This window comes from Cervus elaphus, chromosome X (genome assembly GCF_910594005.1).
Source record: "Cervus elaphus chromosome X, mCerEla1.1, whole genome shotgun sequence".
Lineage (NCBI taxonomy): Eukaryota > Metazoa > Chordata > Mammalia > Artiodactyla > Cervidae > Cervus > Cervus elaphus.
The window spans coordinates 29322516-29448706 of NC_057848.1; the positions used below are offsets into that span (position 1 = coordinate 29322516).

The following is a 126191-nucleotide window of genomic DNA, read 5'->3' on the forward strand; positions in this document are numbered from 1 at the left end:
ATTGAATAGTTTGCCTTGGAAACGAACAGAGATCATTCTGTCGTTTTTGAGATTGCATCCAAGTACTGCATTTCGGACTCTTTTGTTGACTATGATGGCTACTCCATTTCTTCTAAGGGATTCCTGTCCACAGTAGTAGATATAATGGTCATCTGAGTTAAATTCACCCATTCCAGTCCGTTTTAGTTCGCTGATTCCTAGAATGTCGACATTCACTCTTGCCATCTCCTGTTTGACCACTTCCAATTTGCCTTGATTCATGGACCTAACATTCCAGGTTCCTATGCAATATTGCTCTTTACAACATCAGACCTTGTTTCTATCACCAGTCACATCCACGTCTGGGTATTGTTTTTGCTTGGCTCCATCCCTTCATTCTTTCTGGAGTTATTTCTCCACTGATCTCCCATAGCATATTGGGCACCTGGGGAGTTCTTCTTTCAGTATCCTGTCATTTTGCCTTCTCATACTGTTCATGGGGTTCTCAAGGCAAGAATACTGAAGTGGTTTGCCATTCCCTTCTCCAGTGGGCCACATTCTGTCAGACCTCTCCATCATGACCTGACTGTCTTGGGTGGCCCCACACGGCATGGCTTAGTTTCATTGAGTTAGACACGACTGTGGTCCTGTGATCAGACTGGCTAGTTTTCTGTGATTATGGTTTTAATGTGTCTGCCTCTGATGCCCTCTCGCAACACCTACCATCTTACTTGGGTTTCTCTTACCTCGCACGTGGGATATCTCTTCACGTCTGCTCTAGCAAAGCGCAGCCACTGCTCCTTACCTTGGAGGAAGGGTATCTTCTCATGGCCGCCCCTCCTGACCTTGAACGTGGACTAGCTCCTCTCAGCCCTCCTGTGCCAGGCAGCAGTCGCTCCTTGGAGGTGGGGTAGCACCTCTAGGCCGCAGCCCCTGACCTTGGGCGAGGGGCAGCTCCTCACGGCCATGCTTCTGCAGGGTCCGTCGCAGCCAGTGCACTTCTGTGATAAAAGGAGGGATTAAATCCAATCAAAACTAATTACATGTCTCACAATACCTCCTGGTGGGACTGGTTTGTAAATGCTGTAAGATGGCACAGCTAATTATGATCAAACCAAGAACTTTAGCAGAATGAGATAAACCAAACAGAGTCGATTTTTATTTTACCATGTTTTCTCCTCAAGAAGAGAGAGGAGGAGGTGAAGCTAGGAGGTTAGGTGCCCAGTGATCATTCTGGGTTTGTCCAGAGGTGACAATAGGAGACCTCTGAGCCCAGAAAGCAGAGCTCTCCTGCCCATGTCTGGTCTCACCCTGGTGGAGTAAGACATTTCTAGTGCCCAGACAAGAATGGAGAGGCCCCCAAGCAACCAGACATCCCGAATATGCCTCCCCTCCGTCGTGGTCACCCTAGGACCCTCCTGGACAAGCGATCAGCTGCCAATCTCCAGAGGTGGGGAAACAAGGACTTTAAATAAAAAATAACAGGGCCGAGCCCATAAGCCATATTGTTAGCAGCAATTTGCTTACATTTTAAAATAACTATCATCATTGTTGGTAGCCCAGTCCAACCTAGCAGTCACAGGAGGGGAGGGAGCGATGGGCCAGTCCCAGAGGGCCCATTCTGAGTTCCAAACTCTTTGCCCCCTCAGCATCGGACCTACAGCCACAGTGGATGGCCGCTCCTGGGGCTCCCGCCTCGGACCTGCCAGGGACCAACCCAAGAGGGATCAGAATCCTGCTCAGAAGGCGGCGCTGTGAAGGCGAAGATGTGGACTAGACAGGAGGGGCCGCTGCAAATCGCCTGTGCTAATCTCTGCCCCTCCAATTCCTGCAGGCCCGATTCGTCCGCCCCGCAGCCGCCACGCCTTCCTATCCCCATAGTCCTCTGACTCGGCGGAGACTCACGTCCTCACTCGAAAGCTGGAAGATCAGAGAAAGGTAGAGGGCTGCACTGACACCGCTTAGCACTCTAGACGAGGTTAGCCTTCCTGCGAGGAACCCCTCAGTTATATGGTGCGTGACAGGCCCCGCCCCAGTCCTCTTTGATTGGCCAACGAATCCCAGACACGCCTCCTCGCCCCTCCCACCACTTTAGCCTTGCTGGCCTGAGTCCACTATCTCTCCTCTACCCAGGACTTCACCCCTGCAACTGGGTGTTAGTAACTTCATACCAGATTCGCCTCCCCAGACTCCATCCAAACACACTCTGATTCCTCCAGGGATTGATGGCTGGCCTACCTCCCCTGCTTCTCCCACTACTTTCGTCCTGAGGGTCCACTTCCCTTCCTTCCAAGTATACTCACTCCTCCACAATAACAGGGGCCTCTACAACAAGCAGATACATCTTACCCAGTTAGTTTTGAACACCTGAAACTCTGAGATTCAAGATGAAGGAGCCGTATTCAGATACTCTCGGCATTTTATACCCAAAGGAGCCAAAGCTTGTGGTGATGACCAGTGATGTGTACTGTTGTCTGTTGTAATCCCTGACAAGCTGGAGGAGGAGGGGTGCTCATGGAAAGGGTGGGTCGTTCAGGGTCTTTCACTCCCACAACTGGGCATTTCTGTGACAGTGGTGCTCTCCCATGTAAAAGTCACATTTTCTAATTTCTTAGCCACTGAACATGGTAGCAGTGTAATCAGAGGAGAATCTGCTGAGGCTATGCATTTTTATATCTCTAATCCCAAGCACTTTGCTTGGTTGACAGTAGCGTGCAAGCATGCTTAGTCACTTCAGATGTGTCTGACTCTTTGGGTTCTTATGGACTGTAGCTCTACAGGCTCCTCTGTCCATTGGATTCTTCAGGCAAGAATACTGGAGTGGGTTAGCATGTCATCCTCCAGGAGATCTTCCCCACCCAGGGATCAAACTCACATCTCTTATGTCTCCTGCATTGGCAGGCAGTTTCTTTACTGCTAGTGCCATCTGGGAAGCCTGGCCTACATTAGTTGCTTAGATGAATACCCTTCTGTAGACTGAAGTCATAACTCCAGGATAGAGCAGAATTTTTGGACAGCAGCACCACCCAGTGTCTCTGTTGGGGAGAAGAGTGAGGATCTAGTAGTTACTTGGAAAAACTCGTCTTCCAAGGTCATTTTCTGGATACTCACCCAGAACCATAGAGTATTAAAGTAAAATGGAGATAGGACTGTCTTCAGCTTGCACTCCATATTTTCTATATGGCTCGTGTATGGTGGTAGAGCTCTACATAGATCACTCATCACTCTCTCCTCAAGCATTTCTCACATCTCCCCCACTTCTCTTCATTTATTTGTCTGTGCTCTTGTAGCACAGTGTGCTAACTTGAGAGTTTTACATGTTTGTAGGAGGAACTTTTAAAACAGAAAAACGTGCTCCTTCAAAAAATAGCTTTCACTGTGTACCTACAATGTCCCAGGCATTAAATATAATGAACACCAGTGTTTCTACCACTTAGAGTTAGATATTGTTAATATTTAGGTATATTTATTTTGCCCATTTTAAGGAATATAAATATTATAGAAAAATTGAAGTTTCCTTAACTTTCATCCCATTTCCATCCCTCTCTCACTTTCCAAGGGATACTCCTACCCTGAATGTGATGTGTAGTTTCTAGCCACATTTTCCATCATCGCAGATTTATGTGATCTGTCTCCAGGAGCAGCATAGACAATTCTGCTGTCCAGTGTACCAGAAGTAAGACTGAACTTCCATATCTCTTGGGGTTGAAGGAAGCCCCATACAGGCACCTCACCACTCTTGTCCCAAACTTCAAAGTCTATCTTATATCAATCTGCCTCAAATCCATCAGAACCCACCTCATCATAATGTCCATCCCCATTTGTGCCAGTCACCACAAGAATCCCCAAATCCCCATGATACTCCTCAACATCTACATCTTAAATTCCATAAGGCTGTGACCACATTCTCTCTTCACTTCTCACACCTCTTTCCTACTCTTAAAATGCAATGCAACTTCAATAATTCCTTCATATCATCACCCTCTTCTCTGAACGTGCCCTTCATTTTCTTGCCCTAACAGAAACCAGGCTCTTCCTTGAGGACTCTGTGTCCCCTGAAGTCCACTCAAGAGAAGCAGATGATTTTTTTCTCCCATGGCCATTGTTCCACAGAGCCTGAAGCTCTGGTAAATGTCTTCCGTGTTTCTCATTGCCTCCTTTAGAACATTCCTCTCCCACATCCTCCAAAACCTCCAGCTTTGACAGCTTGTGTCACCAACTAGCCTGCATTGTGATCATCAACCAAACTTCAGGACTCCTCTCCTTTATTTCTCAAAGATTTTAGCTCCTACAGTAGGTCACTCCCAACAGTAGTCTTGTCTTAATTCCTGGTGAACTCAAGAATGATCATTCTGATACACCTCCTCTTTTTCCAGTTCATTCCCTTTGTTACCCAGACCCCACTACCCTTTAACCTCACCAGAATCTCTAGTCCATTGGTATTACCAGATTTCACCATCTCTCTCTCCCTTACGGTTTTCTCTCCCCTCCTTCCCTAGCTCAGATGTCATGCTCAGTCGTGATCACTCACTGACGTATACCCTCCACTCTCCTGCCCCTCTCTCACTTTGTATTGCTTCCCTGGCAAAATCACATCTCTAGCTAAGTCAAGATATGCCTCAATGAGCCTGTATTCACACAGCTAAACCTGTCCAAAGGAAAAATACACAACCACAAGCTTTTGAATTTTGATGTTTCCCTTGGCCAACGATATGTGGTAGGATACTCTCTCATAATGCTGGGCAGCGTCAGAGATCTACAGCTCCCAGTCAGCTGAGTGATCACAACTGATTCTGATATGCTTCCACTCATTCTGTACCCATTCAACCATCCTGTTTTTCACTTTCAGTACAGTATTTAGTAAATTACATGAGATACTGAACATTTTATTATAAAAGAGGATTTGTGTTAAATGACTTTGCCCAGATGTAAGCTAATAAATGTAAGTGTTTTAGCACCTTTAGGGCAGGTTAATCTAAGCAGTTATGTTGGGTAGATTTTGAGTATTTAATGCATTTTCCTTTTTTAAATTTATTTTAATTGGAGGAAAATTTCTTTATGATATTATGTTGGTCTGCCATGCATCATCATGAATCAGCCATAGGTATATATATGGCCCCTCCCTCTTGAACTTCCCTCCCACCTCCCACCCCATCCCATCCTCTATGTTATCACAGAGCACCAGTTTAAGCTCCCTGAGTCATACAGCAAATTCCCAGTAGCTATCTATTTTACATATAGTACTGTATATTTTCATGCTACTCTCTCAATTCATCCTACCGTCTACTTCCCCCACTATGTCCACAAATCTGTTCTCTATGTCTGTGTTTCCCCTGCAGTCCTGCAAATAGGTTTATCAGTATCATCTGTCTGGTTTTCAGTTGTCAGGTCGTGTCTGACTCTTTGCAACCCCGTGGACTGCAGCACACCAGGCCTCCTTGTCCATCACCATCTCCCAGAGTTTTCCCAAGTTCATGTCCATTGAATTGGTGATGTCATCCAACCATCTCATCCTCTATTGCCCTATTCTCCTTCTGCCTTCAATCTTTCACAGCATCAGACTCTTTTCTAGTGATTTGGCTCTTCGTATCATATGGCCAAGTTATTGGAGCTTCAGCTTCAGCATCAGCCTTTCCAATGAGTATTCAGGGTTTATTTCCTTTGGGATTGACTGGTTTGATAATCTGTATAGATTCTATATATATGCATTAGTATACAATATTTGTTTTTCTCTTTCTAACTTCACTCTGTATAATAAGCTCTAGGTTCATCCGCCTCATTAAATCAACTCAAATGTGTTCCTTTTTATGGCTGAGTATTATTGCATTGTATTAATATATATGTACCATAGCTTCTTTATCCATTCATCTGTTAATGGACATCTAGGTTGCTTCCATGTCTTAATTATTGTAAAATATTAGTTACCCAGTTGTGTCCAATTCTTTGCAACCCCATGGACTGTAGCCTGCCAGGCTCCTCAGTCTATGGAATTATCCAGGTAAGAATACTGGAATGGGTAGATATTTCATTCTTCAAAGGATCTTGCCAACCCAGGGATTGAACCCGGGTCTCCTGCATTGCACGTGGATGCTTTACTGTCTGAGCTACCAGGGAAGCTATTGCAAATAGTGCTGCAATGAACATTGGGGTACATGTGACTTTTTCAATTATGGTTTCAGGGTATATGCCCAGTAGTGGGTCGGTTGGGTCATTTGTAGTTTTATTCCTAGTTTTTTAAGGATAACTGTTCTCCATAGTGGCTGTATTAATATACATTTCCATGGATAATGCAAAAGCATTCCCTTTTTTCCACATCCTCTCTGGAATTTATTGTTTGTAGATTTTTTTGATGATGATGATGGCTATTATCACCATTCTGAGGTGATACCTCATTGTAGTTTTGATTTGCATTTCTTTGAAAGTCAGCAATGTTGAGCATCTTTTCATGTATTTATTAACCATGTATATGTCTTCTTTTGAAAAATGTCTTTTTAGGTCTTCTGCCCACTTTCTCATTGGGTTGTTTGTTTTCTGGCATTGAGCTTCATGAGCTGCTTGTATATTTTGGAGATTAATCCTTTGTCCATGTTATCCAATTATTTACACTCTCACCTTCTTTAAGGCTCAAATCCCACCATTTCAATGAAGCCTATCTGAACTAGCTTATTTAATACTGCAACCTGCACAGCCCTACTCTATCTGCCTTACTCTATTCTGCTTTCATCATTCTCTAACACAATATTCAACTTATTTACTTAATATGCTTGTTGCTTTATTTCAGTATTCCTCCATTGAGATGTAAAGTCCTTGAGGGCAGAGATCTCTGTTTCACTGAATCTAGGTGCCTAGAATTGCACAAGATATGGGTTTTTTTTAATGAATTTTATCATAAATTTTGTATTACAATGTTATATCACACCACATGTAATTGCCCACAACTTGATTTTTTTCACCCAACATTATAATTTTTTAGATTTATCCATGTTCATACTATAACATATGTACATCCATTTTAACTGGTATATAATATTCCATTTTTTGAATAGTTTCCTTATGCCTTTCATTCTTGTGGACATTTTTGAGTAGCTACTCTTTTTTACAAAGAATGCTGCAATGAATGCTCTTGTTATAGCCTCTTATTACTCTATAAATATGTTTCCTGGAACTGGAATTGCTAAATTACAGAGTATGTGCATCTTGAACCTCACTGTGTGTGCATGCTCAGTTGCTTCAGTTGTGTCTGACTCTTTGTGACCCCGTGGACTGTAGCCTTTCAGGCTCCTCTGTCCATGGGATTCTCCAAGCAAGAATACTGGAGTGGGTTGCCATGCACTCCTCCAGGGAATCTTCCCAACCCAGGGATCGAACCTCCATCTCTTATGCCTCTTGCATCAGCAAGCAGGTTCCTTACCACTAGTGCCACCTGGAAAGCCCATTCAATCGCACTCAGTTGAGTTCAGTTGCTCAGCCGTGTCCGACTTTTTGTGACCCCATGGACTGCAGCATGCCAGGCCTCCCTGTCCATCACCAACTCCCAGAGTTTACCCAAACTCATGTCCATTGAATCAGAGATGCCATCCAACCATCCCATCCTCTGTCATCCCCGTCTCCTCCCGCCTTCAATCTTTCCCAGCATCGGGGTCTTTTCAAATGAGTCAGTTCTTTGCATGAGGTGGCCAAAGTATTGGAGTTTCAGTATCAACATCAGTCCTTCTAATGAACACTCAGGACTGATCTCCTTTAGGATGGACTGGCTGGATCTCCTTGCAGTCCAAGGGACTCTCAAGAGTCTTCTCCATCACCACATTTCAAAAGCATCAATTCTTCAGCACTCAGCTTTCTTTACAGTCCGACTCTCACAACCATACATGACTACTGGAAAAACCATAGCCTTGACTAGACAGACTTTTGTTGGCAAAGCAATGTCTCTGCTTTTTAAAATGCTGTCTAGTTTGGTCATAACGTTTTTTCCAAGGAGTAAGCATCTTTTAATTTCATGGCTGCAGTCACCATTTGCAGTGAGTTTTGAGCCCCAAAAAATAAAGTCTGCCACCATTTCCCCATCTATTTGCCATGAAGTTTTGGGACCGGATGCCATGATCTTAGTTTTCTGAATGTTGAACTTTAAACCAACTTTTTCACTCTCCTCTTTCACTTTCATCAAGAGGCTCCTTAGTTCTTCTTCACTTTCTGCTGTAAGAGTGGTGTCATTTGCACATCTGAGTTTATTGATATTTCTCCCTGCAATCTTGATTCCAGCTTGTGCTTCATCGAGCTCAGCGTTTCTCATGATGTACTCTGCATATAAGTTAAATAAGCAGGGTGACAATATATAGCCTTGACATATACCTTTCCCGATTTGGAACCAATCTGTTGTTCCATGTCCAGTTTTAACTGTTGCTTCCTCACCTGTATACATTTTTCTCAAGAGGCACTCAGGTGGTCTGGTATTCCTATGTCTTTAAGAATTTTCCACAGTGTGTGGTGATCCACACAGTCAAAGGGTTTGGCATAGTCAATAAAGCAGAAATAGATGTTTTTCTGGAACTCGCTTGCTTTTTCAATGATCCAGCAATTTGTTGGATGTTGGCAATTTGATCTCTGGTTCCTCTGCCTTTTCTAAATCCAGCTTGAACATCTGGAAGTTCACAGTTCACATATTGTTGAAGCATGACTTGGAGAATTTTCAGAGTTACTTTACTAGCATGTGAGATGAGTACAATTGTGCAGTAGTTTGAGCATTCTTTGGCATTGCCTTTCTTAAGGATTGGAATGAAAACTGACCTTTTCCAGTCCTGTGGCCACTGCTGAGCTTTCCAAATTTGCTGACATATTGAGTGCAGCACTTTCAACTTCACTAAACATTGCCAAATGCTAATTACATCAATTTACACACACATCAGCTGTAGAACTGTACCCATTTCCCCCACATTCTTGCAGATAAGTATCTTTAAATTTCTTTTTTTACCAATCTAAGAAGTGAAAATGAGCATCTCCCTAATGTTGAACCTGTCTTTCCCATATTATGTTTTTGGGTGAGTATCTCTTTGTAGCTTTTTCTGAACAAACATCCTTCCTCTTTGAATTATCTTTTGATGTCCTTTACCCATTTTTCTTTTGTCTTCTTTTTAAAAATAATTTTTTTAATTTATTTTTGTATTATTTGGAGGGCTGCACTGGGTTTAGTTGCTGCACACAGGTTTTTCTCTCATTTTGGCAAGCAGGGCCAACTCTCTAGTTGCAGTGCATGGGCTTCTCAGTGCAGTGGGTTCTCATGTGGAGAGCACAGGCGCTAGAGCCCATGGGCTTCAGGAATTTCAGTTTCCTGGCTTTAGAGCACAGGCTCAATAGTTGTGGCACATGGGCTTAGTTGCTCCACAGCATGTAAGGATCTTCCTGGACCAAGCATTGAATAGGTGTCTCCTGCATTTTAGGCAGATTCTTTACCACTGAGCCACCAGGGAAACCCCTGTTTGTCTTCTTAATATTGTTTCTTATGGGTACTTTACATATTTTATATTCTAATTATTGGTCTGTAACATATTTTGAAAAATTTCTTTGTATTCCAGGAAATTTTTTTCTGCATTGCTATTTTGTTGGTTTTGTTTATAAACCATCCTTATTTGGTTTACAATAAGTGTAGCTTAAACAAACTTGTTTGAGTTTCTTTACTCAAACATGCAACTCTACTGGTGAGAATGTATACTATTAAGCAGGTTTTCAGAGAGACGGCATCCCCTACCAAACTGCAAACAGGCTTCCAGTCTATAACCAAAGACTTCCTGAGATTCTGGATGGTTGACATCCACCGGGAGGGTCAGAGCCAGAAATCAGCACCCCAAAAGAGACACAAAGTGCACCTGACTGGCGCACCCGGAAACTAAATCTGGGACCGGGGAGGGGATAAGGTGCACTGCACCCGGGGAGAGTGCACTTGTCAAGCTCCTGGTTGTCTGAACTGCTCAGGCCCGGGAAGGCACAAAACCCAGGTCCAACCAAGCCTGTGCCTTACCCGAGAACCTGAACCTGAGCGACATAGGCCTGGGAAGTGCACGCAACTCAGGGCCCGCTCCTTGGAGATACTCCCTGGAGTATCCAGATAGCTACCTGGAGAACAACCTGGAGCCTGAGCAGTGTGGACAGGGAAAGCACACAAATCGTGAGCGGGGGGCAAACCCAGCGTGGCCGGAACACTGCAAGTACTCCCCACAAATGCCAGTGACATTTGTTTGCAGCATTCCTCCCTCCCCACAGCACAACTGAACAAGCGAACCTAAATAAGAGATCACCTCTGCCCAATTGTGTCAGGGCGGAAATTAGACACTGAACAGACCTGCAAACAGAAGTCAAATAAACAAAGGGAACCGCTTCAGAAGTGACAGGTGCAACAGATTAAAATCCCTGTAGTTAACACCGACTACACTGGAAGGGGCCTATAGATAGCGAGAAGTGTAAGCTGGAACAAGGAGCTATCTGAAACTGAACCAAACCCACGCTGCCTGCAACAGCTCCAGAGAAATTCCTGGATATATTTTTACTATTATTATTTTTTTAATTAAAATTTGTTTTTCTTTCTTTTTTTTAAAAGTCCTCTATTACTCCTCTATTACTCCTTAATTTTCATTTTTATAACTGACTATAACCTGGCAAAAAAAAAAAAAGGATCCTATTTTGAAAGCAAACTTCATATATATTTCATAAATTTTTTGAGTTTTTTTTTTAATATTTTATTTTTAAGACTCTAATCTCTACTCTAGATTTTTAATCTTTATTTTTCAGTATTTGATATCAATTTTGGACATTTAAGAATCCAATCTTCAGTACCCATTTTTACTCAGGAGTGTGATGACTGATTTGATCACTCTCTCCCCCTTTTGACTCTCCTTTTTCTCCCCCAGATCACCTCTATTTCCTCCCTCACCCTCTCTTCTCAATCCAAATCTGTGAAGCTCTGTGGATTTTCTGGGCTGTGGAGAACACTTAGGGAACAGAGTACTGCCTAGATCTGTCTCTCTTCTCTTGAATCCCCTGTCTTCTCTTCCTGCTCACGTCTATCTCCTTCCTCCCTCTCCTGTTCTTCATGTAACTCTGTGAAACTCTCTGGGTGTCCCTCACTGTGGAGAATACTTTCAACATTAACATAGAAGTTTTATTATCAGTGCTGTATGGATGGAGAAGTCTTGAGGCTACTGAAAGAATAAGACTGAAATCCAGAGGCAAGAGGCTTAATCCCAAAATCTGAGAACACCAAAGAACTCTTGACTACAGGGATCATTAATTAATAAGAGATCATCCAAAAGCCTCCATACCTACACTGAAACCAACCACCACCCAAGAGCCAATAAGTTCCAGAGCAAGAAATACCACACAAATTCTCCAGCAACACAGGAACATAGCCATGAGTGTCAATATACAGGCTGTCCAAAGTCACACCAAACCCATAGACCCATCTCAAAACTCACTACTGGACACTCCATTGCACTCCAGAGAGAAGAAATCCAGCTCCACCCACCAGAACACCGAAACAACCTTCCCTAACCAGCAAACCTCGACAAGCCAATCATCCAACCTCACCCACTGGGAGAAACCTCCACAATAAAAAGGAACCACAGACTACCAGAATACAGAAAGGCCACCCCAAACAGAGCAATCTAAATAAGATGAGAAGGCAGAGAAATACCCAGCAGGTAAAGGAATATGAAAAATGCCCACCAAGCCAAACAAAAGAGGAGGGGATAGGGAATATACCTGAAAAAGAATTTAGAATAATGATAATAAAAATGATCCAAAATCTTGAAAACAAAAAAGAGTTACAGATAAATAGCCTGCAGACAAGGATTGAGAAGATGAAAGAAATGTTTAATAAGGACCTTGAAGAAATAAAAAAGAGTCAATTAAAAATCAATAATGCAATAAATGAGATCAAAAACACTCTGGAGGGAACCAAAAGAAGAATAATGGAGGCAGAATATAGGATAAGTGAGGTAGAAGATAAAATGGTGGAAATAAATGAAGCAGAGAGGAAAAAAGAAAAAAGGATCAAAAGGAATGAGGACAAACTCAGGGACCTCTGGGACAATGTGAAACGCCCCAACATTCGAATCATAGGAGTCCCAGAAGAAGAAGACAAAAAGAAAGACCATGAGAAAATACTCGAGGAGATAATAGCTGAAAATTTCCCCCAAATGGGGAAGGAAATAGTCACAAAACCCAAGAACCCCAGAGAGTCCCAAACAGGATAAACCCAAGGCAAAACACCCCAAGACACATACAAATCAAATTAACAAAGATCAAACACAAAGAACAAATATTAAAAGCAGCAAGGGAGAAACAACAAATAACACACAAAGGGATTCCCATAAGGATAACAGCTGATCTATCAATAGAAACCCTTCAGGCCAGAAGGGAATGACAGGATATACTTAAAGTTATGAAAGAGAGTAACCAACAACCTATATTACTGTACCATGCAAGGATCTAGTTTACATATGAAGGAGAATTCAAAAGCTTTACAGACAAGCAAAAGTTGAGAGAATTCAGCACCACCAAACCAGCTGTTCAACAAATGCTAAAGGATCTTCTCTAGACAGGAAACACAGAAAGGTTGTGTGAACAGGAACCCAAAACAACAAAGCAAATGGAAACGGGACCATTCTTATCAATACTTACCTTAAATGTAAATGGGTTGAATGCCCCAACCAAAAGACAAAGAATGGCTGAATGGATAAAAAAGCAAGACCCCTATATATGCTGTCTACAAGAGACCCACCTGAAGCAAGGGACACATACAGACTGAAAGTGAAAGGCTGGAAAAAAATATTTCACACAAATGGAGACCAAAAGAAAGCAGGAGTCACAATATTCATATCAGATAAAATAGAGTTTAAAATAAAGGCTGTGTAAAGAGACAAAGAAGGACACTACATAATGATCAAAGGATCAATCCAAGAAGATATAACAATTATAAATATATATGCACCCAATGTAGGAGTAACGCAATATGTAAGACAAATGCTAACGAGTATGAAAGGGGAAATTAACAATAACACAATAATAGTGGGAGACTTTAATACCCCACTCACACCTATGGATAGATCAACTAAACAGAAAATTAACAAGGAAACACAAACTTTAAATGACACAATAGTCCAGCTAGACCTAATTGATATCTATAGGACATTTCACCCCAAAGCAATCAATTTCACCTTTTTCTCAAGTGCACACGGAACCTTCTCCAGAATAGATCACATCCTGGGCCATAAATCTAGCCTTGGTAATTTCAAAAAAATTGAAATCATTCCAGCCATCTTTTCTAACCACAACGCAGTAAGATTAAATCTCAATTACAGGGAAAAAAAGAACTATTAAAAATTCCAACATATGGAGGTTAAATAACACACTTCTGAATAACCAACAAATCATAGAAGAAATTTTAAAAAAAAGAAATAAAAATATGCATAGAAACGAATGAAAATGAAAACACAACAACCCAAAACCTATGGGACACTGTAAAAGCAGTGCTAAGGGGAAGGTTCATAGCAATACAGGCTTACCTCAAGAAACAAGAAAAAATTCAAATAAATAACCTAACTCTACACTTAAAGCAACTAGAGAAGGAAGAAATGAAGAACCCCAGGGTTAGTAGAAGGAAAGAAATCTTAAAAATTAGGGCAGAAATAAATGCAAAATAAACAAAAGAGACCATAGCAAAAATCAACAAAGCTAAAAGCTGGTTTTCTGAAAAGGTAAATAAAATTGACAAACCGTTAGCCAGACTTATCAAGAAGCAAAGGGAGAAGAACCAAATCAACAAAATTAGAAATGAAAATGGAGAGATCACAACAGACAACACTGAAATACAAAGGATCATAAGAGACTACTACCAGCAGCTCTATGCCAATAAAGTGGACAACTTGGAAGAAATGGACAAATTCTTAGAAAAGTATAACTTTCCAAAACTGAACCAGGAAAAATAGAAGATCTTAACAGACCCATCACAAGCAAGGAAATCGAAACTGTAATCAGAAATCTTCCAGCAAACAAAAGCCCAGGGCTAGATGGCTTCACAGCTGAATTCCACCAAAAATTTAGAGAAGAGCTAACACCTATCTTACTCAAACTCTTCCAGAGAATTCCAGAAGAAGACAAACTTCCAAACTCATTCTATGAGGCCACCATCACACTAATACCAAAACCAGACAAAGATGCCACAAAAAAAGAAAACTTCAGGCCAGTATCACTGATGAAAATAGATGCAAAAATCCTTAACAAAATTCTAGCAAGCAGAATCCAACAACATATTAAAAAAATCGTACACCACGACTAAGTGGGCTTTATCCCAGGAATGCAAGGATTCTTTAATATTTGCAAATCAATCAATGTAATACACCACATTAACAAGTTGAAAGATAAAAACCATATGATTATCTCAATAGACACAGAAAAAACCTTTGACAAAATTCAACACTCATTTATGGTAAAAACTCTCCAGAAAGCAGGAATAGAAGGAACATACCTCAACATAATAAAAGTTATATATGACAAACCCACAGCAAGCATCACCCTCAATGGTGAAAAATTGAAAGCATTTCCCCTGAAATCAGGAACAAGACAAGGGTGCCCACTCTCACCACTACTATTCAACATAGTTTTGGAAGTTTTGGCCACAGCAGAAAACTTCCAAAACAAAATAGTAAAAGGAATCCAGATAGGAAAAGAAGAAGTGAAACTCTTGCTGTTTGCAGATGACAAGATCCTCTACATAGAAAACCCTAAAGACTCTACCAGAAAATTACTACAGCTAATCAATATATACAGTAATGTTGCAGGATATAAAATTAACACAGAAATCCCTTGCATTCCTATACGCTAACAATGAGAAAACAGAAAGAGAAATTAAGGAAACAATACCTTTCAGCATTGCAACAAAAAATAAAATACTTAGGAGTATATCTACCTAAAGAAATGAAATACCTATATATAGAAAACTATAAAACACTGATGAAAGAAATCAAAGAGGACACAAACAGATGGAGAAATATACTGTGTTCATGTGTTGGAAGAATCAATATTGTGAAAATGACTATACTACCCAAAGCAATCTATAGATTCAATGCAATCCCTATCAAGCTACCAACGGTATTTTTCACAGAACTAGAACAAATAATTTCACAATTTGTATGGAAATACAAAAAACTTGAAATAGCCAAAGGAATCTTGAGAAAGAAGAATGGAACTGGAGGCATCAATCTGCCTGACTTCAGGCTCTACTATAAAGCCACAGTCATCAAGACAGTATGGTACTGGCACAAAGACAGAAATATAGATCAATGGAACAAAATTGAAAGCCCAGAGATAAATCCACATACCTATGGACACCTTATCTTTGACAAAGGAGGCAAAGATATACAGTGAAAAAAAAGACAACCTCTTTAACAATTGGTGCTGGGAAAATTGGTCAACCACTTGTGAAAGAATAAAACTAGAACACTTTCTAACACCAGACACAAAAATAAACTCAAAATGGATTAAAGTTCTAAATGTAAGACCAGAAACTCTAAAACTCCTAGAGGAGAACATTGGCAAAACACTCTCCGACATAAACCACAGCAGGATCCTCTGTGACCCACCTCCCAGAATATTGGAAATAAAAGCAAAAATAAACAAATGGGACCTAATAAACTTAAAAGATTTTGCACAACAAGGAAACTATACACAAGGTGAAAAGACAGCCCTCAGATTGGGAGAAAATAATAGCAAACGAAGCAACAGACAAAGGACTAATCTCAAAAATATACAAGCAACTCCTGCAGCTCAATTCCAGAAAAATAAATGACCCAATCAAAAAATGGGCCAAGGAACTAAACAGACATTTCTCCAAAGAAGACACACAGATGGCTAACGAACACATGAAAAGATTCTCAACATCACTCTTTATCAGAGAAATGCAAATCCAAACCACAATGAGGTACCATTACACGCCAGTCAGGATGGCTGCTATCCAAAAGTCTACAAGCAATAAATGCTGGAGAGGCTGTGGAGAAATGGGAACCCTCTTACACTGTTGGTGGGAATGCAAACTAGTACAGCCGCTGTGGAGATTCCTTTAAAACCTGGAAATAGAACTGCCATATGACACAGCAATCCCACTCCTAGGCATACACACTGAGGAAACCAGATCTGAAAGAGACATGTGCACCCCAACGTTCATTGCAGCACTGTTTATAATAGCCAGGACATGGAAGCAACCCTGATGCCCATCAGCAGATGAATGGATAAGGAAGCTGTGGTACATATACACAATGGAATGTTACTCAGCCATTGAGAAGAATTCATTTGAATCAGTTCTCATGAGATGGATGAAACTGGAGCCCATTATACAGAGTGAAGTAAGACAGAAAGATAAAGACCAATACAGTATACTAATGCATATATATGTAATTTTAAAAGATGGTAACGATAACCCTATATGCAAAACAGAAAAAGAGACACAGATGTACAGAACAGACCTTTGGACTCTGTGGGAGAAGGCGAGGGTGGGATGTTCTGAGAGAATAGCATTGAAACAAGTATACTATCAAGGGTGAAACAGATCGCCAGTCCAGGTTGGATGCATGAGACAAGTGCTCATGGCTGGTGCACTGGGAAGACCCAGAGGGATGGGATGGGGAGGGAGGCGGGTGGGGGGATCGGGATGGGGAACACGTGTAAATCCATGGCTGATTCATGTCAATGTATGGCAAAAACCACTACAATATTGTAAAGTAAGTAGCCTCTAACTAATAATAATAAATGAAAAAAATAAATAAAAGAGGCTCTCAAATTTAAAAAGCTGTTAATGCTACAATATGCCATGTTGCCATGTAAAAAAAAAGCAGGTTTTCAAAAGGTTTTTACTTAAGTATAACACACATACAGAAAATGGACATATCTTAACTGTACATCTTGATGAATACTCACAAAATGAAGACACACATAAAATCAGCCCCCAGATCAATACCATTCTTATCAATCTTTTCTCCACTCTTTTGTAATGCAACTTCCTTCATAAATCAATTTTCTGTATAAAGAATGTGAACGTGAAAGTCTCTCAGTTGTGTCCGACTCTTTGTGATCCAATGGACTATACTGTCCATGGAATTCTCCAGGCCACAATACTGGAGTGGGTAGCCTTTCCCTTCTCCAGGGAATCTTCCCAACCCAGGAATTGAGCCCAGGTCTCCCACATTGCAGGCAGGTTCTTTACCAGCTGAGCCAAATGCAAAGCCCAAGAATACTAGAGTGGGTAGCCTATCCCTTCTCCAGCAAATCTTCCTGACCCAGGAATATAACTGGGGTCTCCTGCATTGCAGGCTGATTCTTTACAACTGAGCTGTCAGGGAAACCAAATTTTCTGTATATGCCTTTTCCAATTTTGTAATCAATCTTCAAGTTCCACAAAAAATGGTCTTGTTAATATTAATATTTTGATTGGAGTGTTACTGGACTTATGGATTAATTTAAGGTGAATTGCTAACTTTTGGTGGGTTTCCCAGGTCATACTAGTGGTAAAGAACCTGCCTGCCAATGCAAGAGACATAGAAACTTGGGTTTGATCCCTGGGTGGGTAAGATCCCCTGAAGGAGGACATGGCAACCTAGTCCATTATTCTTGCCTGGAGAATCCCATGGACAGAGGAGCCTGGTGAGTTACATTCTATAAGATCACAAAGAGTCGGACAGGACTGAAGCGACTTAGCTAACTTATTGACATGTCTTCCCATGTATAAATGCAATATTGTTTGGGAGAAACAATCCTCCGTGATCTCTTTGTATCCCTGTATTTTCTTATTGAGTATGCCAAAATATAATCCTTGAAACCTGTTTTTCTGAGCCATTTCTCAGGGTCATGTTTGCAGTGAAGGGTGAGGAAATATCTCCCCACAGAAAAAGAGCAGACTTGCTTTTACTTTCTATAAAATCAGTGGAACCTCCAAACTCATTGTTCCTCTCCTGTAACACAATCCAGTATGTGTTCAGCATCCTTCCTATCATCCTTGTGGGACTTGGTTAGGAGATTGGGGGGGGGGGTATTAGGGACAGACAAATCATCATGAAGCTCTAATTACTGCTTTTATTGTCAATAATAAAGTCTTTTGTCTCTCACTCAAGATTCTCACATCTTATGCCAGAATCTATGGAACTAGAGCAGCCTAATATCTTAGACTGTGTATAGATAAAATCCCAGACTCTGTATAGATCTTAATAAGTTTATTTCTTTACTTTCAGATATTTTTGAAATGTTCTTTAGTACAATTTTATGCTTTTATGTGTAATGGTGTATTCGTCTTTGTTAGCTATCTTTTTAGCTGCCTTTTATATTTGGGGGCTACTGTGAAAGGGCTATTTTTATACTGAATTTTCTAATCGGTTGTTGAATTCTACATCTTTTTTATATATCACTAGTGTAGCTGTTCATACTGTTGCTGTTCAATCACTGAGTCCTGTCTGACTCTCTGTGACTCCATGGACTGCAGCATGCCACGCTTCCCTATCCTTCACTATATCCCAGAGCTTGCTCAAACTTATGTCCGTTGAGGTGGTGATGCCATCCAACCATCTCATCCTCTGTTGCCCCCTTCTCCTGCTGCCCTCAGTCCTTCCTTTCTTTTCCATGAAGTCAGATCTTTGCATCAGGTGGCCAAAATATTGGAGCTTCAGCTTCAGCATCAGTCCTTCCAATGAATATTCAGGGTTGATTTCCTTTAGGATTGACTGGTTTGATCTCCTACCTGTCCAAGGGACTCGCAAGAGTTTTCTCCAGCACCACAGTTCAAAAGCATCAATTCTTCAGTGCTAAGCCTTCTTTTTTTTTTTTTTTTTTTTTTAATTTTCCTAAGCCTTCTTTATGGTCGAACTCTCACATCTGTACATGATTTTGTAGATATATAATAAAGAGGAAATGAGAAAAATATATGCACACATATTCTGGTAAAATAAGGTGCCTGCTGTCAAAGAATTTATAAAATGTGAAGAAGATAGACACATCCACAGACTATTACCGTTAAGAAAGTAATGTTATGCATCAAGGCAGAGATGTAAACAAAGTACTATGGAAGAAGGGGCAATTCAATGTGAGTTGGAGGATTGTGGAAGTTCTCATATCACATCGGGTATTTATGTTGGGCCTCAGAATGTAATAAGCATCTAGACTGTTACAGATGGAAATCAGGAAAAAGGAGATGACTGACTTCTCATACCATACCTGACATTCAAAGATATCCACAATTTAGCCCCAATCTAGCTTTCCAAACCCAGATGCTAAGTCCTCCAGGAAATAAGAGCTAGTCTCTCATCTGGTAACCCTCTTCCAAACTCAAAATGTTTGAGTTCCCACCATGTTGTTTTGCATTATAACACACTGATTAAAGCCGAAGATTTAGAGTCAGATGATTCTGCCCCAGGCTCTAACTTACTGACTGTGAGATCTTGGGCAAGTAAAAACTAGTAATGGTGCTTATCTCATGGGATTTTGTGAAATATTAAATAATTATTGTAAAGCTTTGGTATAGTACCTGGCACAGAGTATGCACTCAATGTACATTAATTCTTATGAATGATAACTCTATTTTATCCATCCCTCTGGTATTAGCTATCAAGTTAACCAAAACACACTTATTGTGTGTCCACAATGCATAATAGATTGTATTCGGTATCATGGAGAACACAAAGATGAAAAAGACCCTTTCTCTGCTCCCAGTGACCTGTCAAGTAAAGGATATAAAATATACAAAAATAATCATGAGGCAAGGCAATTTAGAAAAAATGGAAACAGTACCAGATTTTATTTTCCTGGGCTCCAAAATCACTGCAGATGGTGACTGCAGCCACGAAGTTAAAAGGTGCTTGTTCTTTGGAAGGAAAACTATGACAAACCTACAGTATGACAAACTATGACAGCATATTAAAAAGCAGAGATATCACTTTGCCAACAAAGGTCTGTATAGTCAAAGCTATGGTTTTTCCAGTAGTCATGTACTGATGTGAGATTTGGACCATAAAGAAGGCTGAGTGCCAAAGAATTGATGCTTTTGAACTGTGGTGTTGGAGAAGACTCTCGAGTCCCTTGGACTGCAAGGAGATCCAACCAATCAATCCTAAAGGAAATCAGCCCTGAATATTCATTGAAAGAGTTGATACTGAAGCTCCAATGCTTTGGCCACCTGATGCGAAGAGCTGACTCATTTGAAAAGACCCTGATGCTGGGAAAGATTGAGGGCAGAAGAAGGGAGCAACAGAGGATGAGATGGTTGGGTGGCATCTCCAACTCAATGCACATGAGTTTATCAAACTCCAAGAGATAGTGAAGGACAGGCAAGCCTGGCGTGCTGCAGGCTTGTGGTCACAAAGAGTCAGACATGACTGAGCGACTGAACAACAACAAAGACAAACTAAAACCTGGATTTCTGTCTGGCCCTCCATAGCATGAGGAGGTTGAACCATGATCACCAAGATTATTTCCAAGTCTATCATTATGATTCTATGATTTCTCTGATTATAAGTGCTACTGTGTGTGTGTGTGTATCTGTGTGTGTGTCTGTGTGTGTGCGTGTTTTGTGTGTGCTCAATTGCTCAGTCGTATCTGACTCTGTGACCCCATGGACTGTAGGCCTCCAGGCTTCTCTGTTCATAGGATTATTCCAGCAAGAATATCAGTGGTGGTTGCCATTTCCTCCTCTAGGGTATCTCCCCAACCCAGAGATTCCATGTCTCCTGTTCCTCTATTGGCAGATGGATTCTTTACCACTGAGCCACCTGGGAAACCTGATTATAAGTGCTATATCAAGGCTAGTAAGTACCAGGAGAAAGTAAAAATGAGGTTAAACCTGGGAGAATTGGGGACTCCTGCATAGAGGAAATGATGTTTGAATTGTGTTATAATAGATGGGTATCATTTAGTGGGACTTCCCAGGTGGCTCAGTAGTGAAGAATTCACTTGCCAATGCTGGAGACGGGTTCGATCCTTGGGTTGGGCAAATCCCCTGGAGAAGGAAATGGCAACCCAAGCCAGTATTATTTTTTAATTAATTAATTAATTTTAATTGGAGGCTGACTACTTCACAGTACTGTGGTGGGTTTTGCCATACATTGACATGAATCAGCCATGGGTGTCCATATGTCCCCCATCCCGAAACCCTCTCCCTGCTCCCTCCCCATCTCATCCCTCCTGGCCGTCCCAGTGCACCAGCTTTGAGTGCCCTGTTTCACACATCGAACTTGGACTGGTGATCTGTTTCACACATGTTTCGATGCCATTCTCTCAATCCAGTATTCTTGCCTGGGAAATCCCATGAACAGAGGCACTTGGTGGACTACAGTCCATGAGGCCACAAAAGAGTCAGAAGCAACTTAGCGACTAAACAACCACAAAGACACAACAACAATCGTTTGGTGAGGGAAGAAATGGGAGAAATGAAATTCCATTAAAAGAGAAAAATAAGAATAAAGGGAAGTGTCAGGGCACACTCGGGGAATACCAAGTAGTCTTTTATGGTTGGATCACTGGGATTCATTGTTGTTGTTGTTCAGTTGCTCAGGTGCATCCAACTCTTTGTGACCCCATGAACAGCAGCATTCCAGACTTCCCAATCCTTTGCTATCTCCTGACATTTGCTCAAACTTATTTCTGTTGAGTCAGTGATGCCATCCAACCATTTCATCCTCTGTTGCTCCTTTCTCCTCCTGCCCTCAATCTTTCCCAGCAACAAGGTCTTTTCCAATGAGTTGGCTCTTCACAACCAGGTGGCCATTGGGATTTCATAATGTTTATAAATTGTTATGTTATGAATTGCAATATGGTGTAAAGAGTAAACTGGTGTCAGATCATGGAGAACCTTGAATGTCATGTTAAACCATTTGGATTTTATTTATAAGCTGTTCACACTGGAAGATGGTAAAGAGATCTTTTAAAAAAGAGTTTCAGCAGTTGTTCAGGTATAAAACAAAGAGGGTCTGAACAAGAGCTGTGGATCTAATAATGGAAAAGAAAGGACAGAAATCTTTCAATTTTTTTTTGGGGGGGGGTGCTGTGCCCCTTGACTTGTGGGATTTGAGTTCCCTAACAGGGGATGGAACCTGGGCCCTTGGCATTGAGAGCACAGAGTCCTAACCACTGGAATGCTAGGGAATTCCTTCAGCTTTTTTAGTATACTACTTTGTGTAAATTGTTGAATAATTTTTAATCAAACATTTCTTCAGGGCAGGGACCATTTATTCAGTCTAGAAATATTTATTGAGTACCTACTTATGCAAAACATTCCTTTGGGCAGTGAAAATCCAGTGGTGAGAGAGTCAAGATTCCTATATTTTAAGACTCTTTCTGTTGAAAGTTTCAAAAAATAATGATACCACTGGAAGTGGGAAGACTAGGTTCAGGTTGGTAAGGGAAAGTTCACTCTTTGACATTTTAACTTTGGGATGCCTACAAGAAATCTCAGTGGAAATATCAAGTAAGCAGCTGGATATAGACATCTTGGGCTTCCCTGGTGGCGCTAGTGGTAAGGAATGTCAATGCAGAAGATGCAAGGGACGTAGGTTTGATTCCTGGGTAGGGAAGATCCCCTGGAGAAGGAAATGACAGCCAGCTCCAATATTCTTGCCTGGAAAATCCCATGGACTGAGGAGCTTGGCTGGCTATAGTCCATGGGGCTGCAAAGAGTTGGACACAACTGAGTGACTGAGTGCACACATAGACATTTTGAGTTTTTTTGTGCTCATTCCCATAGTTCCTCTCCATTAACATGGTAGTTTTCCTAAGGTGAACTGCTTACTTTTTGAAAACTTGATGAATGATTAGCCTCTTTATATAGTATATGCATTGACTATGTCAATATGAGGGAGCAACACATATAAACTGATTTATTAACAAAAGAAGTATATTCTCACTTAAATTGAAACAGAAGAACATTACTTGTAAGAAACATAATCCCATTCCTGAGAATCTTCTTTACTTGTAGCAATTTTTAAAAATTCAGCAATTAATGAAAATTCAACAAAAGATATGTTGTACATTCTGAAAAATATGAAACTTTGAGAAACATTAAAATTAAAGTCTCAATCATTATTTTTTGCTTACATTAAAACTCAAGTTACTTTTGCCCCAATTAAGATCTCAACAATAATTTTTGTACAAAATAAAATTTCAGTATCTGTTTTTGTAGATTTTTTTATTATTTTTTTTGTTGACAAAGTAATGTCTCTGCTTTTTATTTTTTTATTTTTTTCCACTTATTTTTATTAGTTGGAGGCCAATTACTTTACAATATTGTAGTGGTTTTTGTCATACATTGACAGTATACTAACCCATATATATGGAATTTAGAAAGATGGTAACGATAACCCTATATGCAAAACAGAAAAAGAGACACAGATGTACAGAACAGAATTTTTGAGAAGGCGAGGGTGGGATGTTTCAAGAAAACAGCATCGAAACATGTATATTATCTAAGGTGAAACAGATCACCAGCCCAGGCTGGATGCATGATACAAGTGCTCGGGCCTGGTGCACTGGGAAGACCCAGAGGAATTGGGTGGAGAGGGAGGTGGGAGGGGGGATCAGGATGGGGAATACATGTAATCCATGTTTTTGTAGATATTGATGAGAACAGTCAAACTCATTAAGAAAAAAAAAAAAAATGAGGGGGGAAAACTTTCCCTATCAGATAGCAAGACTTATTACAAAACTATAGCAATTACTGCAATGCCATATTGGCACAAGATTAGACAAACAGATAAATGGAACAGAACAGAAAGGCCACAAATATTCCCAAGAATAAATTAACACTTGACATTTGACAGAGTCAGCATTGTGAATAAGTGGGGAAAAGAGATTTTTTCAACAAATGATGTGGGACAATTGAGTATTTGTAACAGGAAAAATGAAATTGGATGTCTATTCTCACACTCTATTTAAAAATTATTTTGAAGTATATTAAAGATCTAAGTGTATAAGGCAAAACTATAGAAATTATAAATGTTAATATAGAATACCTTCATGATGTCAGGGTAGGGAAAGATTTATTTGAAAACACATGAAAAGCATTATGGATAAAGAAACAAAGATTGATAACTTTGACTATATTGTAATTTAGGACTTATGCTTGTGAAAGAACCATCAAGAAAATGATCAAAAATAAGAGACCAAGTGGGGAAAGATATCTGCAACACATATAAAAGATGAAGAAATAAAGTTAGAATATATAAATAAAGCCTACAAATTAATTTTTAAGAGGCACACTACCCAATAGAAAAAAATTGGCAGATGTGTTGAATAAATGCTTCATTATTATTATAAAAATAATAAATCCTAATATCCAATAAGCATATGAAAAAATGCTCAACCGTAGTAGTCAGGAAAATCAAATTGTGAGAGGCCATTTTACCACCACCAGATTGGCGAAAATTTTAAAGTCTGATAATAACAAATGTTGTCAGCAGGTGGAGCACATGGGAACTGCTAGTAAGTGTTAACTGGTACACATAATTAGGGAAACTTAGTAATCAGGAAGGGTAACTCAGCTGGTAAGGAATCTGCCTACAATGCGGGAGACCTGGGTTTGATCTCGGTTGGGAACATCCCCTGGAGGAGGTCATGGCAAACCACTCCAGTATTCTTGCCTGGAGAATCCCCATGGACAGAGGAGCCTGGTGGGCTATAGTCCATGGGGTCACAAAGAGTCGGACATGACTGAGTGACTAAGCATAGCACACGGTAATCAGAAGTTAGGCATCATATAGTAACGTTGAAAGTGCCCATACCTTATAAACCAGCATTTTACTCTTAGTAAATATCCTAGAGACATTTGTATTTATGTACACCCCCAAGAATATTCATGGTAGCCCAGCTTTGTAACAGTCAAAAACTGGAAGCAAGCAGAAAGTTTTCAGGGATAAATTGTGGTATATTCACACAATGGTACATATAAAAATAAAAGTGAAATAACCAAACAACAGTGAGATACCACTATACACATACTAGAATGCCCAAAGTTCATAACACTGACAATCAAATGCTGGCAAAGATATGGAGCAGTAGGAATGCTCATTTATTACTGGTGGCAATACAAAAGGATACAGCCACATTGTAAGCCAGTTTGACAGTTTCTTACCAAATTAAACTGTATGCTTACTATACAAAAACTGTATGCTTACTATACAATTCAGCAATTGTGCTCTTTGATATTTGTCCAAAGGAGTTTAAAACATGTCCACACAAAAATCTGCACATGGATGTTTGTAACAACTTTATTCACAACTGACAAAACTTGGAAGCAATCCAGATGCCATTCAGTAGATGAATAGATAAATAAACTGTGATAAATCCTGACGTTGGAATTATTATTCAGTGCTAAAATGAAATGAGCCCCAAAAAGACATGGCACAAATTTAAATGCACATTATCAAGTGAAAGAAGTCTATGCGAAAAAGCTACATAGTGTATGATACTAACTATATGACATTCTGGAAAAGGTAAAACTATGGAGATAGTGAAATGACAGTGGTTGCCAGAACTGGGGTGGAATGGGGCTGAATAGGCAGAGCACAGAGGATTGGAGGGGTGGCAATGAGACTACTCTGATGAAATTCATAATGGTGGATACATGTCTTTATGCATTTGTCCAAACCCATAGAATGTATAGTCCTAGGCGTGAACCCTAAAGTAAACTATGGACTTTGGGTGACAATGATGTATCAGTATAGATTCATCAATTGTAACAAATTGTAACAAAACCAGTCTGGTGCTATGCTGATAATTGAGGAGGCTATGTACAGGGAGCAGCAGGACTTATACAGGAACTCTCCTTACCTTCCTCTCAAATTTGCTGTGAAGTTAAAAATTCTCTTTAAAAACATCTTTTTAAAGTGTAAACAGTGGCTGACGGTTTTTTTTTTGGGGGGGGGGGCTCCAAAATCACTGCAGATAGTGACTGCAGCCATGAAATTAAAAGATGCTTACTTCTTGGAAGGAAAGCTATGACCAATCTAGACAGCATTTTAAAAAGCAGAGACATTAATTTGCCAACAAAGGTCAACCGTAGTCAAGGCTACGGTTTTTCCAGTAGTCATGTATGGATGTGAGAGTTGGACTGTAAAGAAAGCTGAGTGCTGAAGAATTGATGCTTTTAAACTGCGGTGTCGGAGAAGACTCTTGAGAGTCCCTTGGACTGCAAGGAGATCCAACCAGTCCATCCTAAATGAGATCAGTCCTGGGTGTTCATTGGAAGGACTGATGTTGAAGCTGAAACTCCAATACTTTGGCCACCTGATACGAAGAGTTGTCTCATTTGAAAAGACCCTGATGCTAGGAAAAATTGAGGGCAGGAGGAGAAGGGGATGACAGAGGATGAGATGGTTGGATGGCATCACCGACTCAATGGACATGGGTTTGGGTAAACTCCAGGAGTTGGTGGTGGACAGGGAGGCCTGGTGTGCTGCAGTCCATGGGGTCACAAAGAGTAGGACACACCTGAGCAACTGAACTGAACTGAAAGTAAATTTATTTTAGAAAAATGAAATAACTAGAACTACTTGCAACAATGTGGATGAATCTCACAAATAATATGAAAGGTGTGCATGTATGCTTAGTCTTGTCTGACTCTGCAACCCCATAGATTGTAGCTGGCCTGACTGTAGCCATTTGTCCATGGGATTCTCCAGGCAAGAATACTGAAGTGAGTTGCCATTTTCCTCTTCCAGGGGATCTTCCCAACTGAGGGATCAAACCCACATCTTCTGAGTCTCCTGCGTTGGCAGGCGGATTCTTTACCACTGCGCCACCTGGGAAGCTAGTCACAATCCCAAGTACATAAAGTTCGAATATCTGTAAAATAAAACTGCATTGTTTAGGAATGCTTATATGGAATGTTAGGGAACCACTGACCAAAACTGCCTGCCCTGGCCAGGCAGGATAACAACCACTTGCATGAGTTACCTCACATCAAGAGGTCCTGATAAGGAGCACAGAACTGGCAAGCTACCACCAGCTGGAAGAATTCAGGAGGGGCCAAAAGGAGAGAGGAGACACTAGCACATACTATGTCCTGCCAACCTACCAGAAACCTTCTTGCTGGAATCCATCTTGGCTGAGAGATGCACGTGCCATCAGGAAAGACCTTGAGTCAGACTAAATATAGGCACAGGCAAGATGGTTAGCCAGAGACAACCAGGAAATTAACTCCATTATCATAAAACCTGAGATTTTGAGCCACGTGGTAGAACAGTTCTCCCAGGTTCCCTTTCCCTGCTGCTGTCCACTTGGGCGCCCCTTGCCAATAAAGTCTTTTGCTTTGTCAGTACATGTGTCTCCTCGGACAATTCCTTTTCAATTGTTAGACAAGAGCTCACTCTTGGGCCCTGGAAGGGGTTCCCCTCCCAGTAACAGGAAGATAAATCTATTTTTAAAAAAAGTAAAGAAATGGTATCATATTTGTCAGCATGGGAGTTATCTCTAGGATGAGTGGAGGAATGGCATCAGTGAGGGGCTTGGAGTGCAGGAGGAATAGTGGTGGGGGTTATCAAGATGTTGAATGTCTTGTCTTGGGTGGTCATTACATGCGCAGTAACTTTATAAATGTTCTTCTAACTGGTAATTCTATTCTGAATGCTCCACTTTTCCTAATGAGAGAGAAAGTAAGGTCATGAACTGGGACTGAGAATGAAGGAGGAAGCATTGAAGATTTGAGGAAAAGAAAGACAAAGAGAAGTTGGAAAGGGAACAGAACAGGGAACTACAGTATTTTCACCTTATTCTTTAGGAAAATTTTTCACTTTTTTCCTGAATTATCATGATGTTTGTCTCCTACATAACATTATTTTATTAACTTTACTACACTATATGTGGTTATCCCAAACACATAAATTACAATGCTATTAATGTTTAAAAATAAATGTTAAAAGCAAAATTGTCTTAATAAACCATATAATTGTGATAATAGTTGCAATACATTAATTACTTATTATTTCACTTTGAGCTTTAGGAAGCTGCTGTAGTTTATATTTAGACCAAAATAGGCAGAGCTCATACAGGGATTTTTATTCTTTTTCTTTCACCTTTTTATACAAAGTAGCTTTAGTGTTAAATTCTACATTTTATAAGTTTTAAACGGACATAGGTATTATTGTCTCCTTATTTTATTGATCTTAAATCCAAAAACAATTTTTAAATGTCAGAAAACAATATTAACACCACAAAATCAAATAGTGATATTTAAAACTACTAGAAAACTATTACACTCTCAAATTTTACTCAGAAGATTTAAATGGGAAAAGTTGATCAGCCTATGTGTTTTTTAATATAATTTTATTTGCTTATTTATTGGATGTGCTGAGTCTTCATTGCTGCAAGGGCTTTTCTCTAGTTTCGGAGAGTGGGGGCTACTCCCTAGTTGCAGAGCACGGGCTTCCCACTGCAGTGGCTTCTCTTGTTGCAGGGAACGGGCTCTAGGGTGCATGGACTCGGTAGTTGTGACTTCCAGGCTCCAGAGCACTTGCTTAATAGTTGTGGTGCACAGGCTTAGTGGCTCCATGGCATGTGGGATCTTCCAGGACCAGGGATTGAACTGGGGTCTCCTGCATTGGCAGGCAGATTCTTTACCACTGAGCCACCAGGGAAGCCCAGCCTACGTAATTTTAAAATTTTATATGAACCAGTTTGTAAAAATAAATTATTTCAATTATAACATGCTTTAGTTGTAAATTACTGTTTATAATTGCATAACTTCAAGTATTAACATGCATAATGAAAATGTAAAATTTTTTAAAAGACAGATAATCAATAATGTAGCTTTAAAATCTGCTGTGAGCTTTCATTTTCTAATATTCAATAATAACTGTGCTGGTGTCATAGAGATAAAGCCCTCAGTCTTTTTAAAAGAATTTGAATCTACAAATATTGAATCTTTCATTTTCTAATATTCGATAATAACTGTGCCAGTGTCATAGAGATAAAGCACTGTCTTTTTAAAAGAATTTGAATCTACAAATATTGAATCTAGAAATATTAAAAATTGCAACCCAGTTCAGCAAAAAATATCATGTGTGTGGAGAACGAGTGCTCAAGTAATAAAGCAAATGGTGTAAAACGTTAATAGTAGGTGATTTGGGGTAAAGGGTATATGAGTGTTCTTTGAACTCTGTTTATGTTGGCAGCTTTTCTAGAAGTTTGAACTTATTTCTAAATAAGTTAAAATGAAGGAACAGACAAGGACTGACATAGTGACATAAGTGAAAATGGACAGTGTGTTTAGAAATAAATGTGGGGGAGTACCATATTTTATCTTGAATAAAAAAGTGGGAGAGTACCATAGTTTATCCCCTTCTGTTCAGCTTATAAACTGAAGTCATTATCTAAGTAATGATTTTTTGTATTCTGAGAGCTAGCCTTTAAGTAGAACTAACTGCTCTTCTACTTTTCCTTCCCTGGTAGACTCTGTGCTCCCTGTCACTGAATCTACAAGCAGAGTACTGACCCACCACATCCAGGTCTGCAGAGGGATCAGACATGGGAATGCATCTGCAGCGATTCTGGACCAGCCATTTTTTTGTTGATCTTGCTGGCAAATGCTTTCTGATCTCATAATGCTTATAGCCATGTCTTTAACTTCTCTGATATTCAGTGAGGAATCCCCACAGCCAGGATCTATAGTCAGATCATTATAAATGACAATTTTGGTTTGGTAAGGAAGGAGATACATGTGGAGATCATTACATGATATCATCTATAAGGGAAAAACTGCAATGTATGTCATCTTGGAAATCCTCAAAATTCCAGAGCTAAAAATAAATATCGGACTATTAGGCAATGTCTCTGTGAATTTCAGATCCAAAGTGTTGCCAATAACAAACATGCCACCAATAACACAAACTCATCAAATGTCCCAGTTGAAAGTCACTTTTAATTATTGTTGGTATTATTATCATCATCATCATCAGAATCATTATCATTAGCACAAAACTAAATCCACTAATAAAACAAAAATCACACCCTAAAGGCAGATGTCTTCATGAAAATGAATCAATAACATTATTTCATGTACAAGGGACAGCACCCTGAGTATAAAGACCATATCACAGCTTGATAATCAATTCAATAATTCAGCCAACATTATTGAGCACCTAGGCACAATGGGAGATTTAAAAACATATACAAGAATCCCTGCTTTTAAGAAATTTTACAGTCTAGTAGGAGATATTGAAGAACATCAAGAACAGAGGACCACATGAGCTCAGTGACATAATGGAATCAGTACCACGTATGAAGTGTAATTGGAAAGAGACATCACAAGAAACTAATGTCACATTTACTTAGAGGCAATCACATTCAGTAGGGGCAATCAGAAGAGGCTCCTTAGAGAAGGTGGCATCTGAGCTGGGCTTTGAAGAACTGGAAGGATTTTGGCAGACTGGCATGTAGAGAACAGGTATTACAGGTGGAGAAGATACAGTGGGCCAAAGCATGGCTATGGGAAAGTTAGTGGCATGTTTGAGGAGGGAACAATAATCCAGTTTGGCTAGAGCATGGGATCTATGTAAGTGGGAATGGTGTGATAATATGCTACAAATTTTATGGGGCCATATTTTGAATGGCTTTAAATAACAGGCTACAATTTCAGATCTTTAACTTATGTCACAGTAATTATATTTATCCATGGCAATAAAATATGCAATTATTTATGAAGAGATACAGTCATTTCAGTTCCAGATTTCTTAGGGAAACTCAAGTGGTTACTAGGCAATGTTATTGCCTTGCTATCAGAAATGTCCCAGCGTGTAACACCAATCAACCAAGAGTAGAATTTTCTATTCTGCATGTAACTAAACCTCTTCCCTCAAAGTCTATTCTTTCCATCCATACAGGGTCCACACTTCTTCCCATTCCCACCAGTTCTTGTGGCACCTGATCAGTTGAGGCAAGTCTAATTCAGGATTTCCAGCCACAACCACTACCCTGAAACTAGCACCCACAACTTTGAAAAGTGAGAGTGGTGGTGGCAGGGGTGGTGAACAGTGTCATGAAAATGTAGCCATCTGAAAAAGTCTCTGGAATCCCCATCCCAAGAGTCAAGCTTAGTTCTCTGAAATTGGAATTCCTGGTCCTCCACTCAGTTTGGCCCAGAAGACAACTGGAGGGGTCCCAGAACTCACAGTGCCTGATTAAGGTCATCTTTTAGAGTTTCCTCTTAATGTCAGTAAATTCCTTAAAGGAATGACATTTCATGCAGGTGACATGTTACTTAAAGCCCTCCTGGGTCTGAGCCTGTTGAAGCTGTGGATAAACTGGGGTGAATTTCTTTTTCTAACCAAGGAACCCTATTGGGTTTTGTCTTTACACAACAGGTAAAGTTGGGACCTTCTCGAGTGCACTGACGGTTGAGATTTTAAAGAATAGTTGTATTAGGTGACCAAACCAAAGAAGTAAGCTATTTAAGGCACCCCAGGAAGGCTTAGAATGACAAGTTGCCATGGCCACACTACACTGCCTGCAGCCAGTCAGTCTTTCAGCTCTTTCCTGGAATGATACCTCCTCTGCAGGAAGTCATGGATAGCAGTAGTGAGGCCCCAGGTTACACTGGACCTTAGGATGACCAGGGAACCTCCCCGGTATATCATAAATACCTTTCGGCCCCGAGTGTCCCACACATCCTGGACAGAAGCCCACAAGCTTGGCATGCTCTGCCAGCCAATGTGGGACTGCATATTGGCAACCAGCACAATCAGAGGATACAGAACTAGGCAGGTGATTGTTCCATTGACACTCCCAGACACCAAGGCAGGAACCCAGTGGGGCAGGCCCTGCTCTGCCAAGCTATTCTGGATGGGATCCTTGAAGGAGAAATACAGAGCACTCCCCAGGCTGTTCCTGAGAAGGACAGGCCAGAAACCACGATAGTAACCCTGTGACAGCCGGCCCCAAAGCCCATAAGAGTGAAATTCCTTGAGAATGCTGAAGGTGCTGGGAAAGCGAGCTTGCTTGCGACCATCTTGAAGCACATTTTGCACCCTCTCAAAGGGGCTGAGTGCCACAGCCTCCACCACACCAGATATGAGCCCCGCAGCCCAGCGGTGCCCCAGGGAGTGTGGCCCAACAGGGGAGAGACAAAACAGCATGCTATCGTAAGTCCCAAACAGCAGAGTCCCTTGCAATGTCTTGGAGAGAAGAGGCGGGTAGATTCCCCGGTAGAAGTATTGAGGGCCTTCATGCCAAAGCTGCCTCACAGCCTCCGACACCGCCACAGCATGGATCTGTTGCCGGAACATAACCTTATAGATAGGAAAGGTCAGAAAAGTAGACATAAAGTTGGAAATGGCACCAAGGGCGTAGGCATGGGAGTGCCAGCTTCTCTTTCCTGGAGCCTCTTTTCGTGTCCAGGGCTGAAGCTCCTTCCCGGGAGAGTGGTTTTGTTCCCCCATGCTGAAGATACCTGGGTGCAGATGGAAGAAACTGGCAAGAGTGGAAAAAAAGAGGTTAGACTGACCAATGAAATCTTTTGGCAAGCATCTTCATTGCTTAGTTAGAATCAGAGGCTCAAGAAACTCAGCTCTAAAGAAACAAGTAATTCTCTGGGCCAGTTTCTGAGAAATATGTACACTCTTAAGAAAGAATTCCTCCACCTTAAATTAAAACAAAGACAGTTAGTTGTGCTGAACAAAGTCACCCCTACAGTGTTTTTCTGACCCAGCAAATATTCTCATATTCAAAGAAGGTTGAAGAATGAAGAAAATAAAATTAGTGAAGGAGGGCTCCCCACCCTTACTGCATTCACCATATGAAACCTTGCATTTGATAAACTGTTAAAATAATAAGTTGCTCTTCCCTTTCCAAAAAGTGGCACTATCTTATCAGGCAGAAAGGCCTGTAGGGTGTAGTCCAGGACTTTCTCTAAAAGATGGTAGTAAATTTAGGGAGCAGGGAAGCTCCTTGCCTCTTTTTTTACAGATTCTTGATGATGTGCTAGCTGTCTCATGGCAACACCCCGCTCCCCTCTCCCAATTGAGGAACAGAAAGAGTAACTATTCCTGGAAGTTTAGCAAGAAAAGGCTCCGTACATGACAGTTTTTGAGCTTAGCCTTGTAGACCTGTTGCTGTATAACAGTGCAGGTGTTCTCAATGTACAGGCTATTGACATTTGGGGCCAGATAATTCTTCATCACAGGTGCCCACCCTGTGCATCGTATGATGTTTAGTGGTATCCTGTGGCACAAGTTGTGACCTACCCAGTTACAGCAAGAGGAGGGCATGGCAACCCACTCCAGTATTCTTGCCTGGAGAATCCCCATGGACAGAGGAGCCTGGCGAGCTACAGTCCATGGGGTCGCAAAGAGTCAGACATGACCGAGTGACTAAGCACAGCACAGCACAGCTATAACAAACAAAAATATCTAAAGATATTACCTTATGTCCTCGGGGTGAGGGAAGAAGATAAAATTGCCCTGGTTCAGAGCCACTATACTAGAGGGAAGAGGTTGTGCAAAGATTCCAAGCTGTTGCTCTTACCTGGGAGTAGTCTGGGAGCAGATGGAGTAGTATGAAAGGTAACTGGGGAGCCATGGCCCATGAAAGAATTTTGGGATCAAGAAGAAATGAATGGTCAGTACAGATCTGAGAACCTGAGGGAGTTGTGAGGAAGGAACTAGGGGGGAGAGGACAGGGTGTGTGGCTTGGGGATGGTGTGTGGAGAGGAACAGGAAGTGGTGTGGTGGGGGAGAGGGGGACAGGGGCACAGGGACCATGACTGGACATCAGACTCATATCTAGATGGACAGGAAGCCTGGTAGGAACTGCAGACCCAGAGGTTTCACACAGAACCCTGGACTGTGTAGTCCCCAGAGGAGAGAGATATTGGGGCTCTAGTTACGCTAGCCCATCCGATAGGGACAAAGGGGTCACCAGGCTGAGGAACTGGGGGTGGGCTAGAAGCCAGGCCCTGAAAGAAGCCCACTGCAGCCTTCCCTGGGCTGCTGCACTCAAGAACTTGCCTTGAAGTGCTTCTCCTTCCAGAATGACCCCCATAAGCTTCTCCCTGGCTTTTTGCTCCTGCTCCATCCACAGTCCACTATCTGACCTTACAACCCCACCCCCCTCAAGCCACAGTCTGTCTAGGGGGAGGGGGTAGAGGCTCAGCCTCCTGTGCCCTGCCACTAGCCCTCCCCTACCCTCAGCAGTTCGGAGGCCCTTAAGCCTCAACTCCTTAACCCTCATGGCCAGAAGGATGGGAAGGCTCCTCTGCTTTGGACCCTTTAGCTAAGAACTGGCCAGGAGCACATGCTCAAGAGGCCCACTCCTTACATCCTTCCAGGGCACTCCTGGGCCCATGGCAGTCCCCTCCATATCCCAGGAGCCAAAGCTGACCCCTTTCCTTGGAGGGGAGCTCCAATCTGGCCCCCAAAGCCATAGGGGAGCCCAAAATTACCCGGCTGTCCTACCAAGGATTTCTCTCCAAGTTTTATCTGCACATGCATAAGGACAGGTGGTGAGGGAAACGTTTGTCCCCTCTTCTATCTCAGAATGCAGTAATATTCCACTTCCTCCCCACATTTTCCAGGGTAACCTGTAAACATGTGTTGATTGACTGTAAGGCGGGCCAATTTAGCTGAAAGAAAACTGGGCTAGAATTTGGCAGACCAAATTCTCAGTGCCAGTTCTCTTTTCAACTTCTTGTGTGACCTTTAGAAATATATTGACATCTTGGAGCCTCAAGCATCTCAGTTATGAAATGAGCAGACACCAGGGGCTAGGGTAGGGGGGTGCTCTCTAGGCATCCTCATACTGTGCATGTGGCAGGGGGTTGATGAAGAGGAATTCAGGCCAGTATTTGATAGAGGAATCGTGCTTTTCCACCCTTGGTTCCTTCTGTTTTGGTCAATCTTTTTCAGGGATTAAAAGTGAACAATAATTCAGAAACACCTTACCTGAAATATCTGTCATAATTTTATAATTTTATAAATCTAACTTATCCTGTTTTATGGGGGAGAGGGAGTCATTTTTTCTCCCATGTGTTTTCCTGTTAAAATGCCAGCCTTTGGGGGCAGACAGTCCTGAGTCTGAATTCTGCCTCCACCATTTGCTTAGTTGTATGACCTTAGGCAAGACACTTCACTCAGTCTCAGTTTCTTTGGCTACAGACGAGGGACAATAGACCTCCTTCAAAGGGTTGTTGTAAAGATTAACAAAATAAAATGAGATAAAGTGGTTGACCATCCATGGCATGGTGACATCAGTCAACTGTATTTTTTTTTTTAAAGATGTTTCCCCACCTCACACCTATGCGGATGCTGCACATGCTCCTGCAGCACACTCAGAACCATTTAAAATGGTATGGTGGGACAAATCCTGTGTTCACATGGGAGGCAAGGAAGACCTTTCTTCTGTGAATGCAAAGGTGTTATAAAAGCAATCCTGGACAGCCTGGCCCCTTACACAAGAATTCCAAAGTAGGGGCCTCAGAACAAGCCTGGAGTCAGCCTAGAGCAGTTACCCCCTGGGCCCTATGATGCATCTCCTATGTTTACAACCTTGTAAAGTGAGTGGAAAGGATTCCAGACTTCCCTGGCTAGTCTAGCCCAGATGCACAGCCTGCATGATCATGCCAGAATCCAGCCCTATATGTGTCCATTTATTCCAGGCATCCCTCTGTCAGTCCTTTGGTCTGCTCACAAACACATGTCAATCACTGTGGGTAAGTCACTGTGAAGCAGGGGTGGACAGGACTTGGTACCAGCCCTGGAGGGCTTGAGAATCTAGTGGGGGAGACAGGTCAACCATGAGTTAAACTATACTGGAAGGCAAAAGAAAGCTTATGCTAATCAAGGACAGAGAAAAACATAAGAGCAATATATTTCACATAGCATAGGGAGATATCCAGGGGGTCTTCCCAACCCAGGGATCGAACCCAGGTCTCCCTCGTTGCAGGCAGATTCTTTACAAGCTGAGCCACAAGGGAAGCACAAGAATACTGGAGTGGGTAGCCTATCTCTTCTCCAGAGGATCTTCCCGACCCAGGAATCAAACCAGGGTCTCCTGCATTGCAGGCAGATTCTTTATCACCTGAGCTATCAGGGAAGCCTCTTGATGTAAATGAAAGAGGAGAGCAAAAAAGCTGGCTTAAAACTCAACATTCAAAAAATGAAAATCATGGCATCTGGTCCCAACACTTCATGGCAAATAGATGGGGAAACAGTGAGAGTCTTTATTTTCTTGGGCTCCAAAATCACTGCAGATGGTGACTGCAGCCATGAAATTAAAAGATGCTTTCTCCTTGGAAGAAAAGCCATGACAAACCTAGATAGCATATTAAAAAGTAGAGACATCACTTTGCTGACAAAGGCCCATATAGTCAAAAGCTATGGCTTTTCCAGTAGTCATGTATAGATGTGAGAGTTGAACCATAAAGAAAGCTGATCACCAAAGAGTTGATGCTTTTGAACTGTGGTGTTGGAGAAGACTCTTGAGAGTCCCTTGGACTGCAAGGAGATCAAAGCAGTCCATCCTAAAGGAAATCAGTCCTGAATATTCATCAGAAGGACTGATGCTGAAGCTGAAGCTCCAATACTTTGGCCACCTGATGTGAAGAACTGACTCACTGGAAAAGACCCTGATGCTGGGAAAGATTGAGGGCAGGAGAAGGGGACGACAGAGGATGAGATGGTTGGATGGCATCACTAACTTGCTGCACATAAGTTTGAGCAAGCTCTGGGAGTTGGTGATGGACAGGGAAGCCTGGAGTGCTGCAGACCACGGAGTCACAAAGAGTTGGACACAACTGAGCAACTGAGCTGACTGACTGAGCATAGGGAGCAGCCTAAAATTTCTCTGAGAGGGGGCATCTGACTTGATTCTTGACCCATGAGCAGGCTCTAGTTAGATGGAGGAGTGAGGGCAGGAGTTCTAGGCTGAGGAAGCGGCCTAAAGCACAGATGCCTAAAAGCATGAGTGTTACCCAGTTCTGGATGCAGGCTGTGGGAAGAAGAGAGATCTGTGGCTGACAGAGACAAGTCAATTTATAATGAGTGCCTTATTTGTTTGCCCCACTGCAGTGCATTATAGCATAAAGATACAGGCTCTAGAATCAGATAGCCCTGGGTTCGAATTTCACTGCTCCACTTCCTAGCTTTATGACCTTGGCCAAATCTCTTACACTCTCTGAACCTCAGTACCCTTACATGATTGTCATGAAGGTTGCATGAGATGAAGTATACAAAATACTTAGTATGGTACCCAGTATACAAGTTGGTCCATACATTATATTAGTAGTTGTATTTTAAAAATGAGATCCCAGGAATATAGGTAAGATTACAACAACATTGCTCTAAAGTCTGAAATCAGTCTAATAAACTAGGTTGTCTGCAGTGTGCATTTTAAATTGTTTGTTGGAAATGAACCTATCTATGAAACAGAAACAGAATCAAGGATGTAGAAAACAGACTGGTAGGTGCCAAGAGGGAAGGAGTTGGGGAAGGGATGGAGTGGGAGGTTGGGGTTAGCACATGTAAGCTTTTATATATAGTAGGGATAAACAACAAAGTCCTACTGTATATAGCACAGAGAACTCTATTCAATATCCTATGAAAAACTATAATGGAAAAGAATATAAAAAGAATGTGCATATATATGTGTGTGCATATATATATATGTATATATATACATACATACATACATATGTGCGTTCATGGGGTTCTCAAGGCAAGAATACTGAAGTGGTTTGCCATTCCCTTCTCCAGTGGACCACATTTTGTCAGAACTCTCCACCATGACCTGTCCATCTTGGGTAGCCCTACATGGCATGGCTCATAGTTTCATTGAGTTAGACAAGGCTGTGGTCCATAAAAGGAAATCAGTCCTGAATATTCATTGGAAGGACTGATACTGAAATGAAACTCCAATACTTTGGCCACCTGATGCAAAGGACTGACTCAATCGAAAAGACTCTGATGCTGGGAAAGACTGAAGGCAGGAGGAGAAGGGGATGGACAGAGGATGAGATGGTTGGATGGCATCACTGACTTGCTGGACATGAGTTTGAGTAAGCTCTGGGAGTTGGTAATGGACAGGGAAGCCTGGCGTGCCACAGTCCATGGGGTCACAAAGAGTCGGACACACCTGAGCGACTGAACTGAACATATGTGCATGCTAACTCACTTCAGTCACATCCAACTCTTTGCAACCCTATGGACTGTAGCTCACCAGGCTTCTCTGTCCATGGTATCCAAGAATACTGGAATAGGTAGCTATTTCCTTCAGAGGATCTTCCTAAACTAGGGATTGAGCCCATGTCTCCTATGTCCCCTGCATCGGCAGGGGGTTCTTTACCACTAGTGCCACATGGGAAGCTTTATATATATGTGTGTGTGTGTGTGTGTGTGTGTATACATTTATATATGCATATATATATAACAATCATTTTGCTGTACAGCAGAAATTAACACAAGATGGTAAATAAACTCTATAGCAATTAAAATTGATTTAAAAAATAAAATGAAAGGATTTTTTTGTTTAAATTGTTTGTTTGGAAGACAACAGAGAAGAGTTGTCATGGGCTTTGGAGTCTGACACAGCCCCAGACTGGAATCCCAGTGCCTCCACTTACAAGGTGTGTTAACCTCCATGAAACTCAGTTTTCCTATTTGCAAAGTGGGATAACATTGCCTGTCTCAGCATTGCTGAGAAGCTTAAATAAGATAACAAATGGAAATTCCCTGGCACCAAGAAGGCAGGCAGCCAAGGGCAGCTATTATTGTTTCAACTAAGAGCATTACCTTCATAACTTTCAGTCTTTTAAGGTTTCTTTGTTACAGTTGGAAAATGTGGTCTCATTAGAGCCATGAATTGGGAAATACTCCCACACACTGATGCCAGAGATCGGGGATACATTTATCTAACTGGAGCCAGTTCAGCAAATCCTCCTCCCCAGCCTTGCCCAAAGAGACCTTCACTTTGTTCTAAGGGCCCAATCCAGGCACCAGCATACAGTCTTTCTCTTTCCACTATTTTTTGTCAGAGCTACAGGATCTATTCTTTGTCCTACTTGATCCCACCCCCACCAAGTCCAACTGTAGATCACCTACTTTGGCAGTAAAGCCTATTTAAACACAGAATAAGAGTCTGCAAGAGACCCGGGGTCAGTTGTCATGATATTGGGGAGCAGAGCAAGAGTCTGAAGGAAATCCAAGAGCTGTGCCAGCATCACCCCTGATTATGTGAGGTGAGGCTTCACTCTACTTCCTACATCCTCCACCCTCCATCCCTTTGCTACTGTTCCACCCATGAGAAAGTCCACAGTCCTCAGATGGAAAGTGCTTAAGCTCCAAATTTGCATTGTTTACTCCAAGGAACTCTATGTATTGAGGTAGTCAATGAGAAGGCAGAAAAGAACAGGTAAAGTTCCTTGGCAGGTTGAACACAACCCAACAGCAATCACAAGGCATCAGATTATTCACTTGCTTCCAGGCATCAGGAGTCAAGAACAAGCCTGGAAAGGGGCCTCCTAACCACAATCTACATAAGGGAAGTAAGATCTGCTCTTCAAGAACCAGAAGTCACGGAAAATGGTGCAGATTTCTCTGTCATGGGCTTCACGGCCCATTCACTCTGGACAGCCCTGCATGCTGTTTCCATGGAGTTGCTCCTTCTCTGTGGCCAGTGATTTCAAATCCAGCAAAGGAGAGGTCCCCTCAAGAGCTCACAGAAGGGCAACCTAGCAACGTGCCCTCAAGCCAGGAAATGAAAGAGCTATATCAGCGGCAGAGAGCTGTATTTAAGGGGTTAGATCAAATTATGTTTTGTTTCTCAGACTTCTTCCTCAAGTACAAGTTGAAAGAGAAAATGCTAGGAAGAAAGATTGTAGGGGAGTGGTTCTTAACCATTTCTGGGCCACAGACTCATTTGAACATCTATAAAGCTATGGACTCAGGAGGATATACATAGTTCAAATTCTACTCTTCACAAACAATTTCAGGAAGGACCCTATGTAGGAACCTCTGCTCTCAAGTTACATTTCATGACAGCTACTGTATGGAGAGATACATTGGCCACATCTTCATTTACTTATTGCCATAAGCATAATGTAGTGTCTCTAGCAGTGGTTCACAAACCACTCTACACCTCAGAATTAACTACAGCACTGGTTAAAAATATAAATCACCCTCCCCAGCCCTAGTTCTTAGTAAATCTGAATCCTCCAGAGGCAGAGCTTAGGAATCTGTATTTCTAACAAGCTTTTCAAAATGATTCTGAGGCAGCCAGCTTCATACCCATACTTTGGTTAATAGCATGGATCCTGGTGTCAGAGAGATATGATACAAGTTTTGGCTTCACCTTTTAATTTCAGGCAAGTCATTTTACCTCTCTGAGTCTTGTCTCCTTTTAGGTCATAAGCTGTAAAAATAATGTTTTACTGAAAGCAAAAGCAAGCAGCTTGTTGTAGTGTAAACAGAGAAAGAAAAATGCCTCAGTTTTCTTCTTCTGTACAATGGGTACCATACAAGTTTCCTACCTCTTTCCCTATCCCTCTTTGCATTGCCTCTCCAAGCCCTCCCTCAGCACTACCAGCACACTAAGACTGCAGCTGAGCTGGTTTAAGACCACTCATGTAAAACAAAATGCCCTCTAGGCAGCTCAGATGGGCAAAGAGTTGGTATTTGGAAAACAACAGAGTAAAACCGGATGCTGATATTTATTTGCTGTGTGATGTGGGGCAAGCTGCCTAACCTTGGGCCTGTTTCCTTATCTGTAAAATGGAGATAATAGTCATTGCTCACTAATTCTCTATAGTTCCAAATGGGCCTTTTCATTTCCACTTTGGCTTTGGCTTTTCTCAACTAACTCTCAATCTGAGAGTAGAGAGGAGTAGGGGGAAGCCTTTGAAATCAGACTTGTAGACTTGAGTGTGAGCTCTTAGCTCTGCACTTCCTAAGCATAGTGACTGGGTGCTTAAGTCCCCTCTCTGTTAAATGGGCATACTGCTACCTCCTTCCTAAGGCTGTTGAGAAGAATAAATAAGTTGTCCGTGCAAGCCCATTTGCAAGTAGAAAGCGCTCGGTAAATGCTTTTTCCCCCTTCCCTCTGTACAAAGGTGAGGAACTTTTACTGTTCGCTTGATGTCTGTCCCACCTCGTGTTGAAGGCATCCGGTCTCAAAGCGTGGAGGACAGCAGAGGTGGAAGAGGTGAAAGAGAAAGAAAGTGAAGGGCAAGCAGCAAACTCACGGTAAAATGCCAATCGGCAGGGTCCAACAGTCCGAGCTGCACTTGACACCGCACTGGCTCCCGCGCCTGTGTGCTGCAGACTCCGCCAGCCAGCTACTCCTTTTTGCTAGCAATGGCCCTGAGCAGGAGGCTGCGCGGGGAGGCCGCCCCCTCGCCCCGCTGATTGGCCTGGCTGCCCGACTCATCAGGCTCTTTTGTCTCAACCCGCAGAGGTTAAAAGAAGCGGCGGCTGCTGGGAGTGCCCAGCGAGTGGGCGGGGGCGGCCGCTTCTGCCTTGGGAACCGAGCTGCCTCGACTCAGCTACCCAAAGCTGGGCGAAGAGGCTCCGTCTGGCGGCTCCGAGTTGCTTAGCGGTAGAGGAGGCGTCATCCTTTTCCCCTGCAGGGCCACGGAGACCGGAAGGCGGCATCCACACTTGTCCACGCCGGAGCATTCGCCGTCCACCGACCGAGCACAGGTAAAGAAAAAGGGCGCGATTGCCTGGTCCGGAGAGAGGAGGGACGAGCTCCATCAGGATTGGGGGGCTCTCTGTTTATCCAATCGCCAGAACTGAAAGGCCGCCGAAGAAGCACTCCAGCGGCCTGGCTGTGCAGAGGCAGGAGGTGGGTTCCACTGCGGCTGCGGCTGCTGCTGCTGCGTCGCTTCAGTCGTGTCCGACTCTGTGCGACCCCATAGACGGCAGCCTACTACGCTCCCCCGTCCCTGGGATTCTCCAGGCAAGAACACTGGGGTGGGTTGCCATTTCCTTTTCCAATGCGTGAAAGTGAAGTCGCTCAGTGGTGTCCGACTCTTAACGACCCCATGGACTGCAGCCCACCAGGCTCCTCCGTCAGAGGTAAGAAAAGAGCAATTGGATGGATTTTCAAGCTCTTGCTAGGCTGCACCGCTTCAGGGCCCACTCCAGCGAAACAGGCGCCCTGTGGCCCCTAGGTCGGGTATGCAGATTCACACACAGGGTGTGTTCTCGTAAAAACCAAGAATTCTCCTGACAGGCCTAGGCTCACTAGAGCTCTCCTACAGAGCAAAGGGGACGGAAGAGATGTGTGGAGGTGGCTCTGCCTTTCCCTGTGAGTGTGGGGCTACTCCCTATGTCTCCAAGCTCAGAGATGACTGCCCCTAAGAAATGAACTCCAAGAAGCGATTTTCCGGGCGGCTGGGACAGGGAGTTCGCAGGATGCGGGGAAAGCGAGCCTCCTTCTGGGAAGAAGAGGCAGCCACCCAGCCTGTGTTTGCAAGCCTCTATTTGGAAGGAACATGTTCACTTATACAATGCAAGACCTCCAGATCTGCTCAGAGGACCGAAGTTCCAGAGGCAGGGCTGTGTATCTCCCCTTCCCTTTGCGATCCTTGCAAAGACATTCCTAGCTGATAGCCGTACTGCCCGTGAAGAAGCAAGCAGCGGGAGTGTGTTTGACATGACTGAGTGTCTTCCTGGGCTCAACTCCTCAAGGGGTTCATGTCCCCTTGGGGAGGGGGTTGGGCCCTCTTCCCTCCACACTGCCAAAGCTAGCTCTGTCAGAGGTACAAAAAGAGCAATTGGATGGATTTTCAAGTTCTTGCTAGAAAATCATGTCCTTTAGCATGCTAATGTGTTACAATGAATGTATAATGAGGCTCGGGGTCAACTGGAAGTCTTCTATCATCTTGGGCCTAGTAGGTTCTACCTAACAAAGGAAGGCGGGGGGCGGGGCACAACCATTAAAAAATGACACTGCCATTAAGAGCAGGATATCACAAAATCCAGTGAGAACCTACCTAGAAACTGTTCATGGACAAGATGCCCATATTCCCCCATAACATTTTCTCTATTACAATCATACCCAGTCACAGTTCCTGATCATTTGATGTTCTTAAAAGATACTATTATTATTCACCAAGGATAGAACATCTTCCCTTTTGTTGTTGGTCACTCGCTAAGTCATGTCTGACTCTTTGCAACTCCATGGACTGCAGCACACCAGGCGTCCCCGTCCTTCACCATCTCCTGGAGTTTGCTCAAACTTGTGTCCATTGAGTCCATGATGCCATCCAGTCCACTCATCCTCTGTCACCCTCTTCTCCTCCTGCCCTCAATCTTTCCCAGCATCAGGGTCTTTTGCAATGAGTTGGCTCTTCACATCATGTGGTCAAAGTATTGGAGCTTCAACATCAGCATCAGTCCTTCCAATGAATATTCAGGGTTGAAATGAACTATAATTCTGAAGGAACATAGATCACATTTATTTAAATTTTTAGCTGTAGCCACTGAACTTGATTTTATTTTTTGCCTTTTTAGATTAAAAACCATATGGAGCTAATTATCATTCCTACATTAATTTCAGTGGATCAAAGAGTTAGACAAATATGTTTTAAGTGTATATTGAATATTATTTTTATTTTCCTCAGTACTCTGTTTATCATAATATCTTCCATATATACTGTTTCATGATGGATTATAAATATAAATAATTTACATGTGGTTTAAAATGCCTCACAGCTGGACAAAGTGAAATCCTTTGCATTCCACTCCCCAAAGGCAACCACTGCTACTGTTTGATTGGTACTTGGCATACAATTTTCTATGTATATTGAAATATACATACATAAATAGATACAATGGTCTACTCATCAACTGTTTTATTTATTTGTTAGATATGAAATTGGAATGACAGAATAATGCTGGTCTGCTACTTATGTTCTTCACTTAACAAGATGCATGCTTTTATTTTTTTTTCATTTATTTTTATTAGTTGGAGGCTAATTACTTTACAGTATTGTAGTGGGTTTTGTCATACATTGACATGAATCAGCCATGGATTTACATGTATTCCCCATCCTGATCCCCCCTCCCACCTCCCTCTCTACCCCATCCCTCTGGGTCTTCTCAGTGCACCAGGCCCGAGCACTTGTCTCATGCAGATGCATGCTTTTAAATTGTTTTCATTAAGGTATAATTTACAGAAAATAAAATTCACTTCTTTTAGTGTCCAGTTTGGTAAGCCTTGAAAATTACATACAATTGTATAACCACAACACAATCAGGATATACAAGAGTTCCATTATGCCAAAAATATCTCCTGTGTCTTTTTGTAGTCAATCTGAAAATGACCTATGTGTTTTCTGACTCCCCAATTTTGATAGCTGTAGGTTTTTGCTTTTATTTTCACTTTAATACTGTTCTATGTATTTTTAATTGAAGTATAGTTGATTTCTGTTCTATGTATTTTTCATTTCCCTTGAGACTTACTTTCTCTTTGACCCATGAATTAAATATGTGTTGTTCAGTTTCCCAGTTCTTGGAGATTTTCATGTTACCTTTCTATTCTTGATTTCTAGAATTTTATTCCATTATTGTCCGATAACACAATCTGTTTGGTTTCAGTTTTTTTTAATTATTAAGATTTGCTTCTTGACTCAGGACATAGTCTATCTTGCTGAATGTTCTGTGTGCATTTGAAAAGAATGTGCATTCTGCTGTTTTAGAGTGGACCACTCTATAAATGTCAATTAAATCTAGTTGGTTGATGGTGGTGTTCAGTTCATCTATGACTGCTGATTTTTTGCCTACTGATTCTATTAGTGAGAGAGGAATATTGAAGATCCCAATTATAATTGTGGATTTGTCTATTTCCCTTTCAGTTCCTTCAGTTTTGCTTCATGTATTTTAAGACTGTTATTAGGTATAATACATATTTATAATTATTGTATCTTCCTGGTGAATTGACTGCCCCTCTTTATCCCTGGTAACTATCTTTGTTTTCAAGTTGACAATTGTCTGATAATATAATCAATAGATTCTCCTGCTTTCTTCTGATCAGTGTTTACATGGTGTGTTTTTATTCATTGTTTTACTCTTACACTACCTATGTCACTATATTTGAAGTGAGTTCTTGTAGCCAACATATAGTTGGAGCATTATTTGTGTTTCTCTTTATTGTTTTTTAAATCCATTCTGACAATCTAGTTCATTTAATTATGTATTTAAGTCATTGACAATTAATTATTGGTGGTATGTTTTGATTTAGATCTACCACTATTTTTCATGTTTTGTTGGTCCTCTCTGGTTTTCTTTACCCTGTTTCCCCTTTCTTGCTTTCCTCTGGCTTATCTGAATGCCTTGGAGTACTTCATTTTAATGTTTTTTACTCTGATTTTGAATATCTGTCTTTGTATAACATTTTTTGTGGTTGCTCTGTAGATTATAAACTACCTACTTAACTTTTCACAGTCTATTCAGAATCAGTATATTGCCACTTGATATGTAGAAACCTCACCTTAATAGGTTCCTGTTACCACCTCCTTTGTGGTATATTTGCCTTATGTATTATATATACATTGAAACGTACATAGATTTCTACTATAGCTACTTTATTGAAAACTCCATCAGTCAGTGTTATATTTTGCTGTGGTTTTTCCACTACTTACCATGCTTTTAGAAACCCACTCAGTGGCATCTTCATATTCACTTCCTCCCTAGATCTCTGTGAATCCCAAATTCAGGGAGGAGGCTGTGGGAATAAAAAATTACCATTCATAGTGTTTTCAAATATGTAATTATAGTATAATTTAATAGTAATATATAGGTCATTATTCATACAAATGGCCAGTTGCATATGAAAAGTTGCTTAATATCACTAATTATTAGAGAAATGCAGATCAAAACTACAATGAGGTATTACACAGTGTTCAGAATGACCATCATTAAAAATTCCACAAATAACAAATGCTGAAGAGGGTGTGGAGAAAAGGGAACCCTCCTACACTGTGGGTGGGAATGTAAATTGGTGCAGCCAAGAGGGAAAGTAATATGGAAGTTCCTTGTAGTTGTTGTTCAGTCACTAAGTCATGTTTGACTCTTTGCAACCCCATGGACTGCAGCATGCCAGGCTTCCCTGTCCTTCACTGTCTCCCAGAGTTTGCTCAAACTCATGTCCATTGAGTCTGTGATGCCATCCAACCATCTCCTCTGTCACCCCCTTCTCCTCCTGCCCTCAATGTTTCCTAGCATCAGGGTCTTTTCCAATGACTTGGCTCTTTTCATCAGGTGGCCAAAGTATTGGAGTTTCAGCTTCAGCATCAGTCCTTCTAATGAATATTCAGGGTTGATTTCCTTTAGGATTGACTGGTTTGATTTCACTGCTGTCCAAGGGACTCCCAAGAGTTCTCCAGCACCACAATTCAAAATCATCAATTCTTCAGTGCTCGGCCCTCTTTATGGTCCAACTTTTACATCTGTACATGACTAGTGAAAAAAACCATAGCTTTGAATATATAGACCTTTGTCAACAAAGTGATGTCTCTGCTAGTTAATATGCTGTCTAGGTTGGTCATAGCTTTTCTAACAAGGAGCAAATGTCTTTCAATTTCATGGCTGCAGTCACTGTTCACAGTGATTTGGGAGCCCAAGAAAATAAAGTCTGTCACTGTTTCCATTGTTTCCCCATCTATTTGCCATGAAGTAATGGGACTGGATGCCATGATCTTCATTTTTTGAATGTTGAGTTTTAAGCCAGCCTTTTCACTCTCTTCTTTCACCTTCATCAGGAGGCTCTCTTGTTCCTTATCACTTTCTGCCATTAGAGTGGTATCATCTGCATATCCGAGGTTGTTGATAGTTCTCACAGCAACCTTGATTCCTGCTTGAGCTTAATCCAGCCTGGCATTTCACATGATGTATTCTGCATAGAAGTTAAATAAGCAGGGTGACAACATACAGCCTTTTTGTACTCCTTTCCCAATCTGGAACCAGTCCATTGTTCCATGTCTGGTTCTATTGCTTCTTGCCCTGCGTACAGGTTTCTCAGGAGATGGGTAAGGTGGTCTGGTACTCCCATATCTAAGAATTTTCCATATTTTGTTGTGATCCACACTGTCAAAGGCTTTAGTCAATGAAGCAGATTTTTTTTAAATTCCCTTGCTATTTCTATGATCCAACAGATATTGCCAATTTGATCTCTGGTTCCTCTGCCTTTCCTAAATCCAGCCTGAACATCTGGATGTTCTTGGTTCACATACTACTGAAGCCTAGCTTGAAAGATTTGGAGCATTACCTTGCTAGCATGTGAAATAAGTGCAACTGTGTGGTTGTTTGAACATTATTTGGCAGTGTCTTTCTTTGGGATTGGAATGAAAACTGACCTTTTCCAGTCCTGTGGTCACTGCTGAGTTTTCCAAATTTGCTAACATACTGGAAGTTCCTTAGAAAACTAAAAATAGAGTTGCCATGTGATTCAGCAATTCCACTTCTGGGCATATATCTTGAAAAAAACTCTAATTTGAAAAGATACATGCATCCCAATATTCATAGCAGCACATTTTACAGTAGCCAAGACATGGTACCAACCTAAACATCATATATATATGCCATGATCTTCATTTTTCGAATGTTGTTTGGCCATAAAAAAAGGATAAAATAATGCCATTTGCAGCAACATGGATGGACCAAGTGATTATGATACTGAGTAAAGTAAGTCAGAAAGAGAAAGGCAAATGTCATAGGATATCACCTATATGTGGAATCTAAAATATATAAGTGACCTTATTTACAGAACAGAAACACACTCATAGACACAGAAGATGCACTTACAGTTACCAAAGGAGAAAAGGGGAGCAGGGAGGGGTAAATTATGAGTTTGGGATTAGCACATACACACTAACATCTATAAAATAGATAAACAACACAGTCCTACTGTATAACACAGGGAACTATATTCAGTATCCTGTAATAAACCATAATGAGAAAGACTATTAAAAAGGATATGTGTACATATATGTATAACTGAATCACTTTGTTCTATACTAGAAATTAACATATTTTAAATCAATTATACTTCAATGGAAAAGTAATATAGATCATTATTAACCAATGGAGCAATACCTTGGACAGCACTGAATGCCAGTGTCAAGAGAAAAAATGGCATTTAGAGCCCTGGTAGCTTCAGAATATAATGGGGAAAGTTTTAGGGTTATTTCAAGTTCAAGTACTGTGCAGGCATTCAAAGCAGTTTCCCTGGTTTACTTCACCTCTCCTAACTTCTTACCCTTATCTGAAGTATAGGATTAAACAGGTAACTGAATAAGTGTTAAGTTGAAAGGAAATGCAATTTAGAGTACCACTTGTCTACATTAATTTTGTAAATATTAATTTCCTTTAACCTCCATATCATCTTTCATAGGGGAGACATCTGTTGCTAATTCACATAATCCCAATACTCTATTCTCTTGACCCCAGGGGCAGGATTCCATCGCTTTCATCATCATCAATCATCATTAGCATCATCAACACCAACAGCAACAAGAGTGTTGTTGAATGAGTATCTATGGGGAATTTTAAATGACCTGTCTTTAACTCCCGATGGCCTATCACCTACATAAGAGGTCACTGTGTATATGCAGTGTTTGTCAATCTTCTTTCATTGTCAGGAGCCTTTTCAGACTTTTTTTTTTTTTTTGCCTAACCACCTCTAATCCCACTCACCAGAAGAATGTGAAATTTTTAATATTCCAGATGTAGTTGATCTGTTTGTGTACTGTGGCTGTGGTCTTTTGGAGGTTCACAGACCATTGTGGGTTGTTTTGTTTTTTGGTCTGCACCACACAGCTTGTGGGATTTTAGTTCCCTGACCAGGTATGGAACCCAGGCCCTCAGGAGCAAGGGTGCAGAGTCCTAACCACTGGACTGCCAAGGAATCCCTCCCCCCCAGATCATTGTAATATCTATCAAACCTGACCCTCAAGAACCCATCTTCAGTCCCTTGGGCATGGTGTCACCTGTTGAGAATGAGAATCTGGAAGTTCACAGTTCATGTATTGTTGAAGCCTGGCTTGGAGAATTTTGAACATTACTAAGGTGTGAGATGAGTACAATTGTATGGTAGTTTGAGCATTCTTTGGTATTGCCTTTCTTTGGGATTGGAATGAAAACTGACCTTTTCCAGTCCTGTGTCCACTGTTGAGTTTTCCCAATTTGCTGGCATATTGAGTACAGCACTTTCACAGCATCATCTTTTAGGATTTGAAATAGCTCAACTGGAATTCCATCACCTCCACTAGCTTTGTTCATAGTGATGCTTCCTAAGACCCACTCAAGTTCTCATTCCAGGATGGCTGGCTCTAGGTGGATGATCATTCCATCGTGATTATCTGGGCTGTGAAGATCTTTTTTGTATAGTTCTGTGTATTTTTGCTACCTCTTCTTAATATCTTATGCTTCTGTTAGGTCCATACCATTTCTGTCCTTTATTGTGCCCATCTTTGCATGAGATGTTCCCTTGGTATCTCTGATTTTCTTGAAGAGATCTCTAGTCTTTCCCATTCTATTGTTTTCCTCTATTTCTTTGCACTGATCACTGAAGAAGGGTTTCTTATCTCTCCTTGCTATTCTTTGGAAGTCTACATTCAAATGGGAATATCTTTCCTTTTCTCCTTTGCCATTTGCTTCTCGTCTTTTCACAGCTATTAGTAAGGTCTCCTCAGACAGCTGTTTTGCTTTTTTGCATTTCTTTCTCTTGGGGATGGTCTTGATCCCTGTCTCCTGTACAATGCCATGAACCTCCGTCCATAGTTCTTCAGGCACTCTGTCTATCAGATCTAATCCCTTAAATCTATTTGTCACTTCCACTGTATAATCCTAAGGGATTTGATTTACATCATACCTGAATGGGTTTTCCCTGCTTTCTTCAGTTTAAGTCTTAATTTGGCAATAAGGAGTTCATGATCTGAGCCACAGTCAGCTGCCAGTCTTGTTTTTGCTGAAGCTTTGTTTAGAGCTTTCCCATCTTCAGCTGCAAAGAATATAATCAATCTGATTTCAGTATTGACCATCTGGTGATGTCCACGTGTGGAGACTTCTCTTGTGTTGGTGGAAGAGGGTTATTGCTATGACCAGTACGTTCTCTTGGGAAAACTCTATTAGCCTTTGCCCTGCTTCATTCTGTACTCCAAGGCCAATAGTGTATGGCAATGTCCATTTACCCTTCATTCTACCAGCATCAGCCATTAACAGCTTTTTTCTTTACTTCCAAATGTAATCTCTTCATTTTTCCCAGGCAGGCCTCAGTGAAGAGTCACCTCAGAAGGTCTGTTCTTAGACTTGTAGGTTCACATGCTCCTTTGCTAGGGTTGCCAGATTTAGCAAGTAAACACACAGGATGCCCAGTTGTACTTGAACTTCAGATGAAGAAAGAAATATTTTCTTGCAATGAATTTACACTAAGAATATTTGTTGTTTATTTTAAATTCAAATTTAAATGGTTTAAATATAATCCAGTAACCCTACACATGGAGTGATCTGGAGGACAACCAAGACACTTCTATCAACAGCCCCAGCTGATTCCCCAGCAGAAGCCAGTACCAGTGCTCATCCATGCGAATGAGCTTTCTTGGATGTTTTAGCCTAGTGGACCCTCCAGCTGACAACAGCCACAGGTGAGACTCCACGTGGAGCAGAAAACCACCCAGCTGAACCCAGTCAACCCACAGTATCCTGAGAGATGAAAATATGGCTATTGTTTTGGTGGTGTTTGTCAAAAAGAAATGGATATCTGAGCCATATGGTGATTTCTCTTTTTCTACAGTTTGTAACCATTGGATAAGACAGGGATTTGCTGACCTGTGGAGGTTTGGTAGGATTTCATAATTTTGGCTATAGTCTGTGTGTGGGTTTATATGTGGGGATAGGTTTTGAACATTTCCTCAATTCCTTTTTGGATTCCCAGGATAAAATTTCATGATGTATGATTTTCATCATACTCTTGGAATTTCAGAAATTTTTTCCAATCCCGTTGCCCAGACAAGGCTTTGCTGCAGCCATGTTTGTGAAGGGAAGAAGAGGGTATTGCTGCAAACTGCTCCCTGAGATGCATAGAAAGCCATATCCTCAGAAGATGGCCTTGTGGGTACACAGTCAGAACAAGCCGAGTTTACCCATTTTGAGAAGAGTTTCTCAAAGAAGGTGTCCTGAAACGCTTTCTCCTGCTACAAGGATAGACTTGCAAGGAAGCCACTCTTCTTGAGTACACATAGGATGCCTTCACTAGAACGCAGAGAGATATGCATTGCAGTCCTGGTTCTTTCTGACTGTCCAGATACATCACTGCAGGGTGGATAAATCTGTGCAGTTCTGGGGTTCGTGAATACAAAGCCCACTTGCCTTGTGTGAAATCTTAGGCACATTCTACAGTATCAGCTTTATAAGGAACAAAGTTGATGTATTTTTCTCCTTAATTTTCATATTTCTTAATCGGTTTGGAGTCAAGATGTGGAAGAATGTATTTCCAGGGCCTCTTAAAAACTCAACCAAATTGGAGCAAAACCGTAGGAATAGTTTGGGAGTCAGTGAGACAGAAAAGAGGAGAAGAGCTGTGGATCTGTTCATAGACCCACTCCTGAGGGCAGAGCAAACATGTGCTCTATAAGGGCAGCTTGCTTCAAGAGTTTGATGGGAGAGGGCCTCTGCTGTGCAACTTGTTTGTTCATCCAACCTCACTAACAGTGGAAATGATTCTCTAGGTAGAGGAGTGAGTTATATAGAGAGGCCTCGTGGGTTTGGTCATGCCTGTTCCTCCATGTAGGAGATAAAATATCAGGAATGGAGGATAAAAATTCCCCAGGAAAAACCAATGTATGCTTTAAATGACTTAGTTTTCTGCCTATTAAATGTTTTAGGTTTGCCTCCCTGAAATGACTCAGATTTCTTCATTGACATTTTTCTCTATGTATCTAGATCATTCAGTCATGTAATCAGACAGTTTATTTCTTTGCAGATGGCTAACTGCTTAGTACGGACTGTGATCGTATACATTAAGTTCACCCTCAGAGGGAGGGCTAACTCATCTCCCCAGAACCTTAGGATATTTCTCTGGGTCTCCATGTTCTAACAACACGTTCCCGGTGGTGGTTTAGTTGCTAGGTCGTGTCCGACTCTTGCGACCCCATTGTCTGTAGCCTGCCAGGCTTCTCTTTCCGTAGGATTTCCCAGGTTAGAATACTGGAGTGGGTTTCCTTCTCCGGGGGATCTTCCTGACCTAGGGATCAAAACCCTCCACCCCTCCCCTACATTGCAGGCAGATTCTTTCACCGCTGAGCCACCAGGGAAGCCCCCTACTGTCTCTTTAAGGCAAATGCAATTCCTGACCACAAGCACAGAATCTGTCCCACCATACTGGACAGAAGATTTTTGCTAGTTTGCCGGGGTCCCAGTCTAGTGGCTCTAATGAGTATGTTTTCTCAGTTGCAGCCTGAAGAGCTGAGGTGTTTTACTTTAAGCTAAAGACAAGGGGGTGCAGGAGGGTGGGAAGGTGTTGGTACTTAAGATGGTGGAGGATCTGCCTGCTCCTGGCGGTTGCTATAGAAACGTGACGTCAACGAGGCGACCTTGACGACATTTTAATGGAGACAGAAGCGCCTGGAGAGGACAGCAGGTTTCGGCCTTAGGTGTTTGGAACGGAGTTGGGAGAGTGAATTCCTGCCGTGGGCGCTGGACCCCCCTGGGGTGTGGGGAGACAAAGTTATCCACACTCAAGTGGCCGCTTTCCCGCTTTGGGTCTCGGTGCCCCGCTGTCTCGTAGGTAAAGCACTGGGGTCCCGCCCGGCCCCAGTGAGTGCGGTGTCCTGCGCCAGGGGCGTCCTGGAGCCACTTTCCTCCTAATGCAGGGGCGCGGGAGGTGAGACAGGTAGCGACTCTCTCTGAGCCTCAGCTTTCCCCTCTGTAAAATGGGGGTAAGAATGCTTTCCCCACAGGATCGCTGAGAACATTCAGTGCTAACACAGGAGTAAGCCGATGGCCCTGTGGTTATTGCGGGATCATGAACGTCTGTATGAATTCAGGCCACTTCTTATTACTTTTTCACCTTGTTGTTAAGGGATAGATGAGAAAAGGAGAAGAAAAAGGCCATGGTGGGAAGCTCATTGTAACATCTGGTTGTTACGATCACTACCTGGTTGTTACGATCACTACCTGGTTGTTTCAGTGGCATTGTAACTACCCAGTGACTAGCATGGTGTGGGGCACAGTTTCTCTGATAAACCGTGGTGATTGCTGGATGTGTCTCTCCCTGTGCAACCCTCATGCCAGTGGCCTTTCTCACCAGGTGTCTGAAGGAGACAGGTTCTGAGGATCAGTGTCCTGTTGACTGATGGAGCTTCTACTCGAAGTTCAAGGGCAGCAGTCCTCAGGAGACCCCAACACTTCACATCTTCAGTTGGATATGACGCCTAACTCAAGTGAGTTCATAGATCTGACAAAAGTACGTTGTGGGATATCTCTGTAAGGTTCACAAACTAGCCTAAAAGTAGCAACTTTTATCTCATCATGGGAATGAGTTTGGCAGGTGGGATTTCATTCCATCGGCTGCTACATGCTTTTTAGTAACTCTTGAGGCCCATCTGAGAGAAGACTTTTTTCCTTTGTGATGAAAAGCAATGGATTGTCCAATTGGGAAGGCAATTTATCTTTAACATTCATTTGTAATAAATATAGTTAAATAAGTAAACATACTTTATAAATAATGATAATCAGTGATTCCCTTGTGTCTCTCAGATGGGTATGCAAATATGCAGTTGTTAGATCTTCCTAACAATTTGACATTGTAATGTAGATTGTTCCCTGTTGCAAATAGGTTTTAGCCCCTTTTATAATGACATGTGTGTTTTTAGAAATACGGACAATTTCCAAGTGCTGGTTTAAAATGTCAGCCATAGAATTTATTATTTAAAAGCAAGCAGTTTTGCTTTAAAGTTTGTCCTAACAAAATGATACTCAGCCACATTGCCTGAAAGAACCAATTCTGTTAAATATCATTATGATTTCCCTGGGATGTAATATTTTTATTTCTATACTTCAGAAAGAAATGAACATCAACTTACCCTAAATATTTGGGTATATTTTATTGCATATGATTATTTTGGTTATATGGAGCATGCCCCATTTGATAAGATATATTATATATATATATATATATCATATAAATCATATAAATATATATAAGATATATTTGATAAGATGTGTTAATACCACAAGAGCACAACTGTAGGAAGTTTTCACCTGATTAATTGCATCAGAGAATTATGAATATATCAATATATTTCAAATATTTTACTGAGGTATGGTCAACATACAATAATACTGTGGATATTTAAAATATATGCTCTAAGTTTTGATATATGTATGCACCTGTGAATCTAATACTACAGTCAAGATAATGAACATATCTATCATCTCAATAGGCTTCCTTGTGCTCCTTAGTAATATGCCCATCAAGCTCTCCTTTGCCTCTCTCTCTACTTCAACCTACCTCATTCATAAGCATCCAGTGACTTTTGTCACTATAGATTAGTTTCCCTTTTCTGTAATGTCGAACTGTCACATTATTTGGATATATGACAATTTGTTGTCCATTCACCTGTTAATGGATATTTGGGTTGTTTCCAATTTGGGGCTCTTGGAAATAAACCTTCTATGAACATTTGTATATAATTCTTTCCTGGGACATATATTTTCTCTTTCTATGTAAGTACTTACAAGCGCAATGGTTGGTAAAATTGGTAGTTGTAAAATTAACTATCTAAGAAACTGCTAAACTTTTTTCCTAAGTAGTCAGAGCATTTTTCATTGCCACCAGCAGCGTATGAGATATGAGGGTTCCATCCTCCACAACCTTGCCAATATTTGGTATGGTCATTCTTTTTAATTTTCGACTTTCTCAGAGGGGTGTAGTGATATCTCATAGTTTTCATTTATATTTTCCTAATGACTAATGATAATGAGCATCTTTTCATGTGCTTGTTTGACAGGTGTTTATCTTAGGTGAAGTATCTGTTCAAATCTTTTGTCCACTTATTTATTGAAGTGTCTGTTTTCTACTGATCTTTGTGAGATTTTTAATTCTGGATGGCAGATCTGCAAATTACAAATATTTTCTCTCATTCATTCAATGGCTTGTCTTTTTATTCTCTCAACAGTGTTCTTAGAAGAACATAAGTTTGAATTTTGTGGAAATTCAGTGCATCAATTTGTTCATTTATGGTTTGATTTTGCTTTTGATGTCATATCTAAGAAATCTTTACCAAACCTAAGGTCACAAGAATTTTCTACTGTATTTTTCTAGAGTCTTAGAATAGTTTTAGCTTTTAAGTTTATGTCAAGGATTCTTTTTGAGTTAACTTTTGTAGGTAGTGCATTATATGGATCAAAGTTCACATTCAGATGCTCAGTTGTGTCCTGTGACCCTGATGAACCATAGCTTGCCAGGCTTTTCTGCCCATGGGATTTCCCAGGCAAGAATACTGGAGTGGGATGCCATTTCCTCCTTCAGGGAATCTTCTCTACCCAGGGATCAAACCTGCATCTCTTGCATTTCCTGCATTGGCAGGTGGATTCTTCACCACCAGTGCCACGTGGGAAGCCCCATCGATCACAGTCTATATTTGTGCATATGGCTATCCAATTGTCCAGTTCCATTTGTTGAATAGACTCCTTTTTCCACTGAATTGCCTTTGTGGCTTTGTTGAAAATCAGTTGTCCATATATGTGTGGGTCTATTTCTGGAATTTTAATTTTGTTCCTTTGATATACATTCCTACCTTCATCCCACTACCACAGTGCCTTGATTACTATAGATTTATGAGTTTTGAAATAAGAAAGTACTTATCCTCTAACATTTTCCTTCTTTTCAAAGTTGCTTTTTGTAGACCAAGGCCTTTGCATTTTCAATGATTTTCAATGACTTTTTAGAATAATCTCATCAATTTCTTTTTTAAAAAAAAAAGAACACTTGGGTTTTTATTAGGATTGCAAGGAATCTCAGTTTGGGAAGAATAGACATCACAATACTGAGTCCTCTGACCATGGAGGATGATATATCCCTTCATTTATTTAGGCCTGCTTTAATTTTTCTCAGCAGTGTTTTACAATGTTCATAGTTTAGGACTTGCAAATTTGTGGATGCAGATGTACACTATAGATTATCTCTATGTAGTTCATACTTTTTGATGATATTGTCATGTCATGTCATTATCATATGTCATGTCATGTCATGTCATTGTCATATTACAATTTCCAGGTAATTATATTTTCACTGAACGTGTCAGTAGCTGACTATTGCTGGGAAATCTTTGTGGTTTAAAGCACAGGTTACTCTAGGATGGAAAAGATACTTGAGTTTTAATACCTATATTAGTCAGAGTTCTCAAAGAGAACCAATGGGATGTATATATAGAGAGATTTATTTTAAGGAAGTGACTTATTAGTTTGTGGAGTCTGGTGGGGGAAGCTGGCAAGCTGGAGACTCAGGAAAGACTTTTAGTTGGAATCTGGAGGTAGTCTGCTGGTGAGTCATGAGAAGCTGATGATGGAGATAAAGTCCAAAGGAAGGAATTCCCTGGCAATCCAGGGGTTAGGACTCCACACTTTCACTGCTGAGGGCCTATGTTCAATCCCTGGTCAGGGAACTAAGCTCTCACAAGCCACGTGATGGCATGGCCAAAAAGAAGAAGAAAATCCAAAGGAGCTTAATTGTGAACCCATGTGGAAATGCAATCTGTGGTTGCAGATGGGAAGGGAGGACCAGTGTATTTTTCAATAATTACATTAACAGATACACCAGCTATCAGAGACCTCTGTATGGCAGACTTTAAATTAATAGTACACTAATGTCAGATGTGTAGGTCAGGATTTTTCCAAGGGTGGTCCATAGACAACTTCATCAAAACTGTCCAGGGTGCCCGTTGAAACAGCCAATTTCTGGGCTCACCTTGGGTCTGCTGTATCTAAAATAGGGAGGTGGATTGGGAAGGTGTGTATGTGTTGAATAATTTCTCCTGTTGGTTGTGATATCATCCAAGTTTGAAAAGCACTGCTGTGGCTTTGCAAGAAGGTGGTGTTAAAATTTTGAATCCTTTAATGTATAATTTTGGTGTCAACTTTTCCCTCATACAACTCAAATTTAAATATCTGCATTTGATCCCAGTAGGTAGAAAAGTCCAACGAAGGTCCATATATTCAAAGCTATGATTTTTCCGATAGTCATGTACGGATGTGAGACAGCTGAGTGCTGAAGAATTGATGCTTTCTAACTGTGGTGCTGTATAAGACTCTTGAGAGTCCCTTGGACAGCAAAGAGATCAAACCAGTCAATCCTAAAGGAAAGTAACCCTGAATATTTATTGGAAAGACTGAAAGTTGAAGCTCCAATACTCTGGCCACCTGATGCAAAGAGCCGACTCATTGGAAAAGACCCTGATGCTGGGAAAGGCTGAGGTCAGGAGGAGAAGGAGGCGATAGAGGATGAAGAATGTTGGATATCATTTTCGACTCAATGGACATGAGTTTGAGCAAACTCTGGAGATAGTGAAGGACAGGGAAGCCTGGTGTGCTGCAGTCCATGAGGTCACAAAGAGTTGTACATGACTGAGTGACTGAACAACAACAAGGTAAAAAAGGGAATAATTCATTCTTTTCAGTAATACTTATTCAGCATTTTATATGGGATGGACTGAAGTAGTTTCCCAAGGCTGCCATGACAAAATACCACAAGCTGGGTGGCTTAAACAATAGAAATGTATCGTCTCACAGTTCTGGAGGCAAGAAGCCTGAAATCAATGTGTTAAGAGGGCCATGAGCCCTCTGAAACCAGTTGGGGAATCTGTCTGAGCTTCTTCCTAGCTTCTGGTGGCAGTCTTTGCATTTCTTGGCTTGGCACTGTATAACTCTAACCTCTGCTTGCATCATCACGCGATGTTATCCCTGTTCTTCTGTCTTCATGCGGCTGTCTTATAAGGACACCAGTCACACTGTTTCAGGGACCACACTACTCCAGTATGACTTCATCTTAACTAACTACATCTGCAACAGCCATAGTTTCAAGTGAGGTTATTTTAGGAAACACTGGGAGTTAAGACTTCAACATATCTTTTTGGGGTGACATTTCAACCCATCATACTCACTGAAGTAGATCCTGGGGATGCAACACAGTGAATAAGAAAGGGCAATATGCCTAGAACTTTTACTCTAGTTTGAGAAACTGGCAATAAGCAGGGAAACAAATCAATAAACAGGGCCATTTTATATGGGAATAAATGCTTGCAACAAATTAAAATCCATTAGTAGAAAATTACAAGGACAGGGATTGTTGTAGACAGAGTTGTCAGTGAAGCTCTTTCTTAGGATGTAATATTCGAGTTGAGTCCAAATGACAAGCTTTATTAAAGACAAATGGAAACTTTATCAAAGTTTGCATGTCCTTATGAAAACTCTACCATTTATTGAGCTGATATTGTGTGCCTCATACCGCTCCAAGTATTTGCATGTATTAATTCAATTTATTATCAAAACAACAATTCATGATGTAAGGACAGTTGTTCTCCTTAGAGGAGGATACTGAGGCCCAGAGAGGTTCTTTCATTCTCTCACAGTTCAGAGAGAGCCAGCTATCCCAAGGTCTCTGCAGTAGAATTTTTTAAATTATGTAATTCCTCACTGTTTATCCTTGTAGAAACCAAAACACAAGGCAATATTTTTTGCCTTGAACTTCTTTCTTCTATGTCAGTTCTTTATAATTGCTGTTTTTCAGATGAGGCAGTTCAGTGGCTATGAGGTGAAGTAAAAGTGTTTGAATTCATACCATTTTAAACATTTATTTATTTACTATTGAAGGGTAATTGCTTTTACAGAATTTTGCTGTTTTCTGTCAAACCTCAACATGAATCAGCCATAGGTTTACATATGTCCCCTCCCTTTTGAACCACCCTCTCATCTCCCTCCCCATCCCACCCCTCTAGGTTGATCCAGAGCCCCTGTTTGATTTTCCTGAGCCATACAGCAAATTCCTGTTGGTTATCTATTTTACATATAGTAATGTAAGTTTCCATGTTACTCTTTCCATACATCTCACCCTCTTCTCCCCTCTCCCCATCCCATAAGTCTATTCTCTATGTCTGTTTCTCCACTGTTGCCCTGTAAATAAATTCTTCAGTACCATTTTTCTAGATTCTGTATGTATGCATTAGAATATGATGTTTATCTCTTTCTGACTCACTTCACTCTGTATAATCGGTTCTAGATTCATCCACCTCATTAGAACTGAGTCAAATGTGTTCTTTTTTACGGCTGAGTAATATTCCATTGTGTATATGTACCACAACTTCTTTATCCATTCATCTGTTGATAGACATGTAGGTTGCTTCCTCGTTCTAGCTATTGTAAATAGTGCTGCCATGAACAATGGGATACATGTGTCTCTTAATTGTAGTTTCCTCAGTGTATATGCCTCGGAGTGGGATTGCTGGGTCATATGGTGGTTTTATCCCTAGTTTTTTAAGGAATCTCCATACTGTCTTCCATAGTGGCTGTATCGATTTACATTCCCACCAACAGTGCAAGAGAGTTCCCTTTTCTCCACACCCTCTCCAGCATTTTTTGTTTGTAGACTTTTTGATGATGGCCATTCTGACTGGTGTGAGGTGATAACTCATTGTAGTTTTGATTTGCATTTCTCTAACAATGAGCAATGTTGAACATCTTTTCATGTTTGTTAGCCACCTGTACGTCTTCTTTGGAGAAATGTCTGTTTTGGTCTTTTTCCCACTTTTTAATTGGGTTGCTTGTTTTTCTGGTATTGAGTTGCATGAGCTGCTTGTATATTTTGGAAATGAATCCTTTGTCAGTTGTTTCATTTGCTATTATTTTCTCCCATTCTGAGGGTTGTCTTTTCACCTTGCTTGTAGATTCCTTTGCTGTGCAAAAGCTTTTATGTCTAATCAAGTCCCACTTGCTTACTTTTGTTTTTATTTCCACTACTCTAGGAGGTGGTCCTAGAGGATCTTGCTTTGATTTATGTCATCCAATGTTCTGCCTATGTTTCCCTCTAAGAGTTTTATAGTTTTTCGTCTTACATGTAGGTCTTTGATCCATTTTGAGTTTATCTTTGTGTATGGCATTCTTTTACATGTAACTGTCCAGTTTTCACAGCACCATTTGTTGAAGAGGCGTCTTTGCCCCATTGTATATTCTTGCCTCCTTTGTCAAAAATAAGGTACCCATAGGTGCATGGGTTTATTTCTGGACTTTCTATCTTGTTCCATTGGTCTATATTTCCGTTTTTGTGTCAGTACCATACTGTCTTGATGACTGTACCTTTGTAATATAATCTGAAGTCAGGAAGGTTGATTCCTCCAGCTCCATTCTTCTTTCTCAAGACTGCTTTGGCTATTTGGAGTCTTTTGTCTTTCCATGTTTTATGAAATTTTTTGTTCTAGTTCTGTGAAAAACACCATTGGTAATTTGACAGGGATCACATTGAATCTGTAGATTGCATTTGGTAGTGTAGTCATTTTCACAATATTGATTCTTCCTGCCCAGGAACATGGAATGTCTCTCCATCTGTTTATGTCATCTTTGATTTCTTTCATTAGTTTCTTATGATTTTCTGTGTACAGTTCTTTTGTCTTCTTAGGTACGTTTACTCCTAGGTATTTAATTCTTTTTGTTGCAATGGTGAATGGGATTGATTCCTTAATTTCTCTTTCTGATTTTTCATTGTTAGTATATAGAAATGCAAGTGATTCTGTGTATTGATTTTGTATCCTGCAGCTTTGCTAAATTCACTGATTAGTTTAGTTTTAGTTTAGTCTCTCAGTCGTGTCCTACTCTTTGCGACCCTGTGGATTGTAGCCTACCAGGCTCCTCTGTCCTCGGGATTTTCCAGGCAAGAGTACTGGAGTGGGTTGCCATTTCCTTCTCCAGAGGATCTTCCCGACCCAGGGATCGAACCCAGGTCTCCCACATTGTAGGCAGACACTTTACTGTCTGAGCCACCAGGGAAGTCTAATTCACTGATTAGATTTAGTCATTTTCTGATACTATCTTTAGGGTTTTCTATGTACTGTATCATGTCATCTGCAAACAGCGAGAGCTTTATGTCTTCTTTTCCAATCTGGATTCCTTTAATTTCTTTTTCTTCTGTGATTTCTGTAGCTAGGACTTCCAGAACTCTGTTGAATAACAGTGGTGAAAATGGACACCCTTGTCTTGATCCTGATCTTAGGGGGAATGCTTTCAGTTTTCCACCATTAAGCATAATGTTTGCTGTAGGCTTATCATATATGGCCTTTACTATGTTGAGGTAGGTTCCTTCTATGCCCATTTTTGAAGACTTTTAATCATAAATGGGTGCTGATTTTTGTCAAAGGCTTTTTCTGCATCTATTGAGATTATCATATGGTTTTTATCTTTCAATTTGATAATATGGTGTATCACATTGGTTGATTTGCATATATTGAAGAATCCTTGCATCCCTGGATTAAACCCAACTTGATCATGGTGTATGAGCTTTTTGATGTATTGCTGAATTCTGTTTGCTAAAATTTTGGTGAGGATTTTTGCATCTATGTTCATCAGCAATACTGGCCTGTAGTTTTCTTTTGTGTTGTCTTTGTCTGGTTTTGGTATCAGGGTGACGGTGGCCTCATAGAATGAGGTTGGAAGTGTTCCTTCCTCTGCAACTTTTTGAAAGAGGTTTAGAAGGATAGGCATTAGCTCTTCTCTTAATGTTTTATAGAATTCTCCTGTGAAGCCATCTGGTCCTGGGCTTTTGTTTTTTGGGAGATTCTTGATCACAGCTTCAATTTCAGTGCTTGTAATTGGCTTGTTCATAATTCCTATTTCTTTCTGCTTCAGTCTTGGAAGATTGAACTTTTCTAAGAATCTTCCCATTTCTTCCAGGTTATCTATTTTATTGCCATATAGTTGTTCATGATAGTCTCTTATAATCCTTTGTATTTCTGCATTGTCTGTTGTAACTTCTCCTTTTTCATTTCTAATTTTGTTGATTAGATTCTCCTCTCTTTTTTTTCTTGATGAGTCTGGCTAAAGATTTGTTTATCTTCTGAAAGAACCAGCTTTTAGTTTTAGTAATCTTTACTACTCTTTCTTTCATTTCTTTTTCATTTATTTCTGCTCAAATCTTTATGATTTCTTTCCTTCTACTAATTTTGTTTTTTTTTTTTTCTGTTCTTCTTTTTCCAGTTGTTTGGTGTAAAGTTAGGTTGTCTATTTGATGTTTTTCTTCTTTCTTGAGGTAGGATTGTATTGCTATAAACTTCCCTCTTAGAACTGCTTTTGCTACATCCCATAGGTTTTGAGTTGTTGTGTTTTCATTGTCATTTGTTTCTAGAAATTTTTTTACTTCCCTTTTGATTTCTTCAGTAACCTGTTGTTTACTTAGAAATGTGTTGTTTAATCTCCATGTGTTTGTGTTTCTTACACTTCTTTTCTTGTAATTGATATCTAGTCTCATAGCATTGTAGTCAGAGAAGATGCTTGATACAATTTCGGTTTTCTTAAATTTACTGAGGTTTTATTTGTGACCCAAGATATGGTCTATCCTGGAGAATGTTCCATGTTCACTTGAGAAGAAGGTGTGTTCATCTGCATTTGGATGGAATGTCCTGAAGATATCAATGATATCCATCTCCTCTAATGTATCATTTAAGCCTTGTGTTTCCTTATTAATTTTCTGTTTTGATGATCTGTCCATTGGTGTGAGTGGGGTGTTAAAGTCTCCTACTTACCTGTCTGTTAGTGTTTGTCTTATGTATTGAGGTGCTCCTATGTTGGGAGCATAGCTGTTAACAATTGTTATGTCTTCCTCTTGGATTGATCCCTTGATCATTATGTAGTGTCCTTCCTTATCTCTTGTAATCTTCTTTATTTTAAGGTCTATTTTGTCTGATTTGAGCATTGCTACTCCAGCTTTCTTTTGCTTCCCATTTGTGTGGAATATATTTTTCCATCCTCTCACTTTCAATCCATATGTGTCTTCAGGTCTGAAGTGGGTTTCTTGTAGACAGCATATATATAGGTCTTGTTTTTGTATCCATTCAGCCAGTCTGTTTCTTTTTGCTGGAGCATTTAATTCATTTACAGTTAAAGTAATTATTGATATACATGTTCCTATTGCCATTTTCTTAATTGTTTGGGGTTGGTTTTGTAGATCTATTTTCTTCTCTTCTATTTCTTGACTATGTAAGTCCCTTTAACATTTGTTGTAAAACTGGTTTGGTGGTTCTGAATTCGCTTAACTTTTGGTTGTCTGAGAAGCTTTTTATTTCTCCATCAATTTTGAATGAGATCCTTGCCAGGTACAGTAATCTTGGTTGTTGATTTTTCCCTTTCACTACTTTAAATATATTCTGCCATTCCCTTTTGGCCTGCAGAGTTTCTGCTGAAAGATCAGCTGTTAAGCATATGGGGTTTCCCTTGTATGTTACTTGTTGCTTTTCCCTTGCTGCTTTTAATATTTTTTCTTTGTGTTTAGTCTTTGTTAATTTGATTAATTTGTGTCTTGGCATGTTTTTCCTTGGCTTTATCCTGTATGGGATTCTTTGTGCCTCTTGCATTTGATTGACTATTTCCTTTTCCATTTGGGGGAAATTTTCAACTATAGTCTCTTCAAAAATTTTCTCATACTCTTTCTTTTTCTCTTCTTCTTCTGGGAACCCCATAGTTTGAATGCTGGTGCGTTTGATATTGTCCCAGAGGTCTCTGAGACTGTCCACAGTTCTTTTCATTCTCTTAATTCTGCTCTTCAGAAGTTATTTCCAACATTTTATCTTCCAGCTCACTGACTCGTTCTTTTGCTTCAGATATTCTGATATTGATTCCTTCTAGAGCATTTTTAATTTCAGCAATTGTGTTGTTTGTCTCTGTATGTTTATTCTTTAATTCTTCTACATCTTTGTTAATTGATTCTTGCATTTTCTCCATTTTGTTTTCAAGATTTTTGATCACCTTTCCTATCACTATTCTGAATTGTTTTTCAGGTAGTTTGCCTATTTCCTCTTCATTTATTTGGACTTCTGTGTTTCTACTTTGTTCCTTCATTTGTGCAGTTTTTCTCTGCCTTTTCAATATTTTTTTTAACGTACTGTGTTTGAGGTCTCCTTTTCCCAGGCTTCAAGGAAAGTTGAATTCTCTCCTTGAAGAAGGTTGAATTCTTTCTTTCTTTTGGTTTCTGCCCTCCTGAGGTTGGTCCAGTGGTGTGTGTGAGCTTCCTACAGAGTGAGCTTTGTGCTGAGTTTTTGTTTGTTTGTTTGTTTGTTTTTCCTCTGACGGGCAAGACAATGAGGCAGTAATCCTGTCTGCTGATGACTGGGTTTGTATTTTTGTTTTGTTTGTTGTTTAGATGAGGCGTCCTGCCCAGGGTGCTACTGGTGGTTGGGGATGCTGGGTCTTGTATTCAAGTGGTTTTCGTTGTGTGAGTTCTCACTATCTGATACTCCCTACGGTTAGTTCTCTGGTAGTTTAGGGTCTTGGAGTCAGTGCTCCCACTGCAAAGGTTCAGGGCTTGATCTCTGATCAGGAACAAAGATTCCACATATGGTTTGTTATGGCATTAAGTGCAATTAAAACAAATATCCAAAAATGAGTGTCCAAAGATGAACCCCAGACAAATGGCAGTTACAAAATCAGGCAGTTCAGTTCAGTCGCTCAGTCATGTGCAACTCTCTGTGATCCCATGGACTGCAGCACGCCAGGCCTCCCTGTCTATCACCAACTCTCAGAGTTACTCAAACTCATGTCCATTGAGTCCATGATACCATCTAACTATCTCATCCTCTGTTGTCCCCTTCTCCTCCCGCCTTCTATCTTTCCCAGCATCAGGGTCTTTTCCAATGAGTCAGTTCTTCACATCAGGTGGCCAAAGTATTGGAGTTTCAGCTTCAGCATCAGCCCTTCCAATGAATATTTGGGACCGATTTCCTTTAGGATGGACTGGTTGCATCTCCTTGCTGTCCAAGGGACTCTCAAGAATCTTCTCCAACACTACAGTTCAAAAGCATCAATTCTTCTGCGCTCAGCTTTATTTATAGTCCAACTCTCACATCCATACACGAGTACTGGAAAACCACAGCCTTGACTAGATGGACCTTTGTCATCAAAGTAATGTCTCTGCTTTTTAATATGCTGTCTAGGTTGCTCATAAATTTTCTTCCAAGGAGTGAGCGTCTTTTAATTTCATGGCTGCAGTCACCATCTGTAGTGATTTTGGAGCCCCAAAAAATCAAGTCTGTCACTGTTTCCCCATATATTTCCCATGAGGTGATGGGACCAGATGCCATGATCTTAGTTTTCTGAATGTTGAGCTTCAAGCCAGCTTTTTCACTCTCCTCTTTCACTTTCATCAAGAGGCTCTTTAGTTCTTCGCTTTCTGCCGTAAGGGTGGTGTCATCTGCATACCTGAGGTTATTGATATTTGTCCCAGCAATCCTGATTCCAGCTTTTGTTTCATACAGTCCAGCATTTCTCATGGTGTACTCTGCATATAAGTTAAATAAAGAGGGTGACACTATACAGCCTTGACGTACTCCTTTTCCTATTTGGAACCAGTCTGTTGTTCCATTTCCATTTGTAACTGTTGCTTCCTGACCTGCATACAGATTTCTCAAGAGGCAGGTCACATGGTCTGGTATTCCCATGTCTTTCAGAATTTTCCACAGTTTGCAGTGATCCATACAGTCAAAGGCTTTGGCATAGTCAATAAAGCAAAAATAGATGTTTTCTGGAACTCTCTTGCTTTTCTGATAACCCAGTGCATGTTGGCAATTTGATCTCTGGTTCCTCTGCTTTTTCTAAAACCAGCTTGGACATCTGGAAGTTCATGGTTCATGTACTGTTGAATCCTGTCTTGGAGAATTTTGAGCATTATTTTACTAGCATCAAAATCAGTCAAACAATAATTAAAATAATGGGATATACACATAAAGTGAAAACAGCTCAACAAAAATAAAGTAGAATAGATTGACCTGGAGAACTAAGGAAATGAAAAATTGAATTTAACTGTTAAGAACAAAACTAAATAAAGGGGAAACTGGAAAATAAAACTAAAGCAAGGTGCCAAGTGGGGAATAAAGCAATGAAAACAAAATAACAGAGGAGGAGCTAAGATGGCGGAGGAATAGGATGGGGAGACCACTTTCTTCCCTACAAATTCATTGAAAGAACATTTGAATGCTGAACAAACTCCTCAAAACAACTTCTTATCACTAGCAGAGGACATCAGGCACCCAGAAAAGCAGCCCATTGCCTTCGAAAGGAGGTAGGACAAAATATAAAAGATAAAAAGAGAGACAATAGAGTTAGGGATGGAGATCCGTCCTGGGAAGGGAGCCTTAATAGAGGCAGTTTCCAAACACCAGGAAACCCTCTCACTGGCGGGTCTGGGGAAAGTTTTCAGATCTCAGAGGGCAACCTAACTGGGAGGAAAAATAAATAAAACCCACAGATTACATGCCTAAAAGCAACTCCCAGCAGAAAAGTACCCCAGACGCTCGCATGCGCCACCAGCAAGTGGGGGTGGAACGGAGAGAAGGGGGTGGCATTGCTTAGGGTATGGACTGGGCCTGAATGCCTTGAGGGCAGTCAGAGGGAGCTAACGTGAGACAGCAACTTAAACTGTGGGATAGCAAGAGAGAGAGAGAGAATTAACCTGGGAAAAGCCCTAAGCTAAGGCACTACCCGCCTGTTCCCAGAACAAAGGACTGAGCAAATACCAGAGAAGAGCTAGCCGGCTGTGGACCGGCCCATTCCCCGCTGGAGGCAGCAGGCAGAGGGGAGGAGAAAGGGGCGGATATCAGAGAAGAGTTAGCTGGTGCCGGTACCAGCCGGCAATGCGAGCAGGTCGCGACCGCAGCAGCACGGAAGCCTGAGGAAAAGAAGCTGAAAGTAAAGGATGGGGTCGAGAGGGCTGAATGCTCTTTAGGCAAGTCAGCAACTTTATTGAGTAGAACAGGTACCTTTATACTAGTACAAGCAGAAAACATAGTTCATAAAAAATGCCATCTGGTGTTTGTCACATCAATACAATTCTTTGTCTTAAGTGATTGCAGAAGCTTACATCTTGTTTTTGGCATTCCGAGGTAAACTACTAAGTGAAGGTCACTACTACGTTTTTCTCAAGGAAGAACAAAGGAGACCCGGCAAATGTTTTACTACTTTATCATGGGGTGGCAGGACTTTCAAGGCTTTCCCAGGGCCTTTTTGGGCCTTGAGCAGGCCGGCTCCCCGCAAGCTGGCTGCTGACCAGCCCACCCCCCGCCGGAAGCAGGAGGCAGGGGAGAGGGGAAAGGGGCAAACTCGGCCCCAGAGACAGCATCCCCTATCAAACTGCAACAGGCTTCCAGTTTCTAACCTAAGACTTCCTGAGATTCTAGAGGATTGACATCTGCCAGGAGGGTCGCAGCCAGAGATCAGCTCCCCAGAAGAGACACAAGGCACACCAGACCGTCGCACCCGGAAACTGAGGCTGGGACTGTGGAGGGAATATGGCGCACTGTACCTGGGGAGAGTGTGCTCGTTAAGCTCCTGGTTGCCTGAGCAGCTCTGACAGGGAAGGCACAAAACGCAGGCCCAACTGAGTCTGGGCCTTTGTGGAGTACCTGAGAACCTGAACCTGAGCAGCTTAGGCCTGGGAAGTGCACACAACTCAGGGCCCTCTCCTTGTAGAGCAGCCTGGACCCTGAGCAGTGTAGATGGGAAAAGCACACATGCTGTGAGCAGGGGCAAACCCAGTGTGGCCAGAACACTGCAAACACTCCCCACACACGCCAGTGATGTTTGTCTGCAGTGCCCCTCCCTCCCCACAGCACGACTGAACAAGCGAACCTAAACAAGAGACCACCTCTGCCACCTTGTGTCACGGTGGGAATGAGACACTGAAGAGACCTGCAAACAGAAGTCAAATAAACAAAGGGAACCGCTTCAGAAGTGACAGGTGCAACAGATTAAAGTCCCTGTAGTTAACACCAATTACACTGGAAGGGGCCTATAGATATTGAAAAGTGTAAGTTGGAACAAGGAGCTATCTGAAATTGAACCAAACCCACACTGCCTGCAACAGCTCCAGATAAATTCCTAGATATATTTTTACTATTATTATTTTTTAATTAAAAAAACAAACTTTTTTCTCTTTCTTTTTTTTTAAGTCCTCTATTACTCCTCTATTAGTCCTTAATTTTCATTTTTATAACCCACTATAACCTGGCCAAAAAAAAAAAAAAAAAAGGACCCTATTTTTAAAGCGAACTTCATATATCTTTCTTAACTTTTTCTGTTTTTGTTTTTTTAATATTGTATTTTTAAAATTCTAACATCTACTCTAGATTTTTAATCTCTGTTTTTCAGTATTCAATATCAATTTTGGACATTTAAGAATCCAACCTTCAGTACCCATTTTTACTCAGGAGTGTGATTACTGGTTTGATCACTCCCCCCCCCCTTTTGACTCTCCTTTTTCTCCCTCAGATCACCTCTATTTCCTCCCTCCCCCTTGTCAATCCAATTCTGTGAATCTCTGTGGGTGTTCTTGGCTGTGGAGAACACTTAGGGAACAGAGTACTGCCTAGATCTGTCTCTCTCCTCTTGAATCCCCCTTTTTCTCCTCCTGCTCACGTCTATCTCCTTCCTCCCTCTCCTCTTCTTCATGGAACTCTGTGAATCTCTCTGGGTGTCCCTCACTGTGGAGAATACTTTCACCATTAACCTAGAAGTTTTATTATCAGTGCTGTATGGATGGAGAAGTCTTGAGGCTACTGGAAGAATAAGACTGAAATCCAGAGGCAAGAGGCTTAATCCCAAAATCTGAGAACACCAAAGAACTCTTGACTACAGGGATCATTAATTAATAAGAGATCATCCAAAAGCCTCCATACCTACACTGAAACCAACCACCACCCAAGAGCCAATAAGTTCCAGAGCAAGACATACCACACAAATTTTCCAGCAATGCAGGAACATAGCCCTGAGCATAAAAATACAGGCTGCCCAAAGTCACACCAAACCCATAGACCCATCTCAAAACTCACTACTGGACACTCCATTGCACTCCAGAGAGAAGAAATCCAGCTCCACCCACCAGAACACAGAAACAACCTTCCCTAACCAGCAAACCTCGACAAACCAATCATCCAACCCCACCCACTGGGAGAAACCTCCACAATAAAAAGGAGCCACAGACTACCAGAATACAGAAAGGCCACCCCAAACAGAGCAATCTAAATAAGATGAAAAGGCAGAGAAATACCCAGCACGTAAAGGAACTTGAAAAATGCCCACCAAGTCAAAAAAAAAAAAAAGAGGAGGAGATAGGGAATCTACCTGAAAAAAGAATTTAGAATAATGATAATAAAAATGATCCAAAATCTTGAAAACAAAAAAGAGTTACAGATAAATAGCCTGGACACAAGGACTGAGAAGATACAAGAAATGTTTAACAAGGACCTTGAAGAAATAAAAAAGAGTCAATTAAAAATGAATAATGCAATAAATGAGATCAAAAACACTCTGGAGGGAACCAACAGTAGAATAACGGAGGCAGAATATAGGATAAGTGAGGTAGAAGATAAAATGGTGGAAATAAATGAAGCAGAGAGGAAAAAAGAAAAAAAAAGAAAGTAGCAGTAGCAATACTCATATCAGATAAAATAGACTTTGAAATAAAGGCCATGGAAAGAGACAAAGAAGGACACTACATAATGATCAAAGGATTAATCCAAGAAGAAGATATACAATTATAAATATATATGCACCCAACATAGGAGCAGTGCAATAGGTAAGGCAAAGGCTAACAAGAATGAAAGGGGAAATTAACAATAACACAATGATAGTGGGAGACTTTAATACCCCACTCACACTGATGGATAGATCAAATAAACAGAAAATTAACAAGGAAACACAAACTTTAAATGACACAATGGTCCAGCTAGACCTAATTGATATCTATAGGTCATTTCACCTGAGAACAATCAATTTCACCTTTTTCTCAAGTGCACATGTAACCTTCTCCAGAATAGATCACATCCTGGGCCATAAATCTAGCCTTGGTAAATTCAAAAAAATTGAAATCATCCTAGCCATCTTTTCTTACCACAGTGCAGTAAGATCAGATCTCAATTACAGGAAAAAAAAACTATTAAAAATTCCAACATATGGAGGCTAAATAACACACTTCTGAATAACCAACAAATCATAGAAGAAATTTTTAAAAAATCAAAATATGCATAGAAATGAATGAAAATGAAAACACAACAACCCAAAACCTATGGGACACTGTAAAAGCAGTGCTAAGGGGAAGGTTCATAGCAATACAAGCTTACCTCAAGAAACAAGAAATAAGTCAAATAAATAACCTAACTCTACACTTAAAGCAACTAGAGAGGAAGAAATGAAGAACCCCAGGGTTAGTAGAAGGAAAGAAATCTTAAAAATTAGGGCAGAAATAAATGCAAAATAAACAAAAGAGACCATAGCAAAAATCAACAAAGCTAAAATCTGGTTTTCTGAAAAGGTAAATAAAATTGACAAGCCATTAGCCAGACTCATCAAGAAGCAAAGGGAGAAGAACCAAATCAACAAAATTAGAAATGAAAATGGAGAGATCACAACAGACAACACTGAAATACAAAGGATCATAAGAGACTACTACCAGCAGCTATATGTCAATAAAGTGGACAACTTGGAAGAAATGGACAAATTCTTAGAAAAGTATAACTTTCCAAAACTGAACCAGGAAAAATAGAAGATCTCAACAGACCCATCATCAGCATGGAAATTGAAACTGTAATCAGAAATCTTCCAACAAACAAAAGCCCAGGACCAGATGGCTTCACAGCTGAATTCTACCAAAAATTTAGAGAAGAGCTAACACCTATTTTACTCAGACTCTTCCCGAAAATTGCAGAAGAAGGCAAACTTCCAAACTCATTCTATGAGGCCACCATCACGCTAATACCAAAACCAGACAAAGATGCCACAAAAAGAAAGAAAGAAAGAAAGAAAACCACAGGCCAATATCACTGATGAACATAGATGCAAAAATCCTTAACAAACAGAATCCAACAACATATTAAAAAGATCATACATCATGACCAAGTGGGCTTTATCCAAGGAATGCAAGGATTCTTTAATATCTGCAAATCAATCAATGTCATACACCACATTAACAAATTGAAAGATAAAAACCATATGATTATCTCAATAGATGCAGAAAAAGCCTTTGACAAAATTCAACATCCATTTATGATAAAAACTCTCCAGAAAGCAGGAATAGAAGGAACATACCTCAACATAATAAAAGCTATATCTGACAAACACACAGCAAACATTATCCTCAATGGTGAAAAATTAAGTGCATTTCCCTTAAAGTCAGGAACAAGAAAAGGGTGCCCACTCTCACCACTACTATTCAACATAGTTTTGGAAGTGTTGGCCACAGCAATCAGAGCAGAAAAAGAAATAAAAGGAATCCAGATAGGAAAAGAAGAAGTGAAACTCTCACTGTTTGCAGACAACATAATCCTCAACATAGAAAACCCTAAAGACTCCACCAGAACTGATTCAAATGAATTCTTTTTAATGGCTGAGTAATATTCCATGGTGTATATGTACCACATAAATTACTAGAGCTAATCAATGGATATAGTAAAGTTGCAGGATTTAAAATTAACACACAGAAATCCCTTACATTCATATACACTAACAATGAGAAAACAGAAACAGAAATTAAGGAAACAATACCATTCAGCATTGCAACAAAATAAAATACTTAGGAGTATATCTACCTAAAGAAATGAAATACCTATATATAGAAAACTATAAAACACTGATGAAAGAAATCAAAGAGGACACAAATAGATGGAGAAATAAACTGTGTTTGTGAATTGGAAAAATCAATATTTTGAAAATGACTGTACTACCCAAAGCAATCTATAGATTCAATGCAATCCCTATCAAGCTACCAACAGTATTTTTCAGAGAAGTAAACAAATAATTTCACAATGTATGGAAATACAGAAAACCTCGAATAGCCAAAGTAATCTTGAGAAAGAAGAAAGGAACTGGAGAAACCAACCTGCCTGACTTCAGGCTCTACTATAAAGCCACACTAATCAAGACAGTATGGTACTGGCACAAAGACAGAAATATAGATCAATGGAACAAAATTGAAAGCCCAGAGATAAATCCACATACCTACAGACACCTTATCTTCCACAAAGGAGGCAAGGATATACAATGGAAAAAAGACCACCTCTTTAACAAGTGGTGCTAGGAAAACTGGTCAACCACTTGTAAAAGAATGAAACTAGAACACTTTCTAACACCATACACAAAAATAAACTCAAAATGGATTAAAGATCTAAATGTAAGACCAGAAACTATAAAACTCCTAGAGGAGAACATAGGCAAAACACTCTCTGACATAAATCACAGCAGGATCCTCTATGACCCACCTCCCAGAATATTGGAAATAAAAGCAAAAATAAACAAATTGGACCTAATTAAACTTAAAAGCTTTTGCACAACAAAGGAAACTATACGCAAGGTGAAAAGTCAGCCTTCAGAATGGGAGAAAATAATAGCAAATGAAACAACAGACAAAGGATTAATCTCAAAAATATACAAGCAACTCCTGCAGCTCAATTCCAGAAAAATAAATGACCCAGTCAAAAAATGGGCCAAAGAACTAAACAGATATTTCTCCAAAGAAGACAAACAGTTGGCTAACAAACACATGAAAAGATGCTCAACATCACTCAATATCAGAAAAATGCAAATCAAAACCACAATGAGGTACCATTACATGCCAGTCAGGATGGCTGCTATCCAAAAGTCTGCAAGCAATAAATGCTGGAGAGGGTGTGGAGAAAAGGGAACCCTCTTACACTGTTGGTGGGAATGCAAACTAGTACAGCCACTATGGAGAACAGTGTGGAGATCCCTTAAATAACTGGAAATAGAACTGCCATATGACCCAGCAATCCCACTTCTGGGCATACACACCGAGGAAACCAGATCTGAAAGAGACACGTGCACCAAAATATTCATCGCAGCACTGTTTATAATAGCCAGGACATGGAAGCAACCTAGATGCCCATCAGCAGACGAATGGATAAGGAAGCTGTGGTACATACATATACTCAATGAAATATTACTCAGCTGTTAAAAAGAATTCATTTGAATCAGTTCTAATGTGATGGATGAAACTGGAGCCCATTATACAGAGTGAAGTAAGCCATAATGATAAAGACCAATACAGTATACTAACGCGTATATATGGAATTTAGAAAGATGGTAACGATAACCCTATTTGCAAAACAGAAAAAGAGACACAGATGTACAGAACAGACATTTGGACTCTGTGGGAGAAGGCGAGGGTGGGATGTTCTGAGAGAATAGCATTGAAAGAAGTATACTATCAAGGGTGGAACAGATCACCAGCCCAGGTTGGATGCATGAGACAAGTGCTCAGGGCTGGTGCACTGGGAAGACCCAGAGGGATGGGATGGAGAGGGAGGCGGGAGGGGGGATCGAGATGGGGAACACATGTAAACCCATGGCTGATTCATGTCAATGTATGGCAAAAACCACTACAGTATTGTAAAGTAATTAGCCTCCAACTAGTAAAATAAATAAAAAAAAAAAAAAAAAGAAAACAAAATATCAGATATGTTACAAGGAAAGGAAAGAAAGATAAGAAAGAAAGAATAGTTATGCAAAGTTACATAGAGGTAGATGAAGAAGATTTATATACATTAAAAATTAATTACAAGGGGAAAAGAGCAGTAGGAAAGGAAGCAAAGGAATAAATATAGAAAACAATATAATAGGTATAAAAATTAATAATTAATATTATAAAAAAGAGACAAGAAAAACAGACAAAGAGAAAAGCGGGGGAAAAAAACTCCACAGAACTGCAAAAGCCCAACGTAGAGGCAGAGGTTTATAACAATAGAAAGTGTGACCGAATATATATATATATATATACATATACATATACATATACACCCATAAGCAAAATCAAAACAGTCCAACAAAAATAATGTTGAATAGATTGACCTGGTGAAGAAAGGAAACCAAAAATTATATCTACCAGAACAAAACTAATTAAAGCACAAACTTGAAAAGATTCCTGAATCAAGGTGTCAATTGGGCAATAAAGCAATGAAAATAAAACTAACAAGTATGTTGAGATGAAAGGATAGAAAGTAAAGAAATAAAGACTAGATATGCAAAGTTAAATAGAGGTAGATAAAGATTTATATATGTTAAAGATTAACTGCAAGGGGACAAGAACAGTAGGAAAAGCAAACAAAGGAATAAATATAGAAAAAGTAATAATAGGTTTAAAAAATAAATATTAAAGTTTAAGAAAGAGAAAAGAAAAAAAAAAAAGAGGAAAACTCCACAGAATTGGAGTTTTTGCACAAAACTGCAAAGGCCCAATATAAAGGCAGAGGTTTATGACAACAATAAAAAATGTGACTGAGGGGAAAAAAAAGCTCCAAAGCTTAATTGGATTTCTTAATGCCAATAAAATTGACCACTACAACCGAGGGGGGAAAAAGGGGTGGGGGAAGAATCCAAAAGAATCTACAGAACAAGTCAAAACATAAGAATAATAAATGTTTTTCTTGAGTCACTGGTGTCAGAGTCCTTTCCCTCGCTGGGAGTCACAGTCCACCTTACCTCCCTAGGATGCTCTCCAACACTGTGCTGATCTCTGGACCTGCTGTGGGGGCAGCTCAGGTTCTAATCTAGTCCTACCCCTGTGTGTTCTTGCCTCCAATGTCCACAACTATCAGAACTAGTGAGTTTTCTTTTGTGGGAGCTCTCAATGGCCTTTTATATATGCCATAGACACAGAGTCTGCCTAGTAGATCGTGTGGGTTTAATCTGCAGGTGTACAGCTGGTGGGAAGGTTTTGGTCTTCTTCCTTAGCCACACTGCCCCTGGCTTTCAGTTGTGGTTTTAGTTCCACCTCTACATGTGGTTTGTTCACTGGGGTTTAGCTCCTGAGGCTACCCTGGAGGGCTTGGGTTTGCCCCTGTGAGGCAAGTGTGGGGAGGTGTGGCAAGAGGGCCAGGTGTGGAGGTGGTGCGATTGCTTGGCTCACAAGGGTTCTGGCAGCACCAGGTACTCAGGGGGGTTGGCGACTAGGGCAGCAGGAAATATAGTGCTCCAGAAGGGTATGGTAACCAGTATTGGCCAGTACACTCCAGTATTCTTGCCTGGAGAACCCCCCTCTCTGACAGAGAAGCCTGGCAGTCCACAGTCTGCTGCTGCTGCTGCTGCTGCTGCGGCTAAGTCACTTCAGTCCGGTCCAACTCTGTGCTACCCCATAGACAGCAGCCCACCAGGCTCCCCCATCCCCAGGATTCTCCAAGGCAAGAACACTGGAGTGGGTTGCCATTTCCTTCTCCAGTGCATGAAAATGAAAAGGAAAGTGAAGTAGATTAGTCATGTCGGACCCTCAGCGACCCCATGAACTGCAGCCTGGAAGGGGATTTTCCAGGCAAGAGTACTGGAGTGGGGTGCCATTGCCTTCTCCAGGCCACAGTCTACAAGGTTTCAAAGAGTCAGACACGACCAGAGAGACCCTGTGCGCATAGATGCAAGACTTTTTTGCCTGTGGCAGCTCTGCCCCAGTGAGAGTTGAGCGTGAAGATGGCACAGCTGCTTGGCTTGCGGAGACCCTGGCAGCACCAAGTGTGCAGGGACATGAAATGCCTCTGCTGCAGGAGTTATGGTCCAGTCAGAGTCTTTCTCGAGCCTGTTGTAGCTGGCGACCAGAAGGCCTCTTTGGCCAGTCGTTCTCTGTAGCTCCACCCATTCAGTCACTTGGAGGGCTCCCTCGCCTGGGGTCCTTCTCTGTTGTTCTGCGGGTCAGGCACATAGAGGGGCCCCCTGGCCAGGGTCCTACTCTGTAGATCGATGCGTCAGGCACTTAAAGGGGCATCCTGGGTGGGGCCCTACACTGTAGTTCAGTGTGTCAGGCGTTTGATGGGCCAGCCTCGCTATTGTTCAGCTGCTGATGCTGGCGTGTGGAGTGAGAGAGGCTATGGTGATGGGCCCCTTCCCCTGTGTGACTCAGCAGTATCACCTTGCTTCCATGGCCGCCTGGCTTTCCTCCACCAGCATTTCCCACTACGATCTCCTCCCTCACATCCCCTCAGTCAGTCTTTCCACTGACAACATCAGCCCTCACCCTGGGATTGCTCCACAATCCCTAAACTTCAGCTCCCAGCTGCTGCTCCTTCCAGGGGACCAGCATTCCTGTCGGGTGTGTATGACTGCGACAAGGACTGTCTGATTTTCATTCCATTTAGACTGCCACAGATCAGCTGTTTGATTCTCAGCCTTAAGAGTTTCTCCTCTAACTCAGACAATTGCCCTGATGTGGGGATAACACCTCTGCTTTGGTTCCCCCACCCGCCGAGGGCAGGTCCAGTCCTACTAACACTCCTGTTTTTCCTCCTAGTTCCTTCTTCCTACCAAGTTTTTTGTGGTTCTATATATTCCTTTCCACTGGTCAGGTACTCCTGTCTGGTCTCAGTTGGTGTTCTCCATGCACTTCTGTGTCTCAGGTGTATTCCTGATGCATCCATGGAGAGAGATGTACTCCACAGCCACCTACTCCTCCGCCATCTTGTTCTCTGAAGTTCATACCATTTTTATAAGTGGTGGAATGATGGTTTGGGCCTCATCTGTCTCCAGAACCTACACTCCTAGCCATTATACTTAGGAAGGAAAAAGAGACATTTATTGAACTATGTCAGCCCCTGTTAGGTGATGTTAGGTGAAAACTATGCTTCGGTAGGCATTTTTGCATATTCAGACCGTATTTATTTAACAAAAATGTGAAGATGATGATTGTAAAAATTAGAACATAATACTCATCACAGTTACTATGCAGTAGACCATGTGATATTTTCCATCTTTCTCCTTTTTGTTGTTCTTATAGATATGTGGTAGTAGCTCATGGTGGTTTTAAGCAAAATTTCTCTGAAATCTTGATCTCTTTTCATCCAAATGTCCTTTTTTAAATCTCTATTTACTTATCAAGCTGGATCTTTTTCCTGGGGAGTCTGCATTCTGGATTACACTGATTATGTCTCTGTTGTACTGTGGTTCTATTCTTCTGGCTCATCCTATTTCCTTTAAATTGATAATAACTGTACATATAGAGGCTTGCTCAGATTCAGATTTGTGGAAAGAGTACCTGAGATGTGGTGGTGTACTTCCTATAGCCCTATATCAGGAGCCTCTTCATTTCTGGTTGTCTTTCCTTCTGTCCTTGAGACTGATCACTTTGGGGGGGTGTTGTCAGTCTGATCCATCCATATGACATTTCCCATCTGCCTTTTAACTCATGTTTTCTTAGCCTCTTGAAATTTATGGCCTAGATCTATATTTCATTAATGGTTGCAAATGATAATGTTTTAATTCTATAATTCCGTTTCCATTTATTAGCTGGAATTCTTCTAAGACAAACTTTCCCTCATCAACTATAAGGTTACACTGAGGTCTGGTTGACACAGAAGAGAAGAATTAACACTTAAGTCTTTTGCACTAATTCTGATTTTCAAGATAAGTGAGTTGTTTCTGTGGAATCCTCCAAAAGTGAAAATAGAGTTGTTGTTTTTTTTTTTCTTTTAGAGTGTCATCATATGCTCTAGATGTTTATGTACTTGATGTTTAAATACATTGTAGGTATTAACATTTTTGATGTTCAAACTGTTCTATTTTTGAACTGTGAAAGCCTTTTGGTTGGCTTCTGAGTCTGTAGGTTGGCTGTTGTCTCTTTAACATGTGTTCTGATATTAGAGTTTGGTTCAGACTCATCTGCTACAATCCCCACTTAGTCCTAAAATCAGCCTTTTCTCCAAAGAAGGCCAGTTCCTTTTAGTGTAAAATGTGTCTAATTCAATCTGAGCAAGTAGAGTTGCTCTTTACTACTGGGTTGGTCATTGTTTCTTGTCCTTTTCAGTACCTGGAGTCAGTAATTATGTATTATATTTTTTATGAGAATATATATTATCTTCCATCCTGAGCTGCTCCTCTGTCATCTTATAGGTAATCATTTTTATGAATTTGAGTTTTAACTTTCCATTTTAAAAAGTGCAATCAGGTTCGATGCATGATACAGGATGCTCGGGGTTGGTGCACTGGGATGACCCAGAGGGATGGGATGGAGAGGGAGTTGGGAGATGGGTTCAGGATGAGGAACACATGTATACCCATGGCAGATTCATTACCCATGGCAAAACCAATACAATGTTGTAAAGTAAAATAAATAAATAATAAAAAAATAAAAAGTTATTCTTTAGATATAAAAATAATAAAAAAATAAAAACACTCAAATGCCAAAAAAAAGTATAATCAATTACAATACACATATTTATTTATCTCACACTGCAAGGTAGATTGTTAACCACTGGACCACCAGGGAAGTCCCTAACTCACATTTAATAAAGAAATGTGATGTAGATGCTGGAGTAAGCAGGAGATGAAAACTATCTAATTGTCCTTTCATCCTCTTTATACACATATGATGGAGAAGGAAATGGCAACCTACTCCAGTATTCTTGCCTGGAGAGTCCATGCACAGAGGAGCCTGGCAGGCTATACAGTCCATGGGGTCACAAAGAGTCAGACATGACTGAGTGACTGAGCACACAAAGTATGTGTGTGTGTGTGAAATTAAAATCAGATACTCACTTTAAGGGAGTTTAGATAAATCAGGGCAACAACTTCATTTTCTTAGGATCAATAGTTAACTCTGGAATTGTTCTACAGTTTTTCACTTTTCATCTTGAATCTTCCTGGGCTCTGCATGATTTAAAGTCTAAGGCTGACTTATTTGCACTTAGAGTGTTGTTCACTGTACTTTCAGAGTTGTCAGCTGCATAATTTTGAAGTTGTAATATTATTGAGATTTAAAACACATTCTATGTGGAGAATATCTGAAGAATTGTTTGAAAACAAGAGAGACAGCATTTGCAAACTACCACTCAGCTACTGGGTTAGTATCCCTGGTTTGTGATACACACTTAATAACAAGCGAAGAGATTGGCCCATAATTTAAACAGTGAATTCATATAAAATTACAAATGAACAATAAACATGTCAAAATATGCCCAAGCCACAGACAAGATGCAGATATAAATCTTGAGAATTCATACTGAGTGGAAAAAACAAGATGCAGAAGATGAGTAATGTGAGTCTTATTTTGGAAGAGATTCTGTGTGTGTTCAGGGTGTCAGGTGCCTTCACCATAGGCACACATCTGGCCGGGCTGGAAGGCATCATTCAATGATTATAGACTCTTTTGGGTCAGGGGGTAGGGTCATACTACTAAGACATACAGGAGAATTTCATTTTATAGATGTACTTTCATACACTGCTTGAAATACTGTGTATTCATGGAGAGTCTTTTAATAAAAATTTGAAAGCTGAATATACTTGCAAACAGATTTGGGAAAGTAATGTATACATGCATTCATTACTACTTTGGAAAAGCTTTTATTTTATTCAGTTACATGGAAAATGAAGTAGGAAAAAATAGAATTGAAAATGTCTCTGTCTGCACACATGTGTGTTTTGAGGATTCCTCCAGCTCTATCACCCTAAGTACTGACACTCTCACAGCTGCAGCTTTATCTTCAGTTCAAAGCAAAGCTAGACTTCCAATCTCAGCTTTAGATTTCCTAGAAAATGATGGAAACAGGTAGATGGCTGCCAACAGGTTAAAATATTCCTTAAAACTCTAGCAGAACCTCCAATCTGTCCCTCTGGGTCTGGAACTCTCAGAGCTAGCTAGCATCCTGGATTCTGCTACCTGAAAACAGCCACCTCCACTTTTCTTTTTCCTTTTTAAGGAAAGGGAGTACATATACCAAAAGGGAATAAATGTCATCAAATAGTTTGTTTACAAAGATATGAATTCTGTTTGGAAAATTCACATCTCTCAAGAGCCGTCCGATTCGCTGGTGATTCTACATCGTGTTCAATATTGATTTCTCGCTTGTCAGTTGGCAGATCCCCACTGTAGAGGGGTCCCTCTCAGAGGGCAGGGCATCCATTCTCCCATTACTCCACCCCTGTAGAGACAGCCCAGTCCATCTCACACCCCGTGTCAGCCCTGTATTCCTCTGCCCAGGACCTTGGACACAGCTGTTGAGATCCCTCTTAGATGCTCCATTGTCTCCCCCCTACCCTTTCGCCAACCCACTGCCCCACTGCCAAGGCGCTACTGCCACCTGGTGTTTCATCGTGAGCAGTTCTCATCAGAGTCGTTCGTAAAGGATATGTTTTTACAGTCTTTGCCTAGAGAATTAATTCCATGCACAGAGGAGCCTGGCGGGCCACAGTCCATGGGCTGGCAAAGAGTCGAACACGGCTGAGCGACTAACCCTTTACACTTAACTTTTTTTTTTTCAGACAGAATTAGAATAATTTTGTGCATAGGTTCAAAAGCTATGTTTTGAAAGAATTTGGGGTTTTTGTTTTTGATTTGCTTTGGTCCAAGGTGACCCTTTTTTGTCAGGAATTTTGATGATGGCAGTACATTGTTGCCACCTCGTGACAGAAACCTCGTGAACTGCAACTTGAACACCGTGAAGCAGAAAGATGGGAGGGAGGGGCTGTGACCCAGGCAAGCAGCACGGAGCTTTCTGGAAGTCTTGGTGGAAAGGGGGCAGTCCCAGATATCCAGGCAGAAAGTACAGCCTTCTATGGTGAAGAAAAAGTTTCATGGGAGTGGAAGTAAAAGATTATTTAAACATATTACTCTTGGTTTAAAAAAATAAAATTGCACATATTACTCTTGGAAACCTCTGGATAAATAGCTAGAGAACTTATTAGCCAAAATGGAAGAAGTCCACATATAACCTTTGTAATCTTCTTTTGTACTTTCCTGGCCATCTTTTAACATAAATTTATTTCTATGATATATTTTTAATATTTTTATAAAATTTCATTTTTCAGTATTGATTATTGCATCATATGATGCTCTAAACTATTTCACTAGTACCCAAGTAGGGGAAATTTAGTGCCCCAACCATACTTCCTATGACAAACAATAGTATACTTAACACCCTTGCCTATATATATATATATATACACCTGTATCTTTGAAATATTTTTTAACTTTTTGAAAATGTCATTACAAACCATGAAAAATGTAATATTTTATATTTACATAACACTGGAAATATTCCTAGCATCATTGTAAGAAAGTGCCTGTTTCTCCACACATTAGAGATCACGCGAATCATTGCTTTTTGTGTAGGCAATAAACCATCTCTCATTGTTTTGATCATCACTTGTTTTTGCTGCTTGTCTAGAATTCCATCATAATGTCGTGAAAGTAGGCAATAAACGCCTATAATGGAAACGGAAAAGAGTTTTTTTTGTTTGTTTGTTTGTTTTTGAGTCAAACTGAGGACTGTAGCACAGAGGACAGAAGCATAGTTTTTGGCACAGATTCATATTTTGTCAGAACAAAGAACTTTAAATAACTGAGGGATACATTCCTTCAAGATTTCAAAAAATAACAACAACAACAACAACAAACAGATCAGCAGATGCTCAGCAAGTCAGTATGGCCTTGGCAGCTGGGAAGGGAGTCTTAGCATCAAAGGAGTACCAGCATTAGCATCCCAGGAAGGGAGGCTTTGAATCTTTTTTTAATAAATATTTTGTTTATTTTTTATATTTTTAATTTTTTTCATTTATTTTTATTAGTTGGAGGCTAATTACTTTACAGTATTGTAGTGGGTTTTGTCATACATTGACATGAATCAGCCATGGATTTACATGTATTCCCCATCCCGATCCCCCCTCCCACCTCCCTCTCTACCCCATCCCTCTGGGTCTTCCCAGTGCACCAGGCCCGAGCACTTGTCTCATGCATCCAACCTGGGCTGGTGATCTGTTTCACCATAGATAATATACATGTTTCGATGCTGTTCTCTCGAAACATCCCACCCTCGCCTTCTCCCACAGAGTCCAAAAGTCTGTTCTGAATCTTTATTTTTAATAGGGACATCCGTTACTTCTAGTCAGTGTATCTTTTTATTTAATAATTAAAGCAGATGTACAATGTATGTTTGAAAGGCCACAAAGGCTGTAGCTAGCGCAAAATTCAGATTAACTCATGTATACGCGAGAATGACTTCCCTATACCTCAATATATGAGAATTTCTTTTATCATTATGGATGTGACATAATTCTCATAACCTTGTGTTACATTGAGTGTTTCTGATATTCCCTACTAACACTGGGGATGACATCTTTTCAGTGTCTGTATACTGCTAAAGGACACATTCCTCATAGATATGTGCACAGTGAGCTGACTGTGTTTTCTTTGAGTCTAGAAAAGCATCTTGGGACAATTCTAGTATTATGATAACTCACATAACTGTTTGGTATGTGAGTGTGTCTGTGTGTGTGTGTTTGTGTGTGTGTACGGGCAGCCACATTTCCTTCTGATTCCTTCTGTGCCTTCATGGCGTTGCTTCCCACGTGCACGGGCAGCCACATTTCCTTCTGATTCCTTCTGTGCCTTCATGGCGTTGCTTCCTATTTGGTCTCCCTTTCTATACTCAGACCCAGAAGTGAAGCTAGGGAATTACCAGAATGGCCGTCTTTATAACAAGCCCTAATCACCATCCTTAACTACGTCCTGAATGTTCACTTCTGAAAAAGAAATTGTTGGTGCAAAGGGTGTGCAACTCTATGTGCCTTTGAGAAGTCCTGCCATACTGATACCCGGAAAGATAGTTCCAGTGTAATCTCCCCAGAGTGGAATCACATGAGAAAGGCCACAGTGACGTGAAGGAAGTAGTAAGGCTGGCACCACGTCATAGAGGCCAGCCCTGGATCCTATCATAAACCCACTTTCAAGTCACCACCACAGTGGGAAGATACAGAGGTGACCATATGTAAATTAAACTTCACACACAAGGGTGACCTAAAGTAATATCTGTGGGAGAAAAGCATTGCTTAGAGGAACAGAGGACACAGAGTCAGCAGGCCTGGGATACAGGCACCCATTTATGTAAATTAACATTTATATAAAACATGTGACTTATGTAAAACATGTGCATCTAGACCTTTGTATAGAAAAGGTTTGTTGTTACTGTGGTAAAACAAGACCACGCCAATACCATTAAAATTTTTTTAAATTTAATTTTATTTTTTGGCTGCACTGAATCTTCATTGCTGTGCATGGGCTTTCTCTAGTTGTGGTGAGCAAGGGCTACTCTTTGTTGCAGTGTGTGGGCTCCTCATTAAGGTGGCTTCTCTTGTTGCAGAGCACAGGCTCTAGAGCGTGTGTTCAGTGGTTGTGGCATAAGGGCTTTGTTGTTCCGGGACATATGGGATCTTCCCAGACCAGGGATTGAACACACGTCCCCTGCATTGGCAGGTGGATTCTTAACCACTGGACCATAGGGAAGTCCCAGTATTATACTTTTAACAACTTTTTTTTGGGAATATAATTTACAGAGTACAAAGTCCACACAGTTTCCACAAATGGTACAGTTTGATGATTTTTAGTAAACTCTGTAGAGTTGTACAACCATTATCATAGTTGAGCTTTAGATCTTCCATCACCCCCAAAAAGTCCTATAGTGGAGACCAGTATGGAGATTCCTTAAACAACTAGGAATAAAACTGCCATATGACCCAGCAAACCCACTACTGCACATATACCCTGAGATAACCGTAACTCAAAAAGACACCTGTACCCCAGTGTTCACTGCAGCACTATTTACAATAGCCAGGACAGGGAAGCAACCTAGATGTCCATCGACAGATGAATGGATTAAAGAATTGTGGTACATATATACAATGGAATATTACTAAGCCCTGAAAAGGAATGAATTTGAGTCAGATCTAGTGAGGTGGATGAACCTAGAACTTGTTATTCAGAGTGAAATAAGAAAGAGAAAAGCAAATATATTAATGCATGTATATGGAATCTAGAAAATTGGTACTGATGAACCTATTTGCAAGGCAGGAATAGAGATGAAGAATAGAGAACAGACTTGTGGACATGGGGCATGAGAGGGTAGGATGAAATGAGAAAGTAGCACTGAAATATATACATTTCCATATGTAAAATAGATAGCTAGTGGGGATTTGTTGTATAACACAGGAAGCCCAACCCGGTCCTCTGTGACAACCTAGAGGGTGGCATGGGGTGGGGAGTGGGAGGGAGATTCAAGAGAGAGGAGACATATGTATATTTATGGCTGATGCACACTGTTAAATGACAGAAACCAATTGAACATTGTAAAGCAATTACCCTCCAAGTAAAAAAGGGAAAACAAAAAGTCCCATTGTGCTTGAATTCCATTAAAGCCCATAACCATCCCAACCGCGTGTTCTCTCCAAAGACTCATCTATTCTGGACATTTCATATGATGAAATGTCACACTATTGTCACTTCTAAAGAATAGAGTTATTCTTTATAACAAGCTCCACTTGTTTTTCTGATATGTGGTTTCTTTCACTTGACATACTGTTTTTCGAGGTTCATCCATTTTGTAGCATGTACTTCATTTCTTCATTTCTTTTTTGAAATTATTTTCTTCATTTCACTTCAGTACTTCATTTCTTTTTTGTTGCTGAATAATACACTACATTTGATTTATCTATTCATTAACAGGTAGACATTTGAGTTGTTTCCGCTTTTGGCTATTATGAATAATGATGCTACATACATTCATGTACAAGTTTTTATGTAGACAAATGTTGTCATTTCTCTTGACTGTGTACCTAGAAATGCAATCGCTGGGTCATATGGTAACTGATTAACTGTTTGAGGAATTGACAGACTGTTTCCATGACCTTGACTATCTTGAAGAGTACAGGCATAGTCTGTGGTTGTGGGTTTTGAGAAAGAATACCACAGAGTTGAAGCGCCCTTCTCATCACAGCATATCTGGGAGGACATGGTACCTGCATGACATCGCTGAATCACTAGAATTGTTAACCTTCATCACCAGGTTAAGGTGGTGTTTGTTGAGTTTCTGCAGCATACAGTAGCTGTTTTCCATTCGCCTACTCTATTCCTTTGGTCATCAAGTCCACCCTGCCCTCAGAGGTGGGAGACAGATTTCACATTCACTTTATAGAGATAGGGTATCTACATGTACTATTTAGAATAGAATATTATACTATATCAATTTAGAATATGTCTCCTCTCATTCATTTTATTATTAATTCAATATATAATTGTTTCTGTCAATATGGCTTCATTTTTTTAAGTCTATTTTATTTCATTTAGCATCATCCTATTCTTTTATTTTCCACTCTAGAATCTTTCATTACTTGTATTTATGTGTCATTTGACTAACAGGAATATGCAGTGATGTCAGCCCCCTCCCACCTGCCTGTCCACTGGCCCAGGCAATCAGGAATTGTAGCCCTGAGCTCCAGCCTTTGACTCCAAGTGTGGGGAAAGTCATCTGGACTGAGTCAGTAGAAGACTTTCTGGGATGTTCAGATTTGTGTGGCACTTGTCTCTTGTTTGTTTGCTTGCTTGCTTTTAATCATGGATGGGCATGGACATGAATCTAGAGCTGCCAGTGAGCATGCCTAGCCTTCCTTGGAGCAAATTACAAAAAGGATGGTGACCAATTAAGGTCACAGGGTGGTGTTCTTTCATTTTCCTCAAAAAATTTGAGCACTGGGTTGTTTTTTTGTTTTGTTTTGTTTCTTCACTTTCAAGCACACATGTTGGACAGATAAATCCCACCATGTTAGCTTGGCATGATGAAAAGTACATCCCAGTTCAATGCCCAGTAAAATGGAATTGGTTCTTATTCCCTTCTTGATATTTCATCAAACTTTCTCTTTAATTGTGTGCATTGATTATCCATACTCTAAGGAGCATTAAGCATCTGTGTGTGTGTGTGTGTGTGTGCACACCCAACAAAAAGCAAAGGTAATTCTAGACACATGGAGAAGAAATCATTGTGTTCCATCAGAACAATGCTAAGTGTGTTTAGAGCTGAATGAAAATGGTCTTTATAACCAGAAAAACAAGATAGGCAGCAGACAGAAAATTAAGCTCAGTTCTAGCAATGAGGCTAATCCTTGTCAGTTCACATTTTAGAAAAAGTCTTTGTGGTAAAATGTACATGTAACAAGAGCCTATGCAGATTTTAATGATATAAAAGTATTAGTGAACAGAGTTAAAACTTGTTGATACAGGAAGTGCCATAGTTTGAGTGTTTGTGTCCCCTCAGAATTCATATGTTGAAATCCTAACCTGTAAGGTGATGGGGGGTGTCTTGGGTTGATTAGGTCATGAGGGCAGAGCTCTAATGAATGGGCTTAATGCTGTTATAAGAGACTTCAGAGAGCTTCTTCCACCATGTGGAGATACAGTGTGAAACCTGTGACCTGGAGGAAGGCCTTTTCCTGACCATGTTTGCAGCATGATCTCAGACTTCCAGCTTCCAGAACTACAAGAAACATATTTCTGTTGTTTATAAGCCTTGCGGTTTTTGGTATTTTTCTTATAGCAGCACGAATGGAATAAGACAGGAAATGATGCCTCATACAAGAATGAAAATAGTTTCTGTTAAAAATGAAAAGCCAGAGATTAAGTTAGTTGTTTACATCAAAAGAAAGCTCAAAAAAGAACAGGCAAGGGAATTTCAAAATGAATAAAACCCCATTATTTGGCCACAACTCACTTTTTGTTTAGTGATTTAAAACAAGAAAAATCTAGGGAATTTCCTGGCAGTCCAGTGGTTGGTACTCTGTGCTTTCACTGCCTAGGGCATTGGTTCAATCCCTGGTTGGGGAACTCAGATCCCACAAGCGGTGCTGCCAAAACAGTGACAACAAATCTATCCTCATAGTTTTGGAGGACAGAAGTCCAAAATGGGTATTACTGGGCTAAAATTAGGATATCACCTGGGCTGCATCCCTTCTGGAGGGTTTAGGGGAGGACAAGTTTCCTTGCCTATTCCAGCTGACTGGAATGGCTGACTGCATTCCTAGGCTTGTGGCCCCTTCTGGCTCATGGATTGAGGCTTGTGGCCTCCATCTTCAAAGCCAGCAGAATAGCATCTTCCAAACTTTTTCTCACTTCTATCCTTGCATCTGTGGTAACATCTCTTTCTCTCATCCTTTTGCCTCCTTCTTTCCCTTGAAATGACACTGTTTTACAAATAACTGTGGTAAAATATACATGATAGAATTCAATTTTAACCAATTTCAAGTGTACAGTTCAGTAGCCTTACTTACATTCACAATGTTGGGTAAGCATTACCACTATGTATTTCTAGAGCTTTCTTATCATCTCGAATAGAAACTCTGTGCTGATTAAACAATAACTCCCCATTCTCTCCTTCCCCCAGTCCTTGGTAACCTCTCTTATACTTTCTGTCTCTGAGTTTACCTATTCGAGATACCTCATATAAGTTGAATCATACAGTACTTGTCCTTTTGGGTCAGGATTATTTCCCATAGCGTAATGTTTTCAAGGTTCATCCATGTTGTAGCATATATCAGAATTTTATTCCACTTTAAGGCTGAATAATATTCCATTGTATGTGTATATCAGATTTTTAAAAATCCATTGATCTTACTGATGGACACTTGGGTTGCTTCCACCTTCTGGCTATTGTGAATAATGCTGCTATGAAGTTTGGTGTGTAAGTATCTGTTTGAGGCTCTGCTTTCAGTTCTTTTGGGAATATGCCTAGAAGTGGAATTGTTAGATAATATAGTAATTCTGTGTTTACTTACTTGAGAACCCAGCATACTGCTTTCTGCACAGACGGCACCATTTTACATTCCCACCAACAGTGTACAAATGTCTTAGTTTCTGTATAACCTTGCCAACACTTGTTAGTTTCCATTAAAAAAAAATAATATCCATACCATTAGATGTGAAGTGGTTTCTCATTGTGGTTTTGATTTGCATTTCCCTAGTGACTAGTGTTGAGCATCTTTTCATGTGCTTATTGTCCATTTGTTTATCTTTTTTTGAGAAATGTGTATTCAAGTCCTTTCTCCATTTTTGCATTGTGTTGTTAGTTTTTGTTTTTGTTCCTGAGTTATAAAACTTCTATATATCCTAGATATTAATCTGTTATCAGATATTTGATTTACAAATATCTTCTCCCATTCTGTATATTGTCATTTCACTCTCCTGACAGTGTGCTTTGATTCAGAAAAGTTTTAAATTTTGATGAAGTCCAATTTATTTATGTTTTCTTTTGTTTCCTTATACTTTTGCTGTTGTATTCAAGAAATCACTGCCAAGTCTAGTGTCATGAAGGTTCCTCCAGTGTTTTCTTAGAGTTTGATAGTTTTAGCTCTTATGTTTAGGTCTTAGATCCATTTTGAATTCATTTTAAAATATGGTATAAAGTAAGGGTGTAACTTCTTTTTTATGCATATGGATGTCCACCTTCCCCTGCACCATTTGTTGAAAAGACTTTTCTTTTCCCATTGAATAGGGTTGTCAGTGAAGCTCCTCAATTGAGTTCTTATATTGAATCACTATGTTGTACACCTGAAACTAATATTATATGTCCATTTTTTATCCATATAAAACCCCCAAAACAAGAAAGTATGTCTCAGGTGATGAATAGGATTCAGCTACAAGATTATTAGACTTTATTAAAGACACATGAAAACTGTAAAACTATCAAAACTATGAAAATATCAAGTTGCTCATATTTATACAAAGTCTAACATTTATTGAGCTGTTACTGTGCCTAGCACTGTTCAAAGGGATTTCACCTATTAATTAAATCTCAAAGTAACAACCCTTTGGGAACAAGACAAGGATGCCTGTTTTCGCCACTCCTGTTCAATCTAGCATGGGAATTTCACTACACGGTAGGCATCAGGCTAATGGTACAGAAAGAGAACATTTTACTGACAACCCCATCTATAGTAATCCCTGACCCAGTGTTTTCTGCTCTATTTATGTGTTTATTTTCTTCAAAACACTCATCCCCATGTGAAATTGCCCTGCTTATTCATTTACCTACTTATTGCCAGTTTTCCCAAACTAGAATGAACTCCAGGGATCTTACCGTGGACCACACGTGGGAAAATTTTGACCAAACTGCTGACATTGTGTAGCATTAATTTAATGCCTACCATGCAGAGTTCTATGATTTCTGGGATCTCTGTTAATGTAATTACTCAAAAATGCATTGGTCCTCCCCCCCCACATACAGACACAGACTTTTTTCCCACATGGGCACATACCTAAACTCCACAATACTCCTGGGTGGTCAGAAGCATTGGGTACTGTTATCCTGTTGTATAGAAGACAATGGAGAGAAGGGTGGTGACTTACCTAGAGTGTCCCGATGATGGGGCCCAGTCTCTTCACTCTTGCTTTAGGAACCTGTCTAGCAGATTCAATATCACAGCTGGTTCTTGTCTACTGAATTCTGTTTCTGGGGCTCAGTGTCCACATCCTTCTGTGATGTCCCACTTTAAGGAAGAGGAAGGAGATAAGACAGCGCATGCAATAGAGAGGAAAGTGAGAGGAAGGGAAAGTACATGAAACACAGGGAAAAGGGTTGGGGATGGCCTGCCTGTCCCTTCTCAGTTCCCTGGAAGCTGTGCAATGATGCTTTCCCAGCTCCATCACACAGCCCCCTCCACACACAGCCCCCTCCACACACTGTGAAACTATTTTGCAAAGAGTAAAAAATGTCTTAAATGGTTTGTTTTCTTTGATATCAACACTTTTTGGAAAATTCATATGTATTCAAAGCAGTTCCAAATGCTGTTGACCACAAGTCTGCATTATTTTTTTTTTCATTTATTTTTATTAGTTGGAGGCTAATTACTTTACAATATTGTAGTGGTTTTTGCCATACATTGACATGAATCAGCCATGGGTTTACATGTATTCCCCATCCTGATCCACCCCCCCTCCTCCCTCTCCACCCGATCCCTCTGGGTCTTCCCAGTGCACCAGCCCTGAGCACTTGTCTCATGCATCCAACCTGGGCTGGTGATCTGTTTCACCCTTGATAATATACATGTTTCAATGCTGTTCTCTCGAAACATCCCACCCTCGCCTTCTCCCACAGAGTCCAAAAGTCTGTTCTGTACATCTGTGTCTCTTTTTCTGTTTTGCATATAGGGTTATCGTTACCATCTTTCTAAATTCCATATATATGCATTAGTATACTGTATTGGTCTTTGTCTTTCTGGATTACTTCACTCTGTATAATGGGCTCCAGTTTCATCCATCTCATTAGAACTGATTCAAATGAATTCTTTTTAATAGCTGAGTAATATTCCATGGTGTATATGTACCACAGCTTCCTTATCCATTCGTCTGCTGATAGACATCTAGGTTGCTTCCATGTCCTGGCAATTATAAACAGTGCTGCCATGAACACTGGGGTGCACGTATCTCTTTCAGATCTGGTTTCCTCGGTGTGTATGCCCAGAAGTGGGTGCATTATTTTTATTCAGCCATAACTTACCTCAACAGTGTAGGTTGACTGGTCCACACTGTAGAGGGGCCCCTCCCAGAGAACAGGGTATTCACCCTCCATTACCCCACCTCTGTACAGGCTTCTCAAACTTTCTTCCACCACCTGTCATCCTTTGTCCACAACACTGGACACAGCTTTTTAGACCCCGCTCCTATGCCCCATTGGTCTCTCAAGCCACTTTCCCCCTTGCCCTGTGCTCCTTTTTGCCCACCCACCACTCACTGCCAAGGTACGACCAACAGTGTTTCACCTTATGCAGGCCCCGGAGTACATGTTTCTACAGTCTTTTACAACTATCAGTTTTTTTTCAGATAAAAGAATCATTTTACACATTTTACACAGGCTGCCTTCTAAGAGAGGGTATTGCTTTTTTTTTTTTTTTTTGCTTCTCCTTGTCCTTTGTTGAATTTGAGGATGGCGATACGTTGGTGCCACCTCGTGACAGAAGCCTGAACTGCAGCTTGAAAACCCGCAGCGGAGCAGAGGAAGGTGGGAGGGAGGGGCTGCGTCTTACACAGACCTGGCAGAGTCTTCTGGAAGCCTGAGTGGGGAGTGCGGCAGATTGCCATGGTTCGAGGATATTGACGGCCTCTAGACACAAAGAGCAGACTCCGTCTATGTTAAAGAGAAAAGTCAATGTGAATAGAAGGTATTATTTTAATTTCTATTTTACTGGTCCATAAATTGAAAAATTAATGGAACAATAGAAAATAGTGATATAGCCCCAATTATAATTAGAAATTTAGACCATAACAAAAGCAGCATTACAAATCAGTGGAGATATGATGGAGGATTAAGAAGTGGTTTTGAGATAACTAGATAACCATAAGGTTAAAAAGATAAAAAGGGATCCGTTTCTATATCTTATAGCAGGATACATTCCAAAATGGTTCTGAATGAAATATAAAATAAATGTGCATACAAGTATTGGAAGAAAAATAAAAGAAATGTCCATACAAGTATTGGAAGAAAACAGAGGGATTATATGATCTGGAAGCAGAGGAAATTTTCCTAAGTATAAATCAATAACCAGGAGCATTAAAGAAGAAAATTGACATATTTGAGGACATGAGAATAACAATGACAACTCTGCATGGCAAAAATACACTAGCCAATTAAAGACACTGGGAAAAACATTTGCAGCTAATATCTTTAACAAAGCATTAATATCCCTCCAATATAAACACTTATCAATATAAAAACATGAAAAAACCCTATCAAAGTTAGAAAAAAATAGATTGTCTTTAAATATAAGAAAAAAGTCTCTGGGTTATTTTAATTAAGAGAGATGCAATTAACACTACACTAAGATACTAGTTTTTTTACTCTTAGATTAGCAGTGATCCAGATGTTTGTCAATACAGTGGGTGAGAATGTGGAAAACCATCTCCTTTTGCACCCTGCTCACAGGGATGCAAAATGGTGAGCTCACTGTAGTAGGCTTAATGGTCTCTGCAAAGATAGCACGTTCTAACCCCTGGATCCTCTAAATATTGCCTTATATGGAAAAGGGTGTTTGTAGAGGTAATTAAGTTAAGGATCTCAAAATGGGGAGATTAGATTTTTCACATGGGCCCTAAAGGCAGACCCAAGTGTCCTTATAAGAGAGGAGTAGAGGGACAGTTGACACAGAGAAAAGAGGAGAAGGCAGTGTGGCCAAGGATGCAGATGCTGGAGTGATGGAGCCACACGCTAAGGAATGCTGGTAGCCAACAGAAGCTGAAAGAGGCAAGGAGGCTCCCTTATAGTCTCAGAAAGAAGTTAAGTCTGCCAACACCTTGATTTTGGCCCACTGAAACTGTTTTTGGACTTCTAGCATCCAGAACTATGAAATAATATTTCTGTTGTTTAAGGACACTAAGTTTGTAGTAATTTATTTTAGTAGTCATAGGAAACTAATGCAATCATTATGGTGGGGCATTTTATAATATGGTGGGGAATTTTATATGCCTTTACCCTTTGACTCACAGGTCTTATATAGGAATATCCTGATGATATATTGGCAGTGATAGAAAAAGATTTTAGATATAATAAAAATATAGATATGGATATTCACTCTGGCACTATTTGAACAGCAAAAGAATGGCAACAACTTAAATTTCATCAGTTATGTGATGGATGAATAAAGTACCAAATAACCACACAAAAGTGTACACTAAGTAAGGTGTAAAGAATGATGAAAATTTCCACATAAGCTATGGAAGGATCTCCAGAATATAATGTTAAGTGAAAAAGTCAATGTACATAAAGGTCTATATGGATGTATTGTTTACTTACATTATGAATATAGTAAAGTTGCAGGATATAAAATTAATACCCAGAAGTCCCTTGCATTCCTATACAGTAACAATGAGAAAACAGAAAGAGAAATTAAGGAAACAATCCCATTCACCATTGTGACAAAAAAAATACTTAGGAATAAATCTACCTAAAGAAACAAAAGACCTACAAAGAAACAAAAGGCAAGGGTGGGATGATTTGAGAGAATAGTATTGAAACATGTGTATTACCATATGTGAAATAGATCACCAGTCCAAGTTTGATGCCTAAAACAGGGCACTCAAAGCCAGTCACTGGGACAACCCAGAGGGATGGGATGGGGAGGGAGGTGGGAAGGGGATTCGGAATGGGGGACACATATCCACCTGTGGCTGATTCATGTCAATGTATGGCAAAAACCACCACAATATTGTAAAGTAATTAGCCTCCAATTTAAATTAAATTTAAAATAAATTTAAAATTCAATTTAAAGTAAATAAATTATTATTTAATTTAAAAAAAGTAGATGGAAAGAACTTCTGTTTTGGAGACCAGAAGGAGTGTGTACACTTCTTCCTGTTTTTTTTTTTTAATTTACTTTTTTTTTTTTTTTTTGGCTATGCTGGATCCTCATTGTGGCTGGATCTTTCTCTAGTTATAGCACGTATGGGCTTCTCTAGGTGCAGTGCAGGCTTAGTTGCCCTGTGGCATGTGGGATCTTGGTTCCCCAATCGGGGATGGAACCTGCGTCCCCTGTATTGGAAGACTGATTCTTAACCACTGGACCACCAGGGAAATCCCTACACTTGTGTTTCTTCTGCAAGGTGCAGCTAAAATCTCTGGATATTACATATAAAACAAATATAGAACTCTGAAAGGTGGAAAGAAAAAAGAAAGTATCTTGGGACTTGGGGACCCAAGGTATGGCATGCATTGAATTCCTCTGGTTTTATTTCTGTCTCGTATGTCCGAGGTGGGGTGCTGGAAGAGCAAGTGACTCAAAAATGCCAACAGGAAAAGGCAAGAATAGCTCGACACGGAACCAGAAAAGAAAGAAAGCTTTTAGACAACAACTGCCCTAACATCACAGAGTAAAACACAGCTGTGCCCTCACCATGGCAGCAAAGACTGAGTGGGAAATGTGGATTCCACACTTACTTGATTGTAACCAGGCACCCCTCCCCTACTCTTTGGGATGGTATCAGAGAAGACCCCATGGGAAAGAGGGACTGTCATCCCCACCTGGTGGAAATGAGCACCCACCTTACTGCCCTGCACAGTGTCGAGGGAGGCCACATAGAGAGCAGTAAGGAAGTGTCTTTCCCTACCTTCCAGGGTGGTATCAGTGGAAGCCTGGTGGGGAGTGAAATTCTACTTTAACCAAGCAGTAGTAACGAGGCACCACTTCCCTTCCACTCCCATCCCTGTCCCTCCCCATGTTAATAAAGATTGAGTGGGAAGCCTGGACTTTTATCTTCTTTGCCATCTGTCTCTGTGGTTAGGAGGCATTAACATCCATGGAGAGGATCCTAATACCTCACTAGCAAGGTTGTGGTGAGGAATAAATTCAGCCAACAAGTTGAAAAACCTATCCCTTGGCCATGTATTTTTTTTAAGCTTTATAAATATTAGCTGTCTGGCCCCCACAGATTGCAGAACTCATGTAGTTTCTTTATCTGCGCCTCCTCAATTAGGGCCCTTTAACCTGGATGCAGGTCAGAATCACCAGCATTGAAACATGTACATTACCATATGTGAAATAGATCACCGGTCCAAGTTTGATGCATGAAACAGGGCACTCAAAGCCAGTGCACTGGGATAACCCTGAGGGATGGGATAGGGAGGGAGGTGGGAGGAGGGTTCAGGATGGGGGACACATGTACACCCATGGCTGATTCATGGCAATGTATGGCAAAATCACTACAATACTGTAAAGTAATTAGCCTCCGATTAAAATAAATTAATTAAACAAGAAAAAAGAATCACCTTGGGAATCCTTTCCTAAACCCTCCCTCACCCCAAATTCTCTTGTTGGTAGAAATAGGACTTCTGTATCCAAGGCCATTCAAATCATTCTGCTGTAATAACATGGGCATCAGAAAGTGGATATGCTCATTTGGCGTTAACAGTGTATTCCAGTGTCCATCGCCCCTTCATTGCTCCAACACCATCTATTACCATCCTATGTCTTTATCGTGAATCTGATTGCTCATTTCCCCTGACCTGGCCTATAGGAAGGGTCATCTAAGATGGCTGGTCTGAAGACAGGAGGTGTCTTGTTCTGATGAAAAGGGACATAGTGGTGGCTCAGACAGTAAAGAATCTGCATGCAGTGCGGGAGACCTGGGTTCGATCCCTGGGTCAGGAAGATCCCCTGGAGAAGGGCATGGCTACCCACTCCAATTATCTTGCCCAGAGAAGCCCATGAACAGAGGAGCCTGGTTGTCTTACAATCCATGGGGTCGCAAAGAGTTGGGCATGACTGAGTGACTAAACACACATAGTGCCCGGGCACACACTTACCACCTGGCGGTTACTATAGAAACGTGACGTCAACAAGGCGACCTTGACGACTTTTTAATGGAGACAAAAGCGCCCGGTGGCGGCGAGGAGAGTAGGTATTGCCTTCAGGTGTTTGAAACTGAGTTGGCAAAGTGAGTTCCTGCGGTGGGCGCTGGACCGCCCTGGGGTATGGGGAAACAAAGGGATCCACACTCAAGTCGCCGGTTTCCCGCTTTGGGTCTCGGTGCCCCACTGTCTCGTAGGTAAAGCACAGGGGTCCCGCCTGGCCCCAGTGAGTACTGTGTCCTGCTTCAAGGGTGTTCTGGAGCCAGTTTCCTCCTAAAGGCAGGGGCGCGGGAGGTGAGACAGGTAGCGATTCTCTTTGGCCTCAGCTTTCCCCTCTGTAACACGGGGATAAGAATCTTTCCCCCACAGGATCTCTGAGAACATTCAGTGATAACACATGAGTAAGCCAATGGCCCTGTGGTTATTGCGGGATCATGAACGTCTGTATGAATTCAGGCCACTTCTTACTCCTTTTCCACTTTGTTGTTAAGGGATAGATGAGGAAAGGAGATGAAAAAGTCCGTGGTGTGAAGCTCATTGTAACATCTGGTTGTTATGATCACTACCCAATTATTTCAATGTCATTGTCACTTACACAGTGCCTCACACCATGCGGGGCACACAGTTACACCGGTAAACCATGTTGATTGCTGATGTGTCTTTCCCTGTGCAGCCCTCATGCCAGTGTCCTTTCTCATATCAGGTGTGTGAAGAAGACCGCTTCTGAGGATCAGTGTCCTGATGGCTGATGGAGCTTCTACTTCTACTCTGTTCAAGGGCACGGTCCTCAGCAGACCCCAACACTTCACATCTTCAGTTGGATATGAGGCCTGACTCAAGTGAGTTCATAGATCTGATAAAAGCATGTTGTGAAATAGCTCCTGTAAGCTTCTAGCCTAAAAGTAGAGAAGCTATTTTGATCTCATCATGGGAAAGAGATTTAGCAAGTGGAATATCATTCCATCAGGTGCTAGCTACATGCATAGTAGTAGTCCTGAGGCCCATCTGAGAGAAGACTTTTTTTTCCTTTTTGGTTGAAAAGCAATGAATTGTCCAGTTGATGAAGGAACTTACTTAGTCTTAAACAAGCATTTGCAATAAATATACCAAATTGTTTTCACTGTACAAATAATAATCATCATTTCCCATGTAGCTCTCAGATGAATGTGGAAATATACAGTTTTTAGCTCTACTAGCAATTTGAGATTGTAATATAGATTGTTCTCTGCTGACCATGTTTTTTTGTTCCATTGTATATTGAAATTTTTCAACGAGGCAAGTGTTAGTGTATTTATTTATTGTTTGGCTACACCTCATGGCATGTGGGAATTTTAGTTTCCCAACCAATAATCAAACCCATGCCCTCTGCAGTGGAAGTGCAGTCTTAACCACTGGACCACCAGTGAAGTCCAAGTGTTAGTCTAAAATGTCAGTTATTGGAACTTAATATTTAAAAATAATCATCCTAGAGTTTACTCTCTTATAATGATACTCAGCCTCATTCTCCAAAAGAACCAGTTACTCTTAAATACCATTATGATTATTTTCCTAGAATATAATATTTTTATTTCTGTATTTCAGATAGAAATCAGCTTTCCCTAAATATTTGGATACATTTCATTGCAAATGATTATTTCTATTTTGGCTATATGTTGTGTGGGCCAATCTGATAAAACATAATGTGGACCTGTTAATACTATAAGAGCGTAATTGTGAGAATCTTTCAACTGATTAATTGTATCAGAGAATTTTAAATATATAAATATATTCCAAATACTTTATTGAGGTATGGTTAACATACAATATAATGTACATATTTAAAGTATATGCTTTGATGTTTTGATATATATATGCACCTGTGAATCCAATACTACAGTCCAGATAATGAACATATCCATCAACTTAAAAAGTATCCTAGTGCTCCTTTGTAATTTACCTACCTCTCTCTCTACATCACCCTACCCCTTTCCCAGATAACTAGTGATCTTCTGTTACTATAGATTAGTTTTCTTTTCCTATCATGTTATATGAATGGAATCATACAATGTATAGTTTTTGTCTTCTTTCCTTTGACCTAATTATTTCTGGATTTATCCTTCTGTTACACATACAAATACTTCTTTCTTTTTAATGTTGACTAAGATTCCATTATATGATTATACCACAATTTGTTTTATCCATTGATCTGTTAATGGGTATTTGGTGGTTTCCAATTTGGGACTCTGGTAAATAAAGCTGCTACTAACATTTGTATATTAGTCTTTGTATAGACATAGACTGTCTTTCTCTAGGATAAATGGCTGGATAATGTGATGGATGTGAAGTTAATGGTATAAGAAAACACTAAACTTTTCCAAAGTGGGTGCACCATTTTTCACTGCCAACAGCAGTGTACGAGAGTTCCGTCTTCCACAACCTTGCCAAAACTTTGTATGGTAAGTCTTTTAAATTTTGGCCTTTCTCAGAGAAGTATAGTGGTATCACATAGTTTTCATTTATATTTCCCTAATGACTTTGAATGTTTGACAAAAGATGATTAGCATCTTTTCATGCACTTATTTGACATTTGTATATCTACTCTGGTGGAGTGTCTATTCAAATATTTTGTCCATTTGTTAGAGTGTCTGTTTTCCTGTTTACCTTTGTGAAATTTTCTATATTCTGGGTGCAAGACTTTTATCAGATACATGATTTGCAGATATTTCCTCCCCGTGAGTGGCTTGCCTTTTAAGTCTCTCAACAGAGTCTTTGGAATAGGAGAAATGTTGAAGTTTGGGGTATTCCAGTTTATTTGTCCATTCACTTATGGATTGTAGTTTTGGTTTTGCATCTATGGAATCTTACCTGACCTAAGGTCACAAGGATTTTCTCCTGTGCTTTCTTCTAGAAATTTTATGTTTTATATTTGGGTCTGTGCTCAATTTTGAGTTGACTTTTGTATATGGTGCATTACACATATCAAAATTTATATTTGTGCATGTGGATATTCATTTGTCCCAGCCCCGTTTGTTGAAAAGACTATCTCTTCTTCACTGAATTGCCATTACAGCTGTCAAAAATCAGCTGTCTGAGTCCAGAAATGGACTCCTTATTCTATTCCATTGATATCCTTGTCTTCCTTGATGGCAGTAAGTACCACACTGTCTTGATTACTGAAGATGTGTAATGATTCTTGAAGTCAGGTAGTTTTGATCCTCTGGCTTTGTTCTTTTTCAAAGTTGTTTTTCATAGTCTAGGTCCTTTACACTTCAATACGAATTTTAGAATCAGTCTGTCACTTCATGGCAAATAGACAGGGAAACAGTGACAGACTTTATTTTTGTGGGCTCCAAAATCACTGCAGATGGTGACTACAGCCATGAAATTAAAAGATGCTTGCTCCTTGGAAAAAAAGCTATGACCAACCTAGACAGCATATTAAAAAGCAGAGACATTACTTTGCCAACAAAGGTCCATCTAGTCAAAGCTATGGTTTTTCCAGTAGTCATGTATGGATGTGAGAGTTGGACTATAAAGAAAGCTGAGCACCGAAGAATTGATGCTTTTGAACTGTGGTATTGGAGAAGACTCTTGAGAGTCCTTTGGACAGCAAGGAGATTGAACCAGTCCATCCTAAAGGAAATCAGTCCTGAATATTCATTGGAAGGACTGGTGCTGAAGCTGAAACTCCAACACCTTGGCCACCTGATGCGAAGAACTGACTCATTTGAAAAGACCCTGATGCTGGGAAAGATTGAAGGCGGGAAGAGAAAGGGATGAGAGAGGATGAGATGGTTGGATGGCATCACCGACTCAATGGACATGAGTTTGAGTAAACTCCGGGAGTTGGTGATGGACAGGGAGGCCTGGCATGCTGCAGTCCATGAGGTCGCAAAGAGTTGGACACGACTGAGCGAGTGAACTCAACTGAACTGAGAGAAGAACCAGTTGTGGTATTGAGTCTGCTAGTCACGTTCCTGAAGCAAGAGTTGAGAGGGTAACAGGCAGGAAGGCCAGGGGTCTCCAAATGGAGGAAATAGGCTGCAAGTGTCAGACACTTTTATCTCTCTTAAGCGCAGGAGGAAACAAACCAGCGATATTTTTTTTTCTTCTCTATACAAATATAAAAGGAGGTTTCTCTTAAAATGCTGTGTTGCTATGACACCTGGTTTCACCTGAAGCTAACTATTCTCAAACCTAGAGTTAACCAATACATTTCTTTTTCTTATGGAAATGTTTGTCTTAAGATATGTTAATTTACCCCAGACTCTGTAAGTTGCGCCAAATGGCCTAACCTACTTACTCAGATATTGTTCCCCTAATCTATGTAAATGAAACTATTTGTTGGTAATCTGCCCTTCTACAAGATTCAAGTCAATCATTTTATGGCCAGGGATGAATCATCTGGTGCCATTCTAAATTCTAAGACATTCCTTTCTTTTCATTAACAGACTGTGAGTGACTATATAACTTACAGCTAAAGACTAGGAGGGGGGTACTCTTTTGCCCCCTTCTGATGCTTATGTCAGAAGCTTTCTCTATCTCCTTTATACTTTAATAAAACTTTATTACACAAAAGCTCTGAGCGACCCAGCCTCGTCTCTGGCCCGGGATTGAATCCATCTCCTCCAGAGGCCAAGAATCCTGGCATCTTATCGTTCAGCAACAACCTTTCAGAGTGAAGAGATTGGACCCCCATCATTGGGACACTTTAGGTAAGTCACTACCCTTTCCCATGCCTTGTCTATACAACAGGATAATGCTCCCAACCACCCAGAATTATTGTGGAGTTTAATTGTGATCATGTGGGAAAGCAATCGGTAGTTGTAGGTGGGAGGGAAGGGCCAGTGTACTACATTAACAGACAAAGTCCAGATATATTAGAACTCTGCATGGCAGACGTTAAAGTAGTCCTACACAAATGTCACATGTTTAGGTCAGGATCTTTTCAGATGTGGTCTGTGGACCACTTTATCAAAATTGTCAGAGGTGCTTGTTGAAATTGCCAATTTCTTGGCTCGGTCTAGGTCTGAGGGGAGGTGGGTAGGAAGTGTCAAACAGTTGGTTCTGGCTTACCTTAGTGAAAAACACTGCTGTTGGTTTGCAACAAGGTGTTCTTAAAACTTTGAATCTTTTGATGTGTATTTTCAGTTTCTTTTGTCACTCAGGTGTTTTTTGGTAGCTTAAAAATGTGTATTAAAGTATAGTTGATTTACAGTGTTGTGTTAAATTTCTTCTGTCTAGCAGAGTGACTCAGTTATGTGTATATATACACACATATTCTTTTTCATATTCTTTTACATTATGGTTTGTCACAGGATATTGAATACAGTTCCCCGTGCTATATAGTAGAACCTTGTTGCTTATCCCTCCTACATGTAATAGTTTGCCTCTGCTAATCCCACACTCCAGTTTCAGTTTTTAATATCTGTGTCTGCTCCTGTGTTTCAGATAAGATAACAATTCCTTCAAACTTTTTTTTAAATTGATTTATATGCAGGGCATTGAACTAGGCACAGGGGGACACAACCCAGAGAAACAAGATAGACAGGGTCCCTGACTCTTTCATTCTAGTTTGGGAAAACTGGCAATAAGCAGGCAAGTCTGTAAGTGGGGCAATTTCATATGGGGATGAGTGCTTTGAAGGAAATAAACACATAAATGGAGTAGAAAACTTTGGGTCAGAGGTTACTGTTCATGGGGTTGTCAGTGAAGCTCTTTCTTAGGAAGTAACATTTGAGCTGAGCCCTGAAAGACAAGCAGATGCCAGGCCCGAGCAGACCTTTTTGTCAGCAGCCTTTCACTGTGTGAGCACCAGTTATTCCAGGAGGAGATGACGAGCTTGAGTGATTGGAACCTGGCAGACGAAGTGTGGAGTGGTAGATGAGGTCAAAAAGCCAGACAGGAGCCAATCCAGTGACTGTAAGGTGAAGTGATAGTATTTACACTCACACGTTTTATAAGTGACAGATCTTGCATTTGGCCCTGGTCTGTCTCCAGAGCCCACACTCCTAAAAGTGAAAGTGTTAGTCGCTTCTGTCGTGTCCGACTCTTTTCGACCCCATGGACTGTGGCCCGCCAGGCTCCTCTGTCCATGGAATTCTCCAGGCATGAATACTAGAGTGTGTTGGTATTCCCTTCTCCGGGGAATCTTCCCAACCCAGGGATCAAAACTGGGTCTCCTGCACTGCAGGCAGATTCTTTACCGTCTGAGCCATCACAGTTTTAACTGGTACACTTATGAAGAAGAAAAAGACATGTTGAGATGTAACAGCCCCATAGTGACTGATGTTAGGCCAAGACCGTATCTGTTTGGATGAAGACTATGTTTCAATAGCTGTTTTCCATTTATAGAGGGCATTTATTTAAGAAAAATGAAAAAATAATTATAAAAACAAAAAAGTAATAATTATTACAGTTACTATGCACTAGACAATTTGGCTATTAAAATAGTTATGTGGACTCCTATGGTGAATTCTATTCTTTTTATGATTTCAGAGTGCTGTCCGAATGGTGATCTTATTGCTCTATGTCTGAGGTCTTCTGGTTGAGCATCAGGGATAGTCTGATTCACTTGATAGGTGAGACCAGAGGAAGTGCGGTGACCTACCGAATGTCACATAGGGTTAGTGGGTTAGGTCTTCCCCTTGGGTGACTCCTGTCTACCACTCAGTTTTCTGTCCATCAGACATGGCACTAGCCTGTGTTCCTATATGTAGTGAATCACTTCTTGACTCAGAGGATACATGCTTCTTTGAGGTTAACCTGCAGGTAACATAGAACAACACTAAGTGCCTTCAATTAAAAGGTACTTCTTCTTCCCCAAACTCAGTTGGGAGATTAGAAGAAAAATTCCTGAAATCTTATGGCATATACTCTTTTGTGTCTAGCTCCTTTCAGTGAACGTAATGTGTATGTGATTTATATTACTGTTGTCTGTAGTGGTAGATCATTCATTCTCATTGGTGTACAGTATTATATTGTGTGGATATTTCACAATATATGTATTTATAATGGAGGTTTGGGTATTTCCCAGTTTTTGACTTACTGTAAATAATGTTGCTATGAATGATCTTGTGCATAGCTTTTGGGTAGATTTTTATTTTCTTTCTCTTGGGCACGGACCTAAGAGAGGCATTTCTGCATCATAGGACTAAGCTCAGTAGGAATTGCCAAATAGTTTTCAAAGGGTTCTTTTCAGTCTATATTCCCTATCATTGGCAACACTTGGTAGTTTCCATGTTTCTCATTTTTGTTGTTCGGGTAAGCATGCTATAGTATCTTACTGTGGTTTTAATTGTGATTTCTCTGAAGTCATAATTCTCATGTATATAAAAAAGGCCTCCTTTTCTTTTTAACCTTCCACCCATTTGATTAAGAAATTGCATCTTTTGTCCTGTGAAGTTTATATTCCTCATTCCGTTGAATATATCCTTATTGTTTTGTTGTTTGTATTCCTCTGCCTTCCTCCTCTATTACTGTAAAAGTGGTGATTAGATTTAGAGGCTTGATCCAGTTCACATTTTTTGGTAAGAATGCTTCAGATTTAATGTTGTACATCTTTTAATCTTACACCAGGAGGCTCATTTTGTCTGGCTGTCTCTTCTGGCACTAAATTGGTCACTGGATTCAGGTGTTATCAACCTGATCTATCCATTAGAAAGTATCCCATCTGCTTCTTACCTCATGTTTTTTTGTAGCCTCCCAACATAGTTGCCTAGATCTGCTTGTCATTAACGTCTGTAAAAAGGTGATGTTCAAGTTCTGTGATTTCATAGGCATTTATTAGCCATAATTCTTCTATAAAACAAACTTCCCCTCATCAACAGTTAGGTTACTCTGAGGTATAGTTTGCACAGGAAGGGCAGGATTAATGTTTTTAATTCTTTTGCAGTATTTCCACTTTTTGAAAGAATGAGCCTTTTCCCTGGGATCCTCCAAAGGTGAGCAGTGAATTGGTTTTGTGTTCTGCTTTTCTTTTAGAATTTATATATTTGTCTAATTTATATAATTTGTCTATAATTTATATAATTATAATTCCTTTGGAATATTCTTTTAGAATAATTCTTTTAGAATAAATTCTTTTAGAATTTATATATTTGTCTAATTTATACAATTTTTCTATAATCTAATATATATAATTTTTAATATAATTTGTCTAATATATATATTAGACATTTATATATTTGTCCATTGTAGTCATTATTTTACTTGGTGTCAAGTTGTTCTATCTTTGACCAGTGGGAGGCCCTTCAAGCTGGCTTCTGAGTCCTTTTGATGTGCTTTCTGGTATGAGAGTGTGGTCTAGACGCATGTGTACAATTCCTTCTTTGGAGCTAGAATCAGCCATTTCTCCAAAGGAGCCTGGTCTCCTTTAGTGGGATATGTGCTTAGAGGGTTCAGTCTGGGGGCTAGAATCATTCATTGCTACTTGATTGATCATAGGTGTTTCATCCTGAGAAACCCATTGTAAGTTGAAAATACATTTAATACAGCAAACATACCAAATCTAACCTACCTTAAACATGCTCAGAGCACTTATATTAGCCTACAGTTGTGCAAAATCATCAAACACAAAGCCTATTTTATAATAGAGTGTTGAGTATCTCATGTAATTTATTGAATGCTGGACTGAGGTGAAAAGCAAAATGGTTGTATGGGTACAGATTGGTTGGAAGAGTACCGGTTGTTTACCCTCATGGTCTTGTGACTGACTGGGAGCTGTGGCTCAATGCCACTGCCCAGCATTACAAGAGAGTATCATATCACATATCATTAGCTCGGGGAAAGATCAAAATTCAAAATTTGAAATGCAGTTTTTACTAAGTATATATGATACCATCTCACATCCTTTGGTTTCAACTTGAAGAACTCTCTTTAGCATTTTTAACAAGGTAGGTCTAATTGTGATGAACTCCCTCAGGTTTTGTTTATCCGGGATGGTCTCTTATTTCTCCTTCATTTTAGAAGCAAATTTTTGTCAGATAAAGTATTCTTGTTTGGGATTTTTTTCTCTCAATACTGAATATCTCATCGGACTCCCTTCTAGTCTTCTGAGAAATCCGCTTATAATTTTATGGGACCTCTCTTGATACATGGTGATCCACTTTTTCTTGCTGGTATCCAGATTTGCTCATTGTCTCGACTTTTGACAGTTTGTTATAATGCTTGTTTGTGTTCATCCTAGTTGAAGTCAAAGCTATGGTTTTTCCAGTAGTCATGTACGGATGTGAGAGTTCAACTATAAAGAAAGCTGAGTGCCGAAGAATTGATGCTTTTGAACTGTGGTATTGGAGAAGACTCTTGAGAGTCCCTTGGACAGCAAGGAGATCAAACCAGTCCATCCTAAAGGAAATCAGTCCTGATTATTCATTGGAAGGACTGATGCTGAAGCTGAAACTCCAATACTTTGGCCACCTGATGTGAAGAACTGACTCATTGGAAAAAACCTTGATGCTGGGAAAGGCATCCTGCTGAAGGTAGGAGGAGAAGGGGACGAGAGAGGATGAGATGGTTGGATGGCATCACCAACTCGATGGACATGAGTTTGAGTAAACTCCGGGAGTTGATGATGGACAGGGAGGCCTGGTGAGCTGCAGTTCATGGGGTCACAAAGAGTCGGACACGACTGAGAGACTGAACTGAACTGAACTGAACTAGTTGAAGTCATTTAAGCTTCTTGAATTTAGATGTCCATTTCATGAAATTCATGGCCACTATTTCCTCAAATCAACTCTCTGCCCTCTTCTCTCCCTCTCCTCCTTCTTGGAGTCCTATAATGTATATACTGATCTTCTTCCTGGTGTACTATGAATCTCTTAAGCTTTCTTCACTTTTTTCTTTTTTTTTTTCTTTTTGTTCCTCTGACTCCATGCTTTCAAATGACCTATCTGCAAGTTTGCTGATTCTTCTGCTTGATCAAATATTCTGTTGTTGTTGTTCAGTCACTAAGTCATGTAGACTCTCTGCAACCCCACGGACTACAGCACGCCAGGATTCCCTGTCCTTGACCAACTCCCAGAGCTTACTCAAACTCATGTCCATTGAGTGAGTGATACCATCCAGTCATCTCATCCTCTGTTATCTCCTTCTCCTCCAGCCTTCAGTCTTTCCCAGCATCAGGGTCTTTTCCAGTCAGTCGGCTCTTTGCATCATGTGACCAAAGTATTGAAGCTTTAGCTTCAGCATCAGTCCTTCCAGTGAATATTCAGGGTTGATTTTCTTTAAGATTAACTGGTTTGATCTTCTTGCAGTCCAAGGACTCTCAAGAGTCTTCTCCAACACCACAGTTCAAAAGCATCAATTCTTCAGTGCTTAACTTTCTTTACGGTTCAACTCTCACATCTGTACATGACTACTGGAAAAACCATAGCTGTGACGTTATGGACCTTTGTCGGCAATGTCTCTGCTTTTTAATAATACACTGTGTAGGTTTGTCATAGCTTTTCTTCCAAGGAGCAAATATATTATTTTAATTTCATGGCTGCAGTCTCTATCTGCAGTGATTTTGCACCCCAAGAAAATAAAATCTGTCACTGTTTCCATTGTTTCCTGGTCTATTTGCCAAGAAGTGATGGGACCAGAAGCCATAATCTTTGTTTTTTGAATGTTGAGTTTTAAGCCTGCTTTTTCACTCTCCTCTTTCACCTTTATCAAGAGGCTCTTTAGTTCCTCTTCGCTTTCTGCCATAAGACTGGTGTCATCTGCATATCTGAGGTTATTGATATTTCTCATGGCAATCTTGATTCCAGCTTGTACTTCATCCACCCTAGCATTTCACATGATGTACTCTGCATATAAGTTCAATAAGCAGGGTGACAGTATACAGCCTTGATGTACTCCTTCCCCAATTTTGAATCAGTCCATTGTTCCAGGTTCGGTTCTAACAGTTGCTTCTTGACCCACATACAGGTTTCTCAGGAGGCAGGTCAGGTGGTCTGATATTCTCATTTCTTGAAGAATTTTCCAGTTTGTTGTTATCCACACAGAAGAAGGCTTTAGCATAGTCAAGGAAGCAGATGTTTTTCTGGAATTCTCTTGCCTTTTCTATGATTCAACAGATGTTGGCCGTTTGATATCTGATTCCTCTGCCTTTTCTAAACCCAGCTTGTACATTTGGAAGTTCTCAGTTCATGTACTATTGAGCCTAGCTGGGAGGATTTTGAGCATTACCTTGCTAACATGTAAAATAAGTGCAGTTGTGCAGTAGTTTCTACATTCTTTGGCATTGCCTTTCTTTGAGAAATGAATGGAATGAAAACTGACCTTTTCCAGTCCTATGGCCACTGCTGAGTTGTCCTAATATGCTGTCATATTGAGTGCAGCACTTTCATAGCATCATCTTTTAAGATTTGAAAAAGCTCAGCTGGAATTCCATCACCTCCTGTAATGAAATTTTCAATTCAATTATTGTATTCTTCAGCTACATAATTTGTTTGGTTCTTTTTTTTTTTTTTATAATTTCTATCCCTGTTGATATATTCATTTTGTTCATGATCACTTTCCTGATTTTGTTTCATTGTCTCTGATGATAATTTTGAATTTTCTGTCACATAATGTTCGATCATTTATTTATGATTCATTTCTCTAGATTTATTTTGTTCCTTTGATTGGGCCAGGTTTCTCTGCATGCCTTTATTATTTCTTTTCTGGGATTTGAAAAAGCAGTCTTCTCTCTTAGTCTTTTTTAAAAGCTATTTTTTTTATTTGGCTCTGTCAGGTCTTAATTGAGCATACTGGATCTTTGTTGTGGCTCTTGAGCTTAGTTGTTCCATGGCATGTAGGATCTTAGTTCCCTGACCAGGGATCAAACCCACGTTCTTTGCATTGTAAGGTGGATTCTTAACCACTGGAACACCAGGGAAGTCCCCTGCTCCCAGTCTTCATGGCCTGGTTTTATACAGGGTAATATCATCTCCAGCCCAACCTGGCTGGAAATTCTGGGGGCCTTACAACACTTTTTTGAGGATGCATGTTCTCCAGCTTTGTTCAGGTAATTTCCCAGTTTGAGAGATTTGCTGGACTTCTTTTCTTCTTTGGAGTTTGTAATCTCTTTCTCTCTCTGATGTCTGTGGTGCTGCAGGTTCTCTGGTTGCACAATAGGCTGCAGAGCTCTCATTTGTTCTCAGTGGCCCCCAGGCATCCAGAGTAGACTGATTCCCTATCAGAAACTAGTCCCTTGGGAAGCGCCTGAAGAGACACCATGTTTGATATATGAATCACTCTTCACTTTTCCTCCTAAGAGGAAAGCTGCACTTGGCTAACTGGTTGGCAAAACTGGTGAGCATGCTTCCAATTTAAGGGGCTTTATTTGGAGGGAACAGAAAGCCCACACAATAATAACAATGACTGTAGAAATAATAATGGTCAGTTTAGGTATGATAAGGATGATAAGAATGATAAATATTTATTGCTGTCTTCCTCAGTGACCAACAGTGGTATAAGTGCTAAAAGTATACTTACTAGTTTCATCCTCACTATAACCTATGAGGAGACTTTGAGCATGAGGGAACTGAAGCACAGTGAGGACAGGGGTAGCAAGTGGTGGGGCTTTGATTTGAATACAGTTTTGTAGTTCCTGAGCCTTTCATCTAAGCAGTGTGTGCTACTGCCTTTCAGATGATAAGACCCTACTTTTTCAATCAAGGTAAAGCAAAATGAAACACAGTAAAGTACCATGTTTTTCTCCTAATTAACTAAGCAGAGGTTTAAATATTGATAATAATTAATGTAGTGTAGAATTTGGGGGCCTGTGACCTGTCCTACCAGTAGGTACTCCCCCAATATCTCGTCTCCCATCCTATGCCTCTGGGTGTTCCTTTTCTAAAGTTGAGTTGCTTTCTTGTAGGTTTCCTGTAAGGCTAAGAATGCTTCAATTTCTCAGGATTTTATTATTTTAAATAATTGAAACAGTGTGTACTGTGGGGTGTTTAGTAGATTAAAAAATCAATTACTAAAAAAGGAAAGAAAATATCCTGAAACATATCACCAAAAGAAAAGCCCCACTAAGATTTTCATTTGTATGTCCTTTTTTTTTTTGTATGTCCTTTTTTTAAAATAAAAAAAAAAAACTTGTCATTGGAGTATACTTGATTTACAGTTTTGTGTTAGTTTCAGATGTACAGAGAAGTGAATCAGTTATTTGTATACACTTATCATACTCTAGAAATTTTCTCTTGCTGTTATTTATACATTTGTGCATGTGTGTCTGTATTTACATATTTATGTACAAAAGATAAGTTCTCATCATACATTGAGTTTTGTGACCCACTCACCTTCTGTCAGCATACCTCCCCGAGTCAGTGATTAAAAATCAGTTTATACCACAGGGATGGTAGAAATGCTCATAGCCAGTGAAGATATAAACAAAGAAATAAAAATGACTAAAATGCATTTAACCAAGTGCTTTTTATGTATTGACTCATTGTGCTTACAGCAGTAGTATGAATTAGATATGGTGTTAACCCACATTTCATAGATGAAATGATAAGGGACAGAGACATAAGGACTTAGCTCAGAACTGCACAGTTTGGAACAGAGCATTTTGGGTTTGTACCCAGTTTCTCATGCTACAGAACTGGGGAAAATGTCAAAGATTTGTTAGGAGCAGTCTATGCAAGTGTACATATTTTAGATGGTCATTAAAAAGTAATGGTATTTGTATATTAATATATTTGTAGAAAGTATTGGACTTAGTGACCAAAAAGGTAGCTTGTGACCTCGGTGAGTGCACATTCATTGCAATCACAGGGACAGAAGCTACAGTGCAGTGAGATAAGGAGACAGTGGGAAGTGAAGAATGTTAACAGGGAATGCAGAAAACGCTTCCTGAAACTTTTGATGAGAGAACAAAGAGAGATTTTTTTTTTTTAAATCTTCAAATCCTTGAAACTTAAGCAACCTTAAAAGTTATACTAATACAGCCACTATGGAGAACAGTGTGGAGATCCCTTAAATAACTGGAAATAGAACTGCCATATGACCCAGCAATCCCACTTCTGGGCATACACACCGAGGAAACCAGATCTGAAAGAGACACGTGCACCCCAATGTTCATCGCAGCACTGTTTATAATAGCCAGGACATGGAAGCAACCTAGATGCCCATCAGCAGATGAATGGATAAGGAAGCTGTGGTACATATACACTATGGAATATTACTCAGCCGTTAAAAAGAATTCATTTGAATCAGTTCTAATGAGATGGATGAAACTGGAGCCCATTATACAGAGTGAAGTAAGCCAGAAAGATAAAGACCAATACAGTATACTAATGCATATACATGGAATTTAAAAAGATGGTAATGTGTAACCCTATATGCAAAACAGAAAAAGAGACAGAGATGTACAGAACAGACTTTTAGACTCTGTGGGAGAAGGCGAGGGTGGGATGTTCTGAGAGAATAGCATTGAAGCAAGTATACTATCAAGGGTGAAACAGATCACCAGCCCAGGTTGGATGCATGAGACAAGTGCTCAGGGCTGATGCACTGGGAAGACCCAGAGGGATGGGATGGAGAGGGAGGAGGGAGGGGGGATCAGAATGGGGAACACGTGTAAATCCATGGCTGATTCATGTCAATGTATGGCAAAAACCACTATAGTATTGTAAAGTAATTAGCCTCCAACTAATAAAAATAAATTGGAAAAGCAAAGTTAATGTGAAGCTCATCTCAGAAATAACCCTTGAATTTGTCCTTTCTACACTCTTATTTGCACTGTGGAGTTAAGAAGACACTTCCAATGGAATAGTATGGGCCCTAAAGCTCAGTATATATTAAGGTATCAGTGAATGGAAGAATGGATAATTGTCTGTCAAGAAATGGTAGTAATTTGTGGAATTTTGCCTCTCAGGAGGCAACACATGGCAGAAATCTTGGTGTGGTATGGCTGGAAAATGTATGATCTGAGAGCCGCTGCACTGGTGACTATAGGGTGAGTCCCAAATTTTCTTATCAATGTATTAACATAAGGAGCAGTCCAGGAGCAGAAGTTAGACAAACACCCTGGTGCCATCTCTCACTGAGCTCATCAGGTGAGTCAAAAGCAAGCCTGTCTTCCCAGGGTGGGGACTGGATTAGGATCAACACAGGTATGTTGTGAGCAGCTCTTAGGAGATTCTGTAAAACCAAAGAATGAAGAGAACCTGCTATCAGACCTTCAAGTCAGCACATGTCAGAGAGTTGTTTGCTCCCTTCCCCTAGATGCATGTAATCTCTGTAGGAGAAACAGTGAGAAATGACTTTTCACCATGTCTTTCTTAGGACCAGGGCTCAGATAGCCCCCATTGCTATTCAGTTCAGTTTAGTTCAGTTGCTCAGTCATATCCAACTCTTTGTAATCCCATGGACTGCAGCACGCCAGGCCTCCCTGTCCATCACCAGTCTCCCGGAGTTTACACAAACTCATGTCTATTGAGTCGGTGATGCCATTCAACCATCTCATCCTCTCTCGTCCCCTTCTCCTCCCACCTTCAATCTTTCCCAGCATCAGGGTCCTTTCAAATGAGTCAGTACTTCACATCAGGTGGCCAAAGTATTTGAATTTCAGCTTCAACATCAGTCCTCCCAATGAATATTCAGAACTGATTTCCTTTAGGATGGACTGATTGGATCTCCTTGCTGTCCAAGGGACTGTCAAGAGTCTTCTCCAACACTACAGTTCAAAAGCATCAATTCTTCGGTGCTCAGCTTTCTTTATAGTCCAACTCTCACATGCATACATGACTACTAGAAAAACCATAGCCTTGACTAGATGGACCTTTGTTGGCAAAGTAATGTCTCTGCTTTTTAATATGCTGTCTAGTTTTGCTCATAACTTTTCTTCCAAGGAGTGAGCGTCTTTTAATTTCATGGCTGCAGTCACCATCTGCAGTGATTTTGGAGCCCAAAAAAATCAAATCTGCCACTGTTTCCCCATCTATTTGCCATGAAATGACGGGACTGGATACCGTGATCTTAGTTTTCTGAATGTTGAGCTTTAAGTCAGCTTTTTCACTCTCCTCTTTCACTTTCATCAAGAGGCTCTTTAGTTCCTCTTCGCTTTCTGCCATAAGGGTGGTGTCATCTGCATATCTGAGGTTATTGATATTTCTCCTGGCAATCTTGATTCCAGCTTTTGTTTCATTCAGCCCAGCGTTTCTCATGATGTACTCTGCATATAAGTTAAATAAGCAGGGTGACAATATACAGCCTTGACGTACTCCTTTCCCGATTTGGAATCAGACTATTTTTCCATGTCCAGTTCTAACTGTTGCTTCCTGACCTGCATACGGATTTCTCAAAAGGCAGGTCAGGTGGTCTGGTATTCTCATCTCTTCAAGAATTTTCCACAGTTTATGGTGATCCACACAGTCAAAGGCTTTGACATAGTCAATAAAGCAGAAATAAGTGTTTTTCTACAACTTTCTTGGTTTATTGATAATCCAATGGATGTTGGCAATTTTATCTCTGGTTCCTCTGGGCTTCCCTCATAGCTCAGTTGGTAAAGAATTCACCTGCAATGCAGGAGACCCTGGTTTGATTCCTGGGTCAGGAAGATCAGCTGGAGAAGGGATAGGCTACCTACTCCAGTATTCTTGGACTTCCCTTGTGGCTCAGCTGGTAGAGAATCTGCCTGCAGTGCGGGAGACCTGGGTTCCATCCCTGGGTTGGGAAGATCCTCTGGAGAAGGGAAAGGCTATCCACTCCAGTATTCTGGCCTAGAGAATTCCATTGACTGTATAGTCCATGTGGTCACAAAGAGTCGACAAGACTGAGCGGCTTTCACTTTAACTTTCTTTCCTCTGCCTTTTCAAAAACCAGCTTGGACATCTGGAAGTTCACGGTTCACATACTGCTGAAGCCTGGGTTGGAGAATTTTGAGCATTACTTTACTAGCATGTAACATGAGTGCAATTGTGTGGTAGTTTGAACATTCTTTGGCACTGCTTTTTTTTGGGGATTGCAATGAAAACTGACCTCTTCCAGTCCTGTGGCCACTGCTGAGTTTTCCAAATTTGCTGGCATATTGAGTGCAACACTTTCACAGCATCAACTTTTAGGATTTGGAATAGCTCAACTGGAATTCCATCATCTCCACTAGCTTTGTTCATAGTGATGCTTCCTAAGGTCCACTTGACTTTGTATTCCAGGATGTCTGGCTCTAGGTGACTGATCACACCATCGTGATTATCTGGGTCGTGAAGATCTTTTTTTTTGTATAGGTCTTCTGTGTATTCTTGCCACCTCTTCTTATTTTTTTTTAAATTTTTTTTTAATTTTTTTATTTTATTTTTTATTAGTTGGAGGCTAATTACTTCACAACATTTCAGTGGGTTTTGTCATACGCCACCTCTTCTTAATATCTTCAGCTTCTGTTAGGTCCATACCACTTCTGTCCTTTGCATGAAATATTCCCTTGGTATCTCCAATTTTCTTGAAGAGATCTCTAGTCTTTCCCATTCTATTTTTTTCCTCTATTTCTTTGCATTGATCACTGAGGAAGCCTTTCTTATCTCTTCTTGCTATTCTTTGGTACTCTGCATTCAAATGGGTATATCTTTCCTTATCTCCTTTGCTTTTTGCTTCTCTTCTTTTCACAGCTATTTGTAAGGCCTCCTCATACAGCCATTTTTCTTTTTTGCATTTCTTTTTCTTGGGGATGGTCTTGATCACTGCCTCCTGTACAATGTCATGAACCTCTGTCCATAGTTCATCAGGCACTCATGTCTATCAGATCTAATCCCTTGAATCTATTTGTCACTTCCACTGTATAATCGTAAGGGATTTGATTTAGGTCATACCTGAATGGTCTAGTGGTTTTCCCTACTTTATTCAATTTAAGTATGAATTTGGCAATAAGGAGTTCATGATCTGAGCCACAGTCAGCTCCCGTTCTTGTTTTTGCTGACTGTATAGAGCTTCTGCATCGTTGGCTGCAAAGAATATAATCAATCTGATTTCAGTATTGACCATCTGGTGATGTCCATGTGTAGAGTCTTCTCTTGTGTTGTTGTAATGAACAGCAAAAGTTAAAATTTTACATAATCTCCTTCTCTTTCTGCCTCTGTAACTCAGCTTGCCCCTTGCAAATCTAGATCATATAGGTCATGCAGTCTCAGAAAGTGGGGCCTTGCAATACTAGGAACTGAAGTTTATCTCACTCACCCTTGTCCAGCTCTTTGCAATTGCCCAGCACCTGCAAACCTGCTTAATCATGCCTGTCCAGGCCAGGCATCCCCCTCCCCATCTTGACGGCTATTCCTGTGCGTGCAAAACCCCTTAGTTTAAACCAGCCTATTAACAGCTAGTGTTGCCCACTACAGTCTGTCTATAAAAACTCTGTAACCCCTTTGTTCAGGGCTCAGAGCTTGGAGTGTTAACTCCTCTGGGCCCTCTGGCGTAATAGACCTGAGTTCTCCAACTCTCTGAGTGTGGTGCTTGGTTTCTCAAGTACTGGTTTCTGTAACATTTCTGAAGGCCCCAGTGAGATTCCAACCACGCCGGCCAAATTGAGCCAGTCTGGCGGCTCAACCGGGCTCGAGTGAAGGAAACCCGAGTCAAACAAGGAGGCACACCACCTGACAGTATTCTGGGTTCTCTTTCCGACTGGTATTCTGACTCTGAACAGCCGAGCCCCAACTGGACTCATTGTAAGGATGAACCAACCCATGAGGAATGGCCACAAGATAAGTTAAGGTCCCGGAGCTGGTCCTCAGGCAGGAACCTACCCCAATGGGTAGAAGCAGAGGTTGATCACCTCCTTGGGCTGCCAGGAAAGGAGCATCAGTTAAGGAGACCTGGGGACTCAGGAGAAGGGAGGTATCATGAATGATAACCTCCTTGGGGCACCCTAGAAGGGAGCAACAGTTAAGGAAACCTGGGGACTTGGGAGAAGGGAGGCATCGTGGTAGCCTCTGAACGATTGTGAGTGCGTAATTGCTGCTTGAACAGAGTGAGAAAAATGTTTCTTTTTGGAAACTACAAAACCAATTCTTTTTGCATATGCAATTAAAAACAACTAGCCTGTTAAAAAGACCTGCCCACAGAAAAGCTTGAAGTTAATCCTTTCCATGTCCTTAAAATACACAGCCAGCTTTGCCTGAGACCTCAACCTTGAACAAATTAGAACTTCAAGTGAAGAGAAGAAAAAAAGGGGGGATCAAAGAGATATTTTAAATCTCAAACAGAAAACTATAAGATCTCTGTCAGTCAGTCTGTCTGGATTTATATATGTCTCAGTATATGTCTTTTTTTCTGATAATATTATTGAAGTTGTAAATGAGTTCTAATTTAATTGGCCTAAAGAAAAATTAGCACTTACAAATCAAACAATTCTAAATACAAGAAAAATTGACCTAAATAAATTTCAGATTCAACTGAACTGGGAAATATTCAATATTAAATATCTAGTATTAATGTTTCTTTGCTAATCCAGTAAGAAAGTAGGATGTATGTTTTTAATATAGAAGATATAAAAAATAAAATTACATTTTATAAAGGGAAAAGAAAGTAGGTTTGACTTACAGGTGGCTGTTACAGAAAGTGATTAAAAGGTTGGTGAAAGGTGGACCCTGAAAAAAAGTTTTGTGCGTGGTTAGGATTGACTAAGTTTAAAATAAATTTAATTACATTTACCTAAATGAGTTTAAAGTAAGCTGGTGCAAAAACTTAAATTTGGACTTTCTCTCTGTTAAGAGGACATACTTTCCTTAGATGTTGAACTGCTTTTAATAATAGATTTAAGTTTCTTCACCTCTTAATTGATCTGTTCTATATTTACCTTTGAAATCTTTTGTTAGCTTTGGCTAAGTAAATATCTATTATTTCACAGTAACTTATATGATCCTACCTGATTGAGTGTTATAAACCCTTTTGATATTTATTGACAAAACTTCCTAAATAACTTGACTTCTAGCTAACTTTGGGATGCTTCAGAGGGCCCCGAGACATCCCAAAGAGCTATTAAGCTACCTGGGTTCACTGGACATGTTAAATTACATGGGAAGTACTGTTAAAGGGGTGAAAAATCTTTTTAGGTTATACTGTATGGTTGATGTTACTAACATAGATATCCTTAAATTATGTGAAATCCATGCAGATCTGATATGCCCTGATAAAATATGGTCAATTATAATTCTAGTTATCATATTAAAGTGTTATGACCAGGTTTCTTTGTCAATTGTGATAGAATCAGATTTTAAACTTGCTTTCTATGGTTTTACTCTCATGCCTTTAGAAGAATACTGGTAGTTCTTCAAGATTTATGGAAAAGACTTTCTAAGATTAAACAGATAAACAAATTTTGTTGTTAACAGTAAGCTGGTACCAGACTGGAATTTGGTCTTCTCTCTGTTTAGAGAACAAGGTTTTCTTAAAATGCAGCTTTCGATAACAGATTATAGATTTCTTTGCCTTTTTTTATTTATATTTCTTTTAAAAATCTTTTTGTTACTTTGGTAAAATAAATATACACTATTTAAGATTTATAAAGCTTATCTCAGTAACCAGTCTTTGGATAAAGGTCAGATGCTCCATGATGTACAACCAGGAGATTAACACTTGGCTATAATCATTTAACTGAGACAGATGACCTGGGGTATAGTGGGCTATACCCAATGAAAGTTCTTGACTTAAATTCTTGCTTATGACCTTTCTAATAACTGCTAGCTATATTATTTTCTATGTAGCTTGCTTCAGAAGATTATTTCTTACGTTACCAAATGTGTGACTGAGCCTGTGATAAAATGCTGATATGCAGTTCCATATGAGATCAAGAATTATAATAGTGTAACTGTAGGTATGGGAAGAAGCAACAAGAAAAAAATATTTTCCTGGACCAAGAGGCTAGTAAGACAGGTATGGTCCAGAGACTTTTGCTACTTACAAGGCCTGGTCTAGTGACAACACACTGAGTGGCCTCTCAATGGAATCTTTGTTAGACCTGGGAATGAGCCTTCCCAACACCACGGGACACAATGACCATGCAATGCCCCCAAAACATGGTCAAATATGACTATGAAGGGGCCCTGCTGACTGGAAGTTGGCCCTTGTGAGGTGCCTCTACAAAAATGAAGTCATGACCACTACAAGATGCTGACCTTCAACACCCCCTTGAAAGGAGTTCAGGGTGGAGACAAAAAAGTAAGGCACTCTGTGCTCTGGGAAAACCCAAAAAACAGGCCTTCAGATAATCAGATGTTTTCAGGTAAAGATTTTTATGAGTCCAAATTGTTGCATCTTCTCATACCTATAGAAACACTAATGTCACAAACCAGTGTCTGGACCTGATTCTCCTAGCTAGCGCCTCAGCAGCTTTCCTACTTCTATTAATCTTTGGGCCATATATCTTTAACTTTCTTGTTAAGTTTGTTTCTCCAAGTAGTAGTACGACAAGAATATCCCCTGGCCAACACCCAGACAGTGCTAGCACAAGCTGCCTTATCATTCTGTGGACTCTCACCTCCCTCCATAAATGCACCCCGAGGTCCTCAGGCTATTCTCCCTTTGAGATCTTATACAGGAGACCACCCCCAGTTATTAAAAAAAAAAAAAGCTCAAGGGAAGCCACCAACAACTAGCTGACTAGATGTTGGGACAAGTAGATGTCCCAACACCTCCACGCCCTGGGAAAAGTCTTCTGCCATATCACCCAAGAAACCTGAGAAAGGATACCCATTCCACTGGGCAACTGGGTTCATCCCTATCAGCCAGGAGATGAGATATGGGTTAAAGATTGGAAAAAGAAACCACTTCAGCCAGTTTGGACAGGCCCTCACACGGTCGTCCTGGCAACCCCTACTGCTGATAAAGTTATAGGTGTCATCCCTTTGATCCACCACAGCAGAGTCAAGAAGGCAGAGACTTCCTGTGATGAGGACTCCTGGAAAACAGTTTGGGACCCCCAAAACTCCCTCAAGGTTCAGTTCCAAAAATAATGACCCTCACCCACGAAGGACACTGAGCCCTGCTCTAGTCACTCCAGAAGCTGACGAGTCAACGCATGGCAGAGATTGAGGATTCTTCAGCCTTGCTCCAGCCACACTCCGGCAGCTGGCTGGTCAATGCACAGTGGAATCTTGAGGATCCTGCTATCAAAATATCAATGGATTTTTGTTGTCAATCTTGGCCTCTGTCCCTGATTGGTATTGTTGCCGCACTCTTCACTACAGGACTAGCTTCAGTCACACCCCAGGACTGGGATTTGGGTCAGAAGCTGTGGTTAACTGTCTATTATCTTACTATAGTGGGAAGCCTCATTCTTATTAGATGCCTCTTTTCATCGATTCACCCTACTAACTAAACTGCTCCACAGTATAGCTGACCCACCTTCACAACAGGCTCAGTTGCTATAGCTGTGACAACCCAAAGATGGGGAGAAAACCTTTTGCTAGTGTTCAGTTATCTGTTATGTGCAGGCTGTTTTGCAGCCTTTTGATGTCTCTTGCTGTAACAGATGGTGCCACCCCCATCAAGGCCTTTTCTTTGTGGGACAGATGCCTCTTTATGTCTACCTGCCAGTTAGATGGGTAGCTGCACCTTAGCTTTCTTCATTCCCCAGACGAATATTGTCCCTAACAACCAGATTCTCACCATACCTCTGGCAGCACATATGTGGTCAAAGAGAGCCATCCAGTTTATACCCCTTCTAGTTGGTTGGGGAATCACGGGTGGAATAGGTATGGGAATAGGAGAAATTGCTTCATCAACCACCTTTTACTGTACACTATCCAAAGACTTCACAGACAACATCGAGAGAGTGGCCAAATCTTTCGTGGCTTTACAGGACCAACTAGACTCCCTGGCTGAGATGGTTTTATAGAATAGGAGAGGGCTAGACCTACTGACAGCTGAAAAAGGAGGACTCTACCTCTTCTTGAATGAAGAATGCTGCTTTTATGTAAACCAATCAGAAAGAGTCAGGGACATGGCCCAATAGCTAAGGGAACAAATCATAAAAAGAAGAGAGAAACTAGCTAATTCCAGGGTAATTGGAACAAAATCTGGAGCTGGGCATCGTGACTTCTCCCTTTAACAGGTCCTCTCCTCATGCTCTTTGCAGTGCTCTTGTTTGGCCCTTGTATTCTCAATGCAATTACCCAGTTCATAACCTCTTGGATTGAATCCATAAAGTTACAAATGGTAGTAGTTCAAAATAGCCCCCTAAATGATGGGGAGCTCTGAATGTCCTACCAGAAACATGAGATGATGCTTTCTACAATGAGTGATAGAAGCATCAAGAGGGGGAAATGAAAAGGAAAAGTTAAAATTTTACATAATCTCCTTCTCCCTCTGTAACTCAGCTTGCTCCTTGCAAAGTCGATCATATAGGTCATGTAGTCTCAGAAAGTGGGGACTTGCAATACTAGGAACTGGAGTTTATCTCACTCACCCTTGTCCTGCTCTTTGCAATTGCCCAGCACCTGCAAACCTGCTTAATCATGCCTGTCCAGGCCAGGCATCCCCCTCCCCATCTTGACTGCTGTTCCTGTGTGTGCAAAACCCCTTAGTTTAAACCAGCCTATTAACAGCTAGTGTTGCTCACTATCGTCTGTCTATAAAAACTCTGTAACCCCTTTGTTCAGGGCTCAGAGCTTGGTGTGTTAACTCCTCTGGGCCCACTGGCGTAATAAACCTGAGTTCTCCAACTCTCCGAGTGTGGTGCTCGGTTTCTCAAGTACTAGTTTCTGTAACAGGAGGAGGGTGTTTGCTATGACCAGTGTGTTCTCTTGGCAAAACCCTATTCATTCTGTACTTCAAGGCCAAATTTGCCTGTTACTCCAGGTGTTTCTTGACTTCGTACTTTTGCATTCCAGTCCCCTATAGTGAGAAGGATATCTTTTTTGGGTGTTAGTTCTAGAAGGTCTTATAGGTCTTCACAGAACCGTTCAACTTCAGCTTCTTCAGCATTACTGGTAGGGGCATAGACTTGGATTACTTGGATATTGAGTGGTTTGCCTTGGAGAAGAAAAGAGATCATTCTGTCGTTTTTGAGATTGCATCCAAGTACTGCATTTCGGACTCTCTTGTTGACTCTGATGGCTACTCCATTTCTTCTAAGGGATTCTTGCCCATGGTAGTAGATATAATGGTCATCTGAGTTAAATTCACCCATTCCAGTCCATTTTAGTTCACTGATTCCTAATGTTGATGTTCACTCTTGCCATCTCCTCCTGTTTGGCCACTTCAAATTGGCCTTGATTCATGGACCTGACATTCCAGGTTCCTATGCAATATTGTTCTTTATAGCATCGGACTTTCCTTCCATCACCAGTCACATCCACAACTGGGTGGTGTTTTTGCTTTGGCCCCATCTCTTCATTCTTTCTGGAGTTATTTCTGCACTGATCTCCAGTAGCATATTGGGCACCTACCGACCTGGGGAGTTCATCTTTCAGTGTCCTATCTTTTTTCCTTTTCATACTGTTCATGGGGTTCTCAAGGCAAGAATACTGAAGAGGTTTGCTGTTCCATTTTCCAGTGGACCACATTTTGTCAGAACTCACCACCATGACCCGTCCATCTTGGGTGACCCTACACGGCATGACTCTTGGTTTCACTGAGTTATACGACTGTGATCCATGTGATCAGATTGGTTAGTTTTCTGTGATTGTGGTTTTCAGTCTGTCTGCCCTCTGATGGAGAAGGATAAGAGGCTTTTGGAAGCTTCCTGATGGGAGAGACTGACTGAGGGGGAAACTGGGTCTTGTTCTGGTGGGCCATGCTCAGTAAATCTTTAATCCAATTTTCTGTTGATGGGTGGAGCTGTGTTCCCTCCCTGCTATTTACCTGGGGCCAAACTATGGTGGAGGTAGTGAATCCTTCAAAAGATCCTTCAAAAGATCCCATGCATGTACTGCTCTGCTCACTGCCCCCAACCCTGCAGCAGGTCACCACTGACCCACACCTCTGCTGGAGATTCCTGGACACCCTTGGGCAAGTCTGGGTCAGTCTCTTCTGGGGTCACTGCTCCTTTCTCCTGGGTCCTGGTGCACACAAGGTCTGTTTGTGCCCTCCAAGGGTCTATTTCCCAGTCCTGTGTGAGTTCTGGCAGCTATATGGTGCGACCATATAGGAGGTTAATGGCGACCTCCTCCAAGAGGGCTTATGCTATTCCCAAGTCTGCTGCACCCAGAGCCCCTGTCCCTGTGACAGTCCACTGCTGACCTGTACCATACCTCCATAGGGGATGCCTAAACACAGTTCTGTCTCAGTCTCTATGGGGTCCCTGAGTCCTGGTGCGCACAAGGTTTGTTTGAGCCCTCTGAGCATTTCTGGCGGGAATGGGGTTTGATTCTAAATGTGAATTCGCCACTCCTACCACCTTGCTGGGGCTGCTGTACCCCAACATTTATTTAAATAGAACTGAAGTCCCACCACGTGCCATAAACTCTGGGCAGGTTTCCTCGTTCACCCCTCAGGACAGCTCTGTGACAAAGGCACCATGAGTCACAGTCACAGATGCCCAAGATCATGGTGACAGAGCCTGGGTCTCCTCTGCAGGTAAGTGTCAGGATGGGATGAGGTCCCATCCCTCACCCTCCCTGAGGACGCAAAGTGGCCTCCCTTTCAGAAGATGGGCTTCCAGGGCTGGAGAAATGGTCATACACCCCTCCCGTTGTGGTCCCTCAGTACTCACTCACCTACCCCTCTGGATGAGGAACATAACATGCCAGGTGGCATCATATCCATCTCTATTTTTGTTCTTTTTTTCATGAAAAGGAGTATATTTGGAAAGAGTAAACTAGGAAACTGATTATGATGATAGCAATTCTATTTGGGAAATTTTTATTTGTGTTGAAGCAGTTCCATCTGCTGTTGACTACAAATTTGCATCACATGCACTGATTTATCTCTTCTCTTATTAATGTTTGCTAATGTACAGTGTGGACTCTACAGAGGGTCCCTACCAGAGAACACGTGCTAACCCCCATTATCCTCCAGGCTGCACATGCTGCCCATTCTTTCTCTCACACACTCTGTCATCCCCTGCTGGGACACTGAACATTACCACTCAGGCTGCCCACACCAGGATCCAAGGTCCCATACTCCATCCATCACCTCTTTCCTGCCCTTTGCCTGACCACCAACTGCTGCTGCCACTTGGTGTTTCATCTTGTGCAGGCCCTAGCGTATATCTTTTACAGCCTTCTTTTACACCTATCAGTGTTTTCTAACAGAATTAGTTTCATTCTGTACATATATTCAGAGGCTGAACTTTAATTTTTGATAGCTGTTTGAATAAACTCATTTGTAAGAAAATTGAAAGTGGTGATTTGTTAGTGCCACCTGGTGTCAGATGCCTGAACATTTCAAGACAGAAAGGTGGGAGGGAGGGCCTGTGGCAGAGCCACAACAAAGAGCTTTTTGGAAGTCTGGGTATAAAGGGGGGGATTCCTTGGGTACAGCTATATTGATGACATCTTCCTGGACATTGCATGTAGATAGAATCATGTGCTATGTGGTTTTTTGCATATTTGGCTTCTTTCACTTGGCATACTGTTTTCAACGTTCATCTATGTTATGACATCTATCTTCATTCCTTTTTATCGTCAAATAGTATACAATATTTTATTTACACATTCTTTAGTTGATGGACATTTGGGTTGTTTCCACTTTTGGCTCTTGTGAATAACAATGCTATATACATTTGTGTGCAAGTTTTTATGTAAATATATGTCCTCATTTCTCTTGGTTTTGTACCTAGGAGTGCAGTTGATGGGTCATACGGTAACTCTCTGTGTAACCATTTGAGGAACTGTTACACTGTTTTCATGACCATGACAGTCTTGAATACAGGCTGTTTTTTAGTTTCCTTGTGATTAGGCAGTTTGTTAGATTATTTGTGGTTATCAGTTCTAAGGGAAAATACCACAGAGTTGAAGTGCCTCTCATCACCTCATATCTGAGAGGACATGGTACCCACATGACATCACCGAGTCACTGGATATGATGACCTGCTTCATTGGGTTAACGTGCTGTTTGTCCAGTTTCTCTGATGTACAGTAACTTTTTCCATTTGCCTTCCCTATCCTTCAGAAGTCAGTCACTAAGTCCTCTCTGCCCTCAGAGGTAGAAGCCAGATCAGGCTTCCCCAGTGGCTCAGCAGTAAAGAATCCACCTGTAATACAGGAGATGGTGGTTCGATCCCTGTGTCAGAAAGATCCCTTGGAGGAGGAAAAGGCAACCCACTCCAGTATTCTTGCTTGGAGAATTCCAAAACCAAGAAGCCTGGTAGGCTATAGTCCATGGGGTTGCAAAGAATTGGATATGACTGAGCACACATGCAGGCACACTTCATGGAGTCAATGGTATTTACATATATTATTTGGAATTATTTGATAAAGACATTTATTCTCAACACTATTTCTTTATTAATTCAGACATTTGTTGATATCAATGTGGATTCATGTATACTTTTTGTAGGTTGGGTTTTCTTTTTCTTATTTAATGGATATATCCCAAAAGAAAGTCAAACATCATAATTTCTACAATCCAGTAAAAGAATTTTGACTTAACAGGAAACTGCAAAAGAGGTCCCTATCCCTACCAATATATTGTCCAAATACGGTATATCGCACAATTCTTTCAAACAATATATTTTCATGGAAGAGTTTGGAATAACAATATAATTTCAGGCAATTTTGTTCCCTACTTGCTAAATTCTTGAGAAAGAAATAAATGGATAAAACACAGGTTATTGAAGTGACTATAAAAATTATTGCTAACTTGCACTTAACATATTTGCAAAATCAATTTCATTGAAGCAAAATTATGAGATATGTCTGAGAAAAAAATGTGCTTCATTTGAAAGCCAGTTGTTGAAAGCACAGCCTTCATGTTATCTAACTCTTACTCCGTGGAATGTATTTTACAGCTTGAGCTTTTGGATAACTGACTGTCCTGTAATGTGATTCCCTGTCTGTACTCAAGTAATTGAATTCTGAACTACAGAAGGGAAATTCTCTTCTCTCTCTCTTTTTATAAAAAAAATATAAAAAAAATATTTATTTGGCTACATGGGGTCTTACTTGCTGTATGTGGGATCTCTTTTAGTTGCAGCATGTGGGATCTATTTCCCTGATCAGGGATTGAACCCTGGCCCCCTGCATTAGGAGCAGAGTCTTAGCCACTGGACCACCAGGGAAGTCCTGCAAGCCTCTTCTCTTGAGAAAATAACCTTATTTGCCTGTATTTGAAAAATCCTTTCAACATTCTGGATCTATTGTATAAGTGTGACAAACAAGTGGTTGTTGAGTTGGCAAGTGTAATTTCAGTGAAAGCGCAGAGGAACACAGCCCCTTTAGATGAGGGAAGGGAGGTGTAGGAAGATGTGAATTGTGTGCAGAATTCTTGGTAGAACTTCGGTGCGAGAGAGAATCTATGGAAAGAGGACAGTAACTAGAAATGTGGAGAGGGAGCTAGGGCTTAAAGCATGTTTTAGAATCATCAAATAGAAACTTGAGCTGGTTGAAATCTTAATGTGCATTGGCCCTCAGTTATTCGCTTCAGGTTGCTCTTTGCGACCCTATGGACTGTAGCCCACCAGGCTCCTCTGTCCAAGGGATTCTCCAGGCAAGAATACTGGATTGCCATGCCCTCCTCCAGGGGATCATCCCGACCCGGGGGTTGAACTCATGTCTCTTATGTCTCCTACTTTGGCAGGCGGGTTCTTCATCACTAGTGCCACCTGGGAAGCCTGGAATCTTAAAGGGAGGGAGCCATGTCTTCTTAGAGGTAACAACTGAATTTTCCACACCTGCTTTCCTACACTTTAATTCCCTGTTGCCATTCCAGAGAAGCCTAAAACTTAACCAAAGAGATCGTATAAACTTTGGTCTTAATACCTGTTAACTGGATGAATAGATGGATGGATGCAGGATGTGTCAAACACGTGTTGGGTATTCACAGATTTTTATGCCCCAGTGCAGAGCTCTTCCTGCAGATGACAGAACCCGTGGTGTTGGATGACTGCGAGGATGCAGCTTGTCAAGACTGCAAATGATGGTTACAACATAGGAGACATTCCAGGTATAGAGAACAGGGCTGCGCACCACAGTTGCCACAGAAACCTGACGTCATTGCGCGACCGTGACATTTTAATACAGACAGAGGCTGCCTGGTGAGGAAAGCAGGTTTCACCTTCAGGTGTTTGGAACTGAGTTGGGAGAGTAAGTTCCTGCAGTGGACGCTGGCTCACCCTGGGGTGTGGGGAGACAAGTGGATGGACACCCAAGTCACCTCTTTCCTGCTTTGGGGTTCAGTGCCCTGCTGTCTCACTGGTAAAGCATCGGGGTCCCACCTTGCAGTGTCCTGGAGCCACTTTCCTCCTAAAGGCAGGGTCACAGGAGGTGAGACAGGTGGCAACTCTCTCTGTGCCTCAACTTTCCCCTCTGTAAAATGGGGGTAAGAATGCGTTACCTACAATATCTCTGTGAACATTCAATGGTAACACATGAATAAATCCATGGTCCTGTGGTTATTGTGGGATCATGAATGTCTGCATGAATTCAGGCCACTTCTTATTCCTTTTCCACTTTGTTCTTTGGGGACAAATGAAAAAAGAAGAAAAGGGCCTTGGGAGAAGCCCATTATATCCTGTGCTGGATGTGTCTCCCTGCGCTGCCCTCGTGCCGGTGGCCTTGCTCAGATCAGGTGTCTGAAGGAGACAGCTTCTGAGGATCAGTGTCCTGATGGCTGATGGAGCTTCTACTCCAGGTTCAAGGGTAGCAGTCCTCTGGAGACCCCAACACTTATATTTTTTGGTTTTCCTACACTGATACTGGTTCCCACGGAAGTTTCTGCTGGTGGGTTTTGCTTTGGTAAGTTGTATTCTCTGTATTCACCTGTGTCTTTAATTTTAGAGACAGAAATTTGACTGGTGAGCTCTCTGATCTGAGAAGAGCTGTTTGTTTGTTTTTTGTTTGGCTTTGTACTTATTAGGATGGAGTGCTGACTTCGAAGCTCCTTACATGTCAGACTAGAATTGGACACCTATTTATTTTTTGATTTATCTATTTTGTTGCATGTGTCAAAAGCTCTTTTTTTATTGCTGAGTAGTAATCCAGTATATGAAAGGGTTATTCGCTCAGTTGTGTCTTACTCTTTGCGACACCCTGGACTGCAGCCCACCAGGCTCCTTCCTCCATGAGATTTTCAATGCAAGGATACTGGAGTAGGTTGCCATTTCCTTCTTCAGGTGATCTTCCTGACCCAGAGATTAAACCCGGGTCTCCTGCTTTGCAGGCAGATTCTCTACCATCTGAGCCACCCATCCAGTATATGTGTATGCCACAATTTGCTTTATTCATTCACCGCTTGAAGGAAATGGCAACCCACTCTAGTATTCTTGCCTGGAGAATCCGAGGGATGGAGGAGCCTGATGGGCTGCAGTCTATGGGGTCTCACAAGAGTCGGACACGACTGAAGTGACTTAGCTTGAGGGACATTTGAGGTATTTCCAAGTGGATTTCTTCTAAATAAAGCTTCTATGAACATTGGTGTGTAAGTCTTGGCATGGACATATGCTTTCTTCCTCTAGAATACATCCTTAGCAGTGTAACAGCTGGATCATACGGTAGATGTAAGATTAACATTGTAGGATATGAACAAACTGTTTTCCAAGATGGTGACACCATTTTCATCACCACCATTAGTGTGTGAGAGTTCCATGCCCCACAGTCGTGCCAAAATTTGATTTGGTCGTTCTTTTTCTTTGTGAACATTCCGTCAGGTGTATTGTAGTTTTCAATTATATTTCCACAGTGATGATAATGATAAGCATAGTTTCGTGTGCTTCTTTGCCATTTCTTTGTCTTCTTTGATGAAGTAGCTCTTGAAATCTTTTGTCAGTTTATCTATGAGTGTGTTTGTTTTCTTCCTATTG

The 126191-nt window shown here is 40.7% G+C and overlaps 1 protein-coding gene and 1 long non-coding RNA gene across 2 annotated transcripts; one reads left to right on the top strand and one right to left on the bottom strand.

Annotated features, from left to right (window-relative positions):
- Positions 1-29894: 29894 nt before the first annotated feature.
- On the bottom strand, positions 29895-41412 carry SLC25A53 (solute carrier family 25 member 53). The gene is made up of 2 exons (XM_043897336.1): positions 41213-41412; positions 29895-32454 (listed from the first exon to the last, which is right to left on the bottom strand). Exons 1-2 carry the CDS (start codon positions 41395-41397, stop codon positions 31503-31505), a joined length of 1137 nt encoding a protein of 378 aa, XP_043753271.1. The 5' UTR covers positions 41398-41412; the 3' UTR covers positions 29895-31502.
- Positions 41413-41535: 123 nt separating this feature from the next.
- LOC122690257 lies at positions 41536-104577 on the top strand. Its single transcript, XR_006340030.1, has 8 exons — positions 41536-41669; positions 50460-50617; positions 53281-53413; positions 96054-96189; positions 97642-97785; positions 99909-100044; positions 103224-103272; positions 104517-104577. It is a non-coding gene; the product is annotated as an uncharacterized LOC122690257 (long non-coding RNA).
- Positions 104578-126191: the final 21614 nt, after the last annotated feature.

What these genes read in the sequence shown, in the direction of transcription:
- SLC25A53 (XM_043897336.1), bottom strand. Translation starts at nt 41,397, where the DNA reads ATGAGTCGGGCAGCCAGGCCAATCAGCGGGGCGAGGGGGCGGCCTCCC. An exon ending in CTGCCGATTGGCATTTTACC is followed by an intron (nt 32,455 to 41,212) that starts GTGAGTTTGCTG and finishes CACTCTTGCCAG; the next exon opens with TTTCTTCCATCTGCACCCAG.